The sequence below is a fragment of the Cetorhinus maximus genome, chromosome 2, assembly GCF_964194155.1.
Source record: "Cetorhinus maximus chromosome 2, sCetMax3.hap1.1, whole genome shotgun sequence".
NCBI lineage: Eukaryota > Metazoa > Chordata > Chondrichthyes > Lamniformes > Cetorhinidae > Cetorhinus > Cetorhinus maximus.
Genome location: NC_135880.1, coordinates 84376853 through 84521031, shown reverse-complemented (window position 1 = coordinate 84521031; position 144179 = coordinate 84376853).

Here is a 144179-nt window from a genome sequence, read left to right as displayed (position 1 = left end):
ACAATCCTCATCACAATTTGCCATATTCCTTCAATTAGATGCTATTAGCAGATGTCAATTTTCCTCAATTTCCTTAATCCAGAGAATATTTAGAGGTGGAAATGAATTGATATTAATGGAAAGGCAAATTGGCCAGGTCATGACCCACCACAATTCGAAAAGATTGATCAAGCTGGACTGAATGGCAATAAATACTTTGAGTGTCCAATAATAATGTCATCTTCTGGCAGTCATAATTATTTACTGAGAAATGAACAAAACAGGCTAGAATGAAGAATTTAATTTGAAAACATCATTTTCAATATTAACAACATAAGCAGATATTGCACACCATTTTTAATATTTAATTAAAACTCAACAACAACATGCACCTAGATGGCACATTAAATGTAGTAAAATCTCCAAAGGCACTTCTCAGAGGTGCAATCAGATGAAAACTTACATAGCTAAAGAAGGGTTAGGTAGGATAGGTGACCAAAAACTTGAGGTAGGTATTAAGAGGTATCTTAAAGGACAAGTGATAAAGGTTTAGGGAGAGAGTTCCAGAGCTTGGGGCTAAAAATTCATTCATGTAATGCCATTTCTAAATAGTATTACATGGACCATATAGATTATCCAGGGCAGAAGCATCACTGGCTGCTACCTGTGTCAGTTTCCTCAGTTATAACAGTGAAAAATCCCATGAGGCACAGTTACAGGCATGAAGTCCAACCTGACTGAGAACTGCTAGACAGAGTACTTACTTAACTTGGGGAGTTTGATGAATGAGGAAATTCAGTGCAGTGAGGGAATAAGTGCTACTTTGGTCTTTTACAGAACAAGGAGTGGTCAGAGAAAGGGAGCAAGAAACCGTGAAACCTTAGAGCTGAACTCCAGAGGCATTAACTAGGTAAGTAGGTAGGTGATTGGTTGGTAAGTTTCTCTTTTTTCTCTAAACGGGGGCAATGGTTTAAACTAGTATCCAGGAGATAAAAGTACTGTATTAAATTTATAGCTTAGCTAGTTAAACTACTTGATATGACTACAAATAATTATTGAGTGTTATTTCTAAACTTGAAAGTCTAACTGGTTAAATAAAATACAATTGAGATGGCAGGGCAAGGTCATGTGTTGCAGCTGTAGCATGGGGGACTTGGTGGACACCAGTGTGACCCACAGCCACGACATCTGCTCTAAGTATCTGCAGCTCAAGAAATATCAGCTCAGAGTTGATGAGCTGGAGTCCAAGCTTCAGACACTGCAATGCATCAGGGAGGGGGAAAGCAACCTTTGTTCCAGAAGGCAGTCACACCCCTTAGGCTAGGTACTTCAGATTTGGTCCGTGATCAGCGACAGGGGGGTTTGACTATGCATGAGGTAGGTATTTGGATTCAGAAGGTTGAACTGTAGGAGCCTCAAGCCTTGCAATTGTCCAACAGATTCAAGGTTCTTGCAGCCTGTGTGGACAAGAACAGGGACTGCAGGGAGAATGAGAAAAATAACCACAGCACTAACCACAGGGGCCATTCAAGTGGAGGTAGTAAAACAGAAGGTAGCAGTAGTAGGGGCAGTATAGTCAGGGGGATAAACACTGGGCGGAATCATCCCAGATCTGCACTAAGTGCAGTAGTGCGCGTGTAGAACAATGGATGGCGGGTTTTTACGTTGCATGGTCCCAAGCCCGCCACATTATTTATGCACTATTAATTATTACATGGCAGCTGGGCTCTCATTCACCTGCCTGCCATCACCTTCCTGCTTCATCACGCCGGGCACCATATTTAAAGTCTAGCCACAAGCACACATCTCAGTGCTTCCAGACCACCACTGCTGCATGGAAGACATGACCCTGAAACTGAAGAAGACTGCAGCCCCCAGGTTCAGCGACATGTCCCCTGAGCACATTTTGGATACCGTGGAGGCCCGCCGGGATGTCCTCTACCCCTGCTCTGGCCAAAGGATGGGCAGCAACAGCACTAACCTGGATTGGGAGGTGGTGGCAGTGGAGGTCACACCCAGCAAAAGAGGGCAGCCACCCAGTGTCACAAGAGGATGAATGATCTCCTCCATTCCGTCAGGGTAAGTAACTCTTCTCGTCACTCACAACTTACACGTTCACAAACCTATCACACATCCACAGGGCCCTCACTCACTGCTGCGAAAAGGGACATCGCCAATCACTCTCACACTCACCTTCATTTTCCTCATCCCGTCCATGGGACCACTCACCACTCGTACATGCCAGCCATACTCATCATCTGGCCTGGCAGGTGTCCTGCTTAAACTTTCTCTATTTCTATTCATGCAGGACAAGCTGGCACACAACAAGAAGGAGAGGTCACAGACCGGTGGAGGAATGCCTGAAATCAAGGTCCTCACGGACTTTGAAAACAGAGCCATCCAGCTGGCCAGTGAGGATCTGGACCTGTCCTGTGCTGACCAGTGGTGTTCTATCAAGTGAGGGTCCAGCAGTGCAGCATCCATCAGACAACCATGCTGTGAGTGATGTGTCTTGTTTCAATAGGTCACTGCCAGGCACTACTTATCTCTCCTTTCTTTCGCTGGCACATCTGCCAAACAGCCGACGGAGTCCATGACCCAGGGCCCCCAATCAGGCCCTGAAGAAACCTCTGGAGAGGAATCTGGAGGCTCCCTCCCTGGAGTCCCGGCACAGCGCTCACCCACGCCCTCCACCAGCGCAGAGACACACACCTCGGCGGGGCCTAGCTTTAGAGTAGCCCCGGGATCACAATCCGGTGAGCACATTACACTGTCCAATCCACAGCAGGCAGCGGCAGGGACTCCCCAGGTTTCTGGCACTCGGAGAACTGCTGGAGGCCTGAAATGTGCTGAGTCCGAGTCAGGTGAGGAGCCTCGGGACTCGGTCATGTCACAGTTGCTGGAGCAGCAAAAACAAGCTCGGAACATCAGGAAGGGATGTCCGCTGCACTCCTCAGGTTGCAAGGAACGATGGAGGAGTCCATCCGTCTTCACTCTGAGGTGTTAGCGCCAGCATGCCAATGCACTGAGGTCAACACTGGTAGAATGTCGGCCGCTATGGAGACCTTGGCCCAGGACTTTGCTTCTGCACTGCTGCACAGGCTCAACTCCATCACTGATGCCATATTTGGCTTCCCACAACGTGTATGCGAGAGGGGTGAGGGGCAGCTTGGTCTCACAACAGCTATCCCTGCTCCTCAAGGAGTCAGCCTGCAGCCCCCGGGCGCCCATAGTGTGGAGGATCAGTAGGTGCACACTCTGGGCCCATCCATCCCGGTGACTCCAAGAGTGTCCAGCCCATCCGACTCCCCTCTTCCTGTGACCTCAACAGCTCCAGCTCCACAGGCTGAGGAGGGTGTCACTGCCACACAGTGAAAGCAGGCCGGGGCCCTCCAAGTCTTGACCCTCCAGAAGATGCCCAACAAGATCATCAGAGACAGGGTATTGCTGTCTCCACCTCTGCTGTGGATGTCTGGGGAGTGCCAAGATGTAGCAGCAGGGTTAGGAAAGTTAAGGAGAATTAGTTGCACAGCCTGGGCATGGGTGTTACTCACTTGTACATACTGTCACTATTGTCAATAAACTCTCAAGAATGTCTCCCTGCCTATGTCTACTTGTTTTGATGTGCAGTGTTATTGTCACTCAGATGTGAAACCTTTCTGCACAAGATAAAGTTATGTGTCTCAGTCCAGGGCCTCTTCCCTGTGCTCTGTGCAGCCTTCAGAGCAAAGTGAATGTCCGGCCTCAAACTCCCTGGAAACATTACTGATGCCTGCACCCCATTGGTGCTTGTCATTGCTGCCAGAATGTAGTGGGCAGGCACCACAGATTTCTCTCATTCTCTCTGTGTGCTCTCAGCACCTTTAAGATGTGGCTGGCCCCCATCTCTTCAGCATCTATGACCAGTGATGCTGTGCTCCGGAAGGGCGCAGGTGCTAAAGGCGGACAAAGGATTAGATGCTTTTAAAATTTCATGGCTACGTCACTATAATATGACCCTGATCACAAAGTGCAAGCGAGCTACCCTTGGCCAGACAGGAGTCAGGAATTCTCAGAGGCTATGTGACAATCTATGGAGTGTCCTCACTGCATATTGTCATCATCCTCCTGAAATTGAGCAACTATTGGAGCCTATACTGCATCTCCATGACAGGAGCATTCTCTCAGAGGGTATGTGCACTGCCATAAGCCAGACTGGAGTCAAACGTTCACAGAGGTGAGGATTTATGGGGTCACCATCCCATGGTGTTGTCATCATCCTCCACAAACCTAGCAGCTGTGAGGGCCTCCCAAGCACATCTGCCCTCGTCTAGCCAGTGCGAGGGCCTCATCTCTGTCATCATTGCTTCCACTCACCCTCATCCCCCGTCGGCGTCCTCCTCATCAGAGGAGACGTGCAGTTCCTCCATCTCCCCCTCAGCCAGCTCATCCCCCCATTGGAGCGCCAGGTTGTAAAGGGCACAGCAGACGATGACGATGCGTGACACCCTCTGTGGACTATATTGCAGGGCTGCACCAGACCGGTCCAGGCATTGGAACCTCATTTTCAGCATCGCAATAGTTTGCTCCACCAAGTTGCGAGCTGCAAAATGAGCCTCATTATAGAGTCGCTCTGCTGCAGTCTGAAGCCGCTGCACGGGTGTCATCAGTCACGGCCTCTGTGGGAAACCCTTGTTCGAGGGGAGACATTCCTACAGCTTCTGTGAACCCTGGAAGATCCTAGGGATCTGTGACCAGCTGAGGATGAAGGCATTGTGCAAACTCTCTGGAAACTGTGCGCACACCTGCAGGATGCGTTTCTGGTGATCGCACAGCAGCTGCACGTTCAGCGAATGGAACCCTTTGAGGTTGACATAGTTGACCATGTGTTGTGATGAAGATCTGAGCACCAAGTGAGTGCAGTTGATCACAACCTGAATGTGTGGGTACCCTAGATCTGGATGAATCCAATTGCTCTTGCATCCTGGCTGTCCTGGTCCCGGGCGAAATGCACAAATTTATGTGCCCTTGCAAAGATGGCATCCATGCTCATGGATGCATTTGTGGGTGGAGGCTTGAGAGATTCCACAGAGGTCACCTGTGGAGCCCTGAAAGGAGCCACTGGCATAGAAATTGAATGCCGTGGTCACTTTTACGGCCACAGGCAGTGGATGCCCTCCATGTCCCCTTGGTGCCAAGTCCTGCAGTAGCTGGCAGAGATGTGATGACCAGTTCCCTAGACATGCTCAATGTTTGGCAACACTGGTTCTCGGTCATCTGCAGGAATGAAAGGCGGTGTCTATAGGCTCTGGGTGTCACTAGGTGCCGACCAGCTACGGCTCGCTCTGGCTCTTGGGCGGCATGTGCAGAAGCCCCAGCTGCCCCTTCTTCCTGAGTTTGCTGCTCCAGCCTCTGCACAGCCAGGAGCCTTTGTCACTCTCTCTTCCATCATCTTTGCACTCTGTATGCCATCAGGCATACAACTAGTTCACCAGGCTCCATGATCCTGACGTACTTCTCCTGTAGGATGAAAGAGGGAGACACGTGGTTAGCATGGATGTACTAAGAATCTGTCCTGTTTAAGTGTGACGGCCCCTTAACACTTCCCGGAGTGTGTTGGACACCACTTGGATGGCCAGAGATTATTGCGCTGCATGGCTGCCTGTTTGCTTGAACCATGGGGAGACTGGCCCAAACCGGAATGATGATAATGCAAGGGGCTATAAACAACTCCAGCAGTGACTGCTCCATGGCCAGCTTTAGCAAGGAGATTGTACAACGTGTGCAGTCGTCCAGCTGGTCTGCAGCCCACTAAAATATTCATGAATTTGCAGTCTCTGCCAGGGTGGGGAGGGGGATGGTGGGGGAAAATAGCTTTGGAGCACTTGGTTGCACTTTAATGCCTCTGCATTGCTTGTGTGGGCAGATAAGCTAGGAGCCCGACCCTAATCATATCAATGTGGCTGCGCCTGAACTGTCTCAGTTGCAGAGGAATGGTCACTTTATACAGGTTTCCCTAATCCTTGGCCACTTCCCTCACCCACCCTACCTCCCACCCCAAATGCTTATGCGTTATATCCAACGGAAGACCTACCGTTGCCCGCCCCCCCATCCCCCTCCGCCACCAGTCGCCCCAAAGGCACTTGCCCTTAACCCCGACCTCCCAATGCCCCTGAAGCTTGAAGTCCAGCAGGCGACCCTGGTGAGCGCTGCACAACCTTACTGTGTACTCACCTCTGAGTTCCCTTCAAGGTGCATGCCTTTTGTGTGCTGTTGTGAAACACTTCAGCGTGCTTTCCCGCTGACATGGACGGATGACCCAGCGGGGTCAGGTGGGGGGACAATTCCGGCGGGCTGGCCTGATAATGATAGGCTAAGGTATTACAATTAGGTTCCCGATGTTCGATGGCAGGAAACGCGGCCCGCCATCAGCAGGCTGAGCGGACGATCAAGAACTGATTTCCCACCGTTGTGTAACTGTTTGCGCCATATTGTCCGCTCACACCCCTGATCATGCCTGACGCTGGTGGGTACGGAAAATTCCGCCCACTGTCTTCTGCAGTGGAGAACTTGAATCATGAAGGCTGTTTCCTGCCTGCTTCCAAGGTTAAGCATCTCCCAGGGCTGGAGACGGACTTGAAGTGGACCATGTGGGTACAGTGACATAGACAGGACTAAGAAAGTTTCTGTAAGGGAGTATGAACAGTTAGGGACTAAATTACAAAGCAGAACCACAAAGGTAATAATCTCTGGATTAATACTTGAGCCACAAGTAAAATGACATAGGGTAAATTAGATCAAAGAGTTGAATGCATGTCTCAAAGATTGGTGTGTGAGAAATAGGTTTCGATTCATCAGCCACAGGCATCTGTACTGGGGAAAGCAGGAGCTATACTGTTGGGATGGCCTTCACTTGAACCCCACTGGGATCAGTGACCTGGCAAGTCATATAACTAAGGTTGTAAAGAGGACTTTTAACTAAATAATGGGAGGGGGAGTGTTCACATGAGGGAAGATTTAGAAAATTAACGAGAAAGGAGAAGATAATGGTGTAGGGTATCGATACGGGGAGTGATAATCTGACCATGAAAGGAAGGGACAAAGCTTACAAACATAAGAGTGCATCAACAAATAAGATCAATGCAGAGAAAAATGGTAAGGGACAAAATTAAACACTCCTTATCAGAATGCACACAACATTTATAACAAGATGGATGAATTGATAGCACAATTTGAAATAAATAGGTATGATATGATGACCATTACAGGGACACAGCTGCGAGGCTACCAAGGCTGGGAACTGAATACTCAAGGGTATCTGACATTTCGGAAAGACATGAAGAAAGGAAAAGGTGATGGAGTAGTTCTTTTAATACAGGATGAGATCAGTACAGTAGTGAGAAATAATTTTGGCTCAGAAGGTCAGGATATAGAATCAGTTTTGATAGAAATAAGAAATAGCAAGGGAATGAAGTCACTCATGGGAGGTAGTTAATAGCCCCCCTTAAATAGTTAAACTGTCGGACAGAGTCTAATTCTAGAAATAATGGTGACTTAGAAGAAAGGTATTGCAATAATGGAGGGTGATCTTAATCTTCATTGAGATTAGACAAATCACAAAGTAGCCTTGAGGATGAGTTCATAAAACGCATTTGGGGCAGTTTCTTAGAATAATGTTTCATGAATCGACCAGGGAACTGGTTATTTTATGTCTGGTAAAGTGTAATGAGACAGGATTAATTAATGATCTCATAGGCCAGGATTTTACAGCCCCACCACAGCGCGTCTCCCTCCAGAGGATGCAGTGATCATTTTCAATCTGCATTCAGTTTGGAGGGACCATAATATCCCACCAGGTGGGAGGGGCTGTAAAATCCTGGCTGTGATAAAACATCCTCTATGCAAGAGTGATCACAGAATGATTAAATTTCACGTTCAGTTTGAGGAAGAGGAATTTGGGTCTGAAATTCAACCTTAAATTTAAGTAAAGGCATTTATAATGGTATGAAGATAGAATTGGCTACAGTGGAGAGGGAAAATAGGTTAAAAGGTAAGATGGCGGAGAAGCAATGGCAGGCATTTAAGGAGACATTCCATAACACCCAACAAAGATATATTCCATTGAGAAAGAAAAACTCAATGGGAAGGATGCACAATCCATTATTAAGAAAGTTATGGATGTAATTAAATTGAAAGAGAAGGCATCCAATGCTTTGAAGATCAGTGGTAGACTAGGATATTTTAGGAATCAGCAAAGGATGACTGAAGAGAAATAAAGAGGGAGAAATTAGAATATGAGAATAAACTGGCAAGAAATATAAAAACAGACAGTAAAATTCCTATAAGTATGTAAAAAGGAAAAAAGTAGGTAGAGCAAGATTTAGTCCTTTAGAAAATGAGACAGGAGAATTAATAATGGAAAACAATAAAATGTCAGGTGCTTTGAAGAAGTATTTTGTATCTGTCATCAGAGTAGAAAACTAAAAATTCATCCCAAGAATAGTAGAAAATCTAGAGGCAACAGGGATGGAGACACTTAAAACGATCACTGTCACTCGAGAAAAAAATTCTAGGAAAACTAATGAGGTTAAAGGCTAATAAGCCCCGTGGTGGCCTAAAGGCCTACAGTCTAGGATCTTAAAATAAATGGCTGCAGAGATATTGGGTGTATTGGTTGTATTCTTCCAAAATTCCCTGTAATCTGTGTTGTAGGGTGGCCAAGTTGTGCTGTCAGTGTTAGAGTTGATCTGCAGGCACTTTTTGGGTTAATAAATGTTAAGTTTATTTACAATATACTGAGCAGCAACTACACGTGTACTTTCAACTCCAAGGGCAGGATTTTACCGTTGGCGAGCGGAGGCGGGGCCCACTCACCGACGCGTAAAATGACGTGGGATGACGTCGGGCGGAACCCCAGATGTCACCCCGTCCCATTTAAATTTTCAGTAAGGCGGGGGCGCAGCAAAATCAGCTGCGGGCCCACCGGCCTGTCAATGGCCACTTGAGTCCATTGACAGGATCAATTAGGCAATTTAAGGACCTGCCCGTCCAACCTTAAGGTTGGCGGGCAGGCCAGGAGCCCCAGCGGCAACTAGAAAAAACATAAAACCTCATCCGGCAGCAGGATGAGGTTTCATGTAGGGTTTTAAAAATTGTAATACAGTTGTTATGGAAATTATGAACATGTCCCAATTCATGTGACATTGTCACAGGAGGGGACATGTAAGGGGTTTTTTTTTCTCTATTTTTAATATTTTTAAAAGTCGAGGCGATCTCCCTGAGGCTGCGCTTAGCCTCAGGGAGATGAGTGCGCTCTTTCGTGCGCATGCGGGAAAGAGCGCACTCTCGATTTTACGGCTTCCTCCCCGCCCACACAGGGAGTGCATAGTGATTCCCTGTGGACGTCACACAGGGCGGGCCTTAATTTGCCCGCCCACGTAAAATGGCGGTGCGGCCCCGATCGCCGCCCACGATTGGGTCAGCTCCGCCCGCCCGATGAACGGAAAATTTAGCCCCAACTCTATCTCTACACTGACTGCTCAGGTAGCCCACTGTACTCTCCTATTGGTTACTACAGATCATGTGACCTTGCCTAACAAATATTATTCTTAAAGGTACATTACACACTAAATAAAACCATAATTACTGCATTCTGGAAATGTCCCCAACAGATTGAAAAACCACAAATGTAACACTCCTATTCAAGAAAGGGGGCAAACAGAAAGCAGGAAACTATAGGACAGTCAGCCTAATATCAGTCATTGAGAGAATGCTGAAAACCATTATTAAGGAATCAATAACAGGACATTTAGAAAAGTATAATACACTCAAGCAGGGTTAACATGGTTTTGTGAAAAGGAATCATGATTGACAAATTTACTAGAGTAATTTGAGGATGAAACAAGTAGGGTGGATAAAGTGGAACCAGTAGATGTAGCATAGTTGGATTTCTAGAAAGGTATCTGATAAAGTGCCACATAAAGGGTTATTACACAAGATAAGAGCTCATGGTGTTGCGGGTCATATATTAGCACGGATAGAGGAATAGCTAATGAACAGGAAACAGAGTCAGGATAAATGAGTCATTTTCAAGTAGGCAAACTGTAACTAGTGGGGTGCCACAGGGACCAATACTGGGGCCTCAATTATTTACGAACTATATTCACAACTTGGATGAAGTGACCAATTGTATTGTAGTGCAATTTGCTGGCAATACAAAAAAGATAGAAAAGCAAGTTGTGAGGAAGACACAAAGGGGGGAACTTTACATCCCTGGCTGGTGTATTTGCAGGTGGAAGTCACATGAAATAGAATGGGTGGCTGGCCAACTGCCTTCCCACCCACCCAAGCTGTCCCCCGTATTTCTTTGGGGGTGGGGGTAAGTTGTCAGCCGGCCCACCTGCCCTTAAGCCTATTGAGGCCCTTAAGTTGTCAATTAAAGGCCTCTTGAGGGCCTCTTTCCGCCTCTGTCACCATAATATGATGGGTGGGGGAAGGCGGGAAGAAAGTGGCCAGCTTGCTACTTTCCCAACTGAGGGTAAAAAGGAGGATTGAATGGGGGCATCTCCTTTGGGGGGCCCCCATGTGCTCATTGAGGGCACCTGCCCACAAGAAGATACCCCTCCACCCCTTTTTTTGCCTCCCACCCTGGCCTCTGGAACTTGACCCCACCCTTCGTTGGGGTCCCCGATCCGTCCTTGACCAAAAACCCCGAACTTACCTTTCAGTTTAAAGTCCATGTTCTTCCTTCATGGGACTCTCTTGTAGTACCAGCCGTCGCCACTATCTGTGTTCTTGCACTGCTGGGGCTACTAAGCTGCCAACCAATCAGACTGACTGGCAGCTCTCAAGGTCTTCCTGTGCCTGAGAGGTGGAGGTCCTACTCTCATCTGAGGGGGCTTGCAAGGGTAAATGTGGAGAGGATGTCTCCCTTCACAGGGAAATCTCGAACTAGTAGGGCATAGTTTCAAAATAAGGGGTCTCCCATTTTAAGTGAAGATGAAGAGGAATTTCCTCTCTCAGAGGATTGTTAGTCTTTGGAACGCCCTACCCCCAAGAGCAGTGAAGACTGGATCATCGATTATATTCAAGGCTGAGCTAGACAGATTTTTGATCTGTAAAGGAATCAAGGGTTATTGGGGGCAGGCAGGAAAGTGGAGTTATGGCTATGATGTTATTGAATAGCGAAGCAGGCTCAAGAGGCCAAGTAGCCTACTCTTGCTCCTATTATGCTGTTATGAATCCACATCGTACAGCTTTGATGTGGCGCTATATGAACAAATTTTTAGTCTGTGGAGTCTATAAACATCTGAAAGCAAAAACACCAATGGTGATGAAATGAAGTTGATTGTGCAGACAAGACTAAATATTTTGGTCCTAATGGAATAGATTTAAGAATCTGCTTTGGAAAATCTTGAAATCAGTCTTTCAAAATTTTGACAGAAGCCTATCAAAATGTGTTCTGTTATTCAGCTAGTTAATTGGTTGCTAAACCGCTTTAGAGACGCAAAAGATATATTATTGCAGGCAAGTTCTGATTGGTGAGCTTTGTGCCAGTAAGACTAATGAAATTCATTAGCACAAACTTACTGAATGGAAAGTTGAAATAATTAGTGATTTTGTTCCCTGCTGTTTAAAATTAAAAATATAGCAATTTTGACTCCTCCAAGTGCAAAATCGGAAAGCACTGCATTTCAATGAAAACCAATATTTTTTTTTTAAACTTCAATTGGTGCAAACCAGAATCTCAATGCAGTTCGACTCCATTATTTTTGTTGTCAATAACTTGATTATATATAAATAAGACAAGGCATCATGGATTGATTTGAAGCATTAATGCAGAACGCAGGGTGCACAGCTCAGCCACTCAATTCTTCTGGTGGGAGTTCTAGTCCATGTTGAAGACCAGACCTCATAACATGATATTAGTGAGCTGCATACAAGGAAGCTGACTCCATTAGCAGAAAAGTAAGAGTGAGACCTGTTGGTTGTGAAGGCAGAGCCTGGGCAGCATTGCCCCACATTATTCTAATAAGACTTGGGGCAGAATATTGTGCTCGTCGAGCGAGTGCACGTCCGACCTGAATGAACATAAAATGACGCGCGATGACGCCAGGCGAGCATCCTGACGTTATCGCGCACTCATGATATTTCGGTCAGAGGGCGCGTGCGGGAGTCGGCAGTGCACCCACTGACAATTAACGTGTCTATTAAAGCCATTAAAGTTCTAATTAAATGGGATTTTTCACTGCTCGTCCAACCTTATGGTTGGCGGGCAGGCAAAAAGGCCAAGTGGCCTTTGGATTTTTTTGCGGAACCTCATCCAAGGGCAGGATGAGGTTTTGATCAGTGATTTTTTAAAAAATTAAAAATGTTCAAACTAAGTTGTAACATGCCCCCACTCATGTGACAGAGTCACATGAGTGGACATATTATTAACATTGTTAAATTCTTTATTTTTTTATGTTCAAAAAGCTTCAGCTCCCTGCGGCAGCTCTGTGCTTCAGGGAGCTATTACTGCGCGCACCCGCACGCATGCGCAAAGTTTCGCACTTGCCCTCCTTCCCCGCATGTGATTCATGATGGCTGGCCATTAATTGGTCAGCCAGCATAAAATGGCAGTCGCAGCCTGATCGCAGGCGGCAGTCCGATTCGCAACCGCTCCCGCTCCCGCTCGCCCCCTCCTGACGACCGGAAAATCCTGGCTTTGATAAACATTCCTGGCCCCTTTGGTGCTAGAAAAATAATTTTAGATTTACCTTTTTGGGGCCTCTTCCTTTAGACCTTCAGGTTTGATTTATGTGGAGTGTCCATAGTGCATGATCCACCCTGTAGGTCCTCTAAGTTGCACCATTTTCCTAGAGGGTCATACATGAATAGATTAATGAGGGTTCCAGGTTGATTCAGGCAGGCAGCTGGGCTCCCCAATGGAAGGCCCAAATTAAAGCGGTGAGAGTTTGGGAGCTGGGAGGTGAGTTGGCCACCAATTTGAACTCAATTGACTCTCACATTTCAAAGTACCTAATTGGACTTGACTGTATTTACTCAGCCAACAGTTCTCAATTAATTTCATTCTTTTTCCAGAAGTAATGATTTCTGAAATGTTTTGACCCGAAAGGTGCTCTGAAACATACATATTATATTGATTTACTTCTAATATTACTTTCCTGTTCTTCAGATTGTAATATAGCTCTTTAGTTAAGATTTTATCATCATTATTTTGTTTTTGAAAGCACAGTTAAATTATTGCCAGTCTTCTAGGAAACCCAATCGTGACCTTTCCTCTGGATTTGTCTGTTATCCTTTCAATAATCATTGTGGTAATGCAGTAGCATTTCAAATCCACATATCCCTTGAAAATTATTCCTGTCAATTTTCTGATTAAAACCAAAGAAAACATAAAAGGAGAAAAGGGCATTTACTCCGACCGTGAACTGAGCCCATTTGATCTCTTGAGAAATATTCCTTAAGATTCTCCATGATCCCTCCTGTCTCACATACCACCCTGCCACCCCACTCCACACACCACCAACACCCCCCCATCCCACCAGCCCTCTCCCCCACATCCTGCCAAAAGCAAAGTCATGGGGCAGAATTTTCAGGTCGGTGGATGGCCACAATTAGTGGACCTGGGAGCGACCAGGGAACAGGCCACCGCCAATTAACAGCCAACCAGCATGAAAGGTGTGCTGAAAAGCTCAGTGCTGCCGGAGTGGGGGCGGGAAGAGGGCGAGTGCTGAAGTCAGTGTAGGGGAGCGCAGAAGGAAAGCTCCATCTTCCTGGAGGCAGAGAGCACAATCGAGGCAGAATTTAAAACCCAGAGTAACTGTCCACACATCAGAACGAGTCACCTGTGAGTGGACATTATAAAAATTCTGTGCATAGATTTTTTTTAAATTTAATTACAGAAACCTCATAGCGCCCTTGGAGGAGGTTTCCTGAAAAATGCAAAGGCTGCCTGGTTGATTCGCCCAACTGCCGACCATAAAGTTGGACGTGCAGCGAAAAATCCCAGTTAATTGATACTTTAATGGCCCGCCGACCGAAATATCGTACGAGTGCACAATGACATCAAGACACTCGCCCGATGCCATCACGCACTATTTCACACCTGAGCGTGTCGGGGGCATGCCCGCACACTGAGCAGATAATTCTGCCCATGGAAAATTCAGAATATACATCTGGCCTCACCGCTTACATCCGATCAAGGATCAATTTGAACAATTGCTTGGTGTGACTGTTCCGTGCTCCCAATTGGACTGAATTTACAATAAAAATAAATGTACAGCAGGTCAGTCACTTTCTATAAAGGGAAAAGACAGATTGTGATGTTTCTGGTGTGTATCCATCATCAGGACTGAGGTCAGAAAGATGAAGAGACAGCAGCAGAAACATGGGAACACCACCACCTGGAAGTTCCCCTCCAAACCATTTTGATTTGAAAATATATCACTGTTCCTTCACTGTCGCTGGGTCAAAATCCTGGAACTCCCTCCAATGTTGCACCAAGGTTGGACCTACACTACATGGACTGCAGCAGTTCAAGGAGGCAGGTCACCACCACCTTCTCAAGGGCAATTAAGGATGGGAAATAAAAGCTGGCCTAGCTAACGATGCCCACATCCCATGAATGAATAAAAAAGTGAAGTTTATTCAGCAAGCTATGAGGCTTCTTGTAGTCAAATTTCTAAGAGGTTGGTTATCAGGTGAACTTGAAATTGGACCAAGTTGTGGGGAGCCCTTCTCTCTGTTATGATCTCCCATTTTTAAGATATTGTTGTTAATTACCTTGGCTGCATGGTGACTTGCAGTTAGTTCGTTGTCTGGCGTTCTGACCAGTGAGCTGTTGGTTCTATGGCTTTCTGGTGGAACTGCCTGCAAACAGCTGGTGCTGATTTTTGAAAAGCAGATAGAAAACATGGCTGTTTCACCATGTGACTTTCACAAGTTCAAAGTCCTTTCCAAATAAAGTGGGTGGTGTTCATGTTGATTTCACCACCTGCGTTATGGGTTAACATCTCTGAGCATTTGAGACAGTCAGTATCTTTGATTCAGAATCACCCAGTCATTCTGATAATAACCTTTTTTTGGTTTCAGAAAAGGACATTGCATCACATTAGTCTGGAAGGTTATTTTGTGTTATCCTTAAACAAAGAGAAGTGTGAATTCCCTGGATGGCTATAAATGTCCATATTTAATTAGGTATTTGCTTGTGCTACTGTCTGTAGCACAAATGCAAAAGGTCACATGATTTTCAGCAGCCATTTTAATAGCCTGTATGTGTCCAGTTTTTAAAAGTATTGATTGAAAGTTAATAACATGACATCTCTGAATCGGGCATGACAACAGGTTGGGGATCAGTGACATATGGAGCTTTTCAACATCTGTTCTGGATCTGCTACTGTTTAGTTGTCCATAAATTATAAATAACAGAACACGTCCTGTAATGTAAACTAATGTTTCATATCAGGCTGACTTATGAATATAACTGAAAAGAGAGACATGTTTCCAAAGCTTTTCATCTTGTACTCATCAGGACAAATACAAGAATGTCAAATTTCAAATAATCTCAACAATTTATACTACAGGATAAAAAGGCTGCTGAGTGTTTGACAAGTCAACTCTGATTGGCTGAGGCGTTGCCATGCAGAAAGCAACAAGGAACTGTAGGCTCCTCAAGCTCCCAGATAATTCAAAAAGGCACAAGGCTTGAACATACTCCTTTTGTTTATGGAGAAAGGGTCCCTGCATATCAATGTATGTTACATCTAGCAAGTGTAATGAACCATGTTACAAGCTCAACTGATTGTCTTAAATTGGTCATTGGTGTAGCTATTAGCACACTCAAGATTGTTCCACAAGTGCTGCTCAATTGCAGAGTAACATCTAACAGCAGACATTTGTTTTGGGTTTTAATCAGTTGAGTTTGTAATGTGGCTCTTTTATGCTTGCTAGAAGAGACATACCTTCATATGCAACGATTGGCACCAGTCGTGTTCAGTGGCATGAGCGGAAAATATGGTGTGATTGGTTTCACGATGGCATGAAACCAGTTTGCGATCGCCTGTCAATAGTGGGCCGCGTTCCCCATCTCAGACGTCAGGAACCTAATTGTAATACATCAATATATCTTTATAAGGCCAGCCTGCCAGACTCATTCCTCCCTGTTGGATTGTCTACCAATATCAGGGGGAAAGCATGCCGATGTGTTTCACTACAGCGTATAAGTGACACGCAACTGGCGGGCTGCACTTTGCTCAGGACTTCAAGGTTTGTTTGCCCACCTTGCTTCGGCCAGCACTCGCAGTCAGTGCCAGGCTTCACAGACATCACGTGAAAACCCACCATTGCTACCTGCGGGTAAAGCATTGTTTTACCCACCCTCTACTGCTCTTAGTGCAAATCTGGGATGATTCTGCCCATTCTCTGTAAACAAAAGAAATATGTTCAAGCCTTACACATTTTATGAATTACCTAGGAGCTTGGGCTGCCTATAGTTCCCCATTGCTTTCACCATGGCAATGCCTTGGCCTATCAGGGTTGACTTGCCAACCAATCAGCACCCTTTTCTCCTGTATTATAAACTGCTGTGATCATTTGAAATTTGGCATTCTTGCATTTGTCCTGATGAGTGCAAGATGAAAAGCTTCAGCAATATTTCTCCCTTCCCAGCAATCTCTTTGAAATACAGCAATGTTTACATTACTGACTGGGAGAAGCTTGCTACCAATTATTCAGAATGGCAACAACTTGTCCATCAGGTTGCATCACGCTTTGAATCCCAACGTCTTAATAATGGGGCAAAAGGGCAGCTGAGAAGGAAAGAAAAAGAAGCAGGACCTGCACTCCAGATCCCACTACCTCATGCAGTGTCCTGCCACATGAGTCTGAAGATCTGTGGATAGAAAATCAAACTGAAGACTCGGCAGAAACTCATGACCCTGAGTAGGCCCCATCCTCAAATCGAGGAACAGCCGCCCACTAGGATGATGACATTGAATTAAATATTCTAATGAAAACTTCCTAACTTAGACTCTGTAAAGCTCAGTCAGGACCCTTTAATCTGATTGTTTGAGGACACATGGGGCTGGATTTTACAGAGAGTTGCAGTTCCACACCATTTAACGCTGAGAGCAGTGTTAATTTCCTTAAGGTGAGATTTCCACCACTTTCTCAGGATGAAGTCCCACCTTGGAGATCTGTTGGCCAGGAGCAGTGGCCACTGCTGGGACTACAGGCAATCCCACCACCCCAAGGAGCCCAGGTAAGTCCACAGCCAGAGGTCTCGTCAATGGGAGCGATGGTGGTGGTGTGCAGGTTCAAGAGGCCAAGAGGGAAGGTTAAAGGGGAGATAACCTGGGAAAGGGGGTTACCACAGGAGACCCACACAATAGGTCCCACCCCTGTCCGAGTCCAGCCTGCGCAGCTAAAGCTGTCAGGCTTCCCATATGTTGTCCCCTGTCATGGGTAAAATACTGATAGAGGTGGGATGAGGCTCTTTCATGGCCATTAATTAGCCATTTAAGGGCCTCATAGGTCAATGCCAACTCCCAACCCCATAGAATTTCAGACAGCTCAGTGGTGAATGGGTAGACAACAGGAAGGCCACATGGGGGATTTACTGGGCCTCCTGCATTCAAATCTGCTGGCAGGGAAATGTAAAATCCAGCCCATCTGTTGCCTGTCTTGTTCAAACAGGTCCCAGATCCCTTGTAGACAGGATTGGGGCTACACTGTTTCAGATCTCTCATTTCTACAAATTACAATGTAAATCTCACAGAAAGCCTGGGGGCAAGTGTAATTGTATTGAATGGTGAGCACCGTTCATTCACCACTTGTTTTCTATGGTGAAAGTTCCATTATATTTTTGAAGTAGGCCAAATGAATCATGAAATTATCACTTGATTTATTCTCACATGGTATATATCCCAATATTCTGTTGGTTTATTTTTTTAACAACCTGAGAACATTGAGTTGATGGATTTACTGACATTCACAAAAAGCAAAAGATCTATCTCCTGTTCCAATATTTCAAAAATGTTCCCATTTAACACATAATCCACATCGACCTTTCTTGTACCAAATAGTCTCTATTCAACTGCAGCTGTCATTTCTCCATGCATTGTTTGAGATTGTTAAGATCTTTCAGAATTTATGTGTTGATATTTGTAAAGGCATTGTATGAATGCAAGTTGTTGTCATTTGCTGCTGCTCAAAATTGGTTCCATCTAAAAATTTGGGCACTTTGACACAATGTGTTTTTGTAAATTATTTATAAACAACAGAGAACACAACATTGAAACTTATGGCACTCCAGTATTAAGTGGCCTACTGAATGTCAGAATTTGGCTCTACAGCAGCACTGGTACCAGCGCTAGGGAAGCCCAAAAAACAAAAAAATCAGCCTGAATGCTTTCAGCCCCTTCCAGCACACCTGCAAAGTGTACCCTGACTGTATGTGAGCTAGCACAGGTGTTACGTGTGTACATCAGAAGCATGCAAAGTGGGAAGATTGTTCCATCAAAGCCTGTGTAACGCTGATTTGCTGCCATTTTGGACCTCACATGCACTGTTAAAGCCCACTCATAACCACTCCCATGTATTCAGTTGGTGAGGAACCTCCCCTGCCCAACAGTCCATGAGTGCTATTTAAAGGGATTACCTTGGGGCTTCCAAGTGAATTGCTGGTGCAGCGATAGTGGAAGTACAGTGTTGAGTGTTATTGGAGGAGTTTGGTAAACTGGATTTACAAAGGACTGGAGAGGAACATTGACAAGGGGGTCAGAGGAATTGGAACTGCTGTCTGAGGAAAGTCTGTTTTCAGTAAGGTGACTATAGTTGCAGTCTGTTTTGGGCTGCAGCATAACTTTGAGATGGAGTACAGGGAACAGAGAGGCAAAGTTGTGGGAAGAGAGAGGAAAAGAAGGACTCTCAACAGAAGACCCTCATCAAGCGATGCTTGAGAGCACTTCTCCTACCTCCACTTAAGTCTGGAACAGTGGATGAGGTGCCTATGTTTTACCAAGGAGCTGACAACTGAACTATGCCACCTCATAGAACCACACTATCCGCTGTACAGCAGGATGAGGAGGATGTTACTGCTGGTCATCAAGATCACCAGGTATAGAATTTCTACACAAGCAGATTCTTCCAAGCCAAAGCAGCCACTGTTTTGCAGTTCACTGAATATTACTGCATTAGATAAGTGACAGAGGCCCTGTACAGAAGGAGAGGGGTTCTCATTGTTTATTCCCTTACCAGAGAAAAGCTGAAGGAGCGAGCACATTGTTTGCAGGTTAGCAGGATTCCCAAAGATGCAGAGTGCCTTTAACTGCACACATGTAGATCTCCAGGCCCCACATTTTAATGGGGAGATGTACCACAACCTCCTCTGAACCGCCTCCAATGCATTTACATCCTTCCTTAAATAAGGAGACCAAAACTGCACACAACATTCAAGATGTGTTCTCATCAATGCTCTGTATAACTGAAGAATCACATCCTTACTTTTATGTTCAATTCTTGTAATAAAGGTTAGCATTCCAGTAGCCTTAATTAATTGCTGTACCTGCATACTAACTTTTCGTGACTCACGCACTGGAACACCTAAATCCCTCTGCACCTCAGAATTCTGTAGCCATTCTCTGTTTAAGTAATATTCTGCTTTTTTATTCTTCTTGCCAAAGTGACCAACTTCACATTTTGCTACATTTACTTCATCTGCCCACTCATTCAACCTATCTATATCTGTCTGTAACCTCCTCATGTTCTCTTCACAACATACTTTCCTACCTATCTTTGTGTCATCTGCAAATTTAGCTACCATGTCTTCACTCCCTTCATTTAAGTCATTGATATAAATCGTAAAAAATTGAGGCCCCAGCGCAGGCCCCTGTGGGCCTCTACTCATCACATCCTGCCAATCAGAAAAAGACCCATTGATGTACACTCTCTTTTTTCTAACAGCCAGCCCATCTTCTATCTATGCTAATATATTAACCTCTACACCATGAGCTGCTATTTTCCACAATAGCCTTTGATGTGGCATCTTATCAAATGCTTTCTGGAAATCCAAGTGCAGTATGTCTACAGGCTCCCCTTTATCCAAAGTACATATTACTCCTTCAAAGGATCCCAATAAATTGGTTAAACATTATTCCCCTTTCACAAAACCATACTGACTTCGAGTTTCTCTAGTTGCCCAGCTATAGCCTCCTTAATGATTGATTCTAACACCTTTTCCATGACAAACGCCAAGCAAACTGGCCTCCAATTTCCTCTCTTCTGCCTCCCTCCTTTCTTTAATAGATGGGCTATATTTGCTACTTTCCAGTCTGATGGAACCTTTCCAGAATCTTTTGGAAAATTAACACCAACACATCTACGACCTCATTAGCCATCTCTTTTAAGACCATAGGATTAAGTCCATCAGAACCTGGAGACTTGTCAGCTCCATCAATTTGCTCAGTGCTGCTGACCTAGTAATTGTAATTTCACCAAGCTCCCCTTTCCCTTCCACCTCCTGATTTACAGCTTTTACTGGAATGTTTTCCAAATCCTCTGTAGTGAGGACAGAAACAAAATATTTGTTCATGTCATCCGACATTTCCTTACTATCTACTATTAACTCCCCACTGCCACTCTCTAGAGGACCAATACTCACTTTGCTTATTTTTTTTCTTTTTTTAATACCAGTAGAATCTCCATTCTGTCCATTTTTACATTACTTGCTAGCTTCCTCTCATACTCTAATTTCTTTCTCCCGGTTTAACATTTTAATCATTCTCTGCCGTTCTTCATATTCTATCCAATCATCTGACCTGCCACTCATCTTGGTGCAGTTTTATGCTTTTTCTTTAAATTTGATGCTTTCCTTAACTCCTTTAGTTAACCACAGATGGTGGGTCCCACCCCTTAGAATTTTTCTTCATAGTAGTAATATTCTGACTACTCTGAAATAGCCCTTAAATACCTGCCACTGCTTCTCTATTGATCTATCCACTAGCCTAATGCCCCAGTTCACTTCAGCTTTCATACCTGCAGAGTTGCCCATATTTAAGGTTAATATACCAATCTTAGACCCACTCTTCTCTCTTTCAAACTGGACGCAAAATTCAATCATATTGTGATCGCTGCTAACTATGGGTGCCTTCATTCTGAAGTTATTAATTAATCCTGTCACATTACACAATACCAAGCCTAATATAACCTGCTCTCTGGTTTGTTCCAGTTTGTGTTGCTCTAATAAACTACCTTGAAAGCATTCTATGAGCTCCTCATCCAGGCAACGACTGCCAGTCGGAATTTTCCAGTTTATATGTAGATTAAAATCACCCATGACTATTGCTGTCCCTTTATCACAAACACCCATTATTTCTTCTTGTATATTTTGTCTTATATTGTGGTTACTATTAGTGGGCCTGTGGACCACTCCCACCAATGAATTATTTGCCTTACTATTCCTCATCTCCACCCAAACTGATTCCACATCCTGATCTCCTGAACCAAGATCATCTCTAACTATTGCACCAATGTCATCCTTGATTAACATTGCTACCCCCTCCACCTTTACCTAGCTTCCTATTCTTCTCAAAAGGTGGTGGAAGCAGAGTCTTTGAATATTTTTAAGGCAGAGCTAGTTAAATTCTTGATAATCAAGGGGGTGAAAGGTTATTGGGTGTAGGCAGGAATGTCGAGTTGAGGTTAAAATCAGATCAGCCATGATCTTACTGATTGGCAGAGCAGGCTCGAGGGGCCGAGTGGCCTATTCCTGCTCCTAATTTGTATGTTTGTATGTATTTGTCCAATTTCTTTTTTAATGTTATTGTTCAATCTACTTCCACCACCCTTTGAGCAGCACATTTCAAATGACAACAATTTGTTGTGTAAAGAAATGTTTCCTTATGTTGCCTCTGGTTCTATTGCCAACATATTATTGCACAAAATGCATTATTCATGATACTGTAAAATTTAGAGATCTGTAATAACCATTTTTTTAGCAAATGTAAGAAGGTTTGATTTCACCAATTAATGGCCAGAAATTTCCCCACGTCGGAGTGGGGGGTGTTTGTGCGGGGGTGGGCGCGAACCCAATCGGCGCCCCTAATCGGGGATGCGCCGCCATTTTACGTGGGTGGGCCAATTAAGACCCGCCCAGCGTGATGCTCAACCGGAAGCACTGAGCGCTCCCTGTGCGGGCGGGGTGGGGGGGGATTTCCCTGAGAGGTTCCCTGCACTCTTTTGCACATGCACCGAAAGAGCGCAGAGATCTCCCCAAAGTATGGAGGTGTCTCAAGGAGATTTGTTTCAGAGTTAAAGCTTTAAATAAAGGTTTTTAATGCTTTTAAAACATGTCCCCCCATGTGACACTATCACATGGGCCAGGATTTCCCGGTCGGTGAGCAGGGGGCGGGACCCGCTTGCCGACACATAAAATGATGCTGGATGACGTCGGGCGGAACTCCCAACGTCATCCCGCCTCATTTCAATTTTCAGGGCGGCGGGGGCTCAGTAGAATCAGCTGTGCGCCCACCGACCTGTCAACGGCCAATTGAGGCCATTGACAAAGCAGTTAAAGTAATTAATGGACCTGCCCGTCCAACCCTAAGGGCAGGCCAGGAGCCTGGCGGGCTTAAGAAAAAGCTTGAAACCTCATCCATGGGCGGGATAAGGTTTCATGTAGGTTTTTAAAGTTTTAATAAAATTTTCAATGAAAGTGATGGACATGTCCCAACTCATGTGCCAGTGTCACATGAGGGGACATGTCAGGGAAATTTATTTCTTCTGTTTTTAAAATTTTTTCAGGCAGGAGCCGATTTCCCTGAGGCAGCACTTAGCCTCAGGGAGATGCGTGCACTCTTTCACGCGCATGCATGAAAGAGCACACTCTCGGCTCAGGGAATCCACCCCCACCTGCACAGGGAGCGCATAGTGCTTCCTTGCGGACGTCACGCTGTGCGGGTCTTAACTGGCCCGCTCACGGAAAATGGTGGATCGGAGGCGTGCCTCCACACACCCACTCCTAAACTTCCCCCCGACGGGGAGAAAATTCTGCCCATGAGCTGGGACATGTCAAAGAATAAATGTATAAATTTTAATTAGATTTTAAAACACTTCATGAAACCTCATCCCGCCCATGGATGAGGTTTCATGAAAAATGCAAAGGCCGTCTGGGTTCTTCACTTGCCCCCCCCAACCTTAAGGTTGGATGGGCAGCTCATTACATTGAATTAATTAGGTTTTAAAAGGCCTTAATAGGCCTTTGATGGTTCGGCGGGTGTGCACCCACCGAACTGAAAATCTAAATGATGCGTGGTGACGTTGGGACGCACGCCCGGTGTCATTGCGTATCGGCAAGCGGGCCCTGCCCCCGCTCACCGACGGGAAAATTCTTCCCCATGAATTGAGTGTACATATTAAGTTCAAAATGTCATTTTCATTCATAATACACAGATAGCATTAACTTATGCTTGAAGAATATTGCGGGTGTATAACTGGGCTCAGTGGTATTCTTCAGGGACCATAATACCATCCGATGCATGTATGCATTCACAGCTGCCACAAATTGCTGCAGACGGCACCTTGGTGAGGTCTAGAGCACATGAGCAGCTCATATCCACTGGAAGTATACAACACTGAATTGACCCCAGCTCAAACCGAAGCCTTCTCTTAGCCCTGCATAATGCAGTGGCTGAGGCTAGTGGTTCCAGAAGTGAGATATTTGAAGGCACATTAACTGGCTTTGGCCACTTGTGTGAGATCATTGAACTTCCTGTGGCACTATCTCTGGGTCCTCACGGTCTGACTCCTGATATTGAGCTGATAACTGCTCCCACTGCCTTTTGAACATTTATCCTGTCCCCCTTAACTGCCCCCCATCCCCCACCCACACAACTGGTGTGGATGCAGGAGATCTCTGCTTACACACCTTTAAGATCTCTTGCAGCATCCACAAACTTTGAAGCCCACTATCTGCTATTCTCTGCCATTTCCCTGGACAGTTTCACTTCCTGCAAAACTCCTAGTGCCTACTCAAGACACAGTGCACCCCTCCTTTAAGATTTTTCTGTCCGCTTTAAGCAGTAGCCTTAAATCGTTCTATGCTGTTATGATTTTGAGTCTCCTGCTGCCTTTATTTCAATCAACCAATGCAGGATAATTGCATTTTGTGATCCCCATGCCTATTTTCAGATGCTATCCAATGTAGCCCCATTTGTGCAGATGCCAAAATGAATTTTAATCATGTAGCATCACGTATAAATAGTATTGCCACCACAATATGATTTAGAATCAAAGGCTGGAATCTTTCACAGATGTGGTGGCCAGCTCAGGGAGCCACGGCCAGATTATAGGGTCGTCAGGCAGTGAACTGCATCAGGAGTGGCATCCACTGCTGTGACTGCAGTCAGTTCCTGATTAGGAGCAGCAATGGAGGAGGATGGATAACCAAATAAGTGGGCCGGCTTTGCCATGGCCAGTCAGGTGATCAGGAGGTTGAGGGTTACAAGCTGGGATGGCCTTTGCCACTGGAGGGTCACTCCTTTTGGCACAATGTTGCAGAGCAGCACACAGCAGCCCCTGAGCTTGCAACCAAGACACCAGAGTTTAATAAATTAAAATACAATTATATAATATAAATAAAAACTATGTAATAACTTGAATTAGGAAAGTATCAGCAATGGTGGGAGGAAACCCTAAAGTAGCTATTAATTGCCACAAAAGGGTCAACAAGTGCGAGTGGGTCACTTGACACCTGCCTCTCCACTAGTAAAATCCCACCAGAGGCAGGTAGGCAATGGGCACAGCATCCCCACCATGCCACCCAATTTTATATCCCCAACCCGGGCTGGCATCCTGCTCCAAGGCCAGGATTTTACAGTCGGCGTGCAGGGGTGGGCCCGACACGCCAGCGTGTAAAATGACGTGCGATGATGTTGGGCATGCTTCCCGATGTCATCGCGCTGTCTCGCGATGTTTCATTTGGCAGGCGCCCACTGGCTGTGCACCTACCGATAATTGATAGGCCTATTATGGCCATTAACGAATTAATTAATGTCAAGTTAATGCTGCCCGTCCAACCTTACGGTTGGCGGGCAGACGAAAAGGGTTTTTTAGGAAACTTCACCCACGAGCGAGATGAGGTTTCCTAAAGCTTTTATGAATTAAATAAAAAGTTTTCCTGAAGAATAAAAACATGTCCCATCGCATGTGACACAGTGACATGAGGGGACATGTTTCATTAAATTTTTACTGATTTTATTTACTATTTTCAAAAGCGCTTCAATCTCCCTGAGGCAGCTCCGTGCCTCCGGGGGATTGAAACGCTTTTTCGCGCACAAAAGAGCGCCGGCCCCGACTCTCCCTCCTCCCCCTGCCCGCACAGGTAGTGCTGACTGCTCGCATATTATACTGGGTAGGCCTTAATTGGCCTGCCCGCGTAAAATGGCGGCACGGAGCCAATCGCAGGCGGCGGTCGGCTCCACGACCACCCCCGCCCATTCCCGCTCGACACAGGAAAAATTCAGGCCCAAGAGTTGGGGGGGGCGGAGGGTGGTGGCTGTAACATTCTGCCTTACAGCATCAGAAGGAGGCCATTCACCTGTCATTGCCATGCCAGCTCTCTGCAAGAGCAGCTCAGTTAATCCCACTACCCGCCCTTTCCTGTTAGACCTGCAAATTTTCTGTGTTCAGGTGCTTATCCAATTACCTTTTGAAAGCCACAATTGTATCTGCCCCCACCACATACTCAGGCAGTGTATTTCAAATCCTAACCACTCGCTCTGTAAAGGAAAGCTTTCCCCATGTCGCGTTTGTTCTTTTGCCAATCACCTTAAATCAATGTCGTCTGGTTCTCTCTGTCTAGACCCCTCGAGATTTTTAACACTTCTTTCAAACCTGCTCTCCTCACCCTTCTCTAAAAACAGCAGCCCCAGTTTCTTCAATTTACACACATGACTGAAGGCCCTCATCTCTCGGACCATTTTCATTCATCTTTTTTGCACCATCTCTAAATCTTCACATCCTTCCTAATGTATGGTGCTCAGAATTGGACTGCATTTAGTGCCATATAATTATAATGGCCTAAATGGATCACATATGTTCAGTGTGTAAGAAAATTAATATTTCAGAACTATTAAAGTTGCGAGGTTCAAATTTACTCTCCGGGAAATAAAAGTAAGCAATGTTTATAATCTGAAAAGATTGTCGTGGTTTAATGGCCTCTTCAGCAATGAATGACAAAATAAAAGACATGCAAGAGAGGGTAATAAGGGAAGCTAGTGAGATTTGTTGATTTTTGGGAATGTCACAACGTTTTTCCATAACAATGGAACAATATATAAAGTAAAAGATTTGTTAATTTGGAGGAACCACCTGGAAAGGTGTGAGGCAGCCTAAATATAGAGAAGCCTATTGATAACTTTGGATAAAGCTTCAAACTCTTTTTTGTTCAAAGTCTATTTTAAGCTGAGAAAATCTTACTGGGGCGCAGGGGCTGGAGAGTCAAAATTTCAGAAACTCACCCACCCCAATGCAATCACGCCACTACTTTTTTTACCTAGTTACTTACCGGTAGTTTGACCCTGAATGCGTTGTAGCTTCATCGCAAGTTTAAATCTCATACAAATCCGCAAATCATCAGCCCTCAAGTAAAATTTCCCACCTTGTTCCTTCTGTACAGTCAATCACTCATCAGGGGAGATGGTAGCATAGTGACAACGTTGGCTGCTGAGAGGTCCAGTAGGCCAAGCTATTGCTTTATGGAGGCACAGGTTCAAATCTCACCACAGCAGCTAGTGAGATTTAAATTAAGTTAATAAAATATGGAGTTACAAAGCTAGTCTTAGTAATGGTGACCATGAAGCTATCATCAATTGTTGCAAAAACCCATCTGGCTCACAAATGTCATTTAGGAAAGGAAATCTGCAATCTTCACCAAGTCTGGCCTACATGTAACTCCAGGCCCACAGGACTGTGGTTGCCTCTTAACTGACCTTGTAAGCCACTCAGTTCAAGCCCAATTAGAGATAGGTAGTGCTAGTGATGTCCACATCACATGAAAGAGTAAATTTTAAAAATCGCTCATTTTAAAACAGCAGACAGCTGCTTTCCTGCCCAGAAGAGATCTCTTAAAGCTTCACTGATCACTTCTTTCTACTATTGTTCAAATGCAAGCCACAGGAGTACTTACAACCTTTCATTTCACTGAATTTAATAGAAAGAAACAAAGAAAATTAAATAATATATCCTGGGATATCAGAGGCAGATTGCTTGAATATGCCATTATATCCCCAAGGCCCTATACCAGCAAAGTAAAATAGGCGACAGGTGAATGAACAGCGTGTTGGAGATGCATTCTCCATAAGTTTTAACAGTTTACACTTCCCTGTCCCACTTCTGCCTGGCCTTGGTCAGACAAGCATCAAGACCTAAATCTTACTTATTGATTAAACTTAAGTGATTGTCTTGAAGTATGACAATATAATCTGAATGAGGAGAGAGCAGCAAAATGGAAATCAGAGGATAGCTCTTTCAGAGAGCCTGGTCTCGATATTTATGGAGAGGCAAGGAGAGAGAGGGTTCTGTTTTGCTGTTTTGTGGTAGGAGAAACAGGAATATTGGGTTTCCCTCAGATCCTGCTAAATTTAACCGCGCAACCTGATTATCATTTTTAAATTCCTTTCTCTGGCTACAACCAGTCAGACTATGGGCAGAATTTTGTCCTTGACGGGCGGGCGGGCCCGACCGACTTGGTGGCGGGCGGGCAGCCGATTGCCACCTCCGAAATGGGCCGCGCTGCCATTTTGCGCAGGCGGGCCAATTAAGGCCCTCCCAGCGGGTTAGCGACTCCCGTGTAGAGCGGGAAAATTGTTGCCTGCCCAGTGGGGTTACGACTTCCATGTACATCGGGAAAATTAAATCGGCGGTGGGCGTGTTCAGACCGCCGGTTCCAATGGGGAACCAACAGTCTGTATAAAGAGTGGCCAGACAGCTTCGTTGAGGCAGTGCACCATGGCCATTCACAGAGAGAGACAGGCTGCTCTCAGGGCACAGGAGCTGGAGCTGGAGTAGGAGGAAGAGAAGGGGGGCAGGCTGCAGGATAGGCCACTGTGCCCCTCGGTTATCAGATGCATGCCTTGCTGTCCTCCTCGAAGACGTGTCCAGCTGTCAGGATATTCTGTATCCAGAGGATGGGAGGAGGAGGGCCCCCCACGTCACCAGGCAGGCGTGGCAGGAGGTGGCGGTGGCTGTAAGCACCCATGACGATGTGCGGCGCACAGGCATACAGTGCCGTAAACAATTCAATGATTTGCTGCGCTCTGGAAGGGTGAGTACCATGTCAGCCTTGGCCATTTTACCCATCAGGTAGCCTTAGCCTTTGAGCCCCCCCCACCCCATGTCTTAGTGTCGTTACTGCATTGGGCATTTGGCGCACGCTGGGTGGGCAAACAGATAGTGACCAGGCTTACATCAGCCTTAGTGGTTGAGGAGAAGATGGGTTCTCCCCGCAGCATATGTTGGTGTTTGTCGCATTTGAGTAGTCTGGGGGCAGCCTGCAGGGGAGGCAGCTAGACACATACTCAGAACCCCAACACATGGCTTATTGCTGGTGATGAGATGGTGGAAGGGGAGCCTCAAGGAGTCGTGGCCAAGAGCCATCTGTTGGCCTTGGCGCCGCACCTAGTTGCGCCTCCTTGCCATGGGCACTAAGACCCGTGTGTTATTCAAAGTGATGGACACTGAATGTGTCCAAGGTGGCCGTTGGGGGAGGGGGTTGGGAGCAGCTGTACTATCTTCTGAGGACTGATCACCAGTAGTGTGGACAGGAGCCGCTGGAGGCCTCAGATGGGCCACTGTGGTTGGGGTGCGGCGCGCGCGTGCTGAGTACATGAGCGATCAGCCCCAATAAATCCTCTTCTCTGTTCTGCAGGCAAAAACTGAACACAATCTCAGGGAGTGGCAGCAGACTGGTGGTGGGCACGCCATGCTCCAGCGCCTCACCACCTACGAGGAGCAGGCCATGGACCTTGGGAGAGGCAGGCGGCCAGGGCGGCAGGTGTCAACGAGGCTGGGGTGCAGCGGCCAGGTATTTGAGGTCCACAGTCCCATCTACTCTGTCTCCCCACCATCCAAAGCACTGATGGTTGCTGCAATCATTAATGCAGCAACACTGCTCATTCACAGACTGAGGCACTCAAACGTGTGGGTCATACACAAAGGTCCCTCGTCCCCTTGAGCATGCATGTCTCTAGCACCTTCCAAAGTCACCTTATCCCATTTGTGACCACTATCCCCATGGCCTAACATGCCATGGCATCGCTGCTGCACAGCCAAAGACCCTTAGGAGGGTTGGTACCTCAACCACCCTATCAGTCAGTGCGTCCCACATTACTCTGTCCAAAAGGTCCTCAGCACCTCACCTGTCAACGTCATGGCATTCAACTTAAATAAATGCCACCACGTTACTCATCCCTGTGCCAAGGGGAAACGTTGCCTTCTGCCCACCCATTCTATGCCCCTCCTAACAGTATGAAGGTCAATAATGTGACCTCTCAATCTCCTGTGCTCCATGGCAAATGTCACAAGTGTTTGCAATGTTTCCTCATCACCGCAAGTCTCCAGGCCAGCATGTATCCAGGTCAGGAACCTCTGCACTCTCCCCACTCCAATGCTACATAACATTCCATGTGGCATTCCTGAGGCCATCTGACCAGCCTGTCTGTATGCGCGTCTAATGTTTGGGCTTCCTCTTGACTCTTTTCCACCCCACCAATGTTCATCTCCTTAGGGTCTTGAAGGGTGAGCGACTTATGAGGCTGGGGGGGAAAGGGATGAAAGGTGTTACTGACTGAATGCTAACTGATGCACTGTCCTTGTTGTTAATTTCAGCATCACCACCACATGGCCGCGGCCAACAAGCCCGGAGCCCCTCCTCCACACTGAGGGCCAAGACATGCAACTTGCGGCACATCATTTCAGCGAGCCAGGCACCAGCGCAGCCAAAAAAACATTTCGGTGGGGAATGTAACGTCGGGTAATGTCCCAGGTCACAGTGGAGAGGGCACTTCACAATCGCTGGAGGAGATGGCACGGACAGAGAGTGCCGATGGTGCCAGCAGCCGGAGAGCTGCAGGGGACCAGGCACATGCTGAGCCTGGCAGTGATGATGTGCCCCTGGAGATCTCACCAATGCAGCAGCTGCAGGACAAGTGGCAGGATGCCCGGGAGCATCTGGCAGGGTTGCATGAGGGTGTGCTTCAGTTGGTCTCTGTGGTGGAGGAATCCAGACAGAGTGTCAGTGAAGGCATGAACCTCAGGACAGAGCTTCAGGCTTCCTCCACTGAGAGATTGGTGACTCTCATGGAGAGGGGCTTCGATCGGATTGAGACTCTTCTGATTGGGTTACGCTCTGACCTGCAAGCCCTCACAGTGGTAATGTCCACGGGTGGTCATTCCCAATGTGGGAGATGTTCTGGGCACCAAGTGTCGACGCTCGGTGCCCATGCATCTGCGGTGAGCAGGGAGGTCCAATGTGACCTCACGTCGGCGCAGCAGCTGCCTGTCATCGCTGTGAGCTCCTCTCAGGGATCTCCGGATGAGGGCAGCAGCTCCTCCGCCCCTCTGCCAGTGACCGTTGCATCCGTTGAGGCTGCGATAACTGGGGAGGTGCCAGTTCTGGAACTGGCCATTCCCTCCCAGGCGGGGCCATCACAAGCTCCACAGGCCAGAGGACGCCCGCCAAGGTCATCGAGGCCAACAGGACAGCAGAGTCAGCAGGCTGTCTCTCAAGCCACTCCGACCGATGGGGCGACACCTAGATGTAGCACCCGTAAACATTAGCATAAGGCACGTTAGGCCCTCCATGGGTAAGTCACTGGTGATTTTGTGTTGGCCTTAGATTAGGGAACAAATAGTTATGTTTGTAAGAGGGACATTTCTCTTTGATGTTGGATGGAATAAAGTCCACTTTTCTGACCGTGGCTGAGGGTGTTTTCTTTATGCTGCATTTGTATGTTTCACAGGCATCTCTTGAGTGTTTGAGTGGACATTGAGGTTTCTGCACTAAGCCCTACGTTGCAGCTGATGAGGTGGAAGATGTAGCACCTAAGTGCCACGTGTGGAAGTTCCAGGCAATGCTGGTCCTGCTGATCGATGTGTGTGGAGCTAGCTGAAGGTTCGCTGGATTAAATTGTCCCGGGTGTCCCTGCCTCCTTAGTGTAGTAGCGGGTCGGTGTGCTGCCCCTCATCATTGCCCTGTGCTCCCTCATCCTCTGAGCCACTGCTGGATTCATCATGTGCAGCCTCATCCAGGGCGTCAAGGTCTTCATCGTAAACTGCATCCCCCCTTTCCAGCGCAAGATTGTGCACAGCGCAGCAGATCACCACGATCAGAGTGACGCGATCTGGGGGGTACTGAAGTGCGCCCCCTGAGTGGTCCAGGCAATGGAAGCACATCTTGAGAAGACCAATGGCTCTCTCCACCACAGCCCTTGTGGTACCGTGGCTCCTATTGTACCGATGCTCAGCTTCTGTTCTTGGATGGTGGAGAGGCATCATGAGCCACCTTCGGAGGGGACTTGTCACCCAGCAGCCATCCATCCAGCCAAACGGGAGCACTGAAGAGCCCCGGCACCTGGGAGTGTCTGAGGATGTAGGCGTCATGGGAGCTGCCTGGGTACCTTGCACAGACTTGTAGAATCAGCATCCTGTGATCACACACTATCTGCACGTTCATGGAGTGGAAGCCCTTCCTGTTGACGAAGGCACCGGGATCACCTGCTGGAGACTTGATGGCCACATGTGTACAGCCTATCGCACCCTGGACGCGGGGGAATCCAGCAATGGCCGCGAAGCTTCTGGCTCGCTGTGCCTGACTTGCCTGGTTGCAGCGGAAGTGGATGAAGGTCAATGCCCATCTGAACAGAGCGTCTGTAACCTGCTTGACACAAGTGTGGACAGCTGATTGGGAGACACCGCAAAGATCACCCACCGAGCCCTGGAAGGAGCTAGAGGCATAGAAGTGGAGGGCAACTGTGAGCTTCAGAACCACTGGCATGGGGTGTCCACCCACACAGTTAGGGGAGATCTCAGGGCCAATCATCTGACAGATATAGTTGACTGTCTCCCTTGAGAGACAGAACTTCCTTTGGCACTGCACCTCAGTCATATTGAGGTAGCTGCTTCCCCACCTGTATACCCTGGCAGCAGGATAGTGGCATCTTCTGCGGCCCCTTCCACCTTGGACTACCTCTTGGCCCTGCGCCCCTTGTGCCTGCCCCTGGCCTCCCAAAGGTGGCTCCCCTGGAGGCTGATTGTCCAGTCCTGGCCTTCTCCTTATTCTATCCCTCCCTTCGTCCTCAGAGGAGTTGACTCCACTGGAGATGTCAGAACCCATACCCAGGCTAAATGGAGGCCTTCGGAAAGCTGCAGGCCCAATAAAGATTACGGTCTACAGACTGGTGAGCTGGAGCTTCAAAGTACACAAAAAGCTCTCGTAAATCGATGTAACTGCTAACAATCACACAGGCAAGTTTAAAACAGTTTCTGCATTAAATACTTCATGAAAAACATGAACAACCCCTCTGAGTCCACATATCCCACCAATGCATGAGTTTTGATAAAAAATCACCTACCCGCCTGCCTGTTGGGCCCATGTGCCGACCCGAAGTTTGCATGGGCCCCTCAAAATCATTGTCGATTGGCAAATTAAGGGCCTTAACAAGGCCTTTAATTAATGGCGGGCGCACATCCTGCTGCATAGCGTGCTCGCCCACCTAAATATCACGATGCCGTGCACTGACGTCGGGACGCTCGTGCGACATTTTAAGCGCTGCCATGCGGGTTCTGCCACTCACACGTCAGCCAGAAAATTCTGCCCAAAGTCTGACTTCAGCAGCAGGCCATAACCTGAAAGCAGAGAGGAGGGTGGGAGAGCTGAAGGGTTGTGGAGGGTGGAGCAGGGGCATTGATGGAGTGAAGGGAGAGATCAGGGGATGGGGGGCATTGATGGTGGGGCAGAAGAGATTGGGGGGGGTCAGGGAGGAAATCAATGGGGTGCCAAAGAGATCAGGGTTTGGGGGACAAATTGATGAGGAGGTGCAGAGAGATCAGCAAAAGAGGGGAGAAGATCATGGGGACATGTAAAAGACGTGGAGGCAGCAGGAGAAAAGCATGGACCATTGAGGATATCAGGAGGGCATCAGATTGAGGAGTGGGGATGGCCAAACCATTAGGAAGACTAATAGGTGTGCTTGATGGGCCGGGATGAAGCACTCCTGCTCCTCCTGGCCCACAGACGTTGCTGGAAATGCACTTACCTCTTCCATACAGTGGTGCTCACCTCCCTTTAGCTGTTGGGTTTAAATCCAGCTTGCCAGTGTTAAAACTGGAACTGAGAAACACTCTGAGGCATACATCCTCAATGAAACATTTAAATTAGCACCTGCCTCCTGAGAGCATGTTGGTTGCCTGTCCTGCCTCTGCTAAAGCTGGTAGTAAGCAGATTTCAGGTGGGTTAAGTTTGGGTTTGAAATATTTTACATTTTTACCTGTTTTTGGTAGCTAAATCTCCCCACCTTGTGCAAGCACAATTCACTGATCGGCATCCCATTGTGTTATATAATTCCATGGTCCTAATATTTACCAGGAGGTTGAAAATGGAGGAAGGACCCGACAAGGTCGAGGCACAAAGGTCTTGCTGGGTTTAATAGCAGGGCCTCATTATCATTTTTCAAAATCCATTTCCTCCCCAGTAGCTGGCCAGATTAACAGGCTGGCCAGCTGTTGGGCAGGAAAGCCAGCAGCAGATTGCCATCACCAGGGAGCCTTGGGGATGGTCCCCAACAATTAGATTATGATGCAGGGTGGTTGGTGGATGGTGGTTCAACCATGACCATGAGATAGGGGAAGGGAGAGGCCATGATTGACAAAGGCTGAAGGCTTTTTCTAATGCTAATAATATCCATTTTATATTATAATATTTTATGTAATGTCAAATAAGAGGCCATTTCCACCCTGGATTTTCAGGGCAATTCACCTCCTCAAACATCAATAAAAAACAATATGTGTGATCTCTATAGTAAGGATGTCTTCACTGAAATTTGTTATTGCTGCAGTTACAATTGCAACATCAGAATAGAACAAGGATCTCACTGCCGGTGGCTGTGAAGGCGACCATGACAATAAACTTCAATGCATTTGGTTCCATCCAGACTGGAACTGGAGATCTTTGCAGCATTCCACAGTTTGCTGTCCATCATTGAGTGAGAGAGGTCACTGAGGCCCTCAAACAAAGAGAGCTATCTGCATTCCACGCTCTCTTGCCAGAGACAAACAGGTGGAATGAGGCTGCAGCTTCGCTAGGATTGCAGGCTTCAGGAACATACAGGGTGCCATTAACTTCACACACATCACTTTGCGGACTCCACATGTCAACTCTGCCCTGTACTGAAACTGAAAGGGATTCCACTCCCCCAATATGCTGGCATGTGACCATAGTTAGCAAAATATTCAGGCATTTTTGCAGCTGCCACAATGCCTTCATTCTGTGGCCAAGCTGCATTTGAGGCACATAAAACTAAGGGTGGACACTGGGTAAAAGAGTTATTTGCTGACAGCATGGTGGATGATTCCAGTGTGCAACCCATCCACATGCCTGCAGCATGCAAACAGTGAGAGCCATGCTGCCAAACTAAATGTGACACAGCTGATCAGTGGTATAGTGAAACAACCTTTCAACTGCCTGGCCTGCTTTAGAGAAGCCCTTTAGTCCTCAGTAGAGCCATGGTCAAGATTTGTGGTCATCTGCTGCATGCTGCAAATGTTGCCATCATGAAGGGACAGCCCTTGGCACCAGCTATATGGCAAGCAGCTAGGAATCAGGAGTATGAGAGGAGGACGAGAAGGAGGAAGAATAGGAAGAAGGTAGGAGGTCACCTAGCAAGCCTCTTTCTTCCTGACTCTCTGAAGAACTCATCCAAAATTTATAGAAATCTGTTAGAATTTTTTGAGGTTATAACTAACAGGATAGATAAAGGAGAACCAGTGGATGCTGTACATTTAGATTTTCAAACAATTGATAATGTGTCACATAAGAGGTTGTTAGCCAAGACTAGGCCTCATGGGACTGGGCATAATATGAGAACATGGATTAAGGGTTGGATAATGGACAGAAAACAAAGAGTAAGAATAAACAGATCATTTTGTGGATGTCAAGGTGTCACTGGTGAAATGTCATAAGGATCAGTGCTTGGATTAAGGCTTTTTTTTTACGATCTACATCAATAGTTAGATGAGGGAACTGGGTGTAATGTATCCAAGATTGCTGATGATACTGTAGTGGGAGAGTTATGCTGAGCCCCCCTCCTGCCTCTTAACTTGGATGCGGGGCTGGTCGCCAGACCTTGCCTTCTGTGAGGCACTCCCTGCTGCCACTGAGGCGTTCTGTCAGCTGGGCCTCCACCGAGCGGCAGCCAGAAGCCTTGAGTAGAGAACGAAAGGGATGGGGGAATGAAAGGGGGGGGCGGGGGAGAATGAAGAGTGGGTGGGGGGGGGGCGGGGGGGAAACAGAGCCACAAGGAGCAGCTGCAGCAGCAGCAGGAGCCCAAAGATAGCATCATGTAGCCTTGGTTGGGACAGTCTGGACAGGAGCAAAATCCCTGAGTCTGAAAAGCCTGAGGTGCAGGAGATGCCCTTCGTAGTCTGGATGGCAAGGTAATTGGGTTCACATGTTCGAGAGGAATTAGCAATAAGTGCGCCAGAAGTGCACTGGCTTTGAACTTTGTTCCTTCACTGTGCTTCAAATTCAGTTGTAAGTCCAAACCCATGTTGTGAAAGGAGGGAACTGTAGGTGGAAGACAAAGGTTCAGGATCACTAACCCCTGCTCCTGATGAACGCAAGGCATCCCTACTCCTATGGTTCAACAACTAAGTCTGCAATATGGCTGACTCAAGACCAAGAGTTGCGCTCTTGAAGGTTTCCGTTTGTGTGTCTGGAGTGTTGGATCATGGTTATCCATTATAAAGAGCTCATTTCTTCAAGTTCAGCTTTCTCATGATTATATTTCTAGGTTTAATGCCTGTGGAATAAAGGAATTAAGGATCAGGATCTTTCATGCATTTCATGTTCTTTAATCTTGCATTACAATACGAAGCTCGGTGGCAAAGTAAGCTATGAGGAGGATGCTGCAAATGAATATAGATGTGTTAAGTGATTGGGAAAGTACATAGATGATGGAGTATCATGTGGAGAAATATGAAATTATCCAGTTTTGTAGGAAGAATGGAAAAGCAGAATATTTTTTAAAAGGTGAGAGCCTAGTAAATGTTGGTATTCAGAGGGATTTCAGTGTACTTGTACACAAATCGTAGAAAGTTAACATGAAGAAAGGCAAATGGTATGTTGGCCTTTGTGATAAGGGAGTTGAAGTATAAGAGTGAGGAAGTCTTGTTGCAATTATAAAGGGCTTTATGCCCAGAACAAAAAAACAGTAAAAACTGGGAAATAAGTAAAACTGGTCCAAACTGGTCTTGTATACCTTAAAATGGAACACCAGTCAAAACTGGGAATTAAGGGTTCTTGTCTGAAATGTGTTTTCCTTTTGGGTGTAGGACAACACCTGGAAGACTGTGCACAGTTTTGGTCTCCTTACCTAAAGAAGAATATACTTGTTTGTTGGGGCTAAAAGATCTGGGTTGCACACTTGTTTCAGGGTGACTGAGTTGGTACCTAGACAGAGAAGATCAGTAGACCATTCTTATAAGAAACACATTCTGTTTATTTACAGAAGGAATCCAGCAGCTACACTTATGTGTTTACCACTCAAAACTCTGTCTTTTCTCTTCAGACTCAAACTTAAGACTACTGGCTACAGAGGTAGCCTGCGCTACTCTGCTATTGGGTACTGAGAGACCATGTGATCTAACATTACAACATTTGTCTTAAAGGTATATTACACATCAGATTACTACATCCCTCCCCCCTTACTCAGAAATGCATTTTACAATTTTTCTCAAAATATCAAATTATTCACACAGTTAAGTAATTTACAGAGTCAGTCTTTCTGGGGGTTTCCTTACGCGTGTAGAATGTCTCAGCTCTACAGCTTCTGATGTTTGATCCAGAACCTCCCTCACTGTAGCCGTCTGAGCATCTAGTTCTACAGTAGGTACCTGCAAATCTGTTTCTTCAACTCTTTCAGGTACAGTCGGCCCTACAGACACATCTGTACTCAGTTGGGTTCTTTCAACAGGAGAAGTTAATTCAGTCACGAAAACTGGTGGAATCATTTCTGGGTATTTTGTTTCTCCTCTTCTTACATGATCCACATGTCTCTGTATGACGATCTTCCACATTCACGTGGTAGGAAAGGGATCATGTTACTACACTTATTTCACCAAACAACCATGTTGGTCCTTCTCTAAAATTCTTCACAAATACTTTCTCTTCTACGTTAAATATCCTGACACGACTGTGACAGTCGTACCCAATTTTCTGACTTCCCTGACTCCTTTCCACCTTACCTCCCCTCCCCCAAGTTTGGCATTGTTACACTGAATCTCGATTGCAGACGGCGCTTCATCAACACTTCTGCAGGTGTGACACCTGTTGTCGTATGAAGGGTGGCTCTATAATGGAAAAGAAATCGTGCTAATTTAGTCACTATAGAATCTCCAGACAAATTCTTCATACCAGGATTGAAGGTCTGAACTGCTCTCTCCGCCAATCCATTTGAAGAAGGGTGGAATGGTGAAGTTTTTACATGAGTAATACCGTTGAGGCTGATAAATCAGTGAAATTCAACACTCATGAATACTGTTCCATTGTCTGGTCCGACTGCCTCAGGTAGTCCATTGATTGCGAAACTTTGTTGTAATTTGTCTATTGCAGCAGAAAATGTAGGTGACCTCACTTCACATATGTCCATCCATTTTCAATGTGTATTGACGATAAGTAGAAACATTGTTCCCATAAAAGGTCCCACATAGTCGATGTGTACTCACAATAATGGCCTTCCTGGCGACTCCCAGGGATATAACTGAGTTGTTGCAGGTAATTTTTGTACCTGCTGACACTGCATACAACTTCTCACTGGCCAGAGTTTTCTTGTTGGCATGTGGGGGTGGGCCCCACACACCAATGCATAAAATGATGTGTGGTGACGTCGGGCGAGTGTCCTGACGTCACCGCGCGCCATCACGATATTTAGGTGGGTGGGCGCGATGTTCTGCGATGCGTGCCCACCATTAATTAATGATCCACTTAAGGTCCTTGAGGCAGCAATTGTCTGGTATTCTTCAGGACATTGCACAGGCACAACGGGCAGGCAGGTGGGCCATATTTGTATAAACCTCATCCACAAGTGGGATAAGAGGGGTAAGTGGGGCCGCGAGTGTTATTTGTCAGGCATTTAATTGTTAAAGTTATTGATACTTGCCTATGTGAGCAAGAATACTTCAAAACTCTTTACAGCTGCTTGGACAGGAGTAACAGGCTTCAGGTCAGGACTCTTGAGTAAACATAATTTCCGGGGCCTTGCTGGTTTCAGGAAGCTTTCCCTTAGCCTGGGAATGGGAGTTGTGCTATCCACTGGAGGCACCTCCTCTGAGGAGGAAGGGAGGGCCAGAAGTGGGAGGAGGCCAGGAGTCCACATTCAGCCTCCAGGGGAGCCACCTCTGGGAGGAGAGGCGCAGGCACAAGGGGGGCAGGGCCAACAGGAAGTCCAAGGTGGAAGAGGCTGCAGAAGATGCCACTATCCTGCTGCCAGGGTATACAGGTGGCGAAACAGCTACCTCAATACGTCTGAGGTGCAGTGCCGAAAGGGGCTCCATCTCTCAAGGAAGACAGTCAACTACATCTGTCAGATGATTGGCCCTGAGATCTCCCCTAACTGTGTGGGTGGGCACCCCATGCCAGTGGTGCTGGAGGTCACGGCTGCTCTCGACTTCTGTGCCTCCAGCTCTTTCCAGGAGTCGGTGGGTGATCTTTGCGGAGTCTCCCAGTCAGCTGTCCACACTTATGTCAAGCAGGTGACAGACACTCTATTCAGGCGTGCATTGACTTTCATCCACTGCCGCAGGGATGAGGCCAGCCAGACAGAGTGAGCCAGAGGCTTCATGGCGATTGCTGGCTTCCCCTGCGTCCAGGGTGCTATAGACTGTACACATGTGGCTATCAAGGCGCCAGCAGGTGAGCCCGGTGCCTTCATCAACGGGAAGGCCTTCCACTCCATGAACGTGCAGATAGTGTGTGATCACAGGATGCAGATTCTACAAGTCTGTGCAAGGAACCCAGGCAGCTCCCACGACGCCTACATCCTCAGACACTCCCAGGTGCCGGGGCTCTTCAGTACTCCAGCCTGGCTGGATGGATGGCTGCTGGGTGACGCCCTTCCGCCATCCAAGAACAGAAGCTGAGCAGCGCGACAATAGGAGCCACACCTCCACAAGTGTTGTGGTGGAGAAAACCATCGGTCTTCTCAAAATGCACTTCCAATGCCTGGACCGTTCAGGAGGCACAGTCCAATAACCCCCAGATCGTGTGTCACTGATAGTAGTTGCATGCTGCGCTCGCCATAATCTGGCGCTGGAAAGGGGCGACGCAGTGAACGAAGAAGATGTAAACGCAGTTGCTCCGGATGCACACGATGAGTCCAGCAGTGAGTCCAAGGATGAGCACGCACAGGGAAATGCTGAGGGGGTAGACGCTGACCTGGGCATACTCCAGGGAGGCAGTGACACCCGAGAGGCTTTAATCCAATGAACCTTCAGCTAGCACACCACAGATGGGCCTCCAACACAAGCCAGGGCTCAGGCTCCATACTCGATACCTGAGTGCTAAATCTGGCTGGATAGGAACATTAACTGAGGACCTTGTTAATAAAGCTCAATGACAAACAACTCACTCATAACATCATGGGTTCCCGTCCACCTGCAGAAGTAAGGAATCACCCTGAGCCATGCTCACATATCAAAATTTAATGATTTAACAAAATGAAGTTCAGAAAAAAATAATTACAAAGGTGTTACGCATCACACCAAGTGGTCATGAATTAGTAACATTAAAGCACCAGCGAGAAACCTGTGGCGTGCCTAAGATGCCTTAAGTTTACGCTTGCAGGTGCTACATGTTGGTGCTCCCCGCTCCCTGGCACTGGCACCTGAGACAGCCTGCTCACTGTGCTGTCTTGTTGGCCTCGATGACCTTGGTGGTCGTCCTCTGGCCCGTGGAGCCTGTGCTGGCCCCGCCTGGAAGGGAGCAACCAGTTCCACAGCTGGCATCTCCCCAATCGCTGCAGCTTCATGGGGTCCCACAGTCACTGGCAGAGGGGCAGACGGGTTGCTGCCCTCATCCGGAGTGCTCTGAGAGGAGCCCACAGAGACGACAGGCAGCTGCTGCACTGACGTGAGGTCGCTTCGGACCTCCCTACTCACCATAGATGGATGGGCACTGACCTGGGATACCTGGTGCCCAAGCCATCTCCCACACTAGCACTGACCAGCTGCGGTCAATGCCACTGTGAGGGCTTGCAGGTCCGAATGCAACCCCAGGAAGCCCTGATTGCTCTCCTGGAGGAGCCTCTTCACCAGAGTTGCCACTCTCTCCATGGAGGAAGCATGGCGCTTGGCCATGAGGCTCATTGCATTGCTGATGCTCCCTGTGGACTCCTCCAGCACGGGCACCATGCCACGCATAGCCTCATGTACTCTGCCAGATCCTCCCGCGCACCCTGCTGCACTTCCAGTGTTTGCTGCCTCAGGGACGATTCCAGAGGCACATCATCAGCCACCGACCGAGCATGTGCCTGGTCCTCAGCAGTCCTCCGACTGCCAGTGCCATGGGCACTCTCCTGTCTCCGCCCACACCTCAAGTGAGTGTGAAGTGCCCTCACTGCTGTGCCCCGGGACACTAGCCGATGATCTAATTCCCACCAAGGTGCTTGTATCTGCGCTGGTGCCTGCCTGGCAGAGATGGTTTGACGCTGGTGATTCTATTTGTTCAGGGCCCTCAGGTGTGAGAGTTGGCCCCTCTGCCTCCTCCTCCTGGCCCTGCTCCAGTGATGCTGAAAGGAAGAACAAGGACATTTGATTAGTTGAAGTGGGGACAATGTCAATGTGCATCCCTGTCCCCCGGATCAGTATGCGCTCATCCTTCCATAATCAATGGTCAACCCATGTTGCAAGCTTCAATCACTGAACATTCAGCAGTGCCATGGCTGCTGGGACACACATGGTGACCTCAGTGCTCTGCAAACATTCCTCCCCGTGGCACCCCAGCCTCACCGCCACCGGTGGACTTGGGCGCATGGTGCCTCTCCAGATCCATCGCCTCTGGCTTGTATCTCGTCAGGATGGCCAACCGGGCCTGGCCTCTGCCAGTCCGCATCCGCTCTGGGGAATTGTGTGCAGCCTTCTCCTGAAAAGGAGAGAAGAGCATTGATTAGTCCAGCCTGTACCTGGATTCCCATCGCATCCCTGCCAACCCAACCAGAGTGGGACATTGCAGGGCTCCAGTGAATCATCACCCCACAGCTGCCGCCCACTCACACCAAGAAGCCAGGGCTGACCCCCGCCCTTGCCCACATGCTGCCTCCATCACATTTGGTACCACACAGTCTAATCTTGCAAAACAAGGAGACACAAGCATGTGGGACGCCACATGAATCGGTGCTCTGGAAGCTCCCCTCCCAGCATGTCAGCACCCTGACTTTGACATGCTTCGCAGTTCCAATACTGTGCCTAGGTGGAGATTCTTGAGGTTGCCCCAAAAACAGTACACAGAGTGTCAGTATCACACATGCTGCAGGTGCAGAACCCATCTCTGCACTACCCTCTCAGGGTGAATTAGACATGGGCAATATCTGCTGGCCAGCGAGAGAAACATGCCGTGAAGGATTCAATGCAGTAACTGCACTCAGAGCTGTGGGGGCTGGTTGTTGGGGGGTGGTGGTGGGGGGGTTGCTTAGGGAGAAAACGCTACCGGTTGTATCAAGTGACCTCTGGCAACATGGTACTCACCCTTCCCGAGTGCAAGGGGTTGTTGAATCGCTTGCAGCACTGGACCCACATGCACCACACCACGCCATGGGAGCTGACTATCTCCACCACCTCCTCCCAGGCACGTTTGGTCATGTGGGGGGGGGCCTCCTCCTCCCATCCCTCAGAGCGAGGACCTCCCGCCGTGCTGCCACCTCCTCCAGGAGAACTACTAGGCATTCACCGTAAAACCGAGGGGCACACTGCCCCACTGCCCTACCCTCCAGCCTGGCCTGCTCTCCAGCAGCACTCTGGTGAGCTCTTCTACTAGCCATTTTGATCAGCCTTTCCAAGTCTGCCAGCATTTCACTTAAACAGGCCACCAGCACCTGGCAGTCATTGCACTCCTGCTGCCGTCAGCCCACTCCTGCTATCCTCAGGAGTTGCGCATTATGCTGAGTGGGCCTTAATTGACCTGCCTGCGTAAAATGGCGGTGTGGACGCAATCGCGGGCGTGATCGGCTCTGCGCCCGCCCACGCCCACTCCCGATTGGCCCACCCGATGTGGGGAAAATTCTCCCCACTAAGTTTTCTATTTCTCCATCCATCCCAGGCCACCATGTATAACTGCATGCTTTTGCCTTCATTTTGGAAATTCTGGGATGTGCACTGTGAAGTTCAGATAACAATGGCTTTTGTCCTTTTGGAGGAACAATCACTCATGCTCCCCACAATAAAATACCCTCATGGCTGGCTAATTCATATCTTCTCTGGCAATATGGTTTCATTTAATCAGATTCTCAGTTTTGTGACCAAACATGAAGAACTTCATCTCGCACTTTGGATAAGGCAAGACTGGGTCTCGATTCATCCAATCTTTAATCTGTCTAGCACATATTGGTGATGGATCCAGGAAGTTCAATAATAAAATGAATTCTTGAGGAATTGGAACATCCTCATTTTTCACTTGCATGGGTAAACGGCTGAGTGCATCTGGGTTTGCAAATTTAATTGCGGGTCTATGAATGAAAGTATACTCATACACCACCAAGATCAATGCCCATCTTTGAAATCTTGCTGAGGCTATAGGAGGTATAGCCTTGTCTTCGCTCAATAGTCCTAACGATGGCTTTGTGGTCAGATAAGATAGTAAAATGACAACTGTGTACATATTGGTGAAACTTCTTAACACCAAAAATGATTGACAGACCTTTTTCTATTTGAGAGTATGCTGTTTATGCAGTATTGAGTGTTGTCGATACATATGCTAGAGGTTGTTCTGATCCATTATCCATTTGATGGGAAAGCACTGTTCCCACTCCATAGGGTGATGCATCACATGTTAATATCAACTCTTTTTTTGGGTCAAAATATACTAGAAGTGTAGATAATTGTAACAATTGTTCCACTTTTGTGAAAGCTTCATCCTGTGGTGTTTGCCAAGACCATCGCTGGTTTTTCTTGAGCAAGTAATACAGGGGTGCCCATTCTGTTGACAAATTAGGCAAGAAGTGTCCATAGAAATTGATCATCTCCAAGAATGATTTCAGTTCGGATGTGTTCTTTGGCGCTGGTTCTTCTCTAATGGCTCTCAATGTTTCTTCCACTGGATGGAGGCCTTGTGAATCTACCTTGTGACCTAGGCAAATTACCCCTTTTGCTTGGAATATGCACTATTCTTTTTTCAACCGCACTCAAACTTACGAAAAATGTTTCAAAACTTCTTCCAAGTTAATCAAATGCTCATTTTCAGTGAGTCCAGTCATGACAACAAGGTCCAAATAAACTGCAACATGGGACAGTTTCTGTAGTAAACTTTCCATGGTTCTTTGGAATATGGCGCAAGCTGAAGATACGCCAAAAAGTAAATGGGTGATTTGATGCAACCCTTTGTGTGTATTAATGGTGACAAACTTCAGGGATGCCTCCTCTAATTCCAATTGTTGATAAGCATGACTCATATCAAGCTTCATGTAGGCAGTTCCACCTGCCAGTTTAGAGTATGAATTTGCAAGTTTTGGCATAGGGTGTCTGTCCAATTTAGCCACTTTATTGACTGTTAATTTGTAGTATCCACAAATTTGAATGATTTGGTCAGGTTTGAGAACAGGTACAATTGGTGCTGATGACTCTGAAAACTGCACTGGTTGTATCACTCCCAGTTTTTTCTAATCAAGTTGGCGGGCAGGCAAAAAGGCCAAGTGGCCTTTGCAGGAATCCTCATCCATAGGTGGGATGAGCAAATAAAAATAAAATAAACATTTTTAAATTTCATTTATAACATGTCCCTGTTCATGTGACAGAGTCACATGAGGAGACATGTTTTATAACATTTCAGAAATCTTTATTTTTTATTTTGAAAAATGTTCATCGCCCTGAGGCAGCTCTGTGCCTCAGGGAGCTTTTCCAGTGCGCACCCGCACACATGCACAAAGTTCACGCTCACCCTCCCCCCACCCCACACAGGCAGTGCTGAGTGCTGCCTCTGGCACTTAACTGACCCGCCAGCGCGAAATCACAGCCAGCCCCAGTTGCGGGCAGCAGTCGGTTTCCCGACCACCCCCGCCGAACCCACCTGACGAGGGAAATATCCTCCCCATGGTTACATAGATAGTTTCTGTTCTTCCTACTTTTAAATTATAAAATGGATAAATATCTGAATCTATTACTTCAGGCTTTTCAACATTGTTAATCTCATTGGGTTTTTGCTTTTGTCTGAAAGTCTGCCTGATTCCATCTTAATATTGTTCTCATGAGGTGTCCATCTCGATGACAGAAAAAACATTTGATCTTTTTAAACGGTGATTCATTACAGGGTTGTCTGTTTCCACCTCTGTTACCATTATGCCATGTATTTGCTGCCAAATTATATCTTTTAATTTGTCTGCTAGCGGTGGCTGCTTCCCGCCTCTGAATAAAGCTTTGCACTTTCGTGTTCTTTATGGCTGAGGCTCCCAGCCCAACGTTGAGGACGACGCCATTTTGCGCCCTCTGTATGGCTTTCAAGTCTCGCACTGCACCTTCCATTTCCAATGCCTTCTGAAAGTCTAAATTTGTTTTAGACGGTAATCTCTTTTGAATCACATCTTCATTTATACCACACACCAAACAATCTCTAAGCATATCAGTGAAAGATGTACCAAACTCGCAATATTCAGTTAATTGTTTCAAACTTGCCACATAACAAGCAACTGTCTCTCCCGCGGCTCTAATCCTCAAGTTAACTTTGAACCGTTGCATCATCACCGATGGCTTGGGCTGGTAATGATTCTTTACGAAGTTCATTAAGTCATCAAAACTTTTCAAATCTGGGGCACTGGGTGCCAATGAATTTTCAATTAATCCATATGTCTCACTCCCCCAAGCGGATAAGAGAATCACGTGCTTCTTCTCCTCCCCTTAGAGGTTGTTCAGCTGGAAGAAGAACATGAGTCATTCAACATAATGAGACCAGTCGTCCGAGGCTGGATCAAAAGGCTCAATTCTTCCAAATTGTGGCATGCTCTGAGAGGATTGCTTCAATGATCATGAAGGAAATTTTTCTTTACTTACAACTACCATGTGAGGTATGGCCTGATTTCGGTCCTTCTGATTTCCTTCATTCTTTCTTGCTTTTCATTTTGTCCTTTCATGTCTTTTCTTGCTTTTTACTCTCATTGCCAGTTTGTTGGACCAAGTGCCCTGGTTGCTGGAGCTAAAGGATCCGGGTTGCACGCTTGTTTTGGGGTGACCAAGTTGGTACCAAGACAGAGAAGATCAGTAGACCATTCTTAGAAGAAACACATTCTGTTTATTTACAAAAGGAGCTTAGCAGCTACACTTGTGCGCTTACAACTCAAAGCTCTGTCTTTACACTTCAGACTCTAACTCAAGTCTAATGACTACAGAGGTAGCCTGCGCTATTCTGCTATTGGGTACCGAGATCATGTGATCTTATATTACAACATTTGTCTTAAAGGCATATTACACATCAGATTTCCACAGGGGTCTTGGGCTGGGAGGGAGGGGTTGGATTTAAGAGAGGGAGCAGGTAGGAAGGAAGGGGGGTGGTCAACTTAAGGAGGGCCAGCCCGCAATTGGCAAAGGGCAGCCCCCGAAGAGAGACTCCCTGCCTTCCTTCCAGCCCTTCGACAACTTGACCTGAAAAATTGGGCCCCCCACTCCTGCCCTGTTACCCACGTCAAACGTTTAATTGCTTATTTAAATATGGCGGGTGGGCTGACAATTTTGGCACCTTGGCATATTATGGGGTTGAGCTCGGGAGTGGGCAAGAAGATGGTGGGATGGGCGCCCACTCTATTTTACGTGCCCCCACCCCACAGAAAACTTGCCCGCCGGGGTCATGTAAATTTCGGCCCATTGTTTAATGGGCAAATACATCTTCCAATCACAGCACCGTTATAACTCACCTTACTGAACACAGATACGCTCATGTTATTGCATTTAATGATGGACTGTAAAAGAAGCAAACTATTTTACTGAACTTTTAAAATTTTCCTGCCTCCAATCCATGGTCTCCACCTCTGTGCAATTGGTGTAAAACATGATAGCTGCTAAAGTCCGGCTGCCTCCATAAAGATTAAAAGAAAACTTACCTTGCGCAGTCTGTCAGTGAGCCCACAATGCTGCGACTTGCGTCCATCATAGCAGCAGGCAAGTTTCATGGCCTGTTCCCTTTCCCCCCTTTTGAAAATGGCCAGGGTTAGAATGGGGGTGGGACCTCCAGCCTGGCAGCCATTTTTTTTCTTCCACCTCCATTTGGTCTCGGTCAAAACCATGAAAATCCAGCCCTCCAAGTCAATAAAGTGTCCACAATTTCCTCAAATCGCAGCAACTGATATTTATTCTTCTTAATAAAGCGTAACAGCCTTTTGAAATGTGAAGCTACTTGCAGTCCAGCTGCTAGTATATATAAAATATATTCTGCATCTTACTGCCTATAATGCTGCCAGTCTATCTGATCCAATGGCAGCAAAAGGAATTGCTGAAGAGCAGACAGGATATGTATCATAAGGATGTTATCTAAGTACAATTGCAGTATATTAGTATAATTTTCATCTTTGTAGAAAAAAATTGATTTAGAATTTATATCTGGAGTTAATTATTTTATGGTGAAATTACAATTTGAGTTAATCAATTCCTACATAAAAATGATTCAATTAAGAGGAAAGATCACAACCAACAATTTGCAGCCCTGGCAACCATTCCTCATTAGCTCTTAGTTTACCATAAGAAACAAATAAGACTTGAAATGGTACACTGTGGGCTAATTAAATAGCCCTCAACATGAGTTTAGGTATCACAATGCAAAGTTAACACATGCCTATTCAATGTAATGCAGGGAACGTGCCAAATTCATGATGCCTCCTCATTTGAATGATTTCTGCATTCAGCCAGTGCCAGAGCTGTCTCAGGGAGCTGGAGATTTTTAAAATCAAAAATAAAGAATTTACAAATGTTAAAAACATGTCTCCTCATGTAACTCTGTCACATGAGCAGGGACATTTTAGAAATAATTTTGAAATTTTTTTTAAACCACTGAACAAAGCCTCATTCCGTCCATGGATGTGGTTTTGCGAAAAATCCAAAGGCCGCTTAATTTAATTAGAACTTTAATGGCCTTAATCGGCCTCTTAATTGTCGGCGGGCCCGCTGCTGACCCCGCGCGTGCCCGCCGACTGAATATCGTGCAAGTGTGCAATGATGTTGGGACACTCGCCTGACAGCATCGCACGTCATTTTACATTTGTTCGGGTCAGGTGCCCCAGCCCGACGGGTGCAAATTCTGTCCAATGTTTTTGGACGCTGCATTGAAGCCTTGGATCAGGGCTCATACCTAACATTCATATGCTTCACCTATGCCCGACACTGCTACAAGTTTACATGCGCATCTCATAGCTTGCACACACTGTTAGCTATTCAACCATGACAGCCACATCACCCAAATGAATCACACATCACTCACTGACACATTACCCCCCACTCGCGCAGGATAAGTTGCACACATCCAGAAGCAACAGGAGCTAATTGGATCAGGGCAAGCATGCCTGCATGTCCATGGAGGAGACAGCGCTGACCATTATTGGGATTCCCATTGCTGAGGTCTTGGTGAGCAGCAGAATTGAAAACCATCAAAAATGACAGTATCCTCATACCCAGTATCCACTTCCTTCTCATCCCACAATCTCTTCTGAAGTGCAAGCTGCAGATTGTCTAAGCATGCACCTTTTACCATTCTCCCTCCTTGTAGCACAGACTTGCCCATGTATCTTTTTCCGTTAAGATGCCCAAGAGGTCAATCTTGGCCAGGCCTCAGTGGAACAGCAAGAGAGAGTTATGATGAAAACACAACAGCATCACTTTACTTCACATTTGCAGTCATCAGCTCAGATACTGACATTTAACATATGTTGAGGGATAGGCTAGAGGGGAGGGGTGGGGTGGGGGGTGGGGGGGTTGGGGAATCTGCTCATGGTAAGACCTTGGGCACAAGTGGGCTACAGCCAGGGCAGAAGGCAAGGATAGCTGAGGTGCCAGTTTGCCTGAAGGTGAGGCGACATTCAAGTTCTGCTGTGCAGGACTCAGGTGAGGTCTTTGATGGGCCATAGTACAGAAGAAAGCTGGTGAGTATACTCAACAAAATGGTTTGTATCTGACATTGTGATTGTAACCTTGGATCTTTATTAGCAATTTCTGGAGGCAAGGTGGTGCATTGGTGAGCAGCTTTCCCCAAACCATTTTGGAACGTTTGTGGTCTGTTTTGACCATGAATTTCTGACTGAACAGACACATGTGCATACTAGTAATTTCAAAATCAAGTGTAAAAGTCTCATATTCAATATTTGAGCAGTTTGCCTGGGCAGACAATAAACTGGTGCACTGGGAAATCTGCTGGAAAGCCTGCAGTCAATGTCAAGGAGAATGCAGGAGGCAAGCAACAAATTGATGCAAGCCGAACCAGTTACATTTGGATCGAGGAGTTTATTGTCTTCAGAAATGGTTTGGGGAAAGCTGCTCACCAATGCACCACCTTGCCTCCAGAGATTGCTAATAAAGATCCAAGGTTACAATCGCAATATCAGATACAAACTTGGCAACCAGGTGGTTCTGTCAGTCACTCTGAACAGACTGCCTAACCATGGAAAGACACAAGACGTACCACTTAACTTCTGGTTGACGAAGTATGCACGGATATGACAATGACTATGTTATAATTTGTTGTTCATTCACTGCGCAAAGGAGGAATTAGAGCTGGTCTTTCCTTAACATAGGTTTATTCACATAACCCAGAGAACACCGGCACAAACTCCCTTTTCCTCACCCCCTGCCACAGGTGGAAACTGGTTCTTATATATACCTAGGAATAATGCGCTAACCTTTTCCCAGTTAATAACAGCTGCTCTCACTTACAAGAGCATGCATTTCATTATGACAGGATTGCAACATTAACAGTCTACAGCATCAACCTGATGTGTTTTCAGCACAGAAAATGAGAGAGACTTCCTGAAACCCTATACACAGAGCCCTGTGGCAGGATATTGTCAATGGTTGGCCAGAAACTATCAAGATGATACGCACAGACCCAAGGGCATATTGGCCATATCGGGACAAGATTGGCATATCGAATGGAGTGCTTTTCAAAGGTCAACAAGTACTGATTCCAGCGACACTTCGCTCAGGTATACTTTGTCAACTTCACTAGGGCTGTATGGGGATTGAAAAGACGAGCTGCATTGTTCGTGATTCAGCATTCTGGCCTGGCATTAGCAAAGATATCGACCAGGTTATAAAGGCTTGTGATACTTGACAAGCCATTTTCAGCCTTTACGGTGTCTCATTAGAGGTAATATTAGATAACAGTCCACAGTACAGTGGAAAACCATCCCAAGACACTACGAGAAATGGTCTGTCGACCACATCGCATCATCTCCCCGGTATCCTCGCTCCAACGGAACGTATGGTCAGAACAGTGAAGTCTCTGATCAGGAAATGAACAGAAACTGGACAAGACATCCAGATTAAATAAAAACAGAAAATGCTGGAAAAACTCAGCAGATCTGGCAGCATCTGAGGAGAGAGAAACAAATTTAATGGGCAGAATTTTGCCCTAGGTTGGCGGGCGGGCCAAATCATGGACGGGAAAACTCAGGCCAATGTTTTGAGTCTAATATAACTCTTCATCAGAACTGGAGAGAGTTAGAAATGTGATGGGTTTTATGCTGCTGGAAAAGGGGGTGGAGCAGTTGGATCAAAACAGAAGACGTCCAGATTGCTATGTCACATCATCATGCAACTCCATTGTGTAAGGTCCCTTGGCCTTAACTGAATTCTTGCAACAAGACAAAAAGGCAACAGACTATGATTTTGGTGCAACAGGTTAACAGAGTTTGTTAAATAATTGATTGAACAAATAGATTGAGCAAACAATACTTAATAGGTGATAGTAGACAAGTTGCTTTCAATTCTTGCTCCTCGAAGCTGCTTTGACATAAGTGATGTCATCTTCGGTTCTCTTCAATGCCTTCTCTTCTCTGGCTCCTCCTCCTGCAACGCTGTGTGCCTGTCCCCACATGCCTGTGCCTGTGTGATGAGGGCCTCAAAGTCCCTACATTCAAGCTCTCCCCAGGCTGCCTATGTGCAGTTCTGCACATCAACCCCTGCCTATGTGCAACCTGGCTACATGACCTCTTGCCTAAAATGAATTATAGAATTATAGAAAGTTTATGGCACAGAAAGAGGCCTCTTGGCCCATTGTGTTTTCACTGGCCATAAAGTGAGCCACCCAGCTTTATCCCACTTTCCAGCACTTGGCTCGGAGCCCTGCAGGTTACGGCACTAGTGGTGCACATCCAGACACCTTTTAAATAAGTTGAGGATTTCTGCCTCTACTACCCTTTCGGGCTGTGATTTCCAGACCCCTCCTACCCTCTGGATGAGAAGTTTTTCCTCATCTCCCCTCTAATCTTTCTACTAATCAATTCCAATCTATTCCTCCTAGTCACTGACTCTTTGCGAAAGTAAATGGGCACTTCCCATCCACTGTTTCCGGGTCCCTCACTATTTTGTACATCTCAGTCAAATCTCCCCTCAGCCTCCTCTGTTCCAAGGAGAACAACTCCAGCCTATCCAAACTTTCCTCATAGCTGCAATTTTCCAGTCCTGGCAACATCCTCGTAAGTCTCCTCTCTACCCACTCTAATGCATTTACATCCTTTCTGTAATGAGGCGACCAGAACTGCAGCTGTGGCATGGCTATCTAACTCTAGCCTTACTGGCGCCATTTGCCGACCACATGATACCGAAGTCTGCTTTTGGTGCCAAACCGGCAAGCAGCAGCTTTCTGTGAAAAGCATACTTTTTTATTCTTAACTGTTCAGCTTCCTTGTGGCTGCAAGCAATACAATCATGGACTATACAATTCAGAACTTTTTCAGAAATAATAGAGACAAAATATTACTCAGAGCATATTCATCAATGAATTAACAACATTTTTACAATTTCCCACAGTTGAATTCTGAATTGCCATCACCAGGTGAAATCCTGTTTGGTCAGCCAGTGATGGCCACTTTCACAAGCCAAAGTCATCTTCGATCATGGATCAACTCAAAGACAGAATAGGAAAAAGAGCACTCATGTTAAACATGCTGGTTCAGAACTGCTTCCACTCCATGTCAGTCAAAAGTGTCTTACACCCACAGGGCTAAATGCGGATGCTGGCAGAAGTATTGAAGGCTTGCAGGGAACCACGACCCTACGTGGTGACGACGTTGAATGGAGCTACACGAGAAGAAATAGGTCTCACCTCAGAGAACTCTCTGTCAGCCATGCACCAGACATTCCAACAGCATTGCCTACAAGCAAACATGCATTTTGCCGATGAAGGGACAACAAGCACAAACCAAGCACACCGATACCTGAAGACAACCATTCCAAACCCAAACTTTAACCTGAGAAAACAGGCAGCTCAAAATCACACCCACATGTAGCTGTTGCCAGGTCAAGTCAGCCACGAACCAGTGTGTTTTCAGGAATACAAAATGTATTCTGCACCTTGGAGATATGTCAATTGAGGTGTTGTTGTTTTAAGTTGTAATGTTCTATGTTAAGTAGCGTTTGTAGTTGCTTAGAAGCAAGGACTTAATGTAATGATCACTATAGGCATATAGTGTTACTAATGTAGGAGAATGTGTTAAAATAAAAAGGCATTGTATGCTAAGATATGAACCTGCAAATTATATGAGCTTGAATACAATACCACCTGTATGTAAAATTGATACAATTTTTCAACCCCAAAAGAAATACCTATTTGTATACACAGAATGTTAAACTGAACTGATTCTCTGTTCATTGGAAGGGGGATGTTGTGATAGTGGAAATAAGCAAAACTATTTGAAAACATAAGAACATAAGAATAAGGAGCAGGAGTAGGCAATTCAGCCCCTTGAGCCTGCCCCGCCATTCAATATGATCATGGCTGATCTCATTTTGGCCTCAACTCCAATTTTCCGCCCTCTCCCCATAACCTTTCAACCTGTTACTAATTAAAAATCTGTCTATCTCCTCCTTAAATTTATTCAGTATCCCGGCATCCACTGTACTCTGAGGTAGTGAATTCTACAGATTCACGACCCTTTGAGAAAAGTAATTCCTCCTCCTCTCTGATTTAAATCTACCACCCCTTAGCCTAAAACTATGGCCTCTCATTCTAGAATGCCCCACAAGGGGACACACCCGCTCCACGTCTACTTTGTCTGTCCCCTTTAGCATCTTATATACCTCAATTAGATCTCCTCTCATCCTTCTAAACTCTAGCGAGTATAGGCCTAAACTGCTCAATCTCTCCTCATAAGACAAGCCCCGCATCTCTGGAATCAATCTAGTGAACCTCTTCTGAACCACCTCCAATGCAACTACATCCTTCTTCAAGTAAAGGGACCAAAACTGTGCACAGTACTCCAGATGCGGTCTCATCAATGCCTTGTACAGTTGCAACAACACTTCCCTATTTTTATACTCTATTCCTTTAGAAATAAATGCCAGAATTCCATTTGCCTTCCTTATTACCTGCTGTACCTGCATACTAGCTTTCAGTGAATCATGCACGAGGAGACGCAGATCCCTCTGCACTGAAGCATTCTGAAGTTTCTCTCCACTTAAATAATAAGTTGCCTTTTTATTCTTCTGACCAAAATGGATAACCTCACATTTATCCATGTTAAACTCCATCTGCCAAATTTTGGCCCATTCATCTAACCTGTCCATATCCATTTGTAAATTCCTTATGTCTTCATTGCAACTTACTTTCCTACCTATTTTGGTGTCATCTGCAAATTTAGCTCTAGTACCTTCTATTCCTGAATCCAAGTCATTAATATAGATTGTAAATAGTTGGGGCCAAAGGACCAAACCTTGTGGCACCCCATTAGTTACAGCTTGCCATCCATAAAAATACCCATTTATCCCGACTCTCTGCTTTCTGTTGGTTAGCCAATCCTCTATCCAAGCTAATATATTATCCCTAGCTCTGTGTGATCTTATCTTGTGTATTAATTTTTTGTGCAGCAGCTTATTAAAGGCCTTCAGGAAGTCCAGATATACTACATCTACAGGATCCCCATTATTCACTTTGCTTGTCACACCTTCAAAGAACTCTAGCAAATTAGTCAAACACAATTTACTCTTCATAAAACCATGCTGACTCTGAGGTATTGCATTTTGACTTTCCAAATGCCCCATTACTACTTTCTTAATAATGGATTCCAACAATTTCCCAACGACAGACGTTAAACTAACTGGTCTATAGTTTCATACTTTCTGCTTCCCCCCCTTTTTGAATAAGGGTGTTATATTAGCATTTTTCCAATCCACTGGAACCTTTCCTGAATCCAGGGAATTTTGGAATAGTATAGCCAATGCATCCACTATCTCCGCTGCCACTTCCTTTAAGACCCTGGGATATAGGCCATCAGGCCCTGGGGACTTGTCACCCTTTAATCCCAATAGTTTGCTCAGTACTTTTTCTCTAGTGATGGTGATTGTTCCAAGTTCCTCCTTCTCTATACCCTCTGCACTACTTGTTACTATTGGGGTGGTACTAGTGTCCTCAATCATGAAAACTGTGGCAAAATATTGATTAAGCGTCTCTGCCATTTCTGCATTCCCCACTATCAACTCCCCAGTTTAAACCTCCAAGGGACCAACATTCACTTTAGCTACTCTCTTTTATATGCTTTTATATACTTGTAGAAACTTTTGCTATCAGTTTTTACATTTTGCACATGTCACAAGCAGAAGTGATTGAGTCACCCATGTGGTGCTGCTATAATGCCAAGCTAGGGGCACATGTAAGAGCAATCTCTTAATAAAGCACCAAGTACAATGCCCATGCGGACACTTTGGCCTGAATTTTCAAAAAGCTGGAATGTCTTCATGCCTTAGCCAAAAAGATGCCGGGGCCTTTATTCCAGAGGTCCTACACCCAAACTTGGCAAACAGTATTTTTGCGGGAGGTGGGGCAGATGGGTCAGGTCGTACTTTGCACATCCGTGGTTCATGGAGGCAGCTGCCTTGTAAAGTGCAGCTGCCTTCAAACAATGCAATTTCCGTTACTGGGATGTCCAAAACACGACATGTGACAGACATGTGAGGAAAAGGTCTAAAGCTGCCGGAGGTAATTGGAGAGGTAGGATACCCTTTGGGAGAGGTCAGGTGCTCCTTTGGGAGAGGTCAGGTGCTCCTATGGGATTGTTAAGAGTAGGTGTGAATGTGTGTAAAAAGTGGATGAGCTCAGAGGAACTGTCAAACTGCCAAATAATTTAAATCCCCAAGCCTTTTAAATTTTTGAAAAAATCAGCTGTTGTGGCTGCTTACAATTTCACTAGCTGTCTATTGACATAAACCTGAGCATTCTTATCATGGGGATAGTGCTACATGACAGTTTCCAGAACCTATTATGATCACAGTGGGGGGCATGGCCCTTCACATTTTGATTAACAGTTGTTATAAAGTGTTTACTATCAGATCAGCCATGATCTTATTAGATGACGGAGCAAGCTCAAGGGGCCAAATGGCTGACTCCTGCTCCTTGTTTGTATGTTTCTCGTATGTTATAAATCTTTGATGTGGGGTTATAAATACAAATATTTGTGGGAATAAGTACTTGAAAGTATTTAAACGCAACAAATGGCTTTTTTATGAATGAGTATTTTTTTAATATAATGAAGTCTGCAATTGACACTAAGAACTTGATTTTATTTTATCTCACGGTAGCGTCAGGGGAGGCGATGGCATAGTGGTTTTATCACTGGACTAGTAATCCAGAGACCAAGGTAATGCCCTGGGGACCCAGGTTTGAAGTCCGCCACGGCAGATGGTGGAATTTGAATTCAATAAAAATCTGGAAGTAAAAGACTAATGATGACAATGAAACCATTGTTGATTGTGGTAAAAACCCCATCTGGTTCACTAATGTCCTTTAGGGAAAGAAATCTGCCGCCCTTACCTGGTCTGGCCTACAAGTGACTCCAGACTCACAGCAATGTGGTTGACTCTTAAGTGTCCTCTGAAATGCCCCAGCAAGCCACTCAGTTGTACCAAACCACCACAAAGTCACAAAAAAGGAATGAAACCGGACGGACCACCCGGTATCAACCTAGGGACCGGAAACGACAATGGTAATCTCACAGACTAGTCATGTAACAGCCTGACATAATCATACTCGCTGAATCACCATGGCTCCTTCGACAGCACCTTACAACCCCATGACCACTATCATCTAGAAGGGCAAGGGAAGAAGATAGATGGGAACATCACCACCTGGAATTTCCCCTCCAAGCCACTCACCATCCAGAAATATATCGCCATTCTTTCACTGTCACTGGGTCAAAATCCTGGAACTCCCTTCCTAACAGCACTTCTGGGTGTACTAACACCACATGGACTGCAGGACTGCAGCAGTTCAAGAAGACAGCTCGCCGCAACCTTCCCAAGGGCAACTAGGGATGGGCAATAAATACTGGACCAGCCAGCGAAGCCCACATGCCATGAATGAATTTTTTAAAAAGCCTCTGAGGTCTGCCCATGGCTGGGTGGCTTGGCATAGAGGGTGTAAGGGCAAAGGGTGATGGGTGGGGGCATGGGTTTGTATGACTTGGTACTAAGTTGGCATAGGGACCATGGGGATGGGGTGGGTACTGGTTTGGCATGAAGATTATGAGGGGCCATGGGAGTTGGGTAGACGGACATAGGTTGGCATAGAGGACATAGCCATGGGGGGATGGATGGGGGCACTAGGTTGACATGGATGGGGCATGAGGAAAATGTGGGGGTGTGAGGGGTGAGGGTTTGAGGGCTGTTTTTTGTTTTCATTGTAACTGGGATGAAGCCCTAGAGCACCGAGGCAGGCCTTTTAACCAGCCTGCCTTAACACCTGGCAACCCCTGTGGCTGCTTCCAACCTGTTTCCAGTGGTAGCCTGACTCCCAATAACACCATCATACCATACCACTGCGTCCACCAACCTGACTGAGCACAATGGGTGCCAGGCCTCCGGCTCCCCTGCATCATCTCGGGTCCCTGTGGTGTAATGGCAGGCTTTGGTGCAATCCCACTCCCTTAGAAGAAGCAGCAGCCTCAGTGATGGCTGCCGTGGGTGTCTAAATTTCAACTCCATTCCCGTCCCCACTGGCTTTAATTGGACAGGAAACCTGCCCTAGGGAAATTCAAAACTCAGTCGGTTTCCACCTGGAGGCGGAAACAAAAACAGACCCGAGGCCTGTTTCTCGCCTGCAGTGGGAAAACCCAGCCCAGATTTGTGTGAACGTGATGTGAACCTCATTTTGGAACCAAAACAGCACTCGTAGCACCAAAAACGAGCACTAAGGAGTTGAATTTTGTGGCCAACAACTTAATGCTGACCCTTCAAAGGGACCAAATGATCAGTTCTTGTTTTAGAATGAACACCTGCATGCAGAGGTTTCCTGTCAAACTGTGTTGAAACTATTCTTTCCCTTTGATTGCGGAGAGAAATAAAGAAGCCCTTAAATTGAGACCAAAGACCATAAAAGCTGTTTTACCTGTATTTACAGCTGCTGTAGATACTTGAGCATTTGATCTGGGATAAATATGTACGTACTCCTTCAGTTGCATGCTGGAAGAATTATAAAGCATATCCCTCCCCCTTCAGATTGCTGGCAGCTTACTGGAGGCTTTGAAGTCAGAAGATGAATCTGCTTTCTGTAGGGCAGAAGCAACATACTGCAGCCGTTGGAAATCTGAAATAAAAAAATATACAGGAATAATAGGAAATACTCAGCAGATCAGTCAGCATCTGTGGAGAGAAAAGCAGTAATAATAGCTGGGATTTTGTAAGCCCTCTGGAGATGGGCTGGGAGACTGGTGGGCTGGTAAAATGGCAATGGAAGACACTGGGAGGAAAGCTTGCTGTCTTCCCATTGCCAAGGGATATTTTGTGAGGTGGGAATGGTAGTGGCTGGGCCAGGGACCAATTAAATGGCTTATTAACTGCGATTTTATGTGCCTGCTGGCATTTTACCAGCATCAGAACAGCCACCACCAGGTACATCAAGTTGACCTCCCAGCGCTTTTTGAAAAGATGCCTCCCTTCTCAGAGGCGCCATGTTCCATGGAGGGGCAGCCAGCAGCAACAGCCACTCCGACAGCCACAATGAAACTGCTGAAGGATTCACCTCTCCAATCACCAGGGTCCGTCTGCCTGGTTGCATCACATTACAAAAATCTCTTAATGGTCTTCAAGGGCTCCTCATGCAGAACAAATCCAATCCAGCCAATTACCATCCTGTCAGTCTACTCTCAATCATCAGCAGAGTATTGGAAAGGGGTCATCGACAGTGCTAACAAGCGGCACTTACACAGTGATAACCTGCTCAATGTTCTCAGTTTGGATTCTGCCAGGGCTACTTGGCTCCTGAGCTCATTACAGCCTTGATCCAAACGTAGACAAAAGAGCTAAAATCATGAGGTGAGGTAAGAGTGACTCTCCTTGACATCAAGGCAGCATTTGACCAAGTGTAACGTCATCAAGTAGCCCTGGCAAAATTGAAGGCAAATGGGAATCAAGAGGAAAACTCTCCACTGGTTGGGGTCATACCTAGCACAAATGAAAGTGATTGTGGTTGTTGTAGGTCAATCAACTCAGCTCCAGGACATCACTGCACCAGTTCCTCAAGATAGTGTCCTCGGTCCAACCATCTTCATCTGCTTCCTCAATGACCTTGCCTCCATCATATGGTTAGAAGTGGGGATGTCTGCTGATGTTTGCACAGTGTTCAGGACCATTTGTGACTCCACAAATACTGAAGCAGTCCATGCCCAAATGTGGCGAACTCTTGACAACATTCAGTCTTGGACTGATAATTGGCAAGTGCCATTCATATCACACAAGTGCCAGGCATTGCCTATTTGCAACAAGAGAGAATCTAACCATCGCCCCTTGACGTCCAATGGCATTATCAGCATTGAATCCATAACTATCAGCATTCTGGGAATTGCTATTGACCACAAACAGAACTGGATCAGCCATATAAATACTGTGGCTACAAGAGCATGTCAGAGGCTGGGAATAATGTAGAAACATGGAAAATAGGAGCAGGGGTAGGCCATTCGGCCCTTCGAGCCCGAGGAAAGTATCTCACTTCCTGGCTCCCCAAAGACTGTCCACCAGCTATGAGGCACAAGTCAGGAGTGTGATGGAATACTCTTCAGTTGCCTGGATGACTGCAACTCCAACAACATTCAAGAAGCTCAATACCATCCAGAACAAAGCAGCCCGCTTGATTGGCATTCCGTCCACCAACATTCACTCCCTCCACCATTGACACACAGTGGCAGCAGTGTGCATTACCTACAAGATGCACTTCAGCAACTCATAAAGGCTTCTTCCTTCCAAACTTGTGACCCCTAGTGCCAAGAAGGTCAAGGGCAGCAGCTGCATGCGAGCACCACCACCTGCAAGTTCCCCTCCAAGCCACACTTGATCCTTACTTGTAACTATGTTGCTGTTCCTTCACTGTCACTGGATCAAAATCCTGGAATTCCCTTCCTAACAGCGCTGTGTATGTACCTATATCACATAGATCGCAGAGGTTCAGCACCAGCTTCTCAAGGGCAAGTAGGAATGGGCAACAAATGCTGGCCTTGCTAGTGATGCACACATCTCAAGAAAGAATTTTAAAAAAGATGCAAGATAAATTGTGTTATTTTAGGATGCCTTGTTATTAGGACAGAAAAAGAAGACAATTTATTCTAGTTTTTCAGCAAGTGAAAGAAATAAGAAGCCTAGATAGAACAGAAATAAGCACAGATCATTTGACATGCCAGATAGAATTGACTGTTCTTTCAGAGAGATCTGATTGATCACAGAAGCCAGGACATTTTTAAAAGGAGACTTACCCAAAATAGGCAGGAAACTCTCACAACACTCTTAAGTGCAGAATCTAACACACACTGTTAAACTGCTGCAGCATGCAGATATTTATGATGCTTCAGAGATTGATATCAATTTCAAATTCAGATCAACACAGATAGCAACAGCAAAACCAAAAATATCAAGTTAAGAACGCAAACCGAATTAAGAAGACAAAAAAGTACAAAGGTGAATGCATGACTTAGACGCTAGGACCAGGCTCATTGCAAGGTGGACTCTCAACTGCCAGATGAAAACAAAATTACGAGTTCCGCTCCCCCAGTTGCCTCAGATACAAAAACCAAAGGGATTCAAGAAACCGGCCAACATTGGCAAGCACTTAGCAAGCCCAATGAATCCCAGGATGGCTCACCAGCTCATCCATCTCCAGCTACCACACACTGAACTAAGGAGTCATGCACAGGAACTGACTTCTGGAATGCAATCCAAAACCTGGACATTTCACACACTCCAAGCATGAGGCAAACTCCAAAACCATACCTCTGTGTAACCCCTGGCTATTGATTTCCAGACAGGTTTCAAATCTCAAATAAGTAGCCAGACCCTGGAATACAAACCTGCAAGCAGACTCAAGACCATAATTTCCATACTTTAATGTACAACTCCAAGCAAATCCTCACCATCCAACCCTCTGCAACTCCCAAAAACCAAAGAAAGAAGGCAGCAAAGTCTGGTTGCGATTTTGGCACTATGGGTGCCATTTCAGGTCCAAAATAGTGCCTGCACTGTGCATGCAGACTTCTGGTGCAGGCTGTGCTAGATAAGGTTTTGGTAAGGACATTAGTGTGGGCAGAGGGAAGCTGCACTGGGGAAAGGTAGACAGCTCATGGAGACAGTGAGCGTGTACTGCTGATGTGACTAGCGGTGTCATTTTTAATCTGAATGCTCCAGCCAACATTGTCTTTTAATCTCACACAGCTGAATTTGTGTTTAGCAGCAGGAATGGCCTCCACTGCACTATCAACATCACCAGCGCTATAAAGAGGGATCATCAGCTTCAGGTCTCATTGCTGATTTATTGCTGCTGGCTGTTGCTGAGTTATTAGAGCTGTGTGATGATTTATACCGTTACTTAAAGTTGCAGAAGTCTACAAGGAGGGGCATGGTCAAAGCACTTAATAGTTTTTTTTATCCCCTTTGGCCTGCATCATAATAAGGAGGAGGAATAGAGGTAATACAGCAGATGACAAGCTGATGGAAGTGGTAGGAGGAGATGGGGAAATAGAGCACACAGCAGGAGGCCATAGCCACCCAATGTCTTCAGGGAGCAATTCTCCTATCACAGCCTCAGTGAAGGACAGTGTGTCAGTTGCCAGTGCTTCACCAAGAAGGTGTTCACTGAAATGTCCCACCTTTTGCAATCTGCACTGCAGGATCATAGCAGGGAGAGGACCACATTGTCAGTGTTTGTGACGGTGACCATGGAAATGGGCATGAGGCTCCTTCCAGGCTAGGGAGCAGGTGATACTTACGACATCTCCCAGTTCTCCATCCAATGGTGTTTGAGCGAGATCACTGAGGCTCTTGACATTAAGAGGACAAAATATATTTCATTCTCTCATTGCCAGAGAGAAGCAGGCAGAGCACGTACGCAGCTTCACCACAATCACAGGCTTCTTGGCTCCGTACAGGGCTCTTTGTGAGCACTGCTTGTAAATCCTGAGATCCACAGCAAATGAAAGGGAATCTACTGGTCTAATAACTTGATGGAGCAGCAGGTTTGGTGAAGAAAAGACTTCAATTTATTTAGGAGACATGTAGAGGTGCTTGCACGCTAGACACGATCTACCATGGGAAGCCCAACCCACAGGATTACCCACGCAATAAGCTTATTGGTCGAAGCCCCTGTAATCGCGTCACATGTTGAGTGATTGACAGGAGGGAGGGACAATACATCTAGTTACTACAACTGGGTTCCACCAGGGCCACGCAGCTCCTGAACTCATTACAGTTTTGGCTCAAGCATGGACAAAATAGCTGAACTCCAGAGGTGAGGTGAGAGTGGCTGTCCTAGGCATCAAGACAGCATTTGACCGAGTGTGGCATCAAAGAGCTCTAGCAAAACTGGAGTCAGTGGGAATCGGGCAAAACTCTCCACTGGTTGGAGTCATACGTAGCACAAAGGAAGATGGTTGCGTTGTTGGAGGTCAATCATCTCAGCTCTAGGACATCACTGCAGGAGTTCCTCAGGGTAGTGTCCTCGGCCCAACCATTTTCTGCTGCTTTATCAATTATCTTCTCTCCATCATAAGGTCAGAAGTGGAGATGTTCGCTGATGATTGCACAATGTTCAGCGTCATTTGCGACTCCTCAGATACTGAACAGTCCCTGTCCATATGAGCCTCCTCCTCCAGTGAGTTGTTTAATTGTCCACCACCATTCATGACTGGAAGTGGCAGGACTGCAGAGCTTATATCTGATCTGCTGGTTGTGGGATTGCTTAGCTCTGTCTATCACTTGCTGCTTATGCTGTTTGGCACGCAAGTAGCCTTGTGTTATAGCTTCACCAGGTTGACATGTCATTTTTAAGTATGCCTGGTGCTGCTCCAGCCATGCCCTCCTGCACTCTTCATTGAACCAGGGTTGATCCTCCGGCTTGATGGTAATGGTAGAGTGCGGGATATAGCGGGCCATGAGGTTACAGATTGAGATTGAGTACAGTTCTGTTGCTGCTGATGGCCCACAGTGCAGTATGGTTGCTCAGTCTTGTGTTGTTAGATCTGTTCAAAATCTATCCCATTTAGCTTGATGCTGGTGCCTCACAACACGATGGAGGGTATCCTTAAAGTGAAGATGGAACTTGGTCTCCACAACGAATGTGCGGTGGTCACTCCTACCGATGCTGTCATGGACAGATGCAACTGCAGCAGGAAGGTTGGTGAGGATGGGGTCAAGTATGTCTTGTTGGTTCCCTTACCACCTGCCACAGACCCAGTCTAGCAGCTATGCCATTTAGGTAATGGACATTGCAGTCCCTTGCCCAGAGTACATTCTGTGCCCAGGCCCACCCTCAGTGCTTCCTCCAAGTGGTGTTCAATAGGGAGGAGTGCTGGCGGTACATGATAATCAGCAGGAGGTTTCCTTGCCCATGTTTGACCTGATGCCATGAGACTTCATGGAGTCCAGAGTTGATGCTGAGGATTCCCATGACAACTCCCTCCAGATTGTATGCCACTGTGTTGCCACCTCTGCTGGATCTTTCCTGCCAATGGGATAGGACATACCCAGGGATGGTGATGGTCGTGTCTGGGATATTATCTATAAGATATGATTTAGTGAGTAGGGCTATGTCAGGCTATTGCTTGACTTGTCTGTGAGACAGCTCTCCCAATTTTGGCACAAGCCCCCAGGTATTTGTAAGGGGGACGTTGTAGGGTTGACAGGGCTGAGTGTGCCATTGTCGTTTCCAGTGCTTAGGTCGATGCCGGGTGATCTGTCTGGTTCATTCCTTTTGTAGACTTCGTAGCGGTTTGATACAACTGAATGGCTTGCTAGACCACTTCAGAGGGCATTTAAGAGCCAATCACATTGCTGTGGGTCTCGAGTTACATGTAGGCCAGAGCAAGTAAGGACAGCAGATTTCATGCCCTAAAGGACATTAGTGAACCAGATGGGTTTTTACAACAATCACCAATGGTTTCAAAGTCACTATAACTGAGACTAGCTTTTTAATTCCAGATTTATTAACTGAATTTAAATTTTATAGTAAGTTCATGAGTGAACCAGATGGGTTTTTATGACAATTGACATGGTTTCATGGTCATCATTAAACTTCTGAGTCCAGATTTTTATTGAATTCAATTTCACCACCTGCTGTGGTGGGATTTGAACCCATGTCCCCAGAGCATTATCCTGGGTCTCTGGCTTAAAAGCCTCTGTGCTAAACAGCATGAAGACAGGCTAATGAGAAACACAGAATACCCCTACAGGTAACCAAGAGCAGCTTGGCTGTTACCCACAATCTGGGATTTAACAGCCACATAAATCAATCAAACCCCTTAGACAATATCAAATCCAGAGTTATAGCAAGGAACAGTCACAGGGCTACTGATAAAATTATCTGTCATGCTCATCACTAAAGAAAAAGCCTCTTCAAAACTCTGATGTCAGCCTTGTCTTTTCAAGTGGAGACAGAATTTGTTTGTAACCAACTGCCTGAAAAGGAAAAACCAAAGTAAGAACATGTTACTCAGGGCCTAACACAGTTTTTACTGTCATTTGGGTATCAAGACCACAGTAGAACAACAGTTGCAATTTGCGTAAGAGAGTGAGTGGGTGTGAATGTATTATTTTGTTTTATATTTTTTAATAGCTTGTAATGAAATGCGAATGAATCTCATTTCATTTCTTGTGATGCAGAGGTGTCACGAGGCTATGCCCCTTAATGTTTGAAGATATGACTTTTCAACTGTGGGGAACTTGAAAGTGGAGGGTTGCCATATGCCTGCTGCCCTGGACTTTCTATGTGTTAAAGGTGGTGGGTATGGGAGGTGCTGTTGGACTTTTCTAGACTCTATACTACCTGCTAAAGTTCAAGCAGTGTCAGTATACGAATTGGTGGCTGCAAATGTCAGACCAAGTGAAGGTACTTTGTTATCAGAGGTCAGGTGTAGCTCTCGCCCTTCCCTATAATGCTCTGATGGCTGGTCAGGCAACAACTCTTGGACATCTGAAATCAGAAATGCAAAATGGGAGAGTTGGGTAAGAAAAGGCAGGTTGGGTGGGAAGCAACAGGTCCAAGGTAACACCAGCTGCAGCTTGCATTTCATGCCAGATAGCACGATGAGGGTGACGTAGAATTTGAGAAGTTGTACAATGCAGAAACATACCAGTATCCTGAATGTTCTCTGTGATGCCAGATACAAGGGCCCTTCATTGCTGTCTGTATAATGTGGAGCATCTGACTTCCAAGGGGTTCAGGAGATGCAGGCATTCTCTGCAGCTCCCTCCAGTTGCATGTGGCCTTGTCCTACAAGAGAGCAGGAGGAGCATCACTGAGTATGTTACAATATATTTGGGTGATGCTCTTGTCATGGAAGAATAGCTGGAAGCATGTGGAAACTGCGAGGTGGGTCTGAGGTTTGCAGCATTGGGAAGTGTGTGAGGCTGAGCTGGAGCATCTGAATGTTATGCTTGAGTCTTCATTGCTGATTGCTGACTTATGGGACTGTGATGCCGTTACTAGTATGAGAGGTGGATGGTGTGGTGGGTAGAAGATGCATTCATTGACCTTGACTATTCATGTGAGGTCATTGAACTTATGCAGCACTGCAGCCCATTTCTCAGGGCTAGATGCCTGGCCACTTGCTCCCATTCCCATGGCAAAGTATACCTTTATAGCCCCCTGTGGAAAAATAATCTCTCTCCTCTTTTTCAACTCCTGGACCATGACACCACAACGGAGAATCTGGGTGCCCTCTCTTTGGCCTGTGGTTTCATTGTCAGTCTTCTTCCTTTCCTCAAAGTTCTTCACAAACAGTTCCACCAGCTGCTGTAGCCTGAATGCACCTCCCCTTTAAGAGGGGCAGGCTGCCTTTAAAAACTGCAGGCTATCTGCAACTCGTGCTAGCTATGTACACGCCTGGCCACCTGCTGAGCGTGCAGCCGGTCAGCAGCATGTTTCATGCTGGGCTGAGTGCCACAATCAAGGTGATCAGCAGGCAGCACCAAGCTTGCATGTTGCCTGCATCACCTCAACTGGGTGTAGGGTAATTGTACATCACCATCCTCCCACCTGCGAATTGCCTTGATTGAATTTTTCACCCAGTGCCTCTGACAATGCAGCAATCCTTCAGTACTGTACTGATGTGTCAGCCTAAATTGTTCTCAAGGCTAGCACTTTGAGACCATAAACTTCTGGTTCAGAGGCAATAGCCAGCTGAACCAAGCTGACACTTAACTGATGCAATTAATACAGTCAAGCCATAGGATATAGGTGTAGCACATGGAATCAATATTCAAAATACTGAGATAAAAGCAAAATACTGCAGATGCTGGAACAAGAACTGAAAACGCTGGAAAAACTCAGCAGATCTAATAGCATCTGTGGAGAGAAAAAACAGAGTTAACTTTTCAAGTCCGTATGATTCTTCTTCAGAGCCCTATCCAAGATGGTGAATAGTTAAAGGCTTTCATTTTATTTAAGGTGAAATAAAACAGGTGAAATAAAATAATCCCATTTTTTCTCGATTATACTGTCAGGTGCATATCTCCAGTCTATGCTACACTTGCCCAACCACAAGTTAAGAAGGCTAACCTAGTTCTGACTAATTGTATAGAATCTTACAGTTATTTTATTTTACACAATATCCTTTTGAATCTCAGGGAACACAAACTGATACGTTTCAATTGCTAGGAAGTACAACAGGTCTACATTCTAATTCAAACAGCCTTGACTGAATTCACAGTGCTGGCTTGGGGCCGTGTGGTATCTCTCAGTTGTCAAATGTGGATTTGACTTTTAATTGGGGCCTAGTCATGTGATTTACTAGTATCCTGTATTGACTACAATTTAGCAAAATGTCGCATTGAGTTAATTGATTAATATATTTCAATTACTTGATCGTCATCATAACCAAAGTACAACCTAATTATTAACCTAAATGTTTCTATAAGTCAGTGGGAGGAGATCGTGTTATGGCTAACTGCTAAGTATCAGTGCAAGCATCTTCAGATGATCCTTTATTGGGTCATGATATGACCCTGCCAGTACCACATCTAATGCTGCAGTTATTTAATCTTACACCTTACTTGATACATAGCAAGTCATTTGAATGTAACAACTGGGTGGGACAGATCTGATGGTAAGACAGAGCCATCACTTGTGACAACATCTGCCAATTTCCTGCTTCTGGGCATTCATGATATGGTTCTCTCAACTTCTGCAGTGAGCTGATTGACCTCCAACAACCACAACCATCTTCCTTTGTGCTACGCATTACTTCAGCCAGTGGAGAGTTTTCCCCCTTATTCCCTTTGACTTCAGTTTTGCTAGGGCTCCTTGATGCCACACTCAGTCAAATGCTGCCTTGATGTCAAGGGCAGTCACTCTGACCTCAGCTCTTGAGTTCAGCTTTTTTGTCCATGTTTGGTCCAAGGCTGTTAAGAGGTCAGGAGTTGAGAGAAACTGGCAGAACCCAAACAGAACACCAGTGAGCAGGTTATTGCTGAGTAAGTGCTGCTTGATAGCACTGTCGATGACACCTTTCATCACTTTCCTGGTGATCAAGAGTAGACTGATGAGGCAGTAATTAGTCAGGTTGGGTTTTCCTGCTTTTTGTGTGCAGGGCATACCTGGGCAATTTTACGCATTGCTTGGTCGATGCCAGTGTTGCAGGTATAATGGAAAAGTTTGGCTAAGGGCGCAGCCAAGTCTTCAGAACTATTGCAGGATATCGTCAGGACCCTTGTAATATCCAGTTGCTTCTCTAAAATTGTACTTCATTCTTAAGCTCCCCATGATTTTGGTGACTTTGTTGCATTTGCACATTAATTGCATATTAAACTCACTGGAGATATTTAAGTAAAGTAATTAATAGTTTAAATACGTTTTTAATGGCCTGATGGTTGTTAATGTCTGTCAAGCAAACTCTCTTGTACAGAAAATGAACAACTAAAAGTGTGAAGTCTCATTCCTTCGGGAAATTCCTTCCTCCAGTAATAGGTACAAATTTTAAAATGCCATACATATTAAGTTTACATTTTGTTCTTGCTTTTCCTTTCTGCTTCTTTTTTCCTCTCTTGCTATCCAATGTTTATTTCTCGCTATTTATTTCTCTTTCTGTAGCTGCTTTGATTCTAATTCACCCAGCTCTAATTCACTTTTCTTCTCAGTATTTCCTCCTTCTTCATCCTGTCATGTTATTCGTTGGAGGTACCCTTCAATCCACGTAAGATGATGGACATTCAGCAAATCTGTTGGGGTTGGGGTGAACAGACCAATTTGTGAGAGCTAGGTTCTGCCACAAGTGCTGCATATGAAGTGGTTATTAGTTGTCACTGTGGGTTGTTTGTTTTTGATGTTGGCACCTGTTGCCCAGCCATTGTAGCCACTAATCATCATGGTGGCACACACCGGCCCACAAATGATGTCGCCATTTTCCTTTGTCATCGGCTAATGTCTCCAAAATATGAAAATTGATGTGATTTGTCACACTTGCAAGCATCCTTGAAGCAGAGCTTTGAGTATCCTACTGGCCTTCTGGCTCCAGCTACATCACCACACAGGAATCCTCAGGTATGCATCCATCTTCCATTCTGCAAACATGCCCAAACCAGCAAAGTTGTTTCTGTTTGATTTGTGCCAACATACTTAGGAGATTTGCATTTGAGAGGGCTGCTACATTTGTGATTTTTATCCTCTCACTTCCAACAAAAGAGAATCTAACTATCATCCCTTGACATTCAATGGCAACACCATCACTGAATCCCCACTATCAAGATCCTGGAGGTTACCATTGACCAGAAACTGTCCACAATAGATAAGGGATAAAGCATGTTACCACCACCAGGAGATTCACCAGGATGTGGCCTGGGATGAAACATTTAAGTTATGAAGAGAGGTTGGAAAGACTTGGGTTGTTTTCGTTGGAGCAGAGAAGACTGAGGGGCAACCTGATCGCAGTGTACAAGATTATGAGGGGCATGAACAGGGTGGATAGGGAGCAGCTGTTTCCTTTAGTTGAAGGGTCAGTCACAAGGGGGCATAAGTTCAAGGTGAGTGGCAGGAGGTTTAGGGGGGATGTGAGGAAAAACTTTTTTACCCAAAGGGTGGTGACGGTCTGGAATGCACTACCTGGCGGGTTGCCTCACATCCTTTAAAAAGTACCTGGATAAGCACTTGGCATGTCATAACATTCAAGACTATGGCCCAAGTGCTGGGAAATGGGATAAGGTAGGTAGGTCAGGTGTTTCTCACGTGTCGGTGCAGAGTCGATGGGCCGGAGGACCTCTTCTGCACTGTGTGATTCTGTGAAAGCTCCCACTACACTGTCCCCCATCAAACCCTCCCAGGACTGGTACAGCACGGGGTTAGATTCAATGTAAAGCTCCCTCTGCACTGTCCCTATAAAATAAATGGTACAATAGCAGGTCAGAGTAACTCACCTCCTGACTCCCCAGTGCCTGTCCACCATCTACAAGGCACAAGTCAGGAGTGTGATGGAATACTCCCTACTTGGCTGGATGAGTGGAGCTCCCAGAACACTCAAGGTTGACACTATTCAGGGCAAAGCAGCCACAAACACTCACTCCCTCCACCACCTAAGCACAGTAGCAGCACTGATGCTGCTAGGTGCACTGCAGGAATTCACCAAGGCTCCTTAGGCAGCACCTTCCAAACCCACAACCTCTACCACCTAGAAGGACAAGGGCAGCAGATGCATGGGAATGCCACCATCTGGAAGTTCCCCTTCAAGCCACACACCATATTGACTTGGAAATATATAATGCCATTGTCTTTGGTTCAAAATCCTGGAACCCCTCCCAAACAGCATTGTGGGTCTACTTACATCACAAGGACTGCAGCGGTTCAAGAAGCCAGCTCACCACCACCTTTTCAAGGGCAATTAGAGCTGGGCAATAAGTGCTGGCCCAGCCAGCGAAGCCCACATCCTGTGAAATACGAAAAAAGCCCCACAATCTGTCCAGATAGAAAGCAAAGGCAAAAATATAGCATGTCTTGATCAGGGAATTGCTCTAAGGCTGATGATGCTGCGCTAGTCATTCACAGGGAAATTCAGCTACAAAGATTCATGCATTGTCCCTCCTGTGCCTGTAACTTGTCCTCCCTTACTATAAGTGTCAAGAAAACCTTGGTTATGGAGATATTACATCTCCACTCTTGATCACACTAAGTTGCACCCCACTGGATGTGTTTAACAAATTCTGCTACCTTGGGGCCACACAATGACAGGCAACCTGTTTCTTGATGCAGATCTCTATACATGTATCGGGGTTGCAGCTACCACCTTGAGTAGGTATCTTACCTCATGAAACATGCATGGAATAGGATCAACTGACTCTTAGGATCAAGATGCAGGCTCATGAGGCCTGTATTCTCAGCACCTTGTTGAATGGTTGTGAAACACGGACGATTTACAGCTATCAATAAAGGAAGTTCAAAAACATCCACCTTTGTTGTTTGTGGCACATTGGCATCTCATGCAAGGACAAAACCATGAATGTGGGTAGTCCTATAATTACATTAGCTGAGGAGATGTACTATTTACCCCATCTTTCACCAGACCTATGGTGTAGATTGGAAAGATCATGACTACCATCTACATGAAACCATGGAGAGAACCAGGAAAGTTAGGATTAAGCTAAATGCAGACAACTGAATTGTGAAGATGACAGAATGCCAGTTCTTTGGAATGGTGTACAGACTTGACACAGTCAAGGCAAGTCCTGAAAAAGTCATAACAATCTCTGAGATGGAAACTCCAAGAGATAAGAAGGAGTTGAGAAGTTTCCTTGTTTTGAGCCAGTACATGAGTTCTTTCATACCTCACATGTCAGAACATACAGCAAACCTATCAAAGCTGATGAGAGAAGATGCTGAGTACCAGTGGTTAGTCACATGGCAGGAGTTTCAGCAAACCCAAAGGTGTAGTATGCAAGGAGACATGTCTGTTATATTACAACAGAGAGAAACCTGTCACTCTGCAAGTAGATGCTTCTACAAAAGGGCTAGCAGCAGTCCTGGTACTAGAAGGAAAACTTACTACACTTGCATCAAAAGCCCTAACATCAGTTGAGAACAGATATACCGACATAGACAGAGAGCTTTTGACAACCATGTATGGATGTGAGAAGTTCCATACGTCTCTCTATGGGAGAAAGTTCATAGTGGGGAGTGATCATCGTCACTAGAGCAGATCTGCAAGAAGAGTCTGTGTAGAACACCATGAAGACTGCAAATGTTACCCTTGAGGCTTCATGGTTACGATTGCACCCTGAAATATAAGCCAGAAGGGAAATAATGCTGGAAGACACCATACCTCAGTCGTCGCCACAGAAGAAACATGAGATAGAAGGTCTAGGTGTAAAGATCCATCACCTATTGATGTAACATGACCTACAGTGAGTCAAATTAAAGAAGAGGCCCACAAAGATGAAGAGTTACAGCAAGTGATCCAGAGATGACCCGATAAGTACAGCAAACACAGCCAGCAATACAGCAGTATTGGTCTATCAGAGATGACATCTCACTGGAAGACAATGCTGTGCTAGCCAGATCCAGAATAATCATACTCAAAATGATGCAGGAAGAACTTCCCAGAGCCAGAACAGCTATATCGTCGATAGGCATCGACAAAGGCATCAAAAGAATGGTCTACATGCAATGTATGCCAGAGGTATAAAATACACAGCAGAAAGAGATGAAAGCTAGAGAAGTACCAGCCAGAACATGGCGCACCGTAGGAACCAAATTATTCAAACACAATCAAGAATGGTATCTCAGAGGAGCAGACTACTACTCAAAGTTCCCTTTTATCCAAAAGGTGAAAGATTTGAGAGCTATAACTATTACCTCAACAGTATGAGTTCTGTTTGCTGAGCAAGGGATTCCTGAAATAAAATGTGAAAATGGAACCCAATTCAGCTCTGAGAATTTAAGAAATTTGCTGAACTGTGTGCATTGAACATCATCACCTCATTGCCACATTACCCAAAGTGGACATGGGTTTATAGAAAGACATGTCCAGAGTGTCAAGAGAAAGCTCACAAAATGCTAAGCTGAGAGACAAAAAACCCAAGCCTTGCCCTTTTGTCACTCCGATCTACACCCCTCAAGGCTGACATGAAACCACCTGCAGAGCTGTTGAATGAAGAAAGTATAAGATAATTCTGCCAAGTGATGGGGCTGTGACCATCACTTGAAATCTTCAAAACCCACCTTTTGATTATTTCCACCTTTTGATTATTTCCATTTATAAGTTTTCATTATCAGGACTATCATTTCAGTAGGTCATGCATGGTTTGGCTAACGCTACCCGTATAAATGTTGATGGAATACGGACATTAGTCTGGGATGCCGACACAACTAAAGCAGAAACAGAAGCAGCAGGAGAGGGTGAGGGGGTAGGTGTGGTTGGTAGGAATTATTGAGCAACGGTGATGAGGCAGCTTGATCTTTGTGGGATTGTCCTTGGGAAGAAAGTTTGTTGACGAACTGCCTTGGAAACAAGTAGTTGTTGTAGTTTGAGTGGACGGCTGCCTTGTGTTTTGTCATTGCCAGAGGGCATCAGATACTTGTTTCTGTCAATTTCCACAAATTCCATTCCATATTTTATATAATATGGTCAGTCTAAGTTTTTCCCGCCTTTGATGTAGTGATTTCCATTCCAAATCTTTGATCAAGGATGTGATACTGGTGTATGTCCTATACTGATTCATGCAGAATCAAGCAGCATGTTTTTGGATTGCGTCAATTTATTTATATCTTTCATCAAATAAGGATACAACTTGCATACTCCAGAATTACACAAATAAATGTTTGGTAAGCTGTAACACAGATATTTTTTATTGCAATACTAAAGATTCCTCCTCAGAAATCCAAGGGCACTGTTTGCTTTCCATGTTACCTGCTGAATATGGAATCCCCATTGGAGATTATTTTTAAGATGAACCCTCAGGTATGTAAGTGTATCTACCTGTTGGAGAATTTGATTACAGAACTTAAAACTATCTGTTGGTGGATCCTTTTGCTTTTGATGCACATGACATAGCATTTTCTTTGGTATTAAATGCTATCTCCCATTGGCCCTGACATTTTTTCAATTCCAGATATCTTGCAGTGAATTGATATGGCCTTAAGGTTTTCCTGTTGCATAAACCACAGTCAGCTGCAAATGGTTGTACCCTGTTTTTTTAACTTGTTGGAAATCACCTGCAGAGCTGTTGAATGAAGAAAGTATAAGATAATTCTGCCAAGTGATGGGGCTGTGACCATCACTTGAAATCTTCAAAGCCCATCTTTTGATTATTCCCATTTATAAGTTTTCATTATCAGGACTATCATTTCAGTAGGTCATGCTTGGCTTAGCTAGCACTACCCGTATAAATGTTGGTGGAATACGGATATTAGTCTGGGATGCCAACACAACTAAAGCAGAAACAGAAACAGCAGGAGAGGGTGAGGGGGTGGGTGTGGTTGGAAGGAATTATTGAGCAACGGTGATGAGGTAGCTTGATCTTGGTGGGATTGTCCTTGGGAAGAAAGTTTGTTGATGAACTGCCTTGGAAACAAGTAGTCTTTATGTCAGGAAGACCAAAGGTCCCAACACAGCTCCCTGGGATACTGCAGAGAGGACATCTGTAGGAGAGGGTGATTTCCCATCACACACCACCCTTTGTCTTCTGTTGATAAGGAAGTGCTGGATCCAATTTAATAATGTCCCCCTTATTCCATAGTAGTGGAGTATGGACAAGAGCTTTTAATAAGGGACTTTCTCAAAGTCTTTTGAGAAACCTAGTATTGTCGTGTGAGTAGCCTCATCTCTTTTGAGACTTGGAGTTAGGTCATCAACAATCTTTAAAAGCTATATTTAAGTAGGTCTTTTCATCTGAAAAGCATGCTGTCCATCTACCAGGATATTGTGTGCTTCAAAGTGCTTCTTGACATGAGAATGAACGATATGTTCAAGCAATTTTTAAGGTACCACAGGTCTATCACTCTCCAACCAGCAACCAGGACTCATGCCTAACATTCAGATGCTCCATCTCACTCTCACACACTAACCAATGCTGTAAGCCTCACACCCACACATTGCAGCTATCACATTCCTCCACTTATTCAGCTATGGCAGGCACATCACTTAAATGCTTTGCAACATACTCATTGCAAAACAGATTGCAAAATTTGGAAATTCAGCGCAGGGAGGAGGGGGTGCTGATTTTTGCCTCCAATGTGAAAGAAAATACTAAAAACAATAACCTTTATATATATGAATTTATAGACTATTAATTAAATAAAAAAAACAACATTACATGGCAATGGCAATGTAGCTGATGCGCTGCAACTGCAGCATGTAGGAGTTTGTGGAGAGAATTGTGATCCTGAACAACCACAACATAGAACCATAGAACCATAGAAAAGTTACAGCACAGAAGGAGGCCATTCAGCCCATCTTGTCCATGCCAGCATGAGGATACCCAGGTGCCCTTTCTAATCCCACCTTCCTGCACCCGGCCTATAGCCCTGCAGCTTACAGCACTTAAGGTGCAGATCCAAGTATTTTTTATAAGAGTTTAGAGTTTCTGCCTCTACCACCAACTTGGGCAGCGAATTCCAGACACCCACTACCCTCTGCATAAAAAAGTTCTTCCTCATGTCCTCCCCTACACCTTCTGCCACTTATCTTGAATTTATGTCTCCTAGTTCTAGAATTCTCCAACAAGGGAAACAATTTTATCTTGTCCACTCTATCTATTCCCCTCATAATTTTGTATACCTCAATCAAGTCACCTCTCAGCCTTCTTTGTTCTAAGGAAAATAACCCCAACCTATCCAATCTCTCCTTGTAGCTACACTTTTCTAACCCTGGCAACATTCTTGTAAACCTCATCTGCACTCTCTCCAGAGCTATTACATCCTTCCTGTAATGTGGTGACCAGAACTGCACACAGTACTCCAGTTGTGGCCTCACCAGTGTTTTATACAATTCCTTACTTTTATATTCTATACCTCTACCAGTGAAGGAGAACATTCCATATGCCTTCTTTACAACCTTGTCTATTTGAACTGCTGCCTTCAGGGACCTGTGTACTTGTACGCCAAGATCTCTCACTTCATCTACCCATCTTAGTATATTCCCATTTATTGTGTAATCCCTGTAACTGTTTGACCTCCCTAAATGTATGACCTCACACTTCTCTATGTTAAAATCCACCTGCCACTTTACCATCCACTCCACCAACCCATCAATATCGTTTTGGAGATTATGGCTATCCTCTACACTATCCACTACTCGGCCAATCTTTGTGTCAGCTGCTAATTTCCCAATCGTGCCGCCCACATTCTCGTCCAAATTGTTAATATATAACACAAACAGCAAGGGTCCCAACACCGAGCCCCGTGGAACACCACTTGAGACAACTTACCATTCGCAATGATATCCATCGACCATTACCCTTTGTTTCCTGTTACTAAGCCAACTTTTTATCCAGTTTGCCACATTACCCTGAATCCCATGGGCTTTTACTTTCATGACCACATCTGCATAAGTGTCTGCATCTCAAAGAACATCAGCTTAGAGTTGTTGAGCTGGAGTCTAAGATGGAGACAATGTGGGGCATCAAAGAGAGGGAGAGTTACCTGGCCATTTTGACCCGGGGGCAGTCACAACCCTTAGGCTAGGAAGTGGTCATTGACAGGAGGGTGAGACAGCAAGTCAGGTAGGTAAGGGTCTCCGGGTGCAGTACTGGAGGAATCTCAGCCTTGGACCTTATCGAACAGGCCAACAGATACCAAGTTCTTGCTGCCTGTGTGGATGAAGGCATGTACAGGCTGGATGGGAAACTGAGTGCAGAATAATGGGAAAGGAGGCCATTCAAGTGGAGGGAGTGAAAAGAAATGTGGTAGAGGTAGGGAGAAATATAGTCAGGGGGTTAGACACCGTTCTTTGTGGCAATGGACCAGGAGTTCTGAAGATTGTCTTCTACTATCATACCTTCATGCAACTATTAGCATTTTCTTTAGTCTTTAGCACTAGCGTCAACACTCCCTTTGTCTTTTGCCCATGACACCTTTGTCAAATCTCTCCTGAGCTCCCACCTATCTCTGACCTTCTATTTTGCTCCACCTGATCCACCCCTAACCTCCTTTCAATAGTATAAAATCCATCACATTTCTACCTCTCTTCATCTCAGTTTCTCTCGCCACAGATGCTGCCAGACCTGATGAGTTTTTCCAGCATTTGATGTTTTTAGTTCTGAAGCTTGTGTTGCCTGCCCATTGCCAGGTTTAAGACATCTCCTTGCAGCTGGAGAAAATACTTGGAATAGGAGGGGGAGTATCCAATGGTTTTGGTCCATGAAGGAACTAACAAAATAGATGGAACAAGGAATGAGTTTCTGCTGAGGGAGTTTGAGGAGCAAATTTAAACAACAAAACCTCGAAGTAATCTCTGGAGTATTGCACTACACATTTGGCCCTGATCCAACACATATCGCAGGCACCATCAGCAACAGAACCCTATGTTGACAGTGTTATCTATTCTCTTATTATTTTGTGAGAAACAATTTTGCTTTCTTCCTTATATAGAAATTAAACACAATGAGGTCAATGAGGTAATCTTGAAAAAAATTGCATTTATAAAGCACCCTTCATGACCTATGAACATCTTAAAGCGCTTTAAGGCTAATGAAGAACTTTTGAAGTGTAATCAATGTTGTAATGTGAGAAATGCAGCAGTTAATTTGCACACAAAAAATCCCCAGAAACAGCAATGTGATAATAATCAGATCATCTGCTTTTGTGATGTTGATTGAGGGATAAATATTGGTCAGGAAACTGGGGATAACCCATCTTCATAATAATACCATGGAGACTTTCATATCCACCTGAGAGGGCACACAGGCTTTAGTTTAAATTCTCATCCAATAGACAACACCATCAGCACTCCCTAGATTTTTGTGATCAAAAAGTCTGGAAGGGGACCTGAACTTACAGCCTTCTGAGTTAGAAGTAAGAGTGCTACCACTGAGTTACAACTGACATTTGGCTTTATACTCCTGTGTAAAAAGGTGACAGTGAATTAGCAGCCTATTTTATTCTCAATTTTTATTGCTATTTGACGTCAAAGGGAATAAAATTCAGGAGAGATGTAAGGTGGCAGCTGATTTGCTTTCACCCTTTGCATATTATCACAGAAAGTCAAAGTTACCCCCTATAATTCATGGACAAAGTAGCAAGCATAAAAAATGCAATCCCATTTATCATCATTTACAGACCTTTAAATGAATGTTGTCAGTGGGTTTTCAATTTTAAGGAACTTTTAACAGTTATCCTTAACAAAGAAAGGCTTATTCTAAACGTATATGGAAAATATCAAATATTAATTTATAAGAATTTCTAACCTTATAATAAGCTCTCATGTCAAATACTTCATTATCATTCAGTGGGATTTCTTAACAGATTACAACTGCTTTACTCAACATACATAGGATAACTTGCCAAAAATGCCACAGTATCCATGAGAAAATTGTATAAATTGCTATATCAGTAAAAACTAACAAAGTGCAAAACAGCTTGAATGGGTATTCACAGCAAAGAAAATATGTTGCAGAGAAAAGAGAAAAAGCCTTGTAGTTGTAGTGATGCACTGTTTTATTATTAAAATTTGAATAATTGATTCGCAGTCAATGAAGTCATTGTGCCTATACTAAGTATCCAAGTCCAGCTGTATAGTATGGGTGACTGCTTTTGTGTGTGTTAAAAAAGAAAGGTAAATATAGGGGTAGGTGCTTAATGTTGTTTCAAGGACACATGGGATCTGGGAAGGTGAGGATTGAAGGTAAAATGTTTGAACATTGAAAAAGTGCTGGAGGAAAATGAGAATCAGCGACAATGAGACATGGAGGTTAGTGTCCCATCACCGTCATGACAGTTTGATCAAGCGATATGATGAAATGTGTCACTTGAGAGGGTCTGTAAGAGCAGGAAAGAGTCATTATCAATAAGACAGGGCCCATTCACCTCAGAATGTCAATGTGCTCCTCCAGGATGAGGTCATGAATAGGCAGGCCCTTGTTCACTAGGGAGTGGATACTTTGGAAGGTAACATAGAGCTGGTGCAGCAAACAAACCAAATGGAAAGGTGCATATTAGAGAATTTGAATAACAAACTGGTGAGTACCAGGAGAGATCAATGAGGGAGTTTAGCTGGCTGCTTGGAGAGAATCAGTAAGACATAAATGTGATGGACAGTACCCCTGTTAAGAAGGTTGTGGGCTTTGACCAGGAGGTAGGAATTTATGACATAGTATAAAATTCAATGGTGGTAGTAGAAAAGCAAGGGTTCATTTCTGGAGCAGCCTTTCGCATGAATAGGAACGTTGGGAATGCTTTTACTTGTGAAGACTTTGGCCGCAAGATTTGATAGGGAATGAAAAAGGGCATTGGGAATTTGATGCACAATTAACCTGCGCTGGTTGCTTCCAATGCAAGCTTTGTGCTGCCTGCTCATTGAAATGATCGTCACCTCCAACCAATATGCCATGTCTGGATGCATGCCTCAGCAATGAGTGCAAAATTGAGAGAGGCTGACATGAGTTCTGACAGCCCTGTGGTCCTTAAAGCCAGCCTGTATCTCTTAAAGAGGAGGTGCACCATGGTTGGCAGATGGTGGAATTGGTTGCAGAAGAGAATGTAAACAAGAAATTGACTTAATTATGGCACAACACAGCACAGACTGGGCTCCAAGGTTTATCCATGTTGCACTGCAGGAGGTGCAGAGGAAAATATGTCACTTGCCCACAGGGGGTCAGAAGGCCCTCCAGACAAACTTTCAGAAGACAATAAGGGTGGATGGTGGTGGTGGTCAACATCAGGAGTGTAGTCATGAGGACATAGATGAAGTGTTGCTAAAAATTTAATGTCCTCACATTAGTGGCTAACATCAGAAAATGCATCTTAAAACTCTATATCCCACCAACTGCCCCACTACCATCAAACTCTGCTCCATGCATCACACCCCCATCACTCACCTACCAACAATCTCTATCACTCTTGACATATACCTAATGTTCAAATGCCTCATATCACTCTCACACACTTAACTCTGCTGCAAGTCTCACACCCATATCTCCCAACTTGCGCACACTGCCAGCTATTCAACCATGATGGACACATCACCCAAACTGAATGCACCATACTACTGACACACTTCCTTCTCTCTTGCAGGACAAGGTGGCACATAACCAGAAAGAGCAGGAGCTAACTGGTGGGGGACAGATTCCCAATTAACATTCAATGGCATGACCATCGCTGAATCCCCCACTATTAACATATTGGGTGTTACCATTGACCAGAAGCTGAACTGGACTAGCCATATAAATACTGCAACTACAACAGCAGGCCAGAGGCTAGGAATCCTGTGATGAGTAAATCACCTCCTGACTCCCCAAAGCCTGTCCAGCATCTAGAAGGCACAAGTCAGGAGTGTGATGGAATACTCCCCACTTGCCTGGATGAGTGCAGCTCCCACAACACTCAAGGAGCTTGACACCATCCAGGACAAAGCAGCCCGCTTGATTGGCACCAGATCCACAAACATTTACTCCCTCCACCACTGACGCACAGTAGCAGCAGTGTGTACCATCTACAAGATGCACTGCACAAATTCACCATGGATCCTTCAACAACACCTTCTAAACCTGCAACCTCTACCATCTAGAAGGACAACGGCAGCAGACACATGGGAATACTACCAACTGGAAGTTCTCCTCCAAGTCACTCACCATCTTGACTTGGAAATATATCACCGTTCCTTCAGTGCCGCTGGGTCAAAATCCTGGAACTCGCTCCCTAACAGCACTATGGGTGTACCTGCACCACAGGGACTACAGCAGTTCAAGAAGGCAGCTCACCACCACCTTCTCAAGGGCAATTAGGGATGGACAATAAATGTTGGCCTAGCCAGCAATGCCCACATCCCATGAATGAATTTTAAAAATGCTATTTTTTTGGATTGCAAGCCTGGTTTGCTCAGAATGGTTTTAACTCCCTCGCTGTCCACCTCCATTACCTGTGAATTTATTAGCTCCAACTCAGACACGCTTACAAATCTGATTTCTAATGGGCTGTAAGTGGAATTTTGCCTCCTGAAGGAATTCTGGTTTTGCATCCAGCACTTCACTTGTAGTGAATTTTAAAAACCCAGCCTGTTTCATCTTCAGTGGCACGGAAAATCACAGCCCAATTGTATTTAACTATTTACGTAGTGAGCAATAACGAAACAATTAAACACAGTTTTTTTGAGTTAAAGAAAGAGAAAATTTATTAACCACTAAACCTGAGGAAAAATAAGAAAAACGCGATGTCACACACACATAGGTACAAGAAATGAGGGCAATTAGAGTCCAATAAAGAAGTAAAAAAAGCATACAATTAAGTGTCCTTGAGGTGTAGATTTTTAAATGTTGTGAACAATTTAGGTTAGCTAGTTACATGGATGCGGTCAGGTGTAGAAGATGTTGAAATTATTATGAGATCTTGCTGCACTGGAAGATTTCTGATAGTTGGCTTCTCAAACCAGCTGATGTGCACTTTTTCTAAGAGAGAGAGAGGGAGAGAGTGCTACTTTTCAGCCTGTTTCCTCTGCTGAAAACTTACCTGACCCTCCCTGTGTCACTTGCAATCTCTCTGCAGTGACTGTAGCCTGGCCTGCTATACATCACCCATTGCGTATTTCCAAGGGGTTTTGGGTGGGTCTGTGTGGCAGCCATTGTTTCAACATCCAGCACTTTGCATTTTAATATAAAATAAAAGCAAAAATAAAAGCAAAAAACTGCGGATGCTGGAAATCCAAAACAAAAACAAAAATAACTGGAAAAGCTCAGCAGGTCTGGCAGCATCTGTGGAGAGGAGCACAGTTAACATTTCGAGTCCGTATGACTCTTCAACAAAAGTAAGGAAAAATAGAAAAGGGGTGAAATATAAGCTGGTTTAAGGCGGGGGGGACACAAAAAGAGCTGGATAGAGGGCCAGTGATAGGTGGAGATAACCAAAAGATGTCACAGACAAAAGGACAAAAGGTGTTGAGGTGGTGATATTATCTAAAGGAATGTGCTAATTAAGCGTAGAAAGCAGGACGAGCAAGGTACAGATAACCCTTGTGGGGGTAGGGTGGGGTGAAGGAATCGAAAAAGCCTAAAAGGTAGAGATAAAATAATGGATGGAAATACATTTAAAAATAATGGAAATAGGTGGGAAAAGAAAAATCTATATAAATTATTGGAAAAAACAAAAAAGAGGGGGAAAATCGGAAAGGGGGTGGGGATGGAGGAGAGAGTTCATGATCTAAAATTGTTGAACTCAATATTCAGTCCGGAAGGCTGTAAAGTGCCTAGTCGGAAGATGAGGTGCTGTTCCTCCAGTTTGCGTTGAGCTTCACTGGAACAATGCAGCAAGCCAAGGACGGACATGTGGGCATGAGAGCAGGGTGGAGTGTTAAAATGGCAAGCGACAGGGAGGTCTGGCTAATGCTTGCAGACAGACCGCAGGTGTTCTGCAAAGTGGTCACCCAGTCTGTGTTTGGTCTCTCCAATGTAGAGGAAACCGCATTGGGAGCAACGAATGCAGTAGACTAAGTTGAGGGAAGTGCAAGTGAAATGCTGCTTCACTTGAAATGAGTGTTTGGGCCCTTGGACGGTGAGGAGAGGGGAAGTAAAGGGGCAGGTGTTGCAACTCCTCTATCACCCCCTACACCTCAAACCCCTCCCACAGCACCTTCCCACGCAACTGCAGAAGATGCAACACCTGCCCCTTCACTTCCCCTCTCCTCACCGTCCAAGAGCCCAAACATTCATTTCAAGTGAAGCAGCATTTCACTTGCACTTCCCTCAACTTCGTCTACTGCATTTGTTGCTCCCAATGCGGTTTCCTCTACATTGGAGAGACCAAACGCAGACTGGGTGACCACTTTGCAGAACACCTTCAGTCTGTCCGCAAGCATTACCCAGACCTCCCTGTCACTTGCCATTTCAACACTCCACCCTGCTCTCATGCCCACATTTCCGTCTTTGGCTTGCTGCATTGTTCCAGTGAAGCTCAACCCCAGCTGGAGGAACAGCACCTCATCTTCCGACTAGGCACTTTACAGCCTTCTGGACTGAATATCGAGTTCAACAATTTTAGATCATGAACTCTCTCCTCCATCCCCACCCCCTTTCTGATTTTCCCCCTCCTTTTTGTTTTTTCCAATAATTTATATAGATTTTTCTTTTCCCACCTATTTCCATTATTTTTAAATGTATTTCCATCCATTATTTTATCTCTACCTTTTAGCCTTTTTTGATTCCTTCACCCCACCCCACCCCTACTAGGCCTATCTGTACCTTGCTCATCTTGCTTTCTACCCTTAATTAGCACATTCCTTTAGATAATATCACCACCTTCAACACCTTTTGTTCTTTTGTCTGTGACATTTTTTGGTTATCTCCACCTATCACTGGCCCTCTATCCAGCTCTTCTTGTCCCCCCCCCCCGCCTTAAACCAGCTTATATTTCACCCTTTTCTATTTTTCCTTAGTTCTGTTGAAGAGTCATGCGGACTCGAAACATTAACTGTGCTCCTCTCCACAGATGCTGCCAGACCTGCTGAGTTTTCCAGGAATTTTGTACTTTGCATTTTAATGTCACTTCCTTAGACACTGATGAGTTTTGGTTGATCTTTGAATTATAGGAAATCTCCCACTCTTCACCTTCCCCTGATGATGTTTTGTTTGCTCTTTTACCCTACTTTGGAAGTGGCCTTGCATTCTTAAGTAGTTTGTTCTGTCTCATTTCAAATTGCAAAATTTCCAATTAAAAGTGGAAAAGTAATATTTTCAAAAAGAAAAGGGCATAGCCTCGTGACAATGTAAATGATTGATTTGTACCAAAGGCTTTCCTTGCAAAGAGGCAGTATTAAACTTTACTTCGAATGTGCTTTAATTGGACAAATGCTCTGCTCTAAAGAGATATAAATTATTGCAGTCTTTATTTTAGTCTATTCTATTCCTTAATTGTTGGTTTAATTGGTGATTTTCTGCTTGGTTGATAATGCATAATATTTGCAATTAATTCAGAATGCAAAATGTAATTCAATGGTAATAGTACCAAAAAAAAAACAATCTTAGCCAGGCAATAATACCAGAAACAACTCTAATGTTTACCCAATAGACATTACTCACACCATGTAAAGTCTAGCTAATCCAAAATGTTATAAAAGATCAAAGAACTTTGTTCAGTAAATAACACATTTTTATGAGTTCACTTGTTTAATGTCATTCATATATTTCTGAACTACTTCCAGTGGAAGTGTTTATACTGTAAAGCACATTCACTAATAATAAAGACACAAATATGATTTTAAAATAACTGTGCTTGTGTGAATCCTGTGCCTACTCATTTTGTTCAAAGTCTTTTGCAGTCTAACGAGGAAGGTACCCACAGCCCAGCAACGTGAGCACTCTGAGTCAGAGGTAGGGAGCAAACTGTACACACTATAAGAGTGTTGGGTCATTCCACCCCAGAGTTCCTCTAACAACGGTCTTGCCATCAGGGGCGATCCTGCAGTAAACAGCAAATATAATCATAAATTTAATCATACAATAAGGGTAAATTTTATTTCTTTATAGTATTTAATTGCCTTTTTACATTACATAATGCAGTGCAATCTTTCTTAAGACCAGTACAAAATATTTAATTAATGTTGTATATTGATACTGGAAAGTTCAGATAGGATTTTTTTGGGTAACCAACCAAATGTCTTTCTGTTTTAAGGATCCTGTTATCCATTGAACACAAAAATGCAATAACACAAAAATTAGGAACAGGAGTAGGTCATTTCACCCCTGGAGCCCGCTCTGCTATTCAATAAGATCATGGCTAATCTGATTGTGTCCTCAACTCCATTTTTCTGTCTGTCCTCTATAACCCTTGACCCCCTTGTTGATCAAAAACCTGTCTAACTCAGGCTTGAATATATTCAATGGCTCAGCCTCCATTGCTCCCTGGGGAAGAGAATTCCATAGACTAATGATTCTCTGAGAGAAAAAGTGTATCATTATTTCAGTCTTAAATGGGACACCCCTGATTTTTAAACTATTTCCCCTAGTTCTAGACTCCCCCACGAGGGGAAACATCCTCTCTACATCCACCCTGTCAAGTTCCTCAAAGTCTTATATGTTTCAAATAAGATCACCTCTCATTTGCTAAACTCTAATGGGTATAGACTCGACCTGCTCAATCTTTCCTCATAAGACAACCTCTTCACCCCAGGAATCAGTGAAGTGAACCTTCTCTGAACTGCATCTAATTCAATTACACCCTTTCTTAAGTAAGGAGGCCAAGACTGCACACAGTGTACAAGGTGCAGTTTAACTAAGGCCCTGAACAACTGCAGCAACAATTCCCTACTTTTATATTCAATTCCTCTTGTAATAAATGCCAGCAGTCTGGGCACAAGATATGATCTGACCCATTGCAGACAGATAGCAGCCATTCACCCAGGTTCCAAATATCAGTTGGCTCAGAGTGGGAAATATTATTACACCTAAATAGCCCTGACTGCTCCACTGTACAATAACTGAGTATTCGTAACCCATTAAAGCTATCAGTGAATCAGTGTTTACATGTCTCTGACCACTTACATATTATCATTCAGATCTAAACCTGCTTCTCAGATAGCACATCTGATGCCTTCTTTTTAAGACAACTCACTGTCCCTCATTATGTCACCCTGAAAAGTGCAAAGCTCAGTCCTAAGAGTCTAAAGTCTGCTTCAAAATCCACAATTTATGAAGCCATTATGACAGCCATACATACCTACTGAGCATAGGAATAATGAGAAACAAAAACAGAAAATGCTGGAAAAATTCAGCAGGTCTAGAAGCATTTTCCAGCAATTTCTGTTTTTGTTTCAGAATACCAGCATCTGCAGTATTTTGCTTTTATCATAGGAATAATGAGGTCCATCCATTGATTGCTGCCATCGAAGAACCCACTGTGAAATGTCAAAGCAGGGATTCAGACACTTAGATAGATTATGGTATGTATCGCAATACAGCCTTGCCAAACCGTCCAGCATCATTATAGTCTGTTACACACTGCATGGCTTTGCAGTATAATGAAACATCACCAGGGAGCACCCACGGAAGGATGGCAATGTAGAGCAGCAAAGATACATGGAAAATGAGATTAAAGAAATTGAAGTTCCATTGGCAGCTTTGAAAGCTTTAAAATTCTTTGGTTGGCATGTGTTAATATCATCTTCTCTAAATAGCCCTCCAGCCATTGCATAAACAGTACTCCATACGCCTTCAAAATACCCTCGACAATAATGGCTTCACTTACTTTGCCTTCTTCTCAGATTGAATACCTAGATATACCATTTCTGTCACCAATAGATAAAGAATCCAACAAAGAATCACAGAAGTGTTCCAATGCAAAAGAAAATCATTCAGCCCAAATTGTCTGCACCAGCTCTCTGAATGAGCAAATCCCTTAGTGCCATTCTCCCGCCTTCTTTCCGTAACCCTGCACATTCTTTCTTTTCAGATAACAGTCCAATTCCCTTTCTAATGCTTCGATTGAACCTGCCTCCACCACACACTCAGGCAGAGCATTCCAGACCTTAACCACTCGCTGCATGAAAAAGCTTTTTCTCATGTCACTTTTGTTCCTTTGCCAATTACTTTAAATCTGTGCCCTTTTGTTCTCAGTCCTTGCACAAGTGGGAACAATTTTTCCCTATCTAGCATTTTCTCTGTCTAGGCCCCTCATGATTTTGAATAACTGTATGAAATCTCCTCCCAGCTTTCTCTTCTCCAAGGAAAATTTCTCCAATCTATCTTTGTAACTGAAGTTCCTCATCCTTAGATCCATTCTTATGAATCTCTTCTGCACTCTCTCCAATGCCTTCATATTTTTCCTAAAGTGCAGCACCCAGAACTTCAGCTGAGACTGAACTAGTGTCTTATGCAAGTCCAACATAAGCTCCTTGCTCTTTTACACTATGTGCCTATTAATAAAGCCTAGGATACTGCATGCTTTATTAACTGCTCTTTCAACGTGTCCTGCCACCTTCAATGACATGCACAAACACACCAAGGCCCCTTTGCTCCTGCACCCCCTTTAAATTGTGCCCTTTGTTTTAAATTGTCTGTCCATGTTCTTCCTACCAAAGTTAATTACTTCACCTTTCTCCACATTGAACTTCATCTGCCACCTGTCCACCCATTCCACCAAATTGTCTTTGTCCGTTTGGAGTTCTATACAACCATCCTGACATTTCACATGCTTCCAAGTTTCGTATTATCCACAAACATTGAAATTGTGCCCTGTAGACCAAGGCATAGGATATTTATATGTATCAGGAAAAACAAGAGTCCCAACACTGACCCCTGGGGAACTCCACCACAAATCACCCACCAGCCCAAAAAATATTAATTTACCATTATTGTTTGTTTCCTGTCACTCATCCAATTTTGTATGCATTTTGCTACTGTCCCTCTTATTCCATGAGCTACACCTTCACTCACAAAGGTATCAAATGCTTTTTGAAAGTCCATGTACACTACATCAACAGCATTGCCCTCATCAATGCCTCTCTGTTACCCCATCAAAAAACTCCAGCAATTTAGTTAAACATGATATTCACTTAAAAAATTGATGCAGGCTTTCCTTAATTAACCAACATTTGTCCATGTGACTATTAGTTTTGTCCAGGATTATTGTTTCCATAAGTTTCCCCACCCGTGCAGTTAAACTGGCTAGCCTACAGTTGCTGGGCTTATTTTTATACCATTTTTTGAACAAGGATGTAACATTTGTAATTCTCCAATCCTCTGACAACACCCCTGAGTATAAGGAAGACTGGTAAATTATGGCCAGTGCTTCTGCAATTTGCACTCTCACTTCCCTCATTATCCTTAGTTGCATCTCATTCGGTCCCTGTGCCTTACCAAATTTAAGTATAGGCAGCCTTTCCAATACTTCCTCCTTATCAATTTTAAACCCTTCTAGTGACTGAATTACCTCTTCTTTTACCTGGGTAAGATGCCTGGGTAGCATCCTTTTCCCTGATAAATACAGATGCAAAGTATTCAATCAGGGATGGATAATAAATGCTGGCCTAGCCAGCGATGCCCACATCCCATGAATTGAAAAAGAACTGTCCTGTGTCCATTGGTCAGAATAGTTAGATAGATGATTGACACTGGGTAAGCTACCAGACCCCCAAAAGAGGATATATATATATATATATATATATATATACATATGTATATTGGTGTCATACTGGTGGTGGGGGAGTGAGGTGGCAGTGCTGGTTGGGCAGCTGCCTTCTTCAGATGGAAGATGGACCAGCGGAGGAGGAGGAAGATCAAGAGATCGAGGGAAGAGTTTCCGATCACTTCGGCTAATGCTATTATCGCAAGCTGTTATGGATTGTATACTTTTTCTGACTAATTAGTTAATATATCATATCTAAGCTGCTGTTTTTTAATAAACTTAATAAACGATCCTAAAATTACTTATGCCTAGTCGGCTGCCTATTTAGGTATCTGTGGCCCCTGAACCCGGGAAATCTTACAGCAGGAGTGTCAGCTGTGACTTAATTGATAGCACTCATGCCTCTGCATAAGTGGGTTGAAGTCCAACTCATGATCCCCTCTTTTTTTCCAATAATTTATGTAGATTTTTCTTTTCCCACCTATTTCCATTATTTTTAAATGTATTTCCATCCATTATTTTATCTCTACCTTTTAGCCTATTTTGATCCCTTCCCTACACCCGACCCCACCCCCACTAGGGCTATCTGTACCTTGCTTGTCCTGCTTTCTACCCTTAATTAGCACATTCCTTAGATAATATCACCACCTTCAACACCTCTTTCCTTTTGTCTATGACATATTTTGGCTATCTCCACCTATCACTGGCCCTCTATCCAGCTCTACCTGTCCCACTACCCCCCACCCCCCCCACCCCAAACCAGCTTATATTTCACCTCTTTTCTATTTTTACTTAGTTCTGTTGAAGAGTCATACGGGCTTGAAACGTTAACTGTGTTCCTCTCCGCAGATGCTGCCAGACCTGCTGAGTTTTTCCAGGTATTTTTATTTTTATTTTTGTTTTGGATTTCCAGTATCCGCAGTTTTTTTGCTTTTGTCCCATTTTCCTGCTCTGTTTGATGTAAAGGATCCAATGCCGCTACTTTGAAGAAAAGGTGGGGCGTTATCCCCTGCGCCCTGGCTAATATTTATTCCTCAATCAACATCACAGAGAAACAGATTATCTGCTCATTATCACATTGGCGTTAATGAGAGTTTGCTGTATACAGAATTGGCTGCGCTTCCTGCATTACAACAATGGCTACATTTCAAAAATACTTCATTGGCTGTAAAGTGCTTTGAGGTGTCTGGTGGTCACAAAAAACACTATATAAATGCAAAAATGTTTTGGATTTCCAGCATCCGCAGTAGCTTTTAGCTTTTTGTTTTTATCTATATAAATGCATGTTTTTCTTTGATTAAAAATGCTTCTAGTGTAAGCTTTGAGAAATACCATTCAGGCCTAACTTTCATTATATATGTCTGATTAATATTTTCAATTTAATATTTTCTATTTCTAACAGGAACTTTTTCGATCAAACATTAGTCCCATCAGAAAGACACGGCACGTGCATTGTGGGCAGAGCTCGAGCATGACTGATCGCCACACTTGTTTCCAGTTGGCTGCTCCTTAATTATACTCATTTTGAGGGTCAAATGAAAATTAGTTGTAAAGTTTCAGGACTCAGCTTGATTTGTTGGTATCTAAACATATGCTATGCACAATAACACTGAGCACTAAATTTATTTAATCCTTTCCTTTTACTGAAATAAAAATTTCAGTATTAGGAACAAAACTGAAACATTGTTTAACAAAAGCAAAATACTGTGGTTGCTGGAAATCTACAATTAAAAACATAAAATGCTGGAAATACTCAGCAGGCCTGACAGCATCTGGAAAGAGAAACAAGGGTTAGCATTTCAGGTCAAAGGCCTTTCTTCAGAACTCAAGGTGATATTGTGAAATTTGGTTCATGCTTTGTTCACTTTATGGTCAGGTCATAAAATACTAAGAGGTGGAAATTCATCGATGGTTCCAGAATTCCCACTGGACAGGTCTGTCAAATTTCTTTAGGGGCCATAAGAATTAGGCTCTCCTTGAGCATATTCAAGTATCTAACTCGTCTTTTAGGTGGCCTCTCCATGTGTCAAAATGGTCTCAGACATGTTTCTAATGTCCTTCTGCTGTACATGTGTAACCCTGCAAAATTGTTAATTCTTGCCCCCTTTTTTTGTTGAAACAGTGGATGCAATGATGACTAAGATTTCTACCCCCAGATATCTATATGTTAGTTAAAAATTGTATAATTGTTTAATTTACCTAGGCTTATCTAATGGTATGAAAAAGAGGGAATAGTAAAATTTCTAGGTGGTTGCTAGGAGTATGGCAAAACATTTTCCAAGAGAATTTGGGAAATGCTATTATTGAGCTGCACATCGAGGGGCAGAGGCACATACTAACCTCATGTAACTGAAATACCTTCCCTGTGACTCCTCCTTCTCTCACAGGGTCAATATCAGAGGATCCCACCAAATGTGATCCTGACAAAAGTACCAGGATCACCACCGGTTAATTTTCAGGGCCAATGTCTCACCCACAATCTGTCCACATAGCAGGTATTTAGTGGGAGTGAAATAATTTATTATATTCAATTCCAAGATATTTGAAAGCTAAAGATATTTTGAATGACATCTCCTACCACAATCATTACCATGGCAATCAATTTCTTTAGAAGTACCAATGAGGAAATGAGCCATCTTTGGAAGGGCTGAAATAATTGACAACTTGCATTACAACCTCTGAAATATAATTAGATAGGAATTGGAAAGTCTCTCTGGCTCCAGTTGTTACCATGATTGAGACCATGAAATATAGTTTGTTACAAAGTTGAGTGATGCGCTAACTACGATAAATAGTATGCCTGTTAACAAATGAAGATGTAACTGTGCAAGAGTCAAAAGTATTTACTTTGAAAAAGGACATTATACCCACTGGCCGCAGTGGCAGGTTTTCATGCCCATCTCATCCCAATCCACGTCATTGATCATATATTCCCGGGAAACACGCTGGGTCGCTGGTGGGCATCCTCTGATTTGCCCACCCCACCATCACCTCAGTCCTTCATTAAACTGGGTGCCATATTTAAAGGCCACCCCTGCAAAGAGCTAGCCCTCTTCAAGGGATAGAAAGCTGCTACAAAGTGATGGCTGCAAAAGCGAAAAACATGCTGCCCCCAGATTGATGGCCTGCCACTCACTCACAAACCCATCGCACATCCACAGGGTTCTCACACCTCAAGGGACACCACTAACTCTCACACACACCCTCACATCTCCATCAGGCTCATATCCTGTGGAGCTCGCGTCCTCATCCTGTCCATGTCTCCACTCACCACACAAACATTCCATGCAGTGCCATGTGTCCTGCTCACACTCTCTCCATCTGTTTTTATGCAGGAGAAGCTGGCTCATAACAGCAGCAAGGAGAGCAAGGGGTGGAGTGGCCCACATTAGGCCCCTCACTTACTTTGAGCAGCGTGCCATCACACTGACTGGTGAGGACATGGACCATGCCTACGGGGACGGTGAGGTCAGCGGTGAACACCCATGTGAGGATCCTGCACCGCTTCACCCCTCTCTCAACGCAACTGTGAGTGCTCTCTCTCTTGCTTTTGACTCTGCTGCCCTGTGCTAATTATCTCTACTTTGGTTCACAGGGAGCTCTGCCAAGAGACCGGCACCCTCAATCAGCCAATCCCTCAGCTCCATCCAGGACCTCACCTCCAGCCAAGAGGACAACTCCTCCACTGAAGGGCTGGAAATAAGCAGCCTGGAAGTCCCATCACAGTGCTTACCCACATCGTCCACCAGTGCAGAAGCACACACCTCAGTGGAATCTGGTTCCAGAAGGCTTGGGTTCACACTTTGGTGGCCACCGCATAAACACGTGTCTGCAGCAGGACGAGGCAGGTTCAGCCGAGCTCCCCGGCACTCGGAGGACTGCTGGGGAAGGGGCATCTATGAGGTCCAAGTAAGATGACGAGACTCTGGATTCAGCCCTCCAACTCATCCTGGAGAGTCAGCAGAAGGCAGGGTAGCATCCACAGAACTGTTGGAAGACTTCAACAGAGTGGCATAGGAATCGGAGGAGCGTGTCCATCCCCTCCCTGATGAAGCAGTGCCAATATATGCGTGCATGGAGGTCTCCAAGGGAAGGATGGTGGACACTAAGGAAGCCTTGGTCCAGCAGATCACGTGGATGCAAGCAGACCTGAACTCCATTGCGGTAGCCATGGGTGCGTTCCTGCAGTGACAATGCGAAAGGGAAATGGGGCATCTCAATATCCCACAAGGTGCCTGTTCCCCTCAAGGAATCAGGCTGGCGGCCCCAGGCACCAGAAGGGAGGAGGAGCGGCAGCTGGACACCCCTGGGTCATCCACTCAGGAATCTCAGAGGCTGTCCTCCCCCTCCGAGTCCCCTTTGCCTGGGACCCCCCTCAACCTCATCCTCTGTCACCACAGGAGGACAGCCAAAGCAAGCCAGGGCCCCCAAGGCCTTGGCTCTCCAGGGCACCCATGCAAAGTCATCAGAGGCAACAGGGCCAACCATTGCACAGGCTGTCTCCACCTCTGCTGCAGATATCAGGGCAGCAACTAGAAGAAGTGGTAGGCTAGAAAAGTTAAGAATTTCTGATCACAGTGGTTGCATGGGTGAACACATTTTGTCACTATATAATTGGAAAATATGTTCACTTTCACTGACTAATGTATAATGGTGTCTTTCAGCTTCATTTACAGGTTTCACGAGTTATCTCCCTACATCTGCCCCCCACTAGCTGTTCAGCTGCATGGAGCTGGCCCACAAGTGATTCTGGAGGGGGAAGTGTGTGTGTGGCAGGGCCTTTCGGAGCCTCGGGCAAGCATTTTCCCACGCACATGGATCCATCCTCCATCACACTCATCTCACTGTCCTGAGCATTTTCAATGCTGCCTGCTGGGATTCGCTTTCAGTTGTCCATCTGAACTGACCTGCATCTCCACCCACCCACTGATCACACTCCCATGCAGCACCTGATCTCACCCAACACGAGGCTCCTTTCACTTTCGATTTTGCAAAATAGTTGTAGTGAATTATGTCTTCAGCTCCCCGTCCTTTCCCCTACCCCAGTCACCCATGACCTTCCTCCCATCACTGTTCCACCTCCCCACCATCAACTGCATGTATGTGAGTGCACAGAGTATAGTTAATAAAATTGGGGAGTTACAGGCACAGATTGCCTTGTGGGATTATGATGTCGTGGCGATAACTTGGACCTGGCTTAAGGAAGGGCAGATCTGGGTCCTAAATATTCCTGGTTACAAAGTGTTCAGAAAAGGTAGGAAAGGGTAAAAAAGAGGAGGGATGGTGTTTTTGGTTAAGGAGAGCTTGGCAGTGCTGGAGAAAGAGGATGTGTCAGAGGATTCAAGGATATAATCGATTTGGCTAGAGCTAAGGACTGAGAAGGGTGCAATTACATTGCTCGGTGTAATATGTATACCACCAGCTAGTGGGAAGGACATAGAGGAACAAATCTGCAAGGAAATTACAGAGAGCTTTAAACATTGTAGAGTAGTTGTAATGGGGGACTATAATTACCTGTACATAGACTGGGATAGTTGTAATGCAAGATGCAGTGAGGGACAAGCATTCCTAGATTGTGTTCAGGATAATTTCCTGCAGCAGTATGTCTCCAGTCCAACAAGAAGCACTGCTAGACCTAGTTCTTGGGAATTAGGCGGGCCAAATAGATCAAGTGACAGTGGGGGAACATTTAGGGGAACAGTGATCATTGCATCATAAGGTTTAGGATGATGGTGGAAAAGGATGTTGGTCAATCCAAAGTAAGAATAATCAACTAGCACAGAGCAGTCTTCAATGGGGCAAGAATGGAGCTGGGCCAGATAGACAGGAACTAAAGGTTGGCAGGAAAAACAATAGCTGAACAATGGGCTAGCTTCAAAGAGGAGATGGTTTGGGCACAGTCAAGGTATTTTCCCTCAAAAGGGGAGGGTAGGATAAACAAATCCAGGGCTCCTTGGATGACAAAAGAGATAAAGATTAAGTTGAAGAAGTGTGCTTACAACAGGTGTCAGGTAGCAAATACAATTGAGAACCAAGCTGAATACAAAAGGTTCAGCAGGGATGTGAAAAAGCAAATATGAGAAGCAAAGAGGGACTATTAAAAAAGACTGGCAGCTAACATAAAAGGAAATCCCAAGGTATTCTATAAGCACATCAACAGTAATAGGGTGGTAAAAGGAGGAGTGGGGCCAATTACGGACCAAAAAGGGGATTTACACATAAAGGCAAGAGGCATGGCTGAGGTGTTAAATGAATACTTTGCATCTGTCTTTACCTACGAGGTAGATGCTGCCCAGGCCATGCTGACAGAGAAGGAAAATCAGCCACTCAAAGGGTTTAAAATTGATAAGGAGGAGATATTAGATAAGCTCTCGGTACTTAGAGTTGATAAGGCACTGGGACCGGATGAGATGCATCCAAGAGTATTGAAGGAACTGAGAGTGGAAATTGCAAATGCACTGACAATAATCTTTCAATGTTGCCTGGATTCGGGGGAGATGCCAGAGGATGGGAGTCCTTGCTGGAGTTTTTTGAAGAGGTAACAGGGGTGGTTGATAAGGGAAAGGCTGTTGATGTGGTGTATATAGATTTCCAAAAGGTATTTGGTACAATGCCACACAACAGACTTGTGAGGAAAGTTTTTGGTCATGGAATAAAAGGGGCAGTAACAACATGGATACAAAATTGGCTGAGGGATAGAAAACAGAGCGTAATGGTTAATGGCTATTTTTCAGGCTGGAAGAAGGTTTGTAGGTGGCAGATGAAGTTCAATGTGGAGAGAAGCGTGGGGTTATGCACTTTGGTACAACGAACAAAGAGAGACAGTATAAAATAAAGGATACTATTCTAAAAGGTGTGCAGGAGTAGAGACAACTGGGTGTACATATACATAAGTCATCAAAGGTGGCAGGATAGGTAGAGAGAGCTGTTTCTAAAGCATACAGTATTCTAGGCTTCATTAATAGGGGCTTAGAGTATAAGACCAGGGAGGTTTTGATGAACTTATATAAGACACTGCTTTAGACCTCAGCTGGAGTATTGTGTACAGTTCTGGGTGCCACACTATAGGAAGGACGTGAACGCATTGGAGAGTGCAGAAGAGGTTTACAAGAATGGTTCCGGGGATGAGACACTTCAGTTATGAGGAAAGATTGGAAAAGTTGGGACTGTTTTCCTTGGAGAGGAGAAGGCTAAAAGGAGATTTGATAGAAGGTTTCAAAATCATGAGGAGTCTGGACAGAGAAGATCGGGAGAATCTGTTCCCACCCGTAAATGTATCGAGAACCAGAGGGCACAGTTTTAAGGTGTTTTGCAAAAGTAGCAAATGCGAGGTGAGAAAAAACTTTTTCACACAGCGAGTAGTTAGGGGTTGGAATGTGCTACCTGGAAGTGTGATGGAGGCAGGTTCGATTGAGGCATTCAAGAGGGCATTGGATGATTATTTAAATAGAAACAATGTGCAGGGTTACGGGGAAAAGGCAGGAGATTGTCACTAAGTTAAAATGCTCAGAAAGGCAGGGCAGACACAATGGGCCGAATGGCCTCCTTCTGCACTGTAACAATTCTGTAATTTAAAAAATATTCATTCACGGGATGTGGGCTTCGCTGGCTGGTCCAGCATTTATTGCCCATCCCTAGTTGCCTTTGAGAAGGTGGTGTGAGCTGCCTCCTTGAACCGCTGTAGTCCATGTGGTGTAGGTGCACCCACAGTGCTGTTAGGGAGGGAGTTCCAGGATTTTGACCCAGTGACAGTGAAGGAACGGCAATATATTTCCAAGTCAGGATGGTGTGTGACTTGGAGGGGAACCTCCAGGTGGTGGTGTTCCCATCTATCGGCTGCCCTTGTCCTTCTAGGTGGTAGTGGTCGTATCTTTGGCGAGTTTCTGCAGTGCATCTTGTAGATGGTACACACTGCTGCTGCTGTGTGTCAGTGGTGGAGGAAGTGAATGTTTGTGGATGTGGTGCCAATCAAGCGGGCTGCTTTGTCCTGGACGGTGTCCCCCTTCTTCAGTGTTGTGGGAGCTGCACTCATCCATTCTGCCATGAGGTGAGAGTGGCTGCCCTTGACATCAAGGCAGCATTTGACCGAGTGTGGGAAGATGAGGGTGCAACACTAGCGGTAGAAGGGATGGTGACGATGGTTGGTGGGGACTCGGGGGCAAACACAGACCCTGGGGTTGGGAAGGAGGAGGTCGGGGAGGTCAATGTGGATGGGAGTGGGATTCTCAGGAAGATAGGGAACATGCACGTTCACCTGGACATCCTGGAAAGAAAAAGGTTCTGGCTGGTAGTTCACAGAGTGAGGTGAGAGTGACTGCCCTTGAGTGTCGGTGCAGACTCGATGGGCCAAAGGGCCTCTTCTGCACTGTGATTCTGTGTGCGACATCAAGGCAGCATTTGACCAAGTGTGGCATCAAGGACCCCCAGCAAAACTGGTGTCAATGGGAATCAGGGGGGAAAATCTCTGCTGGTTGGAGTCATACCCAGCACAAAGGAAGATGGTTGTGGTTGTTGGAGGTCAGTCACCTCAGCTCCAGGACATCACTGCAGGAGTTCCTCAGGGTTGTGTCCTCGGCCCAACCATCTTCAGCTGCTTCATCAATGACCTTCCTTCCATCATAAGGTCAGAAGTGGGGATGTTTGCTGATGATTGCACAATGGTCAACACCATTCATGACTCCTCAGATACTGAAGCAGCCCATGTCCAAATACAGCAATATCCAGGCTTGGGCTGACAAGTGGCAAGTAATGTTTGCGCCACACAAGTGTCAGGCAATGACCATCTCCAGAAAGAGAGAATCCAACTATCGCCGCTTGATGTTTACTAGCATTACCATAACTGAATCTCCCACTATCAACAACCTGGGGATTAGCATTGACCAGAAACTGAAATGGACTATCCATATAAATACTGTGGCTTCAAGAGCACGTCAGAATCTAGGAATCCTGCAACAAGTAACTCACCTCCTAACTCCCCAAAGCCTGTCCACCATGTACAAGGCACAAGTCAGGAGTGTGATGGAATACTCCCCACTTGCCTTGATGAGTGCAGCTCCCACAACACTAAAGAAGCTTGACACCATCCAGGACAAAGCAGCCCACTTGATTGGCACCACATCCACAAACATTCACTCCCTCCATCACCAACGCACAGTAGCAGCAGTGTGTACCACCTACAAGGTGCACTGCAGGAATTCACCAAGGCTCCTTCGACAGCACCTTTCAAACCCATGACCACTACCACCTATAAGGACAAGGGCGGCAGTTAGATGGGAACACCACCATCTAGAAGTTCCTCTCCAAGTCACTCACCATCCTGACTTGGAAATATATCGCCATTCCTTCACTGTCGCTGGGTCAAAATCCTGGAACTCCCTTCCTAACAGCACTGTGGGTGTACCTACACCACATGGACTGCAGCAGTCAAGAAGGCAGCTCACCACCACCTTCTCAAGGGATAGGCAATAAATGCTGGCCCAGCGAGCAAAGTCCACATCCCATGAGTGAATAAAAATAAAATCCCATCTACCATGCCTACCTGCATTTCGCTCCCCAGGAGCCATTCATTGACTCCACAGACCCCTCCCTTCTCCTAACCTAGACATCCCTCTCCCCTTACTCCTTCCTCCACCCTCACCGCTTCCTCCCGCTGGGCTCCATCCTCCCCTTGGATTCCTTCCCCACTCCGAACTCCTTCTTCCCCGCCAGACTCCTTCCTTGCCCTGGACACCTTTCCCCCTCCAAACTCCTTCCCCCTTCTGAGCTCCTTCCTCCCCCGAACGTCCTGCGCCCCCTGATCTCCTGCTCATCCTCCAGATGTCCTTCACCTTCCGAACTCCTTTCCTTACACCTTCCTCCCACTTTATACCTACGATCGCAAATTGGTTTCACAATGGCGTAAAACCAATTTTTGGCCTTCCCGTCACATTGTCCACTTAAGACCGCCGTGACACCTGACCCCAACTAGGATGGAAAATTCCGCTTAAAATAGAAAATTGATCTGAGGACGCATGAGACAAGAAGGTATGCTTAATATTTTAACATGCACCAAATTCATTAGACCGAAGCTATGAAGGAAGGGTTTTGAGCAGAATTTTCCCACAGTCAAGTAGAGGTGGATTTCAGAGTATGTGGGTGTGAAATTCCCAAAATTGGGTAAAGAGCTTCATTTCACTCCATTTTCCCCAGGGTAGGTTTCCAGTGCAGTGGGAACTCCCCTTGGACTGGTGGGAAAGCAATTGAACCAATTAAAAAGGCAATTAAAAAACCTTTTTAACCATGGACTCCTTCTTTCCCACAGCACATGTCTTCCATGCTGTGTCTGCACTGTGTCTACAAGGAGAGAATCAGCTCTCCTGATAACCCTGAGCACCAGGGTCTCAGGAGGTTCAGGTTCTCATGGTAGCTCACTACTGACATCTGTAGCCTCCTGGAACAAGACCTCCCTCCTAGTGGAGCAGGTGGACATGCATTGTCAGTGACTGAAGTAGCCAGTAGTGCCCCTGGCCCTCTCCCCACCCACCACCCCTCACCTCCCTACCTCCCAGGTTTCTGCCTCTCACCAAGTTGTGTGCTCTCTTCTCCTACGAGGATAAAAGGAAGAGAGATATAACTGTTTGTTGTGGATAGGAGGGAAGGGCACCATTTGTGAATGGTCACTGTGAGACTTGGCTGCAAGAGGACAATAGGCTGAGGGTGGGTGTGAGTGTTGGCTGTTCAGATGGGAATGTGAGAGGTGCCTGCAGAGGGAAAATGAGTGGAGCTGTGAGGTGTGTTGACCTGAGGTGTGCTGCGCTGGAGAATGCTGGTCAAGTGAAAGTGTATAACATGGCACCTGAAAGTTTTATGCCACTCACCTTTCCAACTGTCCTGAGGTCCTGGATCCTCTTGATGCATTGTCTCCAGATCGGAGATTCTGCTGCTGACTTCCCCAGTTCCTCCCATCCATGCCTGCTCATTTGGAGAGGTTGTCCTCTTCCTCCCATCCTTGGGAGACTTCACGTCACTGCAGCCCCTCAGGATCTCCACAAAGGAGTGTGAGATCAGGAGAGCAGTCTTCTCAGATCTCCTCTCCATTCCTGTAGTTGCTGCAGCCTCAAAAAGTAATGGTGAACCAATCAAACAGATGTCATGGTCCCTTTAATTAGAAATCCTTCCACTGGCCATATCCCACCTGCCCTCCCTAGTTGGCTGGGGACCTCAGAGCTGTGACGCTGATGCCATAGCTCGAGGAAAGAGCCTCAGTAAATCTCGTTAATTAGGAAATCGGGTTCCCGACCCAAAAATTGCCCCACTATTCCGCCAAAAACTAAGTCCATAAGACTCCACCCTTGGATGATGCTCACCTTTACAAAAACAAGTTAAGCTCTTTTCCACATTTCCATTGTTTTTTCCTGCCATTGTCACTACCCAGGTGCCTGGGAAAGCTTGCATATTACTGTTAGTTGACAAGTTAGATGTCTGAATTTTAAGAACAGTGATAGTTAGTAACCTCAATTACATATTTTCTCAACAAAATTATAAACTGAGACCCTGAAAAACCTGATGCCCAGCAGACAGCAACAGGCTCTCCCCTTTCAGCCTCAGAATAAGTCCCAGTATTCAGATCTGTAAATGGAAGACATAACTCCCTGGAATCCAACATTGCCAGGGCACGGGAGGCCAGATTTGGAAATGCAATCAATGTTATTGCTAAAACTGGGAGAAGAAGGGGACTTACCAGTTTAAAACTTTTTTCTTTCCTTCTCAGAAATCTATGTGTTCACCAATATTGCAGTAAGGTGCAACAGCGACAGGTGAGGTGAGAGTGACTGCCTTTTCCTCAAGGCCGCATTTGACCAAGTGTGACATCAAGGAGCCCAAACAAAACTGGAGTCAATAGGAATCAAGGGGGAAACTCTCCGCTGGTTGGAGTCATACCTAGCACAAGGAAAGATGGTTGTGGCTGTTGGAGGTCAGTCATCTCAGGTCCAGGACATCATTGCAGGACTTCCTCAGGGTAGTGTCCTAGGCCCAACCATCTTCAGCTGCTTCATCAATGACCTTCCCTCCATCATGAGGTCAGAAGTGGGGATGTTCGCTGATGATTGCATAATGTTCAGCACCATTCACAACTCCTCAGCCACTGAAGTAGTCCATGTCCAAGTGCAGCAAGACCTGGACAACATTCAAGCTTGGGCTGATAAGTGGCAAGTAACATTCATGCCACATAAATGCCAAGCAATGACCATCTCCAACAAGAGAGAATCCAACCATCTCCCCCTGACATTGAATGGCATTACCATCGCTGAATCTCCCAATATCAACATCCTGGGTGGTACCATTGACAGAAACTGACCTGGACCAGCCATATAAATACTGTGGCTACAAGAGCAGGTCAGAGGCTGGGAATTTTGTAGAGAGTAACTCATCTCCTGACTCCCAAAAGCCTGTCCACTATCTACAAGACACAAGTCAGAAATATGATGGAAACTCTCCACTTACCAGGATGAGTGCAGCTTCCACAACACTCAAGAAGCTTGACACTGCCCAGGATAAAGCAGCCCGCTTGATTGGCACCACATCCACAAACATTCACTCCGTCTACCACCGACGCACGGTGGCAGTAGTGTGAATAGTCTCCCTAACAGCACTGTGGGTATACCTACACCACATGGACTGCAGCTGTTCAAGAAGGCGGCTCACCATCACCTTCTCAAGGGCAATTAGGGGTGGGCAATAAAATTGCGTGCCGATGCTCTCATCCTGTGAAAGAATAAAAGGAAAGAAAATCCTTCCCTTCATTGGCAGTTGAAACCCAGTTGTGTCTTGCCTAGGCATTTAAAATAGCTAGACCTGGGGGTTTCCAACAGGGTCAGGGACTTTGGCAGTGAGTGTACTGAAGTTCCCCAATGCTCCAGATGTGCTGATACAAAAGCAAAATACTGCAGATGCTGGAAATATGAAATAAAAATAGAAAATCCTGGAAATAATCAGCAGCTCATATGGCTTCCTGGTGACCTAAAACATTGGCCCGGACTTTTAGGATGGCGGGGCTTCCTGTCCCCCCATCTGAAGAGTCGGCAGGGAACACACCGCTGCCAACACTGCCTGCCCCGCAGCCATTTCACAATCCAATGAGCGTTAATTGGCTGCAGGTGGGATTTCTGCCTCTCACTCGGGTGGGAGTCCCACCTTAGAGAACTCTCTAATTCCTATAGTGCCAGAAGCTGCAGTGGCCAGAACTGGGACCGAATGCAATCACTGGACCCTCAGTCCCGGGATTCCAGACCAGGATTTTTCGCTCATCGGGCGGGCGCATGCCCGAACTGAACAAGCGTAAAATGACGCAAAATGACGCCTTTGCATTTTTTAGAAAACCTCATCCACGGGTGGGATGAGGTTTCCAACAGCAATTAAAACTAAAATAAAAATGTTAACGTTTAATTAATAACATGCCCCTGCTCATGTGACAGAGTCACATGAGGGGATATGTTTTTAACATTTGAAAATTCTTTATTTTTAATTTTCAAAAATCTTCATCTCCCTGAGGCAGCTCTGTGCCCCAGGGAGCTTTTCCTGCGCACACCTGCGCGCATACACAAAGCTCCCCGCTCGATCTCCTCCCCCCGGCACAGGCAGCGCTGAGGGCTTCAGCGCGCATTTCACACTGGGCGGGTCTTAATTGGCCAGACAGCGTGAAATCGCATTCACAGCCCATTGCGGGCAGCGGTTGGCTTCCTGGCCACTCCCGCTCGCCCCCACCAAGCCCCCAAGGCTTCCCCCATACCCAGGAACTCCTCCCACCGGCCTGAAAACTGAGGCTGGGCAGGAAATGGCCCTTAAGTGGTCAATAATTGGTCACTTAAGGGCCTCAAGTGGGGCAAGGGTGAGCGGCCCAGCCAAGACCTCGCCCACCCCAGCACATAATTGCTGAGAGCGTAAACTTCAGGCCATTAACTCTGTTTCCCTGCACACATGGTGCTGATGCTATCTAACATGCTGAATATTTCCAGTACTTTCTCTTTTTATCCCAAATGTTCTCTGAAGTCTATCCAAAGGAATTCAGGGTAAGGGTCTCCACAAGATTCAGCAATGTTGGCATATCCTTCCTTAATTTTTGTCGATGGTGACAAGTCACTGTTTGTCTTTCATATAGGAAGCTGGCTCTGTAATGTTCTGCTGTCAGCAAAAGGAACATCACCAAGTTATCAATGAAGATGAGGTACATGTTTCCAAGAAAAACCGCTCTATGGACATTGCAAATATGTACAAACCTCATAGATCATAATCTTTATGTCCTCACAGACTAAATTCAACCTCTTTGCAATAAGATGGAAATGAAATAACCTTTTGAATGCCCTAGATGTGTCATTTTTCTCCTACTACATGGTAAGTGTTCAATAATTGTTTCACTTCAATACCATAGGATTTGCAGCGATATAAATTGAACTGTCTGCTGTAAACCCAGGTTTTGTAATTGAAATGATGAGCAGTTTCCTGTTTTTCCCTCATAAATCTGATACAAATACTATTGAGCAAAGCTACTTGAAGTAAAATAAATACCTCTGTCATGTGCAGCGACTATTCAATTGTTTCTATGAGCTTGGAAATATTCATCAGCAGAGACCATGGTTTGTAGTAGATAATTTATCTTTTAATCTTTTGAATATTCTGCTCTCCATTCAGACATCCAACGTAAAAGAGCCTAGGGAATAGTGCAGAAAATATCATCTTCTGATGGTGAACATTGGGAGGGCCTCTGAGCCTCCCTTTCTTAGACCAGTCTTTGTCTTCTCCATTTTCATTACCGAGCTAACAGAGAGTGATGAGCACAGTTGGACAAAACAAAAATAGCTTGAGACATAGAAAAGCAGGTTATCAATCAATACAGTCAGACCACATAACATTTTAACACAATAACAAGCTGGAGATAGTGATCAGGAGATTCAAGAAAGCTTTTGGAGGCTTGCTCTGTGCACAATTACTGTCAGAAATTTGCTCTAACTTACTTTATGCCAGCATGGTTACTGGTACTGATAAAGCTTACTGGCTGACAAGAGAAGTTAATGATTCTATCAGATCAAAGGAAGAGGCATATAAAGTTGCCAAAACAAGTAGTAAGCCTGAGGATTGAAAGCATTTTAAAATTCAGCAAAAGATAACCAAGAAATTGATAAAGAAAGAGAAAATAGAATATGAAATTAAACTAGCAAGGAACATGAAAACAGACTCTTAAAGATTCTATAGATATGTAAAAAGGAAAAGGTTAGTAAAGACAAATGTAGGTTCATTACAGGCAGAGAATGGAGAATTTATAATGGGTAGTAAGTAAGAGAAACTAAACAAATACTGTAGCCAGAATTTTCCAGTTCCGTTGGCATTGGTTGTCATGGTGGGTGGGGGGGACAATATGGTGAGAAGGCCATAAACCGGTTTCACACTGGCATGAAAGCACAGCAGGATCATCCGATGGTGCCGGCCATGGCGTAACTCCAATCCCACTAGAGGCTGGCGTGAACCCACTTTGCATCCCGCTAATGGTATGTAAAGTAGGCCGGCTGAAATTGTCCCCCCACACCAGATTTACTATTACGCAGGTGGGAAAACGTGTCTGGACAACTGTGACATGCACAAGTTGGGACTTACCATTGGGGCCTTGCTCAGATCATTGACATCCAAGGAGCAGAAGATGCTGGAGCCCTACCGGACCCTGGAGGAACACATGCATCGCATGCTGGGCGGATTCTCATTGGACATGGCTCCACTGTGAAACAGCTCACGGAAGGTGGAAGGCCTCCGTTGATGTATCGGATCTGCTTTGGGACATCACGGTCTTGGCCATGGGCTGCTACGGAAGTTCGGCAAGGGGGTGGAGAGGAAGGTGCAGCTGTGAGTGAGAGAGGAAGGTGTACCAAGGAGGAGGGTGGGAGACGAAGGTGTACTGGCTGGGGAGGTGGTGGGGGTGTGAGGTTGGGACAGGAGAGGAGGGAACATGGGGGGGAATGGGATGTAATGGATGAGAATGCAGCAAGTGGTGAGGTAGGTGTAAGGGGGGGAGGAAGGTTCAAGGGAAGGGGTTTTGAGGGGGGAAGGAGTTCAGAGAGGGTAAGAAGTTCGGAGAGGGTATGGAGTTTGGAGAGGGTAAGGAGTCCGGGGGAGGACATGTCCTGGGGATGGAAGGTGTCCAGGGAGGGTTGAAGGAGTTCAGACGGGGGAAGGTGCCCGGAGGGAGGAAGGTGTCCGGGGGGAGGAAGGTGTCTGGGGGTGGAAGGAGTTCGGAAGGGGGAAGGTGTCTGGGGGGGAGGAGGGAGTCTGGGGGTGAAGGGAATAAGGGTGCAGGAGAGAGTAGGGAGGAAATATCCAGGTGAACATGCAAGAGAGAGATCTGTAGAGTCAATGACTGCCTCCTGGGGAGCGAACTCAGGGTGGGTGTGGTATGAGGAAATGGTAAGTATGAGAGAGGATAGAGTGAGCTGGGAGGATGGAAGGGCGAGGGTGCGATGGTAGCGGTAGAAGAGGCGTCGATGGTGGTTGGTGGGAACTCGGAGGCAGACATGGGCTCAGGGGGTGGGAAGGAGGAAGTCAGGGAGGTCAATGTGGATGGGGGTGAAATTATCAGGAAGCTAGGGAACCTGCACATTTACCTGAACAACCTGGAAAGAAAAGGGTTCTGGCTGGTAGGTGACAGTGGGAGGCAGAAGGTGATGCCAGGGTTCAACAGTTTAGAAGAATGAGAAGTAATCTCATTGAAGTGTACAAAATTTTTACAGGGTTCGACAGGGTAAATGCAGGAAGGATGTTTCCCCTGGTTGGCGCTCTAGAACCAGGAGAGACAGTCTCAAAACAAGGGCTCGGCCATTTAGGACTGAGATGAGGAGAAATTTCTTCAGCCAGAGGGTAGTGAATCTTTGGAATTCTCTACCCCAGAGGGCTGTGGAGGCTCAGGCATTGAGTATGTTCAAAGCAGAGGTCAATAGGTTGCTAGATACCAATGACATTAAGGGATACAGGGATAGTGTAGGGAGATGGCATTGAGACAGAAGATCAGCTATGATCTAGTTAAATGGTGGAACAGGCTCAAGGGGCAGAGTGGCCTACTCCTGCTCCTATATTCCTATGTTCCTAAATTAATTCCACCCATGTTATAGGATGTGATCACTCTAACAAGGGTTAAATGGGTGACCTGATGAGGTTCAATGTTTTTACAGTAATATGCTGAGTTGTGGATGAGTAAAATTTCAGGTCACAGCCATGATTCCACTTACACAGCGGGGGTAATTTTGACTTTATGCAATCGTGTAATTCAAGCAATAGTGGTTCAGAAACCCATCCTACATCTCTCCCAACTTTATTTCCATTTATTCAACAGAAATTAACATTGGGAGTGATGTAAAATAAGCTTCCAATTCACTATTGACCATTTTACACAGTTACACTAAGTCAAAATTAGTCCCAGTCAGTTCTCGATCTCAGCCTGGCAAATTGGGCAAAGCTGCAGATCACAGGCAAGGCATTTCCTTAATGGGTGAAAGAGAAGGCACTTAAAATTGTTTTTTTTTAATGGAGGTAATTTGAAATTTCTTACTCTGATCCTCATTGGGAAGATACAAATAATCATTTTTCAAAAATAAGTAATGCTGTATAAGCATGGGGGTTAAATGTGAAATAAACACCAGTTCTGTGTGGGACCAAGATATTCAAGCATATTGCTATGTCAATAACACATGAAAAGAAATACTAAATTGTTTTATCAAAACTTAATTGTTTTTTGCTGTTTTTCTGCTGAACCAAGAAGATGGCTGTTACAAGTCACATGTCTACCGGATTGTTCTGGAAGCTACCAACAGGAGTTACAAAAACATAAGAATCCTCCCATCGTCAGCTTGGAATCTCACACCCAATTTTCAGGACATTATAATCATGAAACTGGGGGACTCATGTTATGCCCGCAGAGTAATTAACAGACCCATCTCACACCCGGACTGTCCAGGTCAATTTCAAAAGGAGACCATTGAGGGGACAATGGATGCTTTTTGCTTCTTGATAAGCTTACCCTTCTAGCAGAGTCAGAGGGTCTGCCTAGGCAATGGCTTCCTGATACAAGGACTTCAATATGGATGGTAATTCTCTCAAATGCCAATGACTAGGACGTTATCAGTTCCTGAAACCAAAAGCCAGTGCCAGACAATAGACAAACATCACTTTTGACATCATTGTGGAGAAAGAAGGTCACAACCTTCCTTAGAGAACTGAGAAACCCTCAGTCTGCTGTTTTAACACCAACTGGGAAGAACTCCAGCAGCTCAGCTAACCAAGCTGACAGCCACCATCTCAACTTCTCGAAGCCTATTTGATTTTAAAAGACTCTGATCAATGCCTGCCAAGTAGTCTAAACACAGAAAGCCCATTGGGCAGCAACATCCAACATTTCATGGATTTTCTGTGTTGCTGTCTCCAACCAGGAACTCACTTGGACTGAACCCCGCCACGAAGGAAATACCCTCTGGACTTTGACTTCTCAGACTTTGGGAATCAAGTGAACTAATATTCCTTTCTGTGGTTCTTTTACTGCTGTTGCCCATAGTTGTAAATCTTCTTCTTTTCTATCCCCACCTTACTCTATATGTGTGTGTGTGTGTGAGAGTGTGTGGGCAGAATTTTCTGGCTGATGTGCGGGTGGCGGAGTCCACACGCCAGTGCTTAAAATGTCGCGCCCTGACTTCGCACAAGTGTCCCGACGTCAGCGCGCAGCATAGCGATATTTTGGTCGGCAGGCACGATATGCAGCGGGACGTGCGCCCGCCATTAATTAAAGGCCTTGTTAAGGCCATTAACTCTCCAATCGACAAGGATTTTGAGGGGCCCGTGCAAACTTCGGGTCAGCGCACGGGTCCAACGGGCAGGTGGGTAAGTGATTTTTTTTACAAACCACATCCAGTGGTGGGATGAGGTTTGATATCAGAATTTAAAAATTGTTATAAAGTTTTTGTGCATTTCATTAACATGTCCCATCTCGTGTGACATTTTCACATGAGGGGGACACGTTAATGATTTTTTTATTTTTCTATTTTTAGAGTTTCACAGAGTTTCAGTGATCTCCCTGAGGCAGCACTTTGCCTCAGGGAGAAGTGCACATGTGTGAAAAAGCGCACTCTGGCAGTTGGGGAATACCCCCCCTCCCGCCCGCACAGGAAGCGCATAGCACTTCCCGTCGGGCGACACGCTGAGTGGGCCTTAATGGGTCTGCCCACTTAAAATGGCGGCGGGGCCCATTTCGGCGGCGGCGATCGGCTGCCCACCCACCACCGAGTTGGTCAGGCCCACCCGCCCATCAAGGGCACAATTCTGCCCTGTGTGTGTGTTTGTCTGAGTGTGTGGGGGTGGGGGTTGTGAATATACCCCAACCCCATCCCCAGGTTTAAATGTGAACAAACTTACCCTCTGAGTTAATCATAACACAAATTTTCTGCGAGTTATTAGTAAATTGGATTACACATACTGGGGGTTTGGGGAGGCATGCCACAGCCTACTTTAAAAATAATTTTAAAAATACCTTTGCTTACAGACAGATGGGAAGAGAATAAAGCTCAGTTTCTCTCTCTCCTGTCCATAACAATATTCATACTTTGAAACATTTTCAGGTCAGAGTTATTCAGTTAGAACTTTAAATAAATCTATTAGAAATAATGACCATATAATTAAATTATTATTTTAATCACCTCTGCATGGAGCTCGTGCAATGAAAATTTTTGGGGGGAATCGGCAAAAGCCCTCATGATTTTCTTATTGATTTTATTTTTAACGGATGGAAAATTGTATGTTGGTGCACACATAAGTTTTCTTCATGCTTTCCCAGTATACCTGCTCTGTGTTTGGTGTGACAAAGATGGAAATTTACCACAATGTTTTGGAGATTAAAGGTTGTTGATATCCCAGGAGCGCAGGTCCTTATATAGTAATGTGTTTGCACTATTGACCATTTTACACAGTTACACTAAGTCAAAATTAGTCCCAGTCTTGATCTCAGCCTGAAAAATTGGGCAAAGCTGCAGATCACAAGGGAAAACATTTCCCCACTGCGTGAAAGAGAATTGTTTTTTTTTAAATGAAGATAATTTGGAATTTCATGCTCTTATTTTCACCGGGAATCGTGACCCTGACGTGAATTCAAGATGAAATGTGGGAGCATGGATTAACATAACATTATTTTACATGTCTTATGCCAACATGTTGTATTAAAATAAAGGCGGTTACAATGAATACATTACTGTGAAGTAAAAAGTTTTCATGGGGCTAAATTTTGAGGCCATCGGGCAGCTGCGATGGGCGGGCCCTGGAGCGGCCTAGAAACGGCCCGCTGCCCACGATCGGCCAATTAATGGGTGCTGGAAGGATCAGCACTGCTGAGGTGGGGGCAGGAGGAGGGCGAGGGCTGAAGTCACACAGGCATGGGGTAGTGCGCAATGAAAGCTCCCTGAAGGCAGAGAGCTGCCTCAGAGAGCTGAAGAATTTGAAACCATGAAATAAAGATTTCAAATTGCGAAAAAAATGTCCACGCATTGGACTCACTCGCCGAAACATATGGATTATAAAAATTGTGCCCAAGCAATTTATTTCTTTTTATTTAATATCGGAAACCTCATCCCGCCCTTGGATGAAGTTTCCTCAAAAATCCAAAGGCCGCCTGGCCGATTCGCTCGCCTGCCAACTGTAACTTTGGACGGGCAGCAAAAAATTCATGTTAATTAATAAATTAATGGCCTTAATAGGCTTCTTAATTGTCGGCGGGAGCGTGCGAGTGTCGGCAGCGAGTGCGTGATGACGTTGGGACGCTCACCCAACACATCGTGCACTATTTTACACTCGGGCATGTTGGGCACGCACCTGCATGCTGAGAAAAAAATCCTGCCCCATGAAATAAACATTTTAAATTGTGACAAAAATGTCAACACATCAGTCTCACTCACCTAAATGTATAGATTATAAAAATTCTTCCCAAACATTTTTATTTATTTTAATTAATATCAGAAACCTCATCCCGCCCTTGGATGAGGTTTCCTCAAAAAGCCAAAGGTTGCCTGGCTGAATTGTGGGCGGTCACGCTGCCGACTCTCACGCGCACCCGCCGACTGAAATATCGTGCAAGTGCGCGACGACATCGGGATGCTCGCCCAACGTCATTGCGCGCTATTTTATGCTTGGGTGTTTCAGGCACGCGCCCGCACACCGAGTGAAAAATCCTGCCCATGGTTGTAATGGGAAACTGGTTGCTATGTGCAGCTTACAAACTCAAGGATGTTACATTTAGGCTTAGATGGTCAGGGAGGTGGCTTATCTTGGTGAGTACTTCAGGCAGCCAATGGGCCCCTGTGCAAAAGCATTGAGCATGCCTGTGGTGCTTCCCACTGACCTTGAGCAATAACTTGAGATCAACTCTTTTGGTCACCCCAATGTTCACCAGCAGACATGCTAGAAGTGCCACAGGGTCAGGGCAAGATTATCCAATACCAGTAGATCTCACCCTTCAAGTGCCCTTGTTTCACCCTAGAGAGTGAGGGGCACTAATGAAGGGAAGCAGAGCCAGTGCAAGAAATTATGAACATGTCCCAAATCATGTGACATTGTCACATGAGGGGACATGTAAGGGAATTTTATTTTTCTATTTTTAATATTTTTGAAAGTAGAGGTGACCTCCCTGAGACAGCACTTAGCAGCCTTTGGATTTTTGAGGAAACTTTCAGAGACAGTGTTTTGGAGGTCCAGCAGACATTGATAGCTCTTTTTTGAGATTAGGATGCCCTGCATTAAAAAAATCAGTTTAAGAGCAGCGTGAATAGAGGTGACAGAGTGAGTGATGCAAGCTCATCTGTGGCCAACCTGAGAGCAGGTCAGTTTGCTGGCTATAGAAGGTTGCCAAGCTACATGTGGATACATTGTACGGAGTTAACTGATGTTATTTCACAGCCGATGGTAAGGGCTGAGTTGTTCAAATCCCAGAGGGAAACTTGAAATAACTGTCATAATCCATTTTTACAATTTGTACATTTCACGATGCAGTCTTTGAATTCAGGAGTAATACGACCACTGAGCTTTAAGAGGTTTTATATATAAAACTAAACTAAACATGTATTAATTTAACAACAAATTAAACACATACACATGTCTTCAAATTACTACCATAATAACTTTTAAACAAATCCCCAATTAGATCACTCTCAGGTAAATCTTCACCAAGGCAACAATAACACATAGGCCTGAATTTTTCCCGCGTCAGTCGGGCTCGGCGGGAGCGGTCACAGAGCTGACCACTGCCCGCAATCGGCTCCACACCGCCATTTTACGCAGGCGGACCAATTAAGGCTCACCCAGCGAGCCGTAGTGCTCAGCGCTATCTGTGCAGGTGTGGGGAGGAGGGAGAGTCAGGACCAGCGCTCTTTCACGCATGCGTGAGAAACAGCGCTTCAACCTCCCTGAGGCACAGAGCTGCCTCAGGGAGATTGAAGCGGTTTGTAAAAACATTTTTACAGAATTTAAACATTTAATGAGACATGTCCCCTCATGTGACTGTGTCATATGAGATGGGACATGTGTTTATATTTCATATAAAATTTTTATTTAAATAGTAAAAGCTTTAGGAAACCTCATCTCGCTCGTGGATAAGGTTTCCTAAAAAACGTGAAGGCTGCTTGGCCTTTTCACCTACCTGCCAAACTTAAGGTTGGACGGGCAGTGTAAACAATGACATTAGTTAATTTGTTAATGGCTTTAATAGGCCTATCAGTTATCGGTAGGCTCGCTGCCGAATCTGGCACGCACCCGCCGAACGAAACACTGCGAGACAGCGAGATGACATCAGTTCTCACGCCCGACGTCATCACACGTCATTTATCATACCGGCTTGTCGCCCCCCCCCCCCCCCCCCCACCCCGACCCCCACCGCACGCCGACTGAAAAAGCCTGGCCCTATGTTTCTAAACTTCCCCATGTTTATCTAATTGTCATTTCAAACCCACTTCTTTATATACATCAAAGCACTCAGGCTAGCTGGCTTTAATTCAATTAAGACACACACACATACACACACATAGACAGAAACCACTTGACTCTATTTTAAAAAATAATTTCCAATAATATTATAGGCATTAATCTCTTCATGGCACTGATTAGTCCTCTTAACTGTACTTCAGTTATAAGTTGGTGCACCTACATGGAGGAAGAATTCATTGCCCATCGTCAACTATATCCATCTTTTTGAATTTTTATATTCATTAATGGGATGTCGATGTAAATGATGAGGCCATTGCCCATCCCTGCCCTTGAAAAGATGGTGGTGAGCCACCTTCTTGAACTGCTACATGATGATGTGTGGGTACAAAGTGCTGTGCGGAAGGGAGTACCAGAATTTTGACCTAGCAATAACGAATTATATATGTAATATATTTCCAAGTCAGGATGGTGTGTGACTTGAAGATGGACTTGCAGGTGATGTTGTTCCAATGCACTGCTGCCCTTGTCCTTCTGTGTCATGGGTTTATATGGTACCGTCAAAGGTGCCTTGGTGAGTTGCTGCAGTGATTGCAGATGGTACTCACTCCTGCCACTTGCGGGGAGCGTAAGTTAAAGGTGGTGGATAGAGTGCAAATCCAGCGGCTGCTTTGTCCTGGATGATGTTAAGCTTCTTGGGTGCTGTTGGAGCTGAAGTTAACCAGGCCAGTGGGAAATATTCCATTATACTTCTGAATTGTGACATTTAGATGGTGGACAGGTTTTGAGAAGTCAGGAGGTGATTTACTTGCCGCAGAATTCCCAGCGTCTGCCTGGTTCTAATAGCCACGGTATTTGTATGGCTGGTTCACTTAAGCTCCTGGTCAATAGTAATCCCCAGGATGTTCATGGTGGGAAATTCAGCAATGTGATGCCATCGAATGTCAGGAGGTGATTAGATTCTCACTTATTGGAGATGGTCATTGCCTGGCACTTGTGTACATGAATGTTACTTGCCACTTACCAGCCTAAGCCTGAATGTTGTCTAGGACTTGCTGCACATGGACACAAACTGTTTCAGTATCTGAGGAGTCGTGAATGGTGCTGAACATTGTGCAACCATCAGCGAACATCCCCACTTCTGACTTTAGGGAAGGTAATTGATGAAGCAGCTGAATACGTTTGGACCTAGGACACTACCCTGAGGACCTCTTGCAGTGAGTTCCTGGAGCTGAGATGACTGACCTCTAACAGCCACAAACAATTTCCTTCACGCCAGGTATGACTAGTGGGGAGATTCCCCATAATTCCTATTGACTTCATTTTTGCTAGAGCTCCTTGATGCCACGTTCAGTTAAATGCTGCCTTGAAGTCAAGGGCAGTCAATCTTTACCTCTGAAATTCAGCTCTTTTGCCCATGCTTTGGCCAAGTTCTAGTGGGGTTTGGAGCCTATTGTCCCTGGCAGAACACAAACTGAGTATTGCTGAGCAGGTTAATGGTGAATCAGTATTGTTTGATACCACTGTCGATGACACCTTCCATCACTTTGTTAATAATTGAGAGTAGGATCAGTAATTGGCTGGATCGGATGTGTCCTGCTTTTTGTGGACAAGACATGGACAGTTTTATACATTGTCAGGTTGATGCTAGTGTTGTAGCTATACTGGAACAGATTGGCTTGAGGCAAGGCTAATTCTGGAGCACAAGTCTTCAGCATTACAACCAGAATGATGTTGCGACCCATAGCCTTTGCTGTAGCAAGCGTGCACACTAGTTTTTGATGTCTCGTGGAATGAATTGAATTGGCTGAAGACAAGCATCTGTGATACTGGAGACCTCAGGAGGAGGTTGAAATGGATTATCTACTTGGCACTTAGGGAAGATGTGTTGGGCTCACCCATCATTGAAATAGGCTATTTTCTGGAGTCTCCTCCTCTCATTAGTTGGTAATCTCCATGTACCACTGGATGTGATAGGACTGAAGCACTTTTATCTGATTTGTTGATTATAGCATCATTTAGCTCTGTCTATCACATGCTGCTTCCTCTGTTTTCCTGCATATAGTCCTATGGTTTAGCTTCACCAGGTTGATACCTCATTATTGGGAATGCCTGGTGCTGCTCCTGGCACTCTTTTCTACACTCATTATTAAATCAGGATTGATCCCCTGGCTGATGACAATGTTACAGTGATGTATATTCTGGGCCATGAGGCTACAGATTGTGGTTGAATACAACTCCGCTGCTGCTGATGGCCCATAGAGTCTCATGGATGCCAAGTTTTGAGGTACTAGATCCCTTCTGAGTCTACCCTATTTAGCATGATAGTAGTGCCACACAACATAATGGATAGTGTCATCAGTAGGAAGATGGGACATCACCTTCACAAGGACTGTGCAATAGTCACTTTTTCCAATATTTCCATGGACAGATGCATCTACAATAAGTAGATTGGTGAGGACAAGGTCAAGTAGATGTTTTGCTTGTGCTGGTCCTCTCACCACCTGCCACAAGCCCAGTCTGGCAGCTATGTCCTTCGGGACTCAGCCAGCTCGGGCTCTAGTGGTGCTACCAAGCCACTCTTAGTGATGGACAGTGTACACTCTGTGCCCTTACTAAGCTCAGTGCTTCTTCCAAGTGATGTTCAACATGGAGAAGTGCTGGTTCACCAGCTGAGAGATGGCAATAGGTAATAACAACAAACTCATGGGGAGGCAATAGCATAGTGATATCATTGCTGGACTAGTAATCCAGAGACCCAGGGTGATGCTCTGCGGACCTGGGTTCAAATCCAACCATGGCAGATGGTGAAATTTAAATTCAATTTTAAAAAATCTAGAATTAAATTCTGATGATGACCATGAAACCATTGCCAATTGTCATAAAAACCCATCTGGTTCACCAATGTCCTTTAGGGGAGGAATTTGCTGTCCTTACCTGGTCTGGCCTATATATGACTCCAGACCCACAGCAATGTGGTTGACTCTTAAATGCCCCCTGAACAAGGGCAATTAGGGATGGGCAACAAATGCTGGCCTAGCCAGAGATGCCCACAGCCCATGAACGAATAAAAAAAAAATCAGCTGGTGGTTTTCTTGTCCATGTTTGACCTGACTTCATGGGATCCATAGTCAATGTTGAGGACTCCCAGGGCCACTTCCTGGTGACTCTATACCACTGAGCTGCCACCTCTGCTGGTGGGACAGAACATATCCAGCAATGGTGGTGGTGGTGTCTGGGATATTGTTTAAAAGGTAGGACTCTGAGGCCAGGATTTTATGCCGCCACTGCCCTACCCTGCCTGGCAGGTCTGATCGAACTGAATGGAGATTTAAATGGCTCACTGCATCCACTGATGCAGATGCAGGGAGACGCCATGGCAGAATTATAAAATCCTGGCCTGAGAGTATGTGAGTGTTTCAGGTTGTTGCTGTCTAGCCTCTGGGACAGCTCTCCCAATTTTAAATATCAGTGAGGATGACTTTACAGAGCCAACTAGGCTGGATGTACCTTTGTCATTTAGCTCTATTCCGGGTGGTCCATCCAGTCTTATTTAACTTCTTTGCAGCAGCTTAATACAGCTGAGTGGTTTACTAGGTCATTTCAGGGAGCAGTTGAGAGTCAACCACATGCAGACCAGACAGGGCAAAGACAATAGATTTCCTTCCTCGAAGGACATTAGTGAATCAGATGTGTTTTGACAACAATTTAGAAGTTTTATAGTCACCATGATTGAGGTGAGATTAGTATTCCAGATTTATTTTAATTAATTGAATTTAAATTTGCCCAGCTTCTTTGAAGGGACTTGAACCCTTCTCACTGCAGCATTCACCCAGTCCTCTGGACCAGTAGTCCTGTAATATAACCACAATGATACCATTCCATTTGCATATTTTCTTGGGTACCAAGAGAGATGCTGCCATATGAACGTGTTGACTCTGTGGCTTATTAAATTATGAAATATTCCCACACTTGTACCGTGACTGGTGACATATTGGATAGCACACATTTTCTTTCCCATTCCTCTTTCCAGCATATATCCCTTGAGAAGAGATAGCATATGCAAAAAAAATGGGAAGTTGTCACCAAAGACACAACCCTTGAGCTCTTTGGGGGAGTGGATCATTGAGATTCTTTGCATGGGATGCAAAAGAGGCAATGTGGAACAGTGAGGTCAGGGGTCTCCTTCACCTCATGATCAGCATCATTTACTTTTCCTTCCATATTTACTCACTCATTCAATCTTTCACACACAGTCAAACATGGCAATATTGCAGCCTATCAAATTACAATATCTTGTCATGTAAACCTGTGTTACAAGGGAATCCTGATTGTAATCAAGCATTCACCAGTGTCTTTCAACCATTTGAAGGTAATCAAGTTATCTTTAAATGTTTCATTCCATCACCAACCAGAAGGGAAAATTGAGGTGCTTTAATGTGATGTTTAGCCTCGTAATCTTTTAAATTCATTAGAGACTTTCTTTGCAATCACTAATTGATACAACTGTCCCTATTTCATTCTAAAAGACCACTTCAAAGCATTGCATAGTTTACACACAAACGCTCAAGTAAATTACAAAACAACTAAATCTGAGTGACCTTCAACACCCTTGGCACAATAACAAGTTTCTTCACTTCAATGCATTTAACCTGAATCAAGTTCCACCAGCTTCATCAAGTTTCCAATTCAGGGCCGTATACTATAATGATTCTTCTGCTCAGCAAAAAACACAAAAAGAAAATTAGTCAAAGTCCTATCTCATATGGATTAATAATTCCATTATCCAAGGAGACAACAAAAAGAAGAGAAAGGTAGCAGTCTTGGACTTTGACTATATTTCAAGACATTTTATACACAGCAGGACTGCAATAAGCACTATTATCGTATCATCATAGGAATGTGATACATGCACTCAATAAACTGCATCATGATGGTACCAGTAATACATATGTATATTCTTGACAACTTTTTAATGTAAATGCACTGATTTAATATTGCAAATTCCATGGTATTGGAAGTTTATTTGCATAAATTTTAAGTCTTAACTCGATATTAGCTCAATATGTTGAACTGGATAGTCTCCTACTATTGCTGAGTCTGCTGGCAGGCCTGGAAGAAGTCAATAATATGGTGTTGGAAAGATGCAGTCACCTGAACCTAGGTACGTAGCGGCAAGCTTATAAAAATGTGTGATGTGGTCTTGCTACCAGATAATTTGGTGGAGGCGGCTCTGACATCAAGAGACCCGTGACACCTGATCCCCTTATAGGAGAAGGCACCATACTTAAAGGGCAGAAAGCCCTGTGCAACAATTGAAACAAAGACAAAAAATACATTGAAGGTCTGAGATTCTAATGAATCTGGACGATGAGAAGAAAAATGACAAGGCTCCTGTAGACCTTTCAGGAAACAAAGAAAAGGTGATTTCCCAATGGTATTTCACAAAGAATGCCTACTTTCTATTGGCACAGGTAACATTGTCAAGCTTTTCTCTGTGTGAGGCTGCTCCACCTTGGACAGTGGGAAGAATTTTTGAGGCTATGAAGATAAGACAACACCTTTTTCTACAATGGGATGAATCTCTAAGATGATATGAAGGTGAATTTCCTGTAGATGAATAACTAGTAGACAAGTTTCTTGTACAGGATTCTAAAGCTTTAGAAGCTCTGAAGATTGTGTCTCGGTTTCTGTGCTGAAGAGCAGCTTAGTGGGGAGAATGTTTTCAGCAGAGGCTAAAGTATGGGCATCAATTTACTTTCACCCATGGACACGGGTGCAACAACTCTCTGGCAGTGAGGTCCTCTATGGACTCAAGACTGGAATTAAGCAAGTAATTTTCCTTGGAAGACTCTTCATGGCCAACTAGTGATACATTAGATTTTGCATTGGTAGGTTCAGTGGAATAAAGATCTGAATGCTGCACAGCCCCAAGGAACACAGCTGACTCATCAAAATAAAAACAAACAGAGATTTAATCGGGCTCAGCAGTAGATTGGAATGGCGAGCCAACATCTAAGGCCTCATCCTCCAACAGGTTACTCAGTACTACAATGGCCTCTTCCTCATTACTTTCTTCAGGAAAGAGCCAATGCAAGTACAAAAGGTCTTCATGATGATGGCCACTGTCTGTCACAGTGCCTTCCATATCCGACACCTCTGGCCTAGCTTCTTAAAGACCCAAGAGATCCATAACCTTAATATCTGCCCAGGGTCCAGTGATGGGAAGGAACTAACTGCTGATTGAATAAACCTCCTCAGCTGCTGTAGGCTGAAATTCCACTGCTCTACAGGCATTGAGTTGTTCAAATGCTGGTCATCATCTGGGTTTTCCAGAATTCCTAGTAATACATCAACATCTCCACTCAACAAGGAAGTGTGTTGATTGTGGACAACATAGAGAGAATCAATGATGTATCGCCCCTTGTAACAAAGACGAACAATTATCCTGCCTTTTATTGGAAGGTTTGTGCCATCTGGACCTTGCAATTTGATTTCTGATGGATGAGGGGGTATTGGCTGATACCAGTCTATTTGATCTGCTAGTATGTTAACTCCAGCTCTAGTATCAATTTTAATGTTGGTATCAAAGCCTTTAACTTGCACTGTAACTGATCAATAGTCTCGATTAAGACCATTTCCTTGCCCTAGAAACTCTGTAATTTTGTCTTTCTCTTGATTTCCAATTTCTTGGATGGGGGCAGCAGGGCAGGAGCAGGTACAGAGCCGATTGCCACCTGCAATTGGCTCTGTGCCGCCATTTTATGCAGAGGGGCCAATTAAGGCCCGCCCAGCGCGAATCGCGGCTCCTGAGAACAGCAGGAAGGGGTGGGCGGTGGGTCCAATGACCGCTCGGTCCAATGGCGACCCGGTGGCCTATTCAAAAACAGCGCATGCAGCCTTCCAAAAGCTGCCACCGATGTCGCACAGGAGGATGTCAGACAGCGCTGTCGGAGAGCAGGCCAGGTGGGAGGGCAGGTTGGCGGGGTAGTGTGCCCCGAGATTTTCGGATGAGTGCCTTGCTGCCCTCCTCAAGGAGGTGGCAGCACGCCACGGCATCTTTGTGCCAAGGGATGGGAGGTGGAGGCCCTCCCCACCCCCACATAACATAATATGCATGGGAGGAGGTGGCAGAAAGGGTCAGCTCCCACAATGTGGTGAGACGCACCTGGGTGCAGTGCCTCAAGCGGTTTAATGACCTCTTCCGATCAGGAAGGGTAAGTACCGTGTTGGCATGGATCACTTAGCACAGCTGTTAGGTATGGCCCCCCCCTGGCCCCCCTCCCCAACTCGAAATTTTTTTTTGCATTCATTCATTCACAGCATGTGGGTTTCACTGGGTGGGCTAGCATTTATTACCCATCCTTAGTTGCCCCTGAGAGGGTGCTGCTGAGCTGCCTTCTGTATCCGCCTAATGAGGTGCAGGAACACCCATAGTAGTGTTTGGGGGCGAGGACCAGGATTTTGCCCTAGCCACAGTGGTGGAGCGCCAAAATATTTCAAAGTCAGGATGCTGAGTGATTTGGAGGGGAACTTCCAGGTGGCGGTATACCCATCTAACTGCTGCCCTTGTCCTTCTAGGTGGAAGTGTTCATGGGTTTGGAAGGTCTTAGAGTGAGTGGCAAATATGATGGAGGCCACGTCTGGGCAAGGAGGTCAGTCCTGGCTGCTTGAAGTGAGTGTATGGCGGCTCCAGGGTCACGGATCGGATGAGCCCTGCAGTGTTTCACTCAGGTGGGGGTGGCAAGGCTGCAATGGCAATGCAGGTACAGGGTGGACTAATCAATGCTCCTCTCTCCTTTCAGGAGAAGATAACACACAATAATGCAGAGTGGCTGCGGACTGGCGGAGCGCAGCCCCACCTTCTCATCATGACCAGATACAAGCAGGGGGCTCTCGAGCTGGAAAGGCGCATTGTGCCCGGTATACCGGCCGTGGTGAGGTTGGGGTGCCACTGGGAGGTAAGAGTGCCATGCACTGAGGTCACAATGTCTGTCAGTGCAAACATTCCACTGTTGACTGTATATTGATTTCAGCATCCAACATGGGTTGCCCAATGATAATGGAAGGAGGAGCGCATCCTGTTCCAGGTGCCAGGCATGCACAGTAACAGTGTAACGACTTCTACTAATCAAATGTCCTTGTTCTTCCTTTCAGCCTCACCGGAGCACGCCCGGACTCAGGAGGCAGAGCGACTGCCACTGACCCCTCAGGGCCCAGAAGATATAAAGTCACCAGCCTCACACCATCTCAGCCAGGCAGGCACCAACGCAGATACCAGCACCTCGGTGGGGATAAGATCGGCGGCTAATATCTCGGCGCACAGCAGTGAGGGCACTTCACACTCACTTCAGGTGCAGGCGGAAGCAGAGAGTGCCCAGGGTGCCGGCAGTCGGAGGGCTGCTGTGAACCAGGCACATGCTCAGTCGGTGGCTGATGATGGGTCTCTGGAGTTGTCCCTGAGGCAGCAGATGCTGGAAGTCCAGCAGGGTGTGCGGGAGGATCTGGCAGAGATACATGAGGGAATGCATGCCATGGTCTCTGTTGTGGAGGAGTCCATGCAGTGCATGAGCAATGCAATGACCCTCATAGCCAAGCACACTGCCTCCTCCATGGAGAGAGTGGAGACTCTCATGGAGAGGCTACTCCAGGAGAACAATCAGTGCTTCCTGGGGATGCGCTGGACCTGCGAGCCCTCATAGCGGCATTGACCTCAGCTGGTCAGTGTCAGCATGGAAGATTGATTGGGCACCCAGTATCCCAGCTAGGTCCCCGTCCATCAATGGTGAGCAGGGAGGTCCAAAGTGACCTCAACTTGGCCCTTGAGCTGCCTGTCATCTCTGCAGACTCCTCTCAGTGTACTCTGGATGAGGGCAGCAGCTCCTCCGCACCTCTGCCAGTGACCATGGCATCTGATGAGGCTGCAGCAACTGGGGAGTTGCCAGCTGTGACACAGGCCACTCCCTGCCAGTTAGGCCAGCACAGGCTCTGCGGGCCACAGGACGCCCACCAAGGTCATCAAGGATAACAGGACAGCAGAGTGAGCAGGCTGTTTCAAATGCCGGTGCCAGCAAGGGGGGAGCACCTAGACATAGCACCGGCAAACGTAAACATAAATCACCTTAGGCACACCACAGCCTTATCACTGGTGGTTTTCTTTTGACCCATGTTTCAGTTTTTTTTTTCAGTAGATGTGGCATTCAACACCTTTTAATGGACTTTCATTTCTGTATGAAAGTATGCAATCATTAAATGTTTTGGTTCTCAACAAGCCTCTGGGTGCTTCATTAGTTCTGTGGGTGAAGGGGAACCCATGATGTTATGAGTGACTTGTTTGTCATTGAGATTTATTGACAAGGCACATAGTTAATGTTCCAACAGAGAGAAGTGACTGAGAAGCATTCTGGGAGAGGTCAGCACAGTCACCACAACTCAGGAGGGGACCGAGGAAGACCCACTGTCAAAGAAGGGAATAGCCCCAAACATGACATTGCTGTAGTGTTTCCATCCCTCCCTCCTCCTCAAACCAGAAAAAAAGAGAGAGAGAGAGGGAGAGGCAATACCTTCAGGAGTGCACGAGAACTGCGAGGGACACATTTCTGAATTTGGATTTTAAAAAAAGCAGCTGATTGATGAGTAAATCCTGGTGAGTTTTTTTTTTCAATCTATTAAAGTAATTCATTCCTTAATACTGAGGTAGGAGCTAAAAAATATATTAAAAAGTATAGAGTAGTACTGTACAAGTATAATTAGTCAAGAAGCAAGATTCCTAGCTAACATGAATAAGGCCCCAAGCTAGCATTTTTTTTTAAGGGAGAAAGTAGCTTAATCGAGAGGGACGTCATGGCAGGAGAACTCAGACCTGTGATATGCTCCTCCTGCAGGATGTGGGAAATGAGGGACGCATCCAGCGTCCCTGGTGACCATGTGGGCGGAAGGTGTGTCCAAATGCAACTTCTAGCTAACCGGATTTCGGAGCTGGAGCTGCAGGTGGAGTCATTGTGGAGCATCCACGATGCTGAGCAAGTAGTGGATAGCACGTTTAGTGAGGTGATCACACCGCAGGTGAAGATTACACAGGCAGAAAGGGAATGGGTGACCATCAGGAACAGTAAAACACTCAGGAAGGTAGTGCAGGAGTCCCCCGTGGTCATCCCCCTCTCTAACAGATATACCACTTTGGATACTGTTGGGCGGGGATGGCCTCTCAGGGGAAAGCAGCAACAGCCAAGTTCACGTCACCGTGGGTGGCTCTGCTGCTCAGAGGGGCTGGAGGAAAACAAGTGACAGGGCTATAGTGATAAGGGATTCAATAGTTAGGGGCACAAACAGATGCTTCTGTGGCCGCAAACGTGAATCATGAATGGTATGTTGCCTCCCTGGTGCCAGGGTCCAGGATGTCCTGGAGCGCCTGCAGGACATTCTGGGGAGGGAAGGTGGTCCAGTGGTCATGGTATACATTGGTACCAACGACATAGGAAAACTAAGAGATGAGGACCTGCAAGCTCAGTACAGGAAGCTAGGAGATAAATTAAAATGCAGGACCTCATATTAGTAATCTCAGGATTACTCCCAGTTCCATGTGCTAGCGAGAGCAGGAATAAGAGGATAGACCAAATGAACACGTGGCTGGAGAGATGGTGTAGCCAGGAGGGATTCAGATTCTTGAGGCACTGGGACTGGTTCTGGGGAAGGTGGGACCTGTACATATCGGACGGGCTGCACCCAGGCAGAGCTGAGACCAGTGTCCTTGCGGGGGCTTTTGCTAGTTCTGTTGGGGAGTATTTAAACTAGTGTGGCAGGGGGATGGGATCCCAGGAGTAGGATCAGATAGATCAGACTCAGATCAGAAAAATGGAGGTAGAACATTAGCTAGGGACATTGTGATAGACATAGAGTTACAGGAGAAGCAAAGTTTAAAAAGTGTCCAGCAAGGGAAATTGATGGGGTTAAACTGTTTATATTTCAATGCAAGGAGTATTACAAACAAGGTAGATGAGTTAAGGGCACAGGTAGACACATGAAAGCAGGATGTCATTGCTATAATGGAGACCTGGCTAAAGGAGGGACAAAGCTGGCAGCTGAATATCCCTGGTTATAGAGTCTTCAGACACGATAGAGTAGGAGATAAAAAAGGAAGGGGTGGTGAGTAGCACTAATGGTTAAAGAATCAATTCCAGTTGTGAGAAGGGATGATATACTAAATGGGTCAACAAACGAGGCTTTATGGATTGAGCTTAGAAATAAAAAAGGGGCAGTCACACTACTGGGAGTATACTACAGACCCCCAAATAGTGAAAGGGAGATAGAAGAACAAATATGTCAACAAATTTCTGCTTGTAAGAACAAGAGGGCAATAATAGTAGGAGACTTCAACTATCTTACTATCAACTGGGATTCAAACAATATAAGGGATACTGAGGGAGAAAAATTCATGCAGTCTGTCCAGGAAAATTTTTTCAACCAATTAGTGACAAACCCAACGAGAGGAGATGCAATTCTAGACCTAGTCTTGGGGAACAAAGAAAGGCAAGTGGGTGAAATGACAGTTGGCGACCATATCGGGGACAGTGATCACAATTCAGTTAGATTTAGCATTACCATGGAAAAGGACAGAGATAAGGCAGGAGTAAAAGTCTTGAAATGGGGGAAGGCAAATTTTGCAGAAATGAGAAGGGACTTGGCTGAGGTGGACTGGACAGCACTACTGGAGGATAAAACAGTAGAAAACCAGTGGGAAGCACTAAAAAGTGAGATCCTAATTGTACAAAGTAGACATGTTCCCAACAAAAATAAGAGTGGCACTGCCAAATCTAGACCCCCTGGTTGTCTAGAGGAATACAGGGGAAGATCAAACAGAAAAAGAAAGTGTACGATAGGCACAAAGAACGAAGCACGGCAGATAGCCTAGACAAATATAGGAAGTGCAGGGATGAAGTAAAAAACGAAATCAAAGGGAGGGCATGAAAAAAGGTTAGCAAGTAAAGTTAAAGATAATGCAAAGATGTTTTACCAATACAGTAATGCTAAAAGGTTAGGCAAGGAAAAAGTGGGACCTATCAGAGATGAAGATGGAAACTTGTGTGTAGATGCAGAGGCTGTGGGAAGGGTTTTGAATGAATATTTGGCCTCCGTGTTTACAAAGGAAATGGAGGATGTAGATATAGTAGTCCAAGAGGAACACTGCGAGATATTGGACGGGATAGTAATAAAGAGAGAGGAAGTACTCGAAGGGTTGAAATCCATGAAAGTTGATAAGTCACCAGGGCCAAATGAATTGATTCCGAGGCTGCTGACAGAATTCAGTGAGGAGATAGCAGATGCTCTGAGGATGATTTTCCAACCTTCACTAAATACAGGGGAGGTATCGGAGGACTAGAGAAGTGCAAACATAGTTCCATTGTTTAAAAGGGGATCAAAGGAAATGCCAAATAATTATAGGTCAGTTAGTCTTAAATTGATGGTGAGCAAATTAGTAGAATCAATCCTGAGAGATAGGATTAACTGTCATGTGGAAAGGCATGAACTAGTCAGGGATGGTCAGCATGGATTTGTTAAAGGAAGGCCTTGCCTCACAAATTTGATTGAATTCTTTGAGGAAGTGACAAGAACGGTTGATGAAGGTAGTGCAGTGGATGTTGTGTGCATGGATTTTAGCAAGGCATTTGACAAGGTCCCACATGGCAGATTGGTCAGGAAAGTAAAAGCCCATGGGATTCAGGGTAATGTGGCAAGCTGGATAAAAGGTTGGCTTTGTAACGGGAAACAAAGGGTAATGGTCGATGGATGCCCTTCTGAATGGACAGTTGTCTCAAGTGGTGTTCCACAGGGCTTGGTGTTGGGACCCTTGCTGTTTGTTATATATTAACGATTTGGACATGAATGTGGGGGGCACGATTGGGAAATTTGCAGATGACAGAAAGATTGGCCGAGTAGTGAATAGTGTAGAGGATAGCCATAATCTCTAAAATGATATAGATGGGTTGGTGGAGTGGGCGGTAAAGTGGCAGATGGATTTTAACATAGAGAAGTGTGAGGTCATACATTTAGGGAGGTCAAACAGTTACAGAGATTACACAATAAATGGGAATATACTAAGAGGGGTAGATGAAGTGTGAGATCTTGGCATACAAGTACACAGGTCCCTGAAGGCAGCAGTTCAAGTAGACAAGGTTGTAAAGAAGGCATATGGAATGCTCTCCTTCATTGGCAGAGGTATAGAATATAAAAGTAAGGATATAATGTTGGAATTGTATAAAACACTGGTGAGGCCACAACTGGAGTATTGTGTGCAGTTCTGGTCACCACATTACAGGAAGGACGTAATAGCTCTGGAGAGAGTGCAGAGGAGGTTTACAAGAATGTTGCCAGGGTTAGAAAAGCGTAACTACGAGAAGATATTGGATAGGTTGGGGTTATTTTCCTTAGAACAAAGAAGGCTGAGAGGTGACTTGATTGAGGTGTACAAAACTATGAGGGGAATAGATAGAGTGGACAGGATAAAATTGTTTCCCTTGGTAGAGAATTCTAGAACCAGGGGACATAGATTCAAGATAAGTGGCAGAAGGTGTAGGGGGGACACGAGGAAGAATTTTTTTATGCAGAGGGTAGTGGGTGTCTGGAATTCGCTGCCCAAGTTGGTGGTAGAGGCAGAAACTCTAAACTCTTTTAAAAAGTGCCTGGATCTGCACCTTAAGTGCTGTAAGCTGCAGGGCTATGGGCCGGGTGCAGGAAGGTGGGATTAGAAAGGGCACCTGGGTGCCCTCGGGCTGGCATGGACAAGATGGGCCAAATGGGCTCCTTCTGTGATGTAACTTTTCTATGGTTCTACTGCTCTATGTTGCATTCAGATATCAAGAATGGAGCCAGCAACCCTGACATGTGTTGGAGGTTCATCTTTGGTAGGCTAGCTGAAGAGCGTTGGATCAAAGCCTCCCAGGTGTCCCTGCCTCCCTGGAAGTTGCCCGGTCAGCGTCTACTCCCTCAGCATTCTCCTGAGCGTACTTATCCTTGGACTCATCATCTGCAGCCAGAGCATCTGCGTCCACATCTTCTTCCTCCACTGTGTCCTCCCTTTCCAGCGTCAGATTGTGGAGAGCGCAGCATGCAACTACAATCAGTGACACATGATCCGGGGGCATTTCAGTGCACCCCTGAACGGTCTAGGCATCGGAAGCGCATCTGGAGAAGACCGATGGTTCTCTCTACCACCGCCCTTGTGGAGGCATGCTCGGCCTCTGTTCTTGGATGGAGGAGGGGCGTCATGAGCCACCTTTTGAGGGGATAGCCCTTGTCACCCAGCAGCCATCCATCCAGCCGGGCTGGATCACTGAAGAGCCTCGGCACCTGGGAGTGTCTCAGGATGCAGGCATCATGTGAGCATTGCACAGACTTGCAGAATCTGCATCCTGTGATCACACACTATCTGCACATTCATGGAGTGGAAGCCTTTCCTGTTGACAAAGGCACCAGGCTCACCCGCTGGTGCCTTGATGGCCACATGTGTACAGTCTATTGCACCCTGGACACGGGGGAAGCCAGCAATCGCTGCAAAGCTTCTGGCTCGGTCTGCCTGGCTGGCTGGTTCTGTACGGTAGTGAATGAAAGTCAATGCACGCCTGTCACCAGCTTGACACCACTGTAGATAGCTGACTGGGAGACTCCACATAGATCATCCACCGACCCCTGGAAAGAGCTGGAGGCATAGAAGTTGAGGGCAACCATGACCTTCAGTGCCACTGGCATGGGGTGTCCACCCACACAGTTGGAGCTGATCTCAGGGCCGATTATCTGACAGATGGAGGTCACTGTCTCTCTTGAGAGACGGAGCCTCCTTTGGCACTGCACCTCAGACACATTGAGGTAGCTGCATCACCACCTGTAAACACTGGCAGCGGGATAGTGGCATCTTTTGCGACCCCTTCCACCTTTCACTTCCTGTTGGCCCTGCGCCCCTTGTGCCTGCGCCTGTCCTCTCAAAGGTGGCTGCCCTGGAGGCTGAATATGGACACCCGGCCTCCTCCCCCTTCTGGCCCTCCCTTCCTCCTCAGGGGAGGTGCCTCCAGCAGAGACCACAATCCTCATTCCCAGGGTAAGGGAAGGCTGTCTGATACCTGCAAGGCCCTGAGTGTTATGATTCCTCCAGAGTCCTCAAATGAAGCCTGTTCTTTCTGTCAAAGCAACTTTGAAGAGAAATGAAATTGTCCTGTTCACACAAGCAAGTAGCAGTAAGTTAAAAACTAAAGTACTAACAATTTGCATTAGCGAGCCCACTCACCCCTCTTATCCCGCCCGTGGATGAGGTTTTTAAAAATGTGGCCTGCCCTTTGCACATTGTGCCCGTGCGACGTTCTGAAAATCACACGGGCTGTGAAAAATCACTGTCAATTACTGCCTCAAGGGCCTTAACTGGCCCGTTAATTAATGGTGGGCATGCCTCAGAACTCATAGTGAGACCGCCCTCCGAAATATCGCAATGGCGCACGGTGACATCGGCATGTCGGGCCTGCCCCCGCATGCCAACGGCAAAATTCTGCCCATAAATATTCTCTTGTCTTCTACCTCGATTAAAATTGTACGATTTGCAGAAATGCTTGAAATGTCCAGTCTTCCTGTATCTGCACCTTAAGTGCTGTAAGCTGCAGGGCTATTGGCTAGGTGCAGGAAGGTGGGATTAGAAAGGGCACCTGGGTGTCTTCGGGCTGGCATGGACAAGATGGGCCAAATGGCCTCCTTCTGTGCTGTAACTTTTCTATGGTTCTTTGGAAGCACTCTGCACCACCTGCTGGACAGTACTGGAGTCTCTGTTGTTTCTTTGCACCACAGCTTAAGCAATTCAAAATGGCAGCTGCTGTGGAGTTTTTCGCCACTTTGGTCAGCTTTTGTGTGCATGGGGCCACTGCCTATGGGCCTACCCAGTTAAAGGAGTCACCTAGAGCTTCAGAGTCACAACAAATTATAGCCCACTTTATTTCTCTGAGCTCAGCCTGCCTCGCATATTGAACCACTTGATCGAAAGGTAGGGTCTGTAGAAAGTTGGAGTGCTTTTCATCCCACACGCCAACGACTATGTGGTCGCACATGAGTTTGTTCTTCAGTGCCCACTATCCACAAGTACTAGCTAGGCGACAAGAGCCAGTGAGAAATAATTCCACTGATTCCCCAGGCCGTTGGGACCTTTGGAGACTTATGTCAGTTTCATTTTGTCAGGAAGATTACATTAAATCCCAATGAATTACATTTAAATTGCATACAAGTGATCGATTCGGAACAATTGATGTTCTTGCTGTTAATAGGTGAGTTCTCCATTTCCTAGCCTTCCAACCGTCGACATAATCAGGATCCATTTTCCTGCATCCAGGGTTCTGAGGTGTAGCCTCCCACATGATTCTCTGAGCCTGCAGCCATCCTGCCGGCTCCAGTGGACTGCACAAATTTCAGCCTGTTGTTATTGCTGTTGTTGTCAAAATTGGAGATATAATCTAAAGCGGGGATTTGAATCCATGCGTCCAGTGGAAACCAGAAAGTGGGCAGTTAAAATCAGCCAGGTGGCTTACTAGGTGCCAGTGCATGAGCAAACCACCATCTTCCATTTTAAGTTAATCTTCTAAGAAAGCTGTAAAGACTCAACACTCAAGAATCTTGAAACCATCCAGGACAAACCAGTCGATTGATTGGTACCCCTTCCACAAAAATTGACTCCTTTCATCAACGACGCACAGTAGCAGCAGTGTGCACCACCTACAAGATGCACTGCAGAAACTCACCAAGGCTCCTTAGACATCACCTTCCAAACCCACAACTACTACCATCTGGAAGGACAAGGACAGCAGATAGATGGGAACACCATAACCTGGAAGTTCCCCTCCAAGCCACTCACCATCCTGACTTGGAAATATAGCGCCGTTCCTTCACTGTCGCTGGGTCAAAATCCTGGAACTCCCTCCCTAACAGCACTGTGGGTGTACCTACACCACATGGACTGCCTCCTCATGGGCAACTAGAGATGGGCAATAAATGCTGGCCCAGCCTGCGAAGCCCACATCCCGTGAATAAATTATTAAAAAATCTTGCCTGTTAAGTGGCAAGGTCCTTATTAAATGTATAGATCAGGGTTTGAGTCTTGACTGCAATTTACCTCTGGCCTGGAATGGGTAGTGGTTGTGACTTTCCAGCCAAGTGAAAACAGCTGTAAAAGGATTTGGAACCAGAAGAGGTCATTTAAGGTAAGTACTTTTCTTCTCTTTGGGGCTGGAGGAAGTAAGAGTGCTCCTCAAGGCCCTACAAGGAATGTTTAGGCCTGATTGCTCCCAGCCTTCCCCTTCTGGCATTCGTATCCTGCAAAATCATCCCAAAATCTCCTCCCTGTAACTTACTTTTTGCTTCTGTTATGACTTGGTGAGGAGGGGTCGAATTTGCCCTCTTCTCAGTTGACTGCAGCAGTTTTGTTTTGTTTTTTGGAAAGGTCATAAGACATAGGAGCAGAAGTAGGCCAATCGGCCCATCAAGTCTGCTCCACCATTCAATGAGATCATGGCTGATCTGATAATCCTCAACTCCACTTTCCTGCCTTTTCCCATAACCCTTGATTCCCTTACTGATTAAAAATCTGTCGATCTCAGCCTTGAATATACTTAACGACCCAGCCTCTACAGCCCTCTGCGGTAAAGAATTCCACAGATTGACTACCCTCTGAGAGAAGAAATTTCTCCTCACCTCTGTTTTAAATGGGTGCCCCCTTACTCTGAGGTTATGCCCTCTGGTCCTAGACTCTCCCAAGGGGAAACAATCTCTCAGCATTTACCCTGTCAAGCCCCTTAAGAACCTTACATGTTTCAATAAAGTCGCCTCTCATTCTACTAAACTCCAATGAGTACAGGCCCAACCTACTCAACCTCTCCTCATAAGAAAATCCCTGCATATCTGGGATCAACCTAGTGAACCTTCTCTGGACTGCCTCCAATGCCAGTATATCTTTCCATAGATAAGGGGACCAAAATGGTTCACAGTATTCCAGGTGTGCTCTAACTAGTGCCTTGTATAGTTTTAGCAAGACTTCCTTATTTTTATACGCCATTCCCTTTGAAATAAAGACCAACATTCCATTTATCTTCCCTATTACCTGCAGAACTTGTATGTTAGCTTTTTGGGATTCATGCACAAGGACTCCCAAATTCCTCTGTGCTGCAGCCTTCTGCAGTCTTTCTCCATTTATATAATATTCAGCTTCTCTATTCTTCCTGTCAAAGTGCATATTTCACATTTTCCCACATTATATTCCATCTGCCATGTTTTTGCCCACTCACTTGACCTGTCTATATCCCTCTGTAGACTCCTTGTGTCAGCCTCACCACTTGCCTTCCCACCTATTTTTGTGTCATCCGCAAACTTGGCAATAGTACATTCACATCCCTCATCCAAGTCATTAATATATATTGTAAATAATTGTGGCCTCAGCACTGATCCCTGTGGCACTCCACTCGTTACTGGTTGCCATCCTGAAAATGCTCCCCTTATTCCAACTCTCTATCTTCTATTAGTTATCCAATCCTCTATCCATGCTAATATACTAGCCCCAACACCATGGGCTCTTATCTTATTAAGTAGCCTTATATGCGGTATCTTATCGAATGCCTTTTGGAAATCCAGATATATTACATCTACTGGTTCCCCTTTGTTTATTCTGCTTGTTACCTCTTCAAAGAATTCTAATAAATTTGTTAGGCATGATTTCCCCTTCATGAAGCCATGCTGACCCTGCTTGATTAGATTATGTATTTCTAAATGCTCTGCTATTACATCCTTTATAATGGACTCCAACATTTTCCCAGTGACAGGTGTTAAGCAAACTGGTCTATAGTTACCTGTGTTTTGTCTCCCTCCCTTTTTGAATTAGGGTGTCACATTGGCGATTCTCCAATTCTCTGGGACTTTTCCAGAATCTAAGGGTTCTTGGAAGATTACTACAAGTGCATCCGTTATCTCTGTAACTACTTCCTTTAATATCCTAGGATGCAACCCATCAGGCCCAGAGGACTTATCAGCCTTTAGCATCAGTTTCCCTAGTACATCTTCTCTAGTGATAGTTATTGTATTTATTTCCTCCCCTCCTTTTGTCCCTTGATTATTTAGTATTTTTGGAATGCTATTATATCTTCTACCGTGAAGACTGAAGCAAAATATTTATTCAACTCCTCTGCCATTTCCTGGTTCTCCATTATTATTTCCCCAGCCTCATTCTGTAAGGGGCCTATGTTCACTTTGGCCTCTCTCTTCCTTTTTATATATTTAAAGAAGCTCTCACTGTCTGTTTTTATATTACTTGCCAGTTAACCCTCAAAGTTTATTTTCCCTCTTTATTATATTTTATATACTTCCCAATTCAATGAGTACTTATTTACACGTTGTAATCATAAAAGAACCAATAGGGCAAATTTTGTTGAGGTAGACAAAGAAAGGGGTTAGCTTTATTGTACTTAAACCAATCCATACACACACACACACACACACACACGTGTGCACACACGCACATATGCGCACACACGCATGCACATGTGCACACCCAAATAGAGACTGTAGAGTGGGGAAGGATTGGTTGGCCAAATTAGTCAATTAAAAAAAAGTATACAGTCTGCAGTTTGGTGATTAGGCTAGCTTCAGGTTGAATTTGATGGTCTCAATGCCTCCAATTTAAAGACGTAGATGACTGAGTTGGTTGTTCTTCAGGAGATGGTAATGTTAGGTTGGTTTCTTTTAAGAAATCTCTGTCTGTAGTGGGGCATTCCTGAATAATCACAGTCAGTAAACAGAGCTCGAAACCTACCAGGCATGTTGGAGAAAAATGGAGGCAGGAGGGACCCCTGTTAGGCCTTCTCTCTAAGCTGCTTGACCTCAATTCGGCTGAGAAATATATGTTTAAAGCAGACAAAGAGTTGGCTTGTCATGTGACTTTCTGTTATGTTCTACTGTGGGGTCACTTTGCTTGTGAACCAGTTGCATGCTTATCTGTCGGTGGGTGAGCTGATAACAATATACTGCAGACGTAGAGACCAACATGAGGTGAAGCACATGCTATTTATTTACACAGACAACAGAGCATTAACATAATGTGTGCTTCTCCAACCAGACCCTATTCTCGATAATATTATCATTGTAGACCACGCTACACAGCTATTGGGTCATACAGTCACGTGGTCAATCTGTTCACATTCTCTTAAAGGTGTATTGCACCTCAGATTACCACACTTTCCTTCTCCAACTGCCGGGGGATTCAAAAATAGACATTGTCATGTATTCCAAAGGTGATTTGATTAGCTCATGTCTGAAAGCTAACAGCCAGGATCCCATTGTACAGGTGAATAGTCTTAAAGGTCCATTTCCTACAGTTGAATACCTCAGGTGATTGTCATAGATGCCTTGGTAATGAGAAGTGAGTCCTTCGCACTCCCCTGAAGTCATTGCCTTTGATGGGTTTTGCAGAATGACTCCACTCCGATGAATTGGAACATGGATCCTATAGTAATGCTCTGAAGAAGTCATATGGACTCAAAACATTAACTCTGTTTCTTTCTCTCCAGATGCTGCCAGACCTGCTGAATTTTTCCAGCATCTGCAGTATTTTGCTTTTAGTATAGGAATGCAAATTGGATTTAGCTTTCTTGGGCTGTAAGGTCAAATCATTTCAGTCTCTGTTTTTTAAAAAAGTCCGTTTTTAAAAGTACAATTCAGATTTCCACCCAGTGGATTAAAAATCATTATTTGGCAAAAAGCACATCTTCATGACACTTGTGATACTCACTTTGGCAGCAGCTGGTAGTCTCCTTTTACCTGAACTTTGCTCCCATGTACTGGCCAGCTGCCACTTCCCTCCCCTATAAGGTGGACTGATTAATGGCATGAAGGTGGAGGATCAGGAGACAAAATAGGCTAGGCTTCATGCTGTCAAAGTCAGGTCAGTCTTGGCATTTCTCCGAATCCCACTCTCAATTAAAGATCCCCATTAAAATTAAAGAAGTTTGTATACTTATTGTGGATATTAGAAAAGAGAATATTCCATTCACCTACCATTTGGTTGTGGAATATTAGTATTCTCCAAAGAGGGTGGCATTTAGCTAAATTCATTTCTTAGTGGCTCTCTTCATAACTTCCTTCTATGAAGTGAGATTCTGAAAAGTATTGTTCTATATGAGTTTATTTGGTGTTTGGCTTACTTTGTTGAACCTAGTTACAAACCAGCCAGCGAGTGAAGGAAATCTCTTCTTGGTTAGGCTAACTACAGGCCTACTGGGAATCTTTCCAATCCAGTCCCAAGCTCAACAAAGGAACTAAGCATCCTTTGCCCAGCAGGAAAGTCATTCAGGCAATTCAGTCAATGCTAACCAGGCTGGGAAAGAATACAACTATAGCAATTAGAGGACAGTACAGCCACTGCCCAGAATTGGAAAGTCAAACTCTTGGGCCGTAATATTACACAGGGCGATGGCCCCACCCAACAGTAAAAAATTGGGGGCAAGCCTACCTCCCCAAAACCAGGAAGCTCTGACCCGATATTACAGCCATGAGGCCCTCAAATGGTCAAGTCGCGGTTTCCACTCCCATCTAGGGGGAAGACCCACCTCTGAGAGCTGCCAGCCAATTAGATGTCTGGTAGCTTTCCAGTCCAAGCAGCCCTACCAGGAGTGATGATCATTGCTGAGACTGCAGCAGTCCCCCACAAGGACTGCTGCTGGAGGCCAACATGGAGGTGGGGTGGTTTCACAGGGACCATTGAGTCAGGTCTTGGCAAGTAAAATGGGGAGGCTGTGATTGGTTGGCTGGAGGGGAGGTGGGCGGTGGGGTACAAGTCGGATGATAATCACCACTGCGGGGACCTCCATTGGGCACGGCCCAAATAGGATGGACCTCCCAGCCCACTGTTTTGCCACATGCATGGGCTTCCCCGCTGTGAGGAAAATAGTAGCAGCAGTGAGAGAAGGTCCTTAAGTGACCATTAATTGCTAGTGCACTGCAGCTCGGACCTCAGGGCCATGTTCCAGGGATTGACCTCACTGACCACCGGCTCCCATTTCCTTCTCGGTAAATTGCTGCTTCACCTGCAAGGAGTTTTTACAGCCCCAGGTGCTGAAAGCAAGGAGGTAAAAGGGTAGGTGGTGCAAATCCTGGATTTGAACAGCAAGTGGAGGGGGTGTTAGGGTGCCAGTGCCATGGCAAATGGTCAACAAAAAGGGGGTGTGTCCCATCAGTTTGTCTTTTGCCTAAGGTTGTATATGGTTGTGGTGGTGGTAATACTCCATGGAAACTGCTTGAATTTGTTTTATCTAGTAGAACCAGGACAGCTGAGGCTGGGATTTGAGCTAACCATCTGCTCAGTTAATCGGGAAACTTTTCCCAGAACTACTAATTTGTCAAATAATGGAGTTTCACATGAAGCCTCTTATAATAGGACATCTATATATTTGGTTAAATAATTGATTCATTCGTTTGGGTAAAGGGGGGACATTGCAAATAACAAGGCATCACACCATCAAGGTTTAAAAGAGAAAATAATGATTAACTTACTGATAAGATAATCTCAACAGAAAGCTATGCCATTGAAATATGAATTAAATCTCGATGCTCAATAGTTAAAGCAGATTGTAAAAGCTAATCCATCCACTGTTAGAGATATCGTTGCTCTGACAGAGATAGATCATGTTAATAGTACTGTCGTGTAGAATGGATAAAACTACATCAAATGGAATCACAGTGGCAGAACATAATGGATGAGTTAACACGGAAAGCAATAAGTATGAGGAAAAAGCATATGGGCTTAATGGAGCATTTCTCTATTTAAACTCCTTGGGGCACTTGTTTAATTAAACATTTGTTACAATTGTTCATCAAAATCTGATTATTCACAGTGTGATACATGCATTCCGGTTTAAAATGGGGCAACAATGTTATGGTACGTAATATAAAGTGTCGTGAACCAACCTGTTTTAACTGAAGTTCAATTTATATATATTTATTGTGGGAAAATTTCACATTGTCCAGTTGTGGTTAATATTTTAACAAAACACAGCAGTCTTGAGCATTGTGAAAACCCCTAAATATCCAAACCAGCTTTATTCAAAATAGACAAATAAACCATTACAACTATTATCCAGAGCCTTACGATAGCAGCCTTCAAAACACCAGCACTTCTCTTAACGTATACATGAAAGAGAAGGGAGTAGAATGCTACAGGGAGAGGTGGGAAAAGGTAGTTAGGAGGAGCTGGTATGGAGTATAAAACACAGAAATGCCCAACAGGGCTATAGGTTCTCTATAATTCTATGGAATTTTTTTTGAAGAACTATAGTACATTTATTATGCAAGACTTCCATTCTACAAATCCATAACCTTGCACCCTCCACTTCCTATGCCTCCTTACCACACTATGCCCATCTACAAATTTCATTGTTATTGCTGAGAAAAGAGACATGTCTAAGCTTTTCGTCTTGCACTCATCAGGACACTCACAATAATACCAACATAAGGGGGAAAACACCAATTTACACTCTATGCAAAGAGAGTGCTGACTGGTTGGCAAGTGGCGTTGCCATGGAAAATGCACCACTGATGGTGAATGACAGTTAACTGCCAAGCATTGTTTGAAATTTAAACCAGGCAGCTTAACCTTGATTGGTCAAGGCATTGCCCAGAGGAATGAGTCAGCAAATGGCTGTCACTTGCTTAGTTGAAACAGGCACAATGTATTGTTATGGCACGGCGGATGGTAAATGCCGAGCTGCTCAAATCCCAGAGGGAAACTTGAAACAGCTGCCAAAACATTTTTTGCATTTTGTATAGTATGAGGAGCAGTTCTGAAATCAAGAAATGATTTCTCCGACTACTTGTGATGATTTTATAGTATTGTAAGCATTTATTCAAAGAATAAAGGGAAAAAAACAGTTACATTTAAACACATGAATGGCTTCACACAGTAAACAGCACTATAAAATAGTTTCTCAAGTCTTAATATAACGACCCCAGAGCTAACCTTTCCTCTTTCTGTTCAGCAACTATCCATATAGATTTTAAAATCTATAGAAATCCAATAATTTTACCACATGGTGTCTTTTCCTTGGGGTGTCCTCTGAGGCTGACAGCAACTGGATCTCCAGATCTGGTCTTGTTCACGCTGTTTTCTTGGAGTTCTGCCCAGCTATCCTGCTGTCTTCTGGGAGATCTGAGCAGCTACCATTTCACATAGGCTTCAGTATTTCCTTAAATGTGTTCCTTCCCTTTGATCTCTCTATTGTTTCAACCAGTCTCTTCAGATATGCTTTTTTCCCAGAATTGATTAAATTGTTCTTTATTTTAGCTCGTAGACTTGTAAAAACAAACTGTCCCTACCTTTACCTTATTTCCTTACACCTTTCTACAAACTGCATATATCCCCTTTGATCTAAAACAACTCGATCAAAAACTATCCCTGTTATTGTTTTACGTAAAACTCTGTTTGAAGTTCCTCTTGATTCATTAACATATCAAAACCATTGTTGCCTATAGGCCCTTGCCGTCACTCTAGCTCTTAATCCAATTACAGCCTGAATTCCAGCACATAAGAAAATATGCCAGGGTAATTATCAGAAAAAAATATTAGTTTCTTATTTTCTTGACAATATGTGCATGTTCTTTCTATCTGCAAAGAACAGGGACCTGTGTATTAATACATGTAGCTTCCGAAAAACGCAAATGCACCACATTGCAAGCCCAACTGACAGTCTTAAATTGGTTGTCAGCGTATTTCTTAGCACATTGAGGATTATTTAGCAAATGTTGTCCAATCGCGGAATCACATCTAATGTCAGACACTGTGTTTTGAGTTTTGCAAGCACAGGCTGGTTGGGTACGGTCTGTACCCCACCTGTTGTGAACAACAGCTGGGACATGCTGTTTGATACGATCCGCCAGTCTTTGGGACGTACGGCCTACATACCTAGCATCACACTGGCACTGAAATTCATATACCACATTTCTCATTTGTTTGATAGGCAGAAAGTCTTCTTTCAAGATACCATCTCATACTTCAGCCATGGCAGATGATAGGGTTTCTGGCCTCTAACTTAATGGATCAGGTGCATGGTCCTATTTTTAAAAAGTTGTTTTTCTGTTCACTTCTTTCCAATCATTTGGAACCATTGCTGGTTCTATTGATTTCTTAAATGGGTAAGGATAGGGCTTATTTTTGTTTGAGCACTTTTTTTAAATGGTCTTGTATGAAACCTAATGATTTGCTGTCCTTTGAACTACCCAGCTTGACAGTGACCACCTTATCTGAAATGTCTATTTCATTCATTACTCCCTCTACCATTCCTAATTGTTCATCTCCCAACTCCCCAGCTCCATCAAACCTCTGGGACATTTTCCTGAAGGCAGGATGAGTGGGCAGCAGGACTACTTGCCCGCAAGCAAGGGTAATTAATTCAGCTAATTAATGGCCACTTAAATCCTATTGAAGGAGGCTGACAGGGATTTTCCAATCAGCCATCAGTGTTAAGTTATTTGTTGCTTTAGTGTGTTACTGATATCAGAGTCACAAATTGTCACGAAACTATCATATTTTTCATAATATTATTGGTGGGGTATTGAAAAGTAGGCTTATGTTTGTGTGTGTGTGGATGGTTCTGTCTGTGTGATTGATTTAATTAAATTAGAGACGGATAGACTGCAAGGTTGAAATTATCAAAAGAATTAGGTGTAAAATGGCATTTGAAATGTTAATTAGTGAGCTAGGGTAAAGTCAGCAGATAGGATTTGAATGAAATTTGCATTTTAAGTTAAGTGGAGAGGTGTTTGGTTTTCAAAGAGACATGGTAGGATGTTGACAACTAACAAGATAAGTAAAGTAGGTTATTATGTTGATTTTTCCCAAAAGTGCCCACCATAATAGCAACATAAAAGATTTTTATATTATGGGAAAAGTAAACTCCAAAGACATGGGGGAACAATGGGATTTACGGATTAAAGAAGAAGTGTATTTAAAGAAGGATTGGAAGGCTATGGGCGGGGCAGGGTAGTGGTGGCTGTGTAATATCTAAAAAGTACATTGTGTGAAACAGACTTGGGGAAAAGCCTGTGGCCACTTTGCAGAAGTCTGCTATTCTAGTAACCAAAGTTGTGTTAAAAGCTTTTGCATGCTTGCAGTAACCTTGCTGGAATGTCGCTAAAAATTTTAAATATATTTTGGATTGCTGCTTAAAGGGGGTGTAGTTGTGAGTCTGGTTAACTATGAACTTTGTGAATTGCTATAATATTAAGTAACTGCGTAATTGCAATCTTGTGTACGTGTTTTATTCTTTTCTTTTGTTAATAAATGTTTTAATTTAATTTTTTAAATCTCTAAAGGTGTTAGTGGACTCATTACTTATGAATTTAGTGCTCAAATCTTCTCATAATAAATACAAATTGCAAAACCATTGCGATAGTGTGGCCAAGTTTTCCTTGTGGGTTTGGTCAGCCTGGCAAATCCCACCTGCCATATCATGACCAAATATATAACGTATTTGGCTTAGCTGGTTTTGTGGATGCGGTCAGATGTAGAAGATGTTGCAATTATTATGAGACCTCGGTTCACTGGTAGATTTCTAGTAAAGTTGGCTTCTGAACCAGGTAATATGCTTGTTCCAAAAAAGAGAGACAGAGAGAGAGTGCAGCTTTCAGCCTGTTTCCTCAGCTGAAAACTTTCTTGCCAGTTATCTCATCTTGCTATATGAAAGCATTGACATTGAATGTGGACATTTTAACACTTTGGTATTAGAGACCAAGGAAACCGTTTGCAGTTTTTAAATTGGTTTTAAAGGAACAATTTACTTTTCCCTCTCTAATTCTTTCATCAGTCTATGAGAACAACTCTGGATACGAGCCCTCAATTTTGTTATGACTTGTTGAGAAGGGTTGAACTGGCTACCCTCTATTCAACTTCCTTGGTTGATCACAATAAAGGTCTAAGTTTCTGTTTCATGAGGATATGCTTTTTCCAAATCAGAATATATTTAACTACTTAAGCTGTGAGCAATAAGGAACCAATTAGAAAAGTTTTCTTGAGTCAAAGGAAGACCACTAAATCGGAGGGAAAAAATAATAAAAATGTGACATCACACATACAGGTATCAGAAATAAAGGAATTTAGAGTCCAGTAAAAAAAAAGTTAAAAGAATATATGGTTAAGCGCCCTTTGATTGTCCTGGAGGTGTAAGATTTTAAACGTTCAGGACATTTCGGGTTAGCTGGTTTCAAGGATATGGTCAGATGTAGAAGATTTTGGAATTGTTAAGGGATCTCAGATTACTGGTAGATTTCCAGTAAGGATGTCTTCAGAATTGGGTCATATGATTGCTCCAAAAGAGAGAGAGAGACAGACAGAGAGAGCCCAGCTTTCAGCCAGTTTCCTCTGCTGAAAACTTCCTTGCAATCTCTCTCTGTTGTGGCTGTAGCCTGGCCTTGAAATATTCCACTCATTGTGTATTTCCAAGAAATTTTGGGTGGGTCTGTCTTTGGCAGCAATTGTTTCAATATTCAGCACTTTGCATTTTAATGTCTCTTCCTTAGACAGTGATCAGTTTCAATTGGTCTCTGAATTATAGGAAATATCTCTCTCTTCACACTCCCCTGAGGGCAATTTGTTTGTTTTTCACTTTCACCTTGGAAGGTGGCCTTGCATTTTTAAGTAGTGTGTTCTGTCTCATTTCAATTTGCAAAACTTCCAGGCAATTGAAAGCTGAGAAAACATATTTTCAAAAAACAGAGGGGCATAGCCTCATGACAGTATGTATCTGCTATGTACTCTGCACAGTCTCCAGACTTTGAAACCCCGCTGGGGCCAGGAACAGGTCACAAGCACTAAACATAGTACTGTCAGCCAGTGTGCCAGTTCCCCTGCTCTATCCAACCTCTGGGCCGTTTTCCCAGAATGGGATGGATGAGCCGCAGGACTACTTGCCCCAAGCAAGGGTAGCCAATTCCGCTAACTAATGGCCACTTAAGTCCTATTGAAGAAGGCCGACAGGGATTTTCCAATCGTCCAGCAGTTTTATACTATTTGTTCCTTTCATGTGTGACTGATACAGGTGTCATAGGAATGCAGCTATATACAATGCACTGTGACAACCGGGACGGGTGGAGTGCATGAATTATCAAGCTCCACTACTCTACAGGCTGTACTATTAATTTTATTGTTTAATTTTATCCCAAAGTGGCCAGTTGGGTATCTATATCATTAGTACCCAGATGAAAAGAGACTCTAACCAGGCTTCTTTCAAAAACGCAGAATGATTAATTTATTCTTAAAACAAAACTTATTTTAACAAGTTGCAAGTACTAGTTAACAAACAATTGCAATCAGGAAGTATAGCTATTGATTTCTTCCTAAAGAATTCCCCCAAACAAGCACACAGACACACACACACACAGACAAACAAAGGACAAGCAGATAATGTCTCTGTGCAGAGGTGGGCTTTTAAGGAGGTTATAAAAATAAAGGGTATAGTCTGTAGGGTCTCGATGCTGTTGACTTGGCGTTCTCTCGTGTGTTGGCGGGCTGCTGGTCCTGGTGGATGCCCAGGGACTCTCACCAGCTTGGTTCAGTTGTGTCCAATTTCAGACTAGCTGCACTCATAAGAGTTCTGGCTACAGTTGATAACTACACACACTTTAGGCAAAGGAGGAGGGAGAGCCTTCAGCTTCCGGTTGGTCTGTTATCTCTGCTGCTTCCAACCAAACTGCTCTCAAACAACTTCCAAAACAAACTGCTGTTCTCTCCCTGTGGCCTCTGGTTACCAGGCAACAGTCCAGGTTTCTTCCCTCTCTCCCATGTGGCTGCCTGGTCATAAAAGCTTTCCATTAATTAACACAAACGACTCCTCCAGCCATAAAACTCCTTAAAAAAACAGTACAGAATAGAGCCTTAGACTTGCTGCCTCCATTTCAAAAGTGAAACTAGATCCCAGGCCAGTATCCACCTGTCCAATTCAGGTCATATTCTTCTATTTTGTAAGAGAAAAATACAGTCTTAAAAGATGTGCTTCTGACAGCATAAATGGGCTCTTTATTGTAACTTGAACTGAACCATATATACACACCACAAGTACAGGAGCGTTTTTTATACAATTCTTACTCTGTTACATCTACACCCACAACTCTTGGATCATGTGAGATTTGACATCACTTCCTTCTGTGATTCTCCACTTAACAGTCTCTTAAAGTAATCCCACGACATCCCCCTTCTTTTCCAACATATCCCATTAATCCGAAAACAGGTATGCAATATACAGTGATGTTGTGGTTCAAAGTAATTATAAGGGAATAAAACAAAACATAATTTACAAGTACACAAAACTAAGAATCTCAAAACAGTAAAGGAGTTGTACTTATTTGACCAGATCTTGTGATTGTAAACCTCTGCTCAGAACTGTGATCGTTTCACGATTCTTGTGATTTACTGACAACTCAGGACTTTTGTCAACCTGTTTTTCCTCTGTACACATGATATCAATGTGCCCGCCATTGAATCCTGTCCTTGACCTTGTCCATGATGTGACAGTCGTGTCACATGTGGTAAAGTTATATAACTTTCTGAGTTGACTTGGATTCCATCTGAAAATTATACAACTGGGTATCTTGATCTCATCTGTCTGGGCTGGTCGCACACATTAGCAACCTCTGCAGAATACCAAGATCCCGATGAATGATTGAAAACTCTGACCTTCTGTACTACTCACTATTGGGCCAATTCTGGCCTTGCTTGCCTGCCATGCAGTACCTTCACTGTCCCTTGTTTGGAAAGAAATACATCTCTTACTGTCAAAAACATAGAAAGATGATGACTTAACAAGGTGGTTATTACATACCTCCCAAACAACAACCCTGCAGGCGATGGTACACCCATGTCTAAAGGAGTAGATTGGAGGTATAGCATTGCAACCTTAATATCTTGTCCTGTCTGCCTAAATTTTATAATTTAAAATTAATAATTTGATGGTACAAACCATGCATTCAACCATACCACTTGAGTTTGGATAATTTGTCACGCGATGGACTCCACACCTGGCACACGCCTTGAAGCAATCTGCCAGCATATTGCGGCCCATTATCTGAGATAATTTCTTTTGGCATGCCAAATGAGCTGAAAAGAGCACTGATCAAACCTGTAATCATCACACTTGATGTATCACATGGCTGCCTGATGATCAGATATTATGTGAAGTAATCTATAACAAGGAGAAAATTATTACCTTGAGCGTGAAATAAGTCTGTGCTAATCTTCACCAATGGATTTGAAGGCTTTTCATGTGGAATCAAGTGTTCCTTCTGTTTATTTGGTTGATAACTTTGACATGCCTCACAGGATTTCACCACCTACTCAACATCACTGTTGATTCCTGACTAATGAAGTGTCGTTCTAGCAATATGTCTGATACATTCAATCCCTAGATGTCCATGATGTAATTGGGTTAGAATATCAAAATACAGAGCTTTGGGTATCAGGGCTTGTTTCTATTTGAAAAACACCCCTCAGGATATACCTGCCATTCTTACCGGGTCTGGCTACATGTGACTCCAGACCCACAGCAATGTGATTGACTCCTAAATGCTCTTACAATAAAAATGGCCCAGCAAGCCACTCAGATGCACCAAACCATTAAAAAGCCCAACAGGAATGAAATCGGATGGACAACTCAGCATTGACCTAGGCATCGGAAATAACAATGACAAACGCAGCCCTGTCAATCCTGCAAGGTCCTCCTTATTAACATTTGGGGGCTAGTGCAACAATTAGGAGAGCTGTCTCAAAACTGGTCAAACAATACCCTGATATAGTCATACGCACGGAATCATATCTTATAGATAATGTACAGGACATCACCTGTACCAGTAGCAGGACAGACCCAGCAGAATTGGTGGCACAGTGGTATGCAGTCGGCAGGGAGCTGCCATGGGAGTCCTCAACATCTACTTCCGACCCCATGAAGTTTCATGGCATCAGGTTAAACATGGGCAAGGAAACCACAGCCCAGGCTCAGCCATAGATGCATCTGTCCATGGTAGCATCAATAGGAGTGACCACTGCACAGTCCTTGTGAAGAAAAAGTCCCATTTTCACATTGAGGATACCCTCTATCGCGTTGTTTGGCACCACCAGCCTGCTAAATGGGATAGATTTCAAATAGATCTAGCAACTCAAGACTGGGCATCCATGAGGCGCTGTGGGCCATTAGCAGCAGCAGAACTGTACTCAACCACAATCTGTAACCTCATGGCCCGGCATATCCTCGACTCTACCATTACCCACCAAGCCAGGGAATCAACCCTGGTTCAATGAAGAGTGCAGGAGGGCATGCAGCACCAGGCATACCTAAAAATGACATGTCAACCTGGTGAAGCTACCTTCTTGAACCGCTATAGTCCATGCAGTGTAGGGCACCGACAGTGCTGTTAGGGAAGGAGTTCCAGGATTTTGACCTAACAACCGTGAAGGAATAGTGATATATTTCCAAGTCAGGATGGTGAGTGGCTTGGGGAAATTCCAGGTGGTGGTGTTCCCATCTATCTGCTGCCCTTGTCCTTCTAGATGGTAGTGGTCGTGGGTTTGGAAGGTGCTGCCTAAGGAGACTTGGGGTGAGTTGCTGCAGTGCATCTTGTAGATGTTACACACTGCTGACACTGTGTGTCAGTGATGGAGGGAATGAATATTTGTGGATGGGGTACCAATCGAGCGGGCTGCTTTGTGCTGGATGGTGTCAATCTTCTTGAGTGTTTTGGGAGCTGCACTCATCTAAGCAAGTGGAAAGTATTCCATCACACTCCTGGCTTGTGCCTTGTAGATGGTGGACAGGCTTTGGGGAGTCAGGAGGTGAGTTAGCTGCTGCAGGATTCCTAGCCTCTGACCTGCTCTTGTAGCCATAGAATTTTGATGGCTAGTCCAGTTCGGATTCTGGTCAATGGTAACCCCCAAGATGATGATAGTGGGAATTCAGCGATGGCAATGCCATTGAATATCCAGGGGTGATGGTTAGATTTTTTTTGGTTGGAGATGGTCATCGCCCGACACTTGTGTGGCGCAAATGTTACTTGCCACTTGTCAGCCCAAGCCTGGATATTGGCCAGGTCTTGCTACAATTGGGCATGGACTGCTTCTGTATCTGAGGAGTTGTGAATGGTGCTGAACATTGTACAATCATCAGTGAACATCCCCACTTCTGACCTTGTGATGGAAGGAAGGTTATTGATGAAGCAGTTGAAGATGGTTGGGCCTAGGACACTACTCTGAGGAACTCTTGCAGTGATGTCCTGGGACAGAGATGATTGACCTCCAACAACCACAACCATCTTTCCTTGTACTAGGTATGACTACAACCAAAGGACAGTTTTCCCCCTGATTCCCATTGACTTCAGTTTTGCTAGGGCCCCTTGATGCCACACTCGGTCAAATGCTGTTTTGATGTCACTCTCACCTCACCTCTGGAGTTCAGCTCTTTTGTCCATGTTTGAACCAAGGCTGTAAAGAGGTCAGGAGCTGAGTGACCATGGCGTAAGTCAAACTGAGCAGGTTATTGCTAACCATGTACTGCATGAAAGCACAGTTGATAACCCCTTCCATTACTTTACTGATGATCAAGAGTAGACTGATGAGGTGGCAATTGACTGGGTAGGACTTATCCTGATTTTGTGTACAGGACATGCCTGGGAAATTTTCCACTCTGCTAGGTTGTGCCAGTATTATTGCTGTACCGGAACACCTTGGCTAGGGGTTGGACAATTTCTAGAGCACAAGCGTTCAGCACTATTGCCGAATATTGTCAGGGCCCATAGCCTTTGCAGTATCCAGCGTCTTCAGCCATTTCTTGATATCATGTGGGGTGAATGGATTTGGCTGAAAACTGGCACCTGTGATGCTGGGGACCTCCAGAGGAGGCCAAGATGGATCATCCACTCGGCACTTCTGGCTGTAGATTTTTGCAAGTGCTTCAGCCTTATCTTTTGCACAGATGTGCTGGGCTCCTCCATAGGAATATTTATGGAGCCTCCTCCTCCAGTGAGTTGTTTAATTGTCCTCCACCAACATTCACGACTGGATGTGGCAGGGCTGCAGAGCTTAGACCTGATCCTTTGGTTGTGGAATCACTTAGCCCAGTCTATCACTTGCTGCTTATGTTGTTTGGCACGCAAGTAGTCCTGTGTTGTAGCTTCACTAGGTTGACTCTGGTCTGAAACAGTATCCTGCGGTCTGTCCGCAAGAAAGACCCAAACCTCCCTGTCGCTTGCCATTTTAACACTCCACCCTGCTCTCTTGCCCACATGTCTGTCCTTGGCTTGCTGCATTGTTCCAGTGAAGCCCAACGCAAACTGGAGGAACAGCACCTCATCTTCCGACTAGGCACTTTACAGCCTTCTGGGCTGAATATTGAATTCAACAACTTTAGATCTTAAACTCTCCCTCCCCCATCCCCATCCCCTTTCCGTTTCTTCCCCCTCCCTTTTGTTTTTTTCAATAATTTATATAGATTTTTCTTTTCCCACCTATTTCCATTATTTTTAAATCTATAACTGTAATACCCTGTCAGTCTTTCCACCCCACCCCCACTAAAGCTGTACCTTCAGTGTCCTGCCATCCATTCTTAATTAGCACATTCTCTTAGATAATATCACCACCTTCAACACCTCTTTGTTCCTTTTGTCTGTGACATCTTTTGATTATCTGCTCCTATCACTGCTTGCTTGTCCCTACAACCACACCCCCCCAACTTCTCTCCCCCCCCCACCTTAAACCAGCTTATATTTCACCCCCTCATAACTTTACTCAGTTCTGCTGAAGGGTCATGAGGACTCGAAACGTCAACTCTTTTCTTCTCCGCCGATGCTGCCAGACCTGCTGAGTTTTTCCAGATAATTCTGTTTTTGTTTTGGATTTCAAGCATCCGCAGTAGTTTTTTGTTTTTATCTCCCAAATTACATTCTAAATGTGTGAGCAGCTGAGATTCTTTGTCTTAGTAGACAGACCAATAGCCCTGCTTTACATCAAGTTTTGAAAAGTAATTAGCATCAGTTCATTGAGGGTTCAGCTCCTCAAGGGTCGGGAATTTATGCGGGCATTGTTTGAGGGCTAAGTTCAGCTATCTCAGATCTATACAAATCCTGAAATTGCCATCCTTTTTTCAGCAAACAGATGATGGAGCTGCACCAATCAGTGTTGAGTTTATATGCTGCACTAGCTTAGTGCATCGGTATTAGAAACTGCAGTCTCCCTTATGTGCAACATGGCATCTCCATTGAAGCCATCAATTACATCAAACCTGTTCAGAGAAAGCAATTGCAGGTCAACTCAGTGCAACCTGTGCTAAAGCCTTCCGTTCCTTTCCGTATAGTGCTGACCTCATGTATTATAATGATCCATAAATCTCTGGATGTTGGAAATCCTGCCATAGCTGGGCACCTATATCTACAATATTAAATATTTGTGAAACCCGTTCCGACTTCCACCAACTGCACTGCAAAGTTATAATTTCAATACGCATGATTGGCAAGCCATTGTAGGCAGTCAGCCGAGCCATGGTGGGCTGCTTCATAGATTGACATTTGTCTACATACATTGCCTTCAACATATGGAAAGGCAAGAAATTAGCACTTGCGCCTGTATCAATTTTAATCTTAAGCAAAAACTTACCACCCTTCTACAAGTATACAATCCCAATTGTGGCGAATGTCTCAGATTGCGTAAGAGCATCAACGTGTTGATCCACACTGACAGTATGGAATAAAAACAAAAAGCTAAAAGCTACTGCAGATGCTGGAAATCCAAAACAAAAACAGAATTACCTGGAAAAACTCAGCAGGTCTGGCAGCATCGGCGGAGAAGAAATCA